The sequence below is a fragment of the Sinohyriopsis cumingii genome, chromosome 2, assembly GCF_028554795.1.
Source record: "Sinohyriopsis cumingii isolate HCF-2022 chromosome 2, ASM2855479v2, whole genome shotgun sequence".
In the NCBI taxonomy this organism is placed as follows: domain Eukaryota; kingdom Metazoa; phylum Mollusca; class Bivalvia; order Unionida; family Unionidae; genus Sinohyriopsis; species Sinohyriopsis cumingii.
Genome location: NC_142962.1, coordinates 140,217,173 through 140,361,351, shown reverse-complemented (window position 1 = coordinate 140,361,351; position 144,179 = coordinate 140,217,173). Strand labels below are relative to the sequence as shown.

The 144,179-nt window shown below is 35.3% G+C and overlaps 2 protein-coding genes and 2 long non-coding RNA genes across 6 annotated transcripts in view; 3 read left to right on the top strand and 1 right to left on the bottom strand.

The window, feature by feature from the left end:
* The first annotated feature begins 7,585 nt into the window (after window positions 1-7,585).
* Window positions 7,586-12,919, top strand: LOC149805944 (uncharacterized). Its single transcript, XR_016419829.1, has 3 exons — window positions 7,586-7,810; window positions 11,936-12,123; window positions 12,643-12,919. It is a non-coding gene; the product is annotated as an uncharacterized LOC149805944 (long non-coding RNA).
* Window positions 12,920-33,779: 20,860 nt separating this feature from the next.
* On the bottom strand, window positions 33,780-123,239 carry LOC149805942 (cadherin-related family member 1a-like). The gene is made up of 12 exons (XM_089950727.1): window positions 122,866-123,239; window positions 49,621-49,753; window positions 48,467-48,541; window positions 47,469-47,638; window positions 46,974-47,018; window positions 46,368-46,454; window positions 43,852-43,944; window positions 42,442-42,558; window positions 41,087-41,239; window positions 38,043-38,127; window positions 37,420-37,547; window positions 33,780-36,804 (listed from the first exon to the last, which is right to left on the bottom strand). Exons 2-12 carry the CDS (start codon window positions 49,670-49,672, stop codon window positions 36,142-36,144), a joined length of 1,668 nt encoding a protein of 555 aa, XP_089806853.1. The 5' UTR covers window positions 49,673-49,753; window positions 122,866-123,239; the 3' UTR covers window positions 33,780-36,141.
* Window positions 73,162-102,508, top strand: LOC149805943 (uncharacterized). 2 transcript variants are annotated; one of them, XR_016415041.1, is made up of 5 exons: window positions 73,162-73,562; window positions 74,064-74,185; window positions 84,908-85,022; window positions 101,839-101,945; window positions 102,398-102,508. It is a non-coding gene; the product is annotated as an uncharacterized LOC149805943 (long non-coding RNA). The 2 variants fall into 2 exon arrangements; XR_016415040.1 differs by lacking the exon at window positions 73,162-73,562 and having other exon boundaries at window positions 73,762-74,185.
* A 12,312-nt stretch (window positions 123,240-135,551) lies between the features above and the next one.
* Window positions 135,552-144,179, top strand: part of LOC149805941 (uncharacterized) — a 15,405-nt gene continuing 6,777 nt past the window's right edge. The window contains exons 1-4 of one of the 2 annotated variants that reach the window (XM_089937091.1): window positions 135,552-135,846; window positions 137,761-138,936; window positions 139,380-139,555; window positions 140,189-140,251. In XM_089937091.1, coding sequence (XP_089793217.1) covers window positions 135,729-135,846; window positions 137,761-138,936; window positions 139,380-139,555; window positions 140,189-140,251 — 1,533 coding nt within the window. In that variant the 5' untranslated portion in view covers window positions 135,552-135,728. The remainder of the gene's footprint in view (window positions 135,847-137,760; window positions 138,937-139,379; window positions 139,556-140,188; window positions 140,252-144,179) is intronic. The other variant, XM_089937082.1, reaches the window with a different exon arrangement.

Sequence of the window (144,179 nt, the reverse complement as noted above, 5' to 3'; positions counted from 1 at the left end):
AAACGTTACCACACCAAACGTGTTACCCCGCCCCTCTCCCGCACACATAAAAAGCCATGTTTTTTTTACATTAATCTATGAAATTAAAGATGTTTTATTTAAATTAGAGACAGCTAAAATATTTGGAGGCTAGTAAATATGCAGAAAAGATAGAATCTCTATCTATCCTCATATTTGCTGATTTTGATGTACAAATCTGAGGCATGCTTCCTCAAGTGGATGTATTTGCTCGTATAGTTATGCTAAAGCTATGTATTAACCATATTAGAATTGTTTCCTTTACAACTTGGGGGAAAAAAAGGTTGCCCGTTATCCCGTTATTGATATTATTTATTCAATTTGTCTCTTGTTCTATCAGAACATAGACATCGAGCATATAATCTTCATGAAAGAGAGGTTAAAGATATTGTTTGCTGACGAGGTACAAACATGGTTCATATCGAAGTTTTAATTTAGTGGGAAATATCTTGAATGAGATCAGAAACGTTCCAGGACCTGCATTACCTGAAGGAATACACATCAATCTAGATTTCCCCCAAGAAACTGCTTTTATTGCCTGTTTTGGCAAGGACAACGTATAATCAAAGAAAAAAAAAAAAAAAGGAAAGAGAAAATGAAGAGCAGGGAGGAGTATGATCACTCACTTGAGTGACCAGATAAAGTCAGTAACGTTGCAATGAAATGCGTATAATGGGGTCATTTCTATTTATACTGAGTGAACTTTTAAGTGGAGAATCTACCTTATTAGTCAATACAATTCACTGAAGACGTTTTAAAAATAAACTAGAAGCACAGAGACATTTAACTAGCTCAGCAGACCATAAGCTATTATAATATTTGAGTCAGATTCTGAGAGTTAAATGAAGAATAAAAACAGTGCATAAAAGCAACAAAAATACCACCACCACCCAGAAAACAAATCGTATTGGTTCTAGACAAAATGAGCTATTGAATTGCATGTACGAGTGATTCATTTTTGATATTGTATTGCCAGAGAAGTCATAATTATATTTTCGAATAGCAAGCAAAATTTACGACCTCAGTAGGAGACATAACATATATCTCCAAATCAACATCAATAATTCATTATTGTACATACGTCATCCTAAAACTGGAGCTATAGTTTCAATTACCAAACTGTTCCGCTGACCTCTGCCATAGTATGTTTAGACATATTGATCGGCTTGAATGTTCCGATCTCCCCGAAAACTATAACAAACTTTAGTATTCATCGATAGCTAATCACGATCAGTTTTCTCTCATTAATCAAATATTTCCGTTGCTAAGAAATTGGAATTATTCACCTTGTTAAAGGAAAAACATGTAAAATAAAATTCACTTGATACATAAACAGCAATGGCAAATATCAATTTCACTTGCAATGCGAGCAAATTTGTACAAAACTCTCATCGCATTATGCCATTAATGCCAAATATTTGCACACAATTCAAATCGGCATCGATGAAACCTAGTGAAAAATATCTGGTACGAGTTAATATGCTATATAGCCTTTCAAATAAATTATTACAAAGCAAAAGGAAACGTAAAACGAAAATAAAATAACTGCTTTAACTGAGAATCGAACGTAGGGCTATTAGCATGAATGTCCAATGTTTATCCTGTTTCAAGCTGCTTTAAAGGTTGTAGTTAAGCAGCGTGGAAATGGTCGAACATTTGAAGGAATACGTCATCGAATTAAAATATATGATAAAATCTTCTAATGAGTTGAAGCAATTGATATTTAGTTCAATAGAAGAATTTTTTTAATAATAATAAAAAACGAGATAAAACTAAGGGCATATTGACATATAGGTGAAAGAAAAAAAGGTCAAACTTAAAACATCCAAATTCTGGATCTGGTTGCGAAAGTAAATGTACGGTGTCTTTCGAACGTTTCTCGCAGCCTACATGCTTGGGTGCAATATAGCGACATTCGTTCTTAAATGGTCTGGACTCTCTATGGTGTGGTGATGTAGATGATGCATTCAAATTGGTCATATCATTTAGTTCTTATTCTCGCTTGTCGTAGACACTTCTATTGGAATGTACCCTCTAACTATATAAGAACCCAATAGAACACGAATATTCGGACCAGTGGATCTCGGTTCGAACGAAAGAGCCAGGACCGTGCAGAGGCCGAGATACCCGAGCAATTTGCTCGGTCCCCCTAGGGGGCCCCCACACACAGTACAACACGGAAAATTCTGCCTGCCGAAAGCTTGCGTTTTGTTTTTGCTTTTGTTCTTTTCTTAAAAAAGAGAATCAGTTATAACATGCACTACAGCACCAAGTAACTAATGACAATGTGATACAGGAACAAAAATGAAGTGGGATGACGGGTTAAATCGTCATAATATAGTTTCTACCGGTAATGCGACTCAGTTGACTGACGTGAGTTTTATGTGACTTCGTCAGTTCGTCACTTCGTCACTTTCTCGTCGTCAGACATATATTTTGCATGAAAAGGATCTATGAGCGGTGATCTGCCGATGTCTTCCAAATTGAAAATAATTCACGTGTATCGTATTTAAAAACGGAAATATGGAAATACTTGTGTGAAATGATTGCTTTGGTTGAAGATTCAGCAGTACTACAGTAGTAATCAGCAAGTATTGCACTTCAGTACGTTACTTTTCTAGTTGGAAGATATACCCCTGAAGTCGTCAAAGCATTGCATAGTACGTGGAAAGAACTGAAATGAAAGGCACATATCCATCATATGCGTCAAAACTTAGAACCAGCAAAGCAACAAAAAAAGCAGCTCTGCAAAAAGGGAGGCAAACCTAATTTGATGTTGGAATTACGACGACTCCCAAGACCTCAGATGCCCCTTCCAGTAGTTCATCAACTCAGAAAGATGACCCTGACATTCAACTTTTTGTTCCAGCAGCTATAGAGTTTAGAAGCTGATACCACTGGTCATGACTTAGGAAGTTCCGCAAAAACCCAAAGTGCAGGTGCATATGTTATTGGTAACATGCTGACAGTGACAGTACAAGTTCACCAGCCATTTTTGAGGACAGTCAGATCACTGAAATTGGTGAGAGTGATAATAATTCTGCAAGGCCAACTGGAGTAGTTTTGTTGCAGCCATTTGACATTGGGGAATTTGAAACTGAAACATTCTTACCTACTCAGCTGGAAACTTTTGTCAAAGCTGGTCACATTTCCTTTCCACTGGAGCTGCCCAAAGATATTGGAAATCACATATTTCCAATGTGTTTTGAAAGGTAAAATGCCAAATGGGGAGCCATTTTCGCGAGATTGGCTTGTATTTAGCTGAGTAAAGATGGCACTATTTTGTTTGCCATTTCGATTATTTTCCCCTGAAAGTCAGGTTCAACGCTTGACTTCATCACTTACAATGACGGAAGGATGGGGACCTGGAAAGAAATGGAAGAATCTTATCAATCGTACTCCTGAGCATGAGCATTCAAAAGCCCATAAACCGTGCTACATTCAGTGGCGTGAATTAGAAGTTCGAGTGAAGAATGATCGGTCAATTTAATATTTTCTGGATCGCCAAATCCTCATTGAAGCAGCTACATGGAGAACAATTCTAGAACGAATCTTGGAAGTGGTTCTGTTTCTTGGTGGACGTGGATTGGCTTTTCGCGTAAAGTCCGACATTATTGGAGATCCTCATAATGGAAATTTCTTAGGATTGCTATAACTGATTTCGCATTATGATCCAATTCTCAAGGAACAAGTGATGAAAGTTAAACGGTCACAGTAAAAGTGTCAAAGGCTTCAAGCGCATTTCGTTCTCAAAATGAATTCGTTGGAGTTTGGGCTGCTGAAGTTCGGAAACGAATCGTAGAAGAGTGAATCTGCAAAGTATTTTTCAATTATGGTTGATGCCACCCCTGATGTGAGTCATACTGAGCAAACTACTTTTGTCATACGATACGTACATGAATAACTTGGAAAATTTTCCATCCAAGAGCGGTTTTTGATAGTTGCAGATTGTGCAAAAAAGACTGGATCTGATATTGCAAGATTAGTCCTGGAGACTTTGGAAACTTTGAAAATTCGCTTTGAGGACTGCCGTGGCCAAGGCTATGACAATGGGGCCAACATGTCAGGAAAGTACAAAGGTGTTCAAGCAATTTTCCTAAAGAAGAACTGACTTTCTATATTCTCACCATGTGGCTGTCATTCATTGAATTTGTGTGGACTGAATGCTGTCTCAAGCTGCACAGATGCTGCGACCTTCTTTGGAATTGTTCAAACTGTGTATACCATCTTCTCTGCTAGTCCACAGCGCTGGGAAATAGTACAAAAGAAGCTGCATGGTGTGTCTCTGCATGGGCAATCTGGGACGCGATGGACTGAGAGACTTCATAGCATTCGCCCTTCTCTAATCACTTGTGTGGAATCATTGCCTCATTCGATATAAAGTAAGGGAAGAAAAAAAAAGAACTCGCGAAAAAGTTAGAACTTTTGATCTTGTTTTCGAAAAAGTGTAAGAATGAACTCGTATAGTTTGATTCCGCTAACTCCCGAAAAGTATAACAAGATATAAATAGAAACATGAAATTGTATCTGACATTAAAATGACAAGTGTCGTTTACAGTATTACTGATTCGTTTTTTATGTTATTCAGTAGGTTACTACCGTTAAAACACCGCTCCGGTGGCCAAGTGGTTAGAGCGTCCGCCTCGGATGCGGGAGGTAGTGGGTTCAATCCCCGGCCGAATCATACCAACGACTTACAAAAATGGTACTAACAGCTGCCTCGCTTGGCGCTCAGCATCAAGAGGTTAGTGTTAGGGCTGTTCGGCCTGGTGTCAGGATAATGTGACTGGGTGGGACATCATGCTACATGTCTGCGGCATGATGCCTCAGTGCTAGACATCACTATAAACTGCCTCATTGCAGACATCGTAGAAATTGTTAAAGCTACGTTAAAAATCCAAATTACAACAACAACAACAACAACATCTACCGTTAAAGATAAACCTAATGCTCTTTAAATGTAGAATCGGAATTTTCATTTTATTTTGGAACTTCTATAAAGGATAGGATTTTCATCCACAGGGGATGTATGAGGGTTACATTGATCTAGACCATATCATAGAGTTTGGTCTATGAGAATAAGTGCTGTCCAGTCAAAATAAGTGATAGTCATTCAGTGAAGGTTTTGGTCATTTAAAATAGGTGCTGATAAGTCGGTATAGAAGTTCATCAGTCACAATGAGTATTACTCAGTCAAAATCGGGGCAAATCCTTGTGTGCTGCTATTGTTCTCTCTCTCTCTCTCTCTCATATACTAACCACTATGAACACTACGAATTCAATAATGAAATTAGACTGAGAGCTTTCATTGCTTTTGACAAAGTTGATGTGATGTGCATTTGCGATCGTGGACAAAGTTAAAATCTACCAAACAGTCAATTTCTTGGTACAGGCAGTTGTTAAAAAAAAATAAGTTTTAGCATAAAATCTTACCTTGAAATGTCCAACATTTCTCAGTTCTAAAACAATACGTGTTTTTCTGTCATTGGGGCATTTGTTAGTATCTCAGTCCCGTTAAATGTTTGATAGCGGGGTGTAGTGACATACATAATGTTTAATCCCTTATGTGCCATCTGTAATATTAAATTCTCATTGTTGCCTAACGTTAGATTTTTACAGAGGCTTAAATCCGCTAATGAGACAATAAACTACGAATGTTGAATTCACACTGAGAGCTGTAAACCATTAACTAGGAATGTTGCATGCCCATAGTGGGCTAAAAGCTATTAATGTTAAAATCTCACAGGAGGCCATACACCAATAATGTTAAATTCCGTAGGCCCATATATCCGCCTATATTAGCCGTAATATTCATTCCCAGAATGGATCATATCGTCCCAGTAATGTAAATTCCCATAGTAGGCTAAATAAGCTCAGTAATGTTAATCCCCGAGAGACCAAAGTGCCATCAAAAATGTTAAATTCCCACAGGAAATTATAAACAGCTGATGCCAAATTCCCAGCAGTGCCCATACACAGCAAATGCTAAATTCTAAATAGGGCTCCACACCGCCATACACTTTCCGTCATATTACTTTACATTGGGATGAGTCATATAATTCCATTAACATTAAATTCCCATATGAGGCTATAACGGCTAAGTAATATAACTTCCATGAAGGATAACCGTACCATCCATAATGTTACATTCACATCAGTAGTGATAAACTGCTACATGTTCATTTTCTTTAGGGGCCCATAAGTCACTAATGATAAATTCCACATATAGTCTCAAGTTACCCATAAGGGACACTATCGTCTCATTAATGTTTAGTTGAAAAAATTGTGTTACTAATATTGGACATTTATCCAATTATTTTCAATTTTGAGAGAGAGAGGTTGACGCCAGGGAGATCCTTTAGCACTCTACTTATTTATTAGAGGAAATGAACTTCTTGCAATAGAACTACAAAAGAACAAAAGTATTACAGGCATTTTCTAGAATAAAACGAAGTTAACAATGAGTGCAGCACGCAAATATCGCTTTTATTTTTAGACACCTCTCCTTTGTACATGAAATCGAAAATGCGGATATTAGACGAATTTGGCTGAGCATCATGTTTGCACTACAATGTTTTTAAATCAAAATCTATTTGAATGAGAAATACAAAAATTTCTGATGAAAATATATATCCCAGAATTTATATTAACGGGTAAATCGTCATATTTAGATAACTGGAAATACATTTCTCTTTGAATTTAGATGATATGGTTAAACTTCATTATTTGACGAAGTTGAAGAAATGTAAAATTACATTCTCGATGTAAGATAGATAGATAGATAGATAGATAGATAGATAGATAGATAGATAGATAGATAGATAGATAGATAACAATTTTTTTTTATAGAAGTAGCATCAGTAAGTAAAACGTTATAGATTGCAGCTTGGTAGTGTATTATTACTATAGTAAGCTCATTTCTGTTAATGTCCACGCTCGTTATGTCTTCGCACTATTGAAAGTGAGCTGTAATTAGGGGAGATTAGTGTCTGATCTATTGAAAGCTTACTGTTCTGTGCACTCGAATGCAAGGTATAAAGAAGGTAATTGTTTCATCGCTTCCTCAAATGAAGAAACTTAAACAGTATTTAAAGGCGAACCTTCTCATTCTTGATATTTCTTGTCTAAATGTTTTCTTCACTTTCTGATTTAACCGGAGATAAATGGCCACATGCGAAATGAAAGATCACATTGCGAATACTAACTGGTAAGTTATTATTTTGATTTTATAATCTTACATTTATTTGTTAATATATATGTTTTTACTCTTGTTTATTACATGTTTGAGAACGAAATGTAGAATCTTATTGGCGAAACGTGTTTTATTTCATACCTATTTATTCATATGTGAAAATTAATTTTTTAATTTTTACGTATAAAAATTAAAGATTCTCCATCGTGCCACACGAAGCTTGATTATGTGTTCCTACATAAGCTATACGAGCAGCAATTAAAAAGAACACCTTTTGAGGTAAACAAATAAATAAAAACAACATTAGTTTTCAGACATGGAAATTAATTTGCATAGAAGAAATTTGACTCAACGCCGGTCGTATTGCAAGCTATTTCCCCTTCATTGACAACGACAATTAACACGCTGTGTGCATTGCTGAATAGGATTTGCAGTGTTGTCAAATATGATCAAATAGTTTACAGAATGATAAGTCATAGTTTACTGCGACAGACTTAGTCAACCCAATCCTACAGTTCTCTTGGTTAACTGATATTTATATGATCAACCGATGAAAGCGAGATGAATTTACGAAAGTGGGGTGAGGTGATGAGCTGAAGAGTGAGTATATATTCTTGTGACAAAAGTTATGAACTTCTATTCTGTCGCAAATTTGCTGTATAGTAAAATTATATTTTTCCTGTTCAAATTCCAGATATATTTCATCTTGTGTTAGTAAAAAAAAAAATGATATATTTTAACTCGTGGCTTCGCTACTCGTTTAAATGTCACGTTTTCTGTACCAAACGATGAAGTGTAGCGATAACAACTAACTAGAGGCCATTTCAGACGGGCCGAATGTTACCGTATTACTATTTTTGTACAGAGAGGGTACCACAAAAATACCATCATCACATTTCACTAAACCCCACCAACAGCCTATGAAAACAGTCAGCAGAATTGGCGGCAGGCATTATCTCTATTAAAGAGAGCAGGACTGTCTATTAAAGAGATCAGGACTGTCTACCATTATAAAAAAATATCACCACCACAATTAATTATCAGCCACCTATGAACTTAAGTAACACAGAAGCACTAAACAGACCAGGCGATGGGCAAAAACCCTATCAAGGAGTTTATCCCAAAGAACCCGACCCCCCTGTCTGTGACTATGCTAATTTAAGCAGATCCAATCCCTCCACCTATATATATATATATATATATATATATATATATATATATATATATATATATATATATATACGGTAAACCTGGCCGTAATATAAAAACAACTATTTCATCCCGACTAACGAATATAGCTATAGGAACATAACTGAAACATATGTAACTGATACCCCCACCCACAGAACACAAAATAAACAATGACCCACCAGAATATGCAAAGCTATCTGAACAGATATGGCCTGCTGGATAAAGTCAAGGGAAGAGACTATCATAATAGAGTCCATGCAGGTCCTGTCTGTACGTCATAAATCCCACTGAAAACAACAACAATACAATAACCTAACATACACACACACCATTTCTATCTATATGAACCAAACAAAAAGCAGGTAAGTATGCACAGCAGCAAAGTAAACTGCGTGCATGCACACACACACACAAAATTTTTTTACAACCAAATATGAATAACCCCCTAAACGACATTATACGGCGCACCTATATCCAAACTACCCCATTAAAATCTCAGTACTAACCTATGACCTATGATGCTAGAAACCTTGGGAACAACAACTACCAATGACTAATTACACCCAAGCCTGAAAAGCAATCACACAACTATCCAATTACAGATAGTACTAGTCCCCAGGGACTATTTACCAAGTCTACCATGCCACTACTGAAAATTAGATAGTTAACCCAAAGCTCTTAAGATGTGATGTAGATAGTGCCAGGCTATAATTTTAAAAAATTGCAGTTACAACACAACACACACAAACAGTACCACACCTGACTTTATGACTATGGTAAGTCACTCCAAATTAATAACGAAATGGTGATGACAGCAGAAACTTTCACCCTGAACTTTCACATAGAAAAACGAGTACGATCCTCAGTCTTATATGCATGTGACGTCGGGTTCAAGGCAAGGAAACAATCACAAGCACTAGTGTTTGCAAGTATTGACCTGTGAATGGAAACTGACCTATGTACCTAGTGGGAATGGAGTACAACTCAGAACCTACATGCAGGGCCAACTCTAGAAATATGGCGAAACGAAACAAAGAACAACCCTGATGAAGAAAAAAAAATATTTTAAAAAAATAAAATAAATAAATACAAATAAAACAAAATCACACATGAAATCCACAGTTGGGGGGATACATAAAACACAAACCATGACCTTTAGAAACGAAAAACAGGGTGACACCTCCAACTCTTCACCAGCATCTGCTGGAATGGGGTCATGGGCTGCCAGCGTAACTTTACGGGGCTCCCATTCTTCTAACTTTGATTGGACAATTTCAAAAATATCGGGAACATTTTCCGTGATAACCTGTGCAATGGGAACCATTTGGCTTTTCTTTTAAACTATATGTTATTGGTAAGAATTTGATACGGCACAGAATATTTTCATGAAAAATCCACAAAACATGTGGATCATGGAGGGTTTCACACAGGAGATTTTTTTATTTATGTATCTAAATATATAATGTGCCAAGAATATTATGGTACTTATCTTCGTTTCGTGGGAATAGGGTTGTATTAAAACATATCCTACATCTCATTTTTAACCAGAAATGTGTCAGTTCTCTCCCTTGAGCAGCTGGTAGAGGTTATCTACCAGTGTCTGACGTTTTATCAATAAACTACAAGGAAATTCTGTGAAAATACAAAATCACCTTATCAGTATAATAAATGTACTTATATTTATAGTACATTAAGGTGATTTATTGTAAGGTACTTTACTGACAAGATGTCAGACTCCTTCATTAGCAACTGTATACCCAATGGTTATAAATATTGTTGCTACCGCAACCGTTGATACTGCTACCTGTAACCAGAAGTTTGTTTTTATTATTACTGCTACAAAATAGTATAAAACCTACTTGATACCATTGGATATGAAACTAATGTAGTAAAAACAATTAATACAAATTTATACTTGTATCTTCACAGATGAGATGTGATTGTTTTCTGCTTGAAGAATAAGACTACCCACCCTATAATAATTTAAAAGAAACCTTTTGAAGATTTTTTAGGTACTCACAGCTCAGACTGTTGTAGCATCCATACCCCTGCATAAACATCTTCATTTGTGATTTTATTGTTATTTTAAACAGTTCCAAAAATAACTTATTATTGTTATGACAAAAACTGCCAGCACAATCCAACTATGCAATAAAGCAAATGCAAAATGAATAAATAAATAAAAATAAAAAGTATATACAGTACTGTATTTAACTTTTTAAAAGAAATATTAGAGAAAAATAAAAATTTTATGTAAACTTTCAGTCATAAAAACTATTTTTAGATGAATTAGTCTAAACAAATTCTAATACAGGTAGGCATTTAAATGGAATACATACCTGGATTGTCTTGTTAGAATGTCTTTATAGATTTCTTTTGAAAAGTAAGGAGGCAGGTGTTACCAATCCCTTTTGTTTTTCACTTTCACATGAATTAAACATTAATAGAAACAAGCTTTACACATAATATGACTTTTGGACTGGACATACACTCATAATTGTAAATTCTGAGTAATAAAAGCTGCAAATTCTGGATTGGCTGAGGCACATTTCCCCAAAATTTCCTTTTATATACCACATACATTTGTAAATTATGCCTCAAGAACAGTCTGGTTATATTCTCAATTGACTGCTTCATTAATTAACCCACAAAAAACTTCCCATTACTGGATTTGTTTTCAATATCAACGCTGTACAAAAAATGCTCACGTTTTGGAGAATCGTTCTTTTTTGCAGGCAATAAAATAAGTTGTTTGCACTTGCTATGAGCAAAAACAGTGAAAAGGAGTATACTTTATTTGCTAATTTGTTATTTCTGATGCTTTGACCTCCTCAGAAATACCATGTTTAATAACCTGAGATGAAATTTAAAATTTGGCCTGTTATCCCCATGAAGTGTTTACTATTCATGTAGGGGAAGATAATATCTTATATTTATGCATATTCATGTATTTCTTACACATATTTGTCGGTTTTATGTGTATTCATTTATTTATTTATTTATTCGTTAGTCTGTTCTTACATATGATCTTTTTTCTACTCCTTTCACTCTCGCTTCCCTCATTTGTTTGTACGTTTTTTAAAAACAATATACATTTTTTTTTTGTATCACTGACAAGCTGGAAAATCACTTGTCCTAATTCACTGAACTATATACTAGCAAACAAAAGCATAAATGGTCATTAGGCAAAAAGTTCTAAAGTATCACTTTGATAGAAGAAAATATCACAGGTGAAAAATGATTATTTGTCTATTAAAATTAGTTAATATCCTAGGTTTCAAAATGGAAATATAATTTCCTCTGTTATTAAAAGTTAATTTTGTTATATATTAAATTGTGGAGCTGTTGCTTCTAAAACCCTGTAATGAAAATTTCATATGGTGAGTGGAGTGAGATATGTGTGCAAAAGTGTAAAGATGCCTTAAATAGTAAAATATCTATTCATCCTTGTCACTCTTTCATTAAGCTTAGAATGTAATTTTAATTTTAATTTTTTTCTCATGTTTCTCATGAAGTATCTTTATTTCTTTATAGCAACAGATATGCCCTTGACTTTGAGCTCCTAGTTACACTTGATGAACTGGATGAACAATATGAGCTCATATGTCCAGATAGTTTGAACCAGAGCTCCGATTCAGAGAATCAAGATGATATCCTTGATGATATCTGCTTTCTTTCTACTGATATTTTGATGCCAGGCACCAAGAAAGAAGAGATAAATCGTACTTACCTTTATTTTTACTCTTTTATTTCTTTAAGTATATTTTTTGGAGAACAGTCCAAGTTCATCATTAAATTACTGCTGTCCTGTATGGGTTTTCAAGCAAGTGATTTTATAGTAGATCTCATATCAAATGAAACAAGATTAATAATTGATACCATTTCCTAGACTTGCTGTACAAAAGATATAAATTATGTGATAAGTTTAATACATTTTATTGATATTGATCACAAGTGTATTATTCTTTTTATTGTGGTGCAAACATTTATTGGAAGAAACCACAGAATGTATTTAATGAAGAAAAGAACATATGGAAGTCTCAAACCATATGCCCTTGACTTCAGTGACATCATGGCATCACTTGTGTTCGATTCAATTTTGTTTAATTATTGCAGATGGAATGCTAGGTTCTTCCAGAGTTTTGAGTATTTGATCAGTTGCATGGTTTATTATTGGTTTTTATAGTCATCTTACCACTTTATTAATAATTTGATACTCAAATACTTTTTTTCTCTTTCAGACTTGAACAACAGTACATCATGGTGTACAGAATATACATCTTCCATGCAAGAAAAAGAGGGTGAAAAGGGCCAAAAAGAAAAAAGATGTAGGTTTCTTTCCTGGATGCCCTTGACATAGAAGAATTGTGCGAAAAACCCCAGCAATTGATGACATTGAAATTGTGAATTCATCGACTAAGCCAAAAGGTAAAACACTTTGTCAGAGAACACGCAAGGTTTGTTTGTATGCACTGTCATGACAATTTTCTGTTGTGTTGAATAAATCTGTTATTACTTTGTACTTTGTTGTTATCACTCAGAGCATTTATGATAAGTTTATCATCATTAGAGTATCCAAGTAATTATTTAATGAAAAGGTTGGTTTTTGTGTGGCCTGTGTTTCCAACAGTCATATAACAGAAAGCAATTAAGAAAAGTGATGTTTATTATTTGCTTGGTTATATCATAAACATGAATCTGATTTTATTATTTCGCTTTGGATAGTTATATAAAACTAGTTTTATCTTTGATTGGCACTGAGCCAGTATAATTTAGAATATTCATCTCAGTGAAATCTACCTAGATTTCACTTGTTTAGAATTTGTCTTTGGAGACACAATTTATTGTTTGGTTATCTTCACTCTGGTAGCCTAAGTGGTTAGAGCATCTGCTTCCAATGCATGAGGTCACTGGTCCAAAGCCCGGCCAAGTCATACCAAAGACTTATAAAAATGGTACTTCCGGCTGCCTCACTTGGCAATCAGCATTGAGAGGTTAGTGTTAGGACTGGTTGACCTGGTGTCTGGATAATGTGACTGGCTGGTACATGATACTTCATTTCTGTGGTATGATTCCCCAGTGCTAGATTGTAAAAGCTGCATTAAACATCCGAATCACACACATACATGCACATATGCACACACCCACAAGCACACACAATAGAAGATATGATCTTTTAAAATCAGAGATTGAAGTTTGATTTTCACTTGTTCTTTTCCATATCACTCCTCTAATTTCTCTCATAGATTCTGTACACTTTATTATTTTCTAGTCTCCAAAAGGCTAAGGAAAAAGTGTCTTGAAAAGCAAAATTAAACGATCGATTTGTTGAGATCGATGACCAATATATTTGATCTTAAACTTTTTAAAGATGAACATAGTGGAGGATACTTATATTGAAGAATAATCATAGCTGATCTTAATGTAAAATTGTAAGGTACTATACAGAAGGAAATTTAAATTTTCATCCAGAGGATAGACAATTCAGATGTGAAAGGAAAAGGAATGGAGATAAGAAAAACTAGTATTAAAGTTCGATTATGAAAACAACCTTTGTGAAAAGGAAAGAAAGCTCAAAATGGGTGATTCCTAGATTGAAAGAAACATGTGTCTGTCTGAAGAAGAAGAAAAAAATTGTCTCGGCTGCAACTTTGCACTACAATGTTTTTATATCAAAATCTATTTGGATTGGAAATACACACTTTTTTAATGAAAAATATGTCTCAAAATTGATATTAGTAGGTCAGTTGCCATATTTTGATTACTGGGAGTAGATTTCGTTTTGAATTTAGATGATATGGTTGAACTTTATTATTCGATGAAGTTGAATGAAGTAAAGAAATTGTTTATTTTAAACCATATTTATTTTAGAAACTTTGTCAAATGCAATTACAAACATATGATTTGGGATATTCAGTAGAAAGCCTGAGCTTATTAGCAAAGTTTCCCCAACAGGAAAGAAATTATAACATCTTGATGCTGGTACCAATGGTTTTACAGAAAATATGCATCCAACTCTGTACAAAGCGTAGCGTTGAATAAAAACTAATTAAATGCAGTTCGAATGGTTGTGAGTTCAGTCAGTTAAATAAATTAAATCTCTTAGTCATTCCTAATATAATTTTGCACGGCTCGAAATATTTGTGTGCTGTTTTCAATTTAAGAGCGAAAGGGGGTGTATATAGGATTTGATCTCAGAGAATTGTGTTATGTGTGCTTGCCAAGTAACATCACTGGTTAATATAATGCCCAGATGTTTGTACCGAGAAAACCTCTTGTAGGCTTGTTTCCGCCATGCATACTATAGGATGATGGTTCTGGTTCCGTTTTCGTGTTTTTGGTGGCGCTATACAGTTTCGCATTTTGCATAGGTTAAGATTTTAAAGAAAAAGAATTTCCCCGGCTTTCCTCACTGGTTATTTAAAAAAGACCTTGTGTATCTTAGGTATAATTAAAAGAACCTTTAATTCCCTTTATTTTGATGTATGATTGATGGGTGTACTATGGGTTATAGAGTATACAGCTTGGCCTTACTTCAGATGTGAACCTTTCAGAAAAGTGCTAGCTCTACTTGGTCATTTTCACTTCCTGAACTTCAGAGGTAAATTGTATAAAAAAGAGCCGATAACTTTTTTTACATTTTACATATTTGGTAATTCATTCATTGCACATCCAGAAGCTGGTATTGTCTATTCTGGCAAAATTCATTTTCCCTATTTTAATAGCTGCTACGTATAGTGTACTTTAGACTAATTCAGGCTGATTTTTTAACACAAGGGAGCAGTCATTTTTGTTAGCAGTGTGCTTAAATCATGTAAAATTTCCAAAGGTACAATATCCAAAGAAATATCATCCACATTACATTACTGTAGCATATAGGTATGCCAACATTCTCTCCATTGTGCATGTTTTAAATGCAAACTACTTCACCTTACATAAGTCACTCTCTCTAAAGTACATATTATTGGTGAGTGCCCCCTTTAGCATAGATCCTGTCTTGTCTGGATTAAAAGCAACTAATTAGCAATGATTCTGTCTTGTTTGGACTCGATGTAACTAACCAATGTCTGGACCTTTCATGTATCTTTTGAATATCAGTGTTTAAGATTTCACAAACTGTGATCTGGTTAATAACTTATATATAATGCTGTATCGTCAGCAAATAGTCTGACTGATGAGTCTGTATTTTCCATAATATTATTGTTGTTGTTGTTGTTGTTGTAGGGTTTAACGCCATTTTTCAGCACACGATAGGCTTATACATGGCGGCCAGTATTAATGGTGGAGGAAGAACCTGGAAAGAACCACCGACCCACGAGAAGCTACTGGCAACAATATCATTGATAAAAATTACAAATAATAGTGGCCACCAAAATAGACCCCTGGAGGACTCCGGCATTAATGCATCGAACATCTGAGGATTTAGAATTTATAATAACTCGTTGTTTTCTTGACACTAACTTTCAAACCATAAGAACAGATTTCGATGAATACCAATACTTTTTAATTTTGAGAGCAAGCATTTGTGCCAGACTCTGTCGAAAGGCTTGCTAATATTGAAGAAAACTGTCCTAATCTCATTTCCTTGGTCTTTCGTAGAAAAAATTGTATTGTTAATGTCTGTCAACTGATGTGTTGTCGGATCAGCCGGTGAAAAACCTGATTCATTATGTGAAATTATATTGTGTTGAATATCTCAGAAACTTTAGATAAAGTACATAATAAAGATATAGGACGATAGTTGGGCACAACGGTTTTAGAAACTTTCTTATGCATAGGCATAACTATGTTTGCTAGTTTCCATTGAAGTTTGCAAGGAGATATTGAATAAGCGGCAAAGTGATATTTAATTGACTGCATCTTTGTGCTGCAATGTAAGGTGCAGTAAGTCAGGGCCTCGTGCTTTGGATGGATTTATACCTACTAAGACAGTATAAACATCATCCTCGGTTATTTTAATCTTTTCAGGTGGGGGATATGTTCAATCTCGTGGAGCTAACTTGTGAATTTGGGGTAGATTTTCGGTTTGTATAGGTGACTGCTAACAAAAGAAATCATTGAAACATTTTGCCTTTTCTTTGTCTTCACTTGTAACCTCATCATTCACGATCAAATATTCACATGATTTCGTTTTCGACTTTCCTTGAATTTCTCTATTTAGTTTCCATCAGCATTTTGGTTTTCCATGTGAATACCCTATTCTTTCATCAGAGTCCTTAAAAAAATACATTTACACTTCCTATACTCGTTAATAACAATGTTTCTCTTTTGCCTATATAGAAATCAATGCTTGGGATTTTGTGTACGTTTCGCTTAGTTATACAATCGTTTTCTCTGCCTTCTAAGTTTCCTAATTTCATTATGCACCCAAGGTGGATCGTGTTTTTGAATAATAACATGCTTGTGTGATACACATTTCTGTACTGCGTCCTGGATGATAGCTGTACAATTCTCAACGCTGACATTTACATTATTTTCGTTGATTACTCTGCCCCAAGCAAAAGACTCGAGTATTAAATTCAAAAGAGATGTTGCCTCTGTGTGTGTGTGTGTGTGTGTGTGTGTGCAAATGACAGATACATCCTTTATTACAACATTTTGGAGGTGGAATGGGACAGATCAGACACAACTCTGTGATGAGATACCCCCACCTACCCATACTTAAAAAGTCTTAATATAGAATTGTCTATAGGGCAGAATAAAAAAAATTGCTTTCTGTATATAATATTTTCCGTCTTGAAAAACACTTTTGAGCAATTATTTTTATTACAAAATTGGCTCAGGAGAAATTTACTCTCCAAAACCGCTAATAAATCAGCAAAACACTTTCATGGGTAATAATACACACTGTATATCAGAAAATGTCGATTGATACAAACTGCTGGGTGTATTTAAGAGATCCTAAATACGTGCACTTGTCTTCAATAAATATGTGACCATTAAACGATACTTCGCATACTAATGCGTGTGTATCGATCTGGTGAAGGCATTCTTCAATCCAACCCAGACTGGTATAAGTAAACATCCCATATACCTCTATAAGGCTGCATTATTTCTTGATAAATGGATATATAGGTTATCGACCAGGGTGAAACAAGGGGACATTGACTCAACAGGACAGAGTTATCCAGCACAGTAGCAATGGAATGTTCTCGAGCTGATAAATGTCCGCCATGTTTTAAGGTGTATTTGATCTAGTCATGGTTGCTATACCTTGTAACGTTAGCAAGGCATAATTGAAATCGTATTGAAATCGTATCAGGCAAACTATTCTTTCGCAATACATCTCGGATAAGTTGAATCCTTTACAGCTGAAAAGACAACTTCACAGAGAAATGCTTTTCATGAAATTAGATGGCCACCCCTGTATATGTAATGTGCTTCTCTGAGGTGTGTGTACTTTAAGAAATTTTTTCCATGTGAAGTATTACATAGTTTAACATTTGTTTGGCGTTTTGTTGCTGATTTGTAAAATAAAGTTCAATTAAGCAGAGAAAGCGTGCATTTCTCTCTGTCTTTTACTTGAGTCCGTTCATAAAATATACAAGACATAAATCAGACGAAAGTATCTCATTTTTCTATCATAACAATATTTTTCTATATCCATATTAATAAATCGATGTCAAGAATCTACGACAAATCTTGACTAGGTGTGGAATGTTATCTGTGTAATATCCAACGCAACAACGGTGTGGGTATGGTCGCTAATCAGAAAGTGTGGTGTAATAGAAAATTGCTTTAACGGTCCGGGTATCCGATATAAATGTATAAATTAAGGTGTCATAGATGAGACTTGACAGTGATAATATCTACAAGAACTGCATTTTTTTTTTTCGGGATACTTTTGTTCGAGAAAGAAACCTTATTAATGTGCCATCTAAATATTATGTAAAGATGCTTACCCATCGATGTTTATGAAAGTTAAACGAAACTAGCTATACCATTCACAGAAAATGGTTACTCATCATTTATGGACTCAACCATATAAATATCAGTACGATCAATATGTTGTAGTACATATTAACCTTCAGAAACTTGGGAAATTCATCACTGTTATTTGCAAAATGATACTTTGATACTTTGATGGCCCAGGATAATAAATTAAAAATCAGACAGTTGGTATTATTACATTGTTTATATATTAGGGCACAAAGACACACACACACAAATTTGTTCTGATGATTGCCAAGCTTGATTACGCATGAAAAAGAAAATCATAAATACTGTTTGAACAAAGATTAAATAAAGATGCTGAGTACAAAAGGTCGATCTCGCAGTCAAAGCAGATGCCAACAGTCTCTATCATCAAGGAATGACTCAAAACACGCCCACACAAATGAAAGGTCCAAAGATAAACAAATGAATCGGATAACGGAGCCAATGAGTGCAAGTTAGGAGGAAATTCTTCACAAGACAAAAAGTTTAATATTAGGAATGCACAATTAAAAGGAAACTCTCCATGATCTCTCTCAGATCATATCACCATGATGTGAAACATTAACATTTTGTGTATAATTAAAAACGTGTTTAGGCTGACAGCGTATATTCATTAAAAGCATATTTGGATGAAAGTGTGATTCGCAACAAGTATGTATAGGCTGACAGCGTAAATAAGCATCTTTACGAATACATGTGTAATATTTCACGTATAATCTTGGAGCAGATACAGTACCAGCAAAGCCGGATGCTCCATCATAGTACAAAAACGGACTGAACTCTTTTAGTCAATGTGGAGTGCATTTACATCCATCGCCCACTTGTACAAGCTGAACGGCAACCAGCTAACCTCCTCCAACCATTGGGGGCATCTCCTTGCTGTCAAAATCATCGCCAGGATTCTGCTTATCTCATTGATCAAAGGGTTTCCGACTGACAGACAGTGTACATTTATGAAAGGACGAGGAACCAACACAAAATGTTTGGCACTCAACCCCATGACAAATGACAGGACAAGAACTCCAATCTGTACACCATTGTCATCGACCTGACAAATATATTTGACACAATCAGCCGTGGAGGCCTTTGGAACATCATGGCAAAATTTGGTTATCGAAAGAAATTCATTGTAATGATTCGGCAAGTCTCCGATGGCATAGTCGCTAGGGTCGTTGACGATGGTGAATCATCTGAACCATTCCCAATCACGATAATATCATGTAAGGCTGTGTGTTGGCTTCGACATTCTTCAGTGTGATCTCCGCCATGCTTGATGATGCCTTCCATGATTATGATAATGGGATCAACATCACTTAACTGACAGACCACAAGCTCTTCAATCTGATGAGACATCATCGGAAGACGAAGTTACAGAAGTGACTTTTCGTCATTTCCTATTTGCTGACGACTTTTCCTCGCATGACAAATCTAAACCTAACATTCAGATTTCACATGCAACGGATTATGCACCATTTTCTCTTCATCTTGTAACGATTTAGGTCTCACGTCCAGTATCAGGAAGACAGGTGATGGATGCATCAACCTATACTAGGATAGCCTTACGTACAGCCTGCCATTACAGAAGATCTCCAAACCCTCCTCGCAGGGAACAGGTTCACCTATCTCGGAAGTACAGTACCACGTGCAGTCAACATCGATGATAAAACCAGCACCATAATTGCTGACGTAAGTGTAGCCTTTGGCTGACTACGCGCCAATGTGTGAGAGTGCGGAGGCATTAGTCAATAAACAAAATTTAAAGTCATGGAATTATTATGCTACTGACCTTGCTGTATGCCTTCAAAACCTGGACGGTGTAAAGACGCCATGCCAAGAAGCTGAATCATTTTCTCGTTGGGTGCCTAAGGAACCTTGTGAGGACAAGGTGGCAGGACTAGTCCACAGACATTGAGGTTCCCACATCGGCAGGCATTCCACGCATTCGCACTCGGCTTATGAAATCACACTTGAGATGGGCAGGCCACGTCATCAGGACTTGTGACTAGCGACTAGCAAATTAGATCTTATGTAGCAAGCTCAGGGAGTGAAAATTATATCGGGGTGGTCGGAAGAAACGATTCAAGTATTCCCGTAAGTCAGCCTTGAAACACTTCAACGTTGACCATTCAAGAAAACCCAAGCGTCATCTCTTGTCAAGAGCACAAATGAGCCTCATCAACCACTCATGCACTGACAGAAACCAAACCAGCTGTCAATGTCAGTGTCATTTTCGAACTCGAAGGACAAAGACCAGGAGAAAATATTGATTCCAGTTATCAATAAGTTATTATGTCATAATAATTTTACTTTACCACTTTTCACGTGCGGTAAGCACGTAAGTGAAGGTAATTAAATTGTTATAAATTAGAGGAAATAGGATCGGCGAATTAGTATACTTATTTTCTGTATTATTGATGTTTAATGATGCAAAGTCTATATGTTTAAGACACTTAAATTTGTGCTTTAACATGTCTGTGCGGAAGCTTAAAAAATCTATGTTTTTACCACGCACGTTTGCTTCCAGGAGATATAAAAGTTAGCAAACTCGTAATCTCTATGTTCACCAAGAAACCTATTAGGTGTTTTAAGTGTTTAAATATTGTTTACACACAGGGAGATTCTTTAATTGCAAAGTCAAGATCACATGCAATATATATATATATATATATATATATATATATATATATATATATATATATATATATATATATATATGCTTAATTTACACTAATTTACCGTGTAGTAACTATTAAACGATTATCTACACAAGCAGGGTATTGTAAATGTCTGATATTACAGTGCTATTGTCAGTGATGTACAGTATTGAACTATTAAAATAATAAATAATTTATTACTTAATTTAATTGTCAACGTAACCAATTTCTGCAAACTAATAATCAGTATTTGTAATTAAATACAAATTCTGGAAAAGTCGTTTAAGGTTAAAAACACGATTAGAATAACGGATATATAAAAAGCAGAGGACAAAAATAACTGTTTACAAATTTTATGATATTAGTTCGGCTGCGTTGTATTCAATCTGCTTCATTGTACTCTTAGTAGGAATCATATCGTTCTGTGTAAAACGTTAACTTACCAAAAAGATAATTGAGTTGTGACAGACTGAACAGAAGTAATGTAATTGTATCCTAATTACCAGTATAAAAAAATAATTATAGTTGATTACTTCAGTGTGACAAAATAATCGTAATTGTAATCAACAACAACAATTGTTTTTATAATAATTGCACTTTTAATTCATTACTTTTACAACAGTAATCTATACAACACTGGATATAGTGTTCATGTCCGATGATACAGTGCTTTAGTGTATATATATCTAATGAGTATACTGTAGTGATGATGCCTCACAATGCAGTGCTAAAATGTAGATGTCTAGTGATAGAGTGATGTAGTGTAGATGTCTTGTAATACAGTGCTATATTGTTGAAGTCTAGTGATACAGTGGTGTAGTGTAGATTCCTAGTGATACAGTGTTATAGTGCTGATATCATGTGATACAGTGGTGTAGTGTAGATGTCTTGTAATACAGAGCTATAGTGTTGATATCTAGTGATACAGTTGTGTAGTGTAGATGTCTAGTGACACAGTGCCCTAGTGTTGATGTCTAGTGATAGAGTGGTGTAGTGTGTATGTCTTGTAATACAGTGCTATAGTGTTGATGTCTAGTGATACAGTGGTGTAGTGTAGATTCCTAGTGATACAGTGTTATAGTGTTGATGTCTAGTGCTACACTGGTGTATTGTAGATGTCTAGTAATACACTGATATACTGATGTCTAGTGATACAGGGGTGTAGTGTAGATGTCTAGTAATACAGGCAGTGTTGTAGAGTAGATTTTAGTGATATAGTGCTACAGTATAGGTTTCTAGTGATACATTATAGATATCTAGTGTTGCGATATATATGTCTTGTGATACAGTGCTATAGTGTATATGTCTAGTGAAACAGTACTGTAGTGTAGATGTCTAATGATACAGTGAAGATGACTAATGATACCTTAGTGTCACTTTGTGGGAAAATTTGCAGATGCCTCATGTATACATATCTTCTTATAGCTAATTTGTAGCTGAGAACACGTGCGCGAGACTTGGATAATGTCAATACGTATAATGTAAAATTGCGACTATAGACCCGATTCTGGACAAAGAAACTGCCTGTCTGTTGTTCAACCATTACGCAACGACCTCTCCGAGGTAAGTTTAAAAGGGAATTCTACAACCAGGACGACGGGGCAGAGACTCCGATATTTGTTTTGCAATCCGTCAGTAATGTCACGTCCGACTTGAAAGGGATTGAGTGATTTTGGGAAATGGAAACCAGAGAGAGACAAAGAAGTGTTAAATTAATCAAGGCAGTTTTCAAAGAAATCAGGCCGCGTCCAATCGAAACTGAGTGATTCAAATCTAGGGCGGAGTCTCGCTTTTGTTCGAACTAAATTCATTTTTCAGTCAGTATATGTGGCAACCTCGCCAGGGCGGATCATAGAAAAGTTGAGATTCATGAGACTAGACTCCGAGTGGCATACTTTGCATACCCATTAAAGGCGGGAAGGAAATTCTTGTCGGAATTCTAGGTTTGGATTTGCGAACAAATGCTTCTTGAGGAAGCTTTCCGGGTGGATGTTAGAGTTCGACACCCAAGGATGGGAGACGAGGAAAGAGACGGGAAGAGCACATGATATGCGCTTGAAGTGACGTCAGCAGTTTGTGTCGAGGTGCGGTGCCGGAAGGAGCACGTGATAGAAAGTACCAGAAGTATCGGAGGAACGCATTCGGAAGTGCCATGAGAGTACACTGTCAAGGGTACCGGAAGTACCAAAGAGAAACACGAGACAGTCATTTACAGATGAGTAACAGAGACAACACTCAAAGGGAACACTCTCACTTAAGACCTTTAAGTTCATGTGACGAAATAATTGGCAACTGTTAATTGGTCATTGATTGTATTTGTTCGAAACAAAATTGCGATTGAGAAATTTGTTGATGAAATTATTGAATAATTGTGCGATATTTTATTAAATTGTTATAGTTTGTACCTTCAGTTATTTGTATACCTAGACCATCGGCATTGGTGACTATGGGCTCGGAGCTATTTAAGTTTTAATTATCCACCTTTCTCCGGTATTAGAAATAATACCGTGGAAAGCATGTGACACGTATGTTGACGTATTGTATTAGATATAAATGACATATTGCATGATGGTGACCGATATTGGACAGGAAATGACATTATTTCTGATGATTACCTATATTTGACAGGAAATGACATTATGCCTGATGGTTACCTATATTAGACAGGAAATGACGTATTGCACGATGGTGACCTATATTCGACACAAATGACATTATGCCTGATGGTGATATGTATTGGATAGAAATGTCGCTATGATGGATGACGTACAGTAGTGTGACCATCAAAATCTGGGTACATCGTCTGTTACCAAAGTAGACAGCAAAATCTTGCCAAGGCCAAAACTTCACGTTTGAATGCAGAAATAAAAAAAGAAAAAAATCCCAAGTCCACACAAGCAAACTTATAATCATTAAAGATCTTTTGTTTGTAGAAGTTACGCTCTTAAATCTGTGGGATGTGTTCGCTCTGTGATGTTTCTCCAGAACCCCATCCCTACAATGCTCACATGAAACATGTTAACCTCTTTGTCTGTCTGTCTCTCTCTGATTCTTTGTCTGTCTGTCTGTCTGTCTCTCTGTCTGTCTGTCTGTCAGTCTCTCTCTCTCTCTCTCTCTCTCTCTCTCTCTCTCTCTCTATATATATATATATATATATATAACATGAAAATCTACATTCTTTGTAAACATCAGGAAATATTTCACTTGTTAATATTGTATGAATCATGATAATTATACATTTTGTGAAGTCAAAACGTTTTTCTTATGTTATTGTCACTTATTATATTACAGAACAGTCAACAGTCAAACATGAATAAGAATAACGTATTGAATATCTTCATTACTAAATGTAAAGTTCTTTATATTGCAGTACTACTTCTGAAATTAACTGCATGTTTTCAAACATTATTATATCATGGTTTGCTCTTTAAAAGAAAACATACGTGAAAGATAAATATAATTGTATTTTTTATCATTGAGAGTTTCTTGCCTTGTGCATTAATTTGGACAATTCTCTACTGTTCGTAGCTAACCTGACAAAACATGAGGCTAATTATTCAAACATTTATAGCTACATAAGAACGACACGTTTAAAGACTGCCTGCCAAACAATTAAATTATTTTTGGATCTTAGGCAGTGTAACCAATGTCTCGTATTGCATTCTATTGTTTCTCAGCTATCTACAAACCTGAGACTTGTCCAAAGAATCGCCATCCTTTGAATCATGACGTCAAAATGAAATGATGCAAATAATGTATGAGTTCATATCTCGGATTAGGTAGAGGTGGAGAATTTTTTACCGCATAATTGGCCTATCTCAATCAAATATCTTTTGGGTCTACAACGAAACGCAGCGTCACACTCGAGTTCCTTATGAGGTCGTTATTTTCAAGCACAATTAATTGTCATTTGTTAATGAGACTAAATAAAATATTAAAGCATTTTACGTTTATCTGCATATTATACACGATCGAATAGTCAGTTTCACAATTTTACGAAACCCAAAAATAATTGCAAATTATATACCAAAATCGCGCTCGACGTCTATAATAAATCGTTTTTAGTGGTGTCACTAACGTTATTGTGAGGTAGCTTAGCCAAGCAACTGTTTTAGTTCTTGTGTCTGTATGCCCGTATGGAATTAAACAGCGTATACAAATACACATACTAGCATTTCCAACCGAGTTAAGGTTGACTATAGGCAAACATGTATCGACGGAGAAAGTGAACTCTCTGCATCCATACCCAGTGTGTCCGCTACAATAAGTAATTCTATTACCTTTTACGCGATTCACAATCCTCCTTGCAAATTGATAAATTAGTCCTTTTTGAGCTTTTATTTTCATGTATATTAATTGAATAGCTATAGCACACACTTATGGTTTAAATATGAACGATCGTTTAAATGAAGAAAGTGCTACTTGAACACTGAACGCGCTGCCATTCACTGACCGGCTAGAATATTTAAACGAGTGGGGAATATCAATTAACGGAAATAACGAACTAACAAGAGGTAAATTCAAACATCTAAACGTATTTACAGTTCATCATTGATACCTACCATAACATTGTTCATACTCTCTCTCTCTCTCTCTCTCTCTGCCTTTCTCTCTGTCTCTTTGTCTCTCTCTGTCTTTCTCTCTCTCTTCCGTTGGTCGGTTTGCCTGTAAAATTTTTATCAATCTTAATAGATCCAGATATATTGTCGCATGACAAGGCGAAAATACTCTACGCAAGTTTATTCAGGGATTGTAACCCGCATATTGCAATGATCGTCGATCGATCGATCGATCGATCGAGAGAGAGAGACAGACAGACCGACAGACAGATATATGACTGGTAAAACTGATATACTGACATACCAACCAAGACAGAGATACATAGTGGGGTGGGATGGAATGTGGGAGACTCGCCATAATGTTTCTTTATTTATTATCGATCTTTATGTTTTCTCTGTTGGTCGATCATCCCGCTGCCTTACCAAGCAAAACAGTGAGAGAAAAATAGAGGGGGTGCGGGCGGGAAAGAGACCTTCGGACATTTTACTATTTAAAAACATCTATTTCTACAACCTTATCTAAGGTTTTGAAAGAAAGCATTAAATAGATTACAGTATGTATGGGTCTCCTAATCAAGAGATTTATCGTGTAGTCTCGACAGGCTATTGCAAGTTTTATGATTGGTATTGCGAACAATGGATAAATCCCACGGAATGTGTACACATACCGTTAACGCGTCCAAGGTTCTAGTTGGCTACTTGTGTTTAGCTTGAAGATTTTTATTAAGCGTAAATTCGTTATCTTACTCCACAGACTTACACGTATTTTTCCTTTCCTTATGCGAGAGAGAGAGAGAGAGAAGGAAAATTAGAAAGGATTTTGATAAAGTTGTGTACCATGTTTAATTAATTAGAAAATGGGGATTATTAATATTTTTTCGTTATTTTCATGTATCGTTAATGGAATTTCGTCACTGATCCTAGAGTACAGAAGTGATTAGCTACTTGTTGAAACAATGTTCATTTATGCGTATTAATGCGCTATGGACATATCATTTGATATACTAATTCTTTAAAAGCAAGTTTTAATATACGTGATATATATATATATATATATATATATATATATATATATATATATATATATATATATATATATATATTTTGTGATTTAAGTTTCGTTGAACGTAATATTTTATTAGTTTTCGAAATTAGTATATGATTATAATGTCCAGAAAAAGACAATTATACGTTTTTAGAACTTTGAAAAACAATTTTCGACGCCAGAGGCTTAGATTATAAAGGTGCTAAAAAATATTGAAACGTTTTGATCAGTTTTGAAGTCCGGTATACTACTCAAACTGAGCACACTGACTTTGTTGTTGATGGAAACAAATATTACGTCACTGCATCCCGTAATCTTTTGTCGGTGTGTATGTCCGTATGCCTTAAAAGTAGTGCCAGTAGGTGGGAGTAAATATATTATTTTTACGGCTCACAAAGATGTGAACCAAAATATTAAATAGGGTTTTGCCAGTTGGAAATCACAATGAATACAAAGAAAACAAATTATGTTGGAATAGTATGCCAAGGCACAACATGCGTCTCAGCACATCTATATTTTTCACGTTCGGAGTACAGTATTCAGCTGTTATTACAAAGAAAATACACATACATATTCAAAACTTAAGATGCTGAATAAATGCGCTATTGTATTTTTTAAATTAGGTCCGAAAACGATCAAAACTACAAATTAAGCACAACTTACAATGTACTGTTTGCAGTAAAATCTTCCATATATTTCAGAAAACACGGTTATTGTTGAATTATACTTATAGTTCTATGTTAGCAAACATTCGTTTCAATAAAATGTTAGCAAACTGATATATTTCATTTAATTTTGAAGAAAAAGTAAATAATTTAAAGGAAATATATGGAAATAAGTTTTATAACTTGTAAGTACCTCTCTTAGAAATGGTTAATATAATCCACGCAGATATTCCAGATTCGTTAGAAATGATTTTAGGTGACAGTTTACTTCACAAAAGCAGAATTTGCGGAAATAAGCGATGCAATTATTAGACACTATTCCCATAAACCACTACCCTTCCTTTGGGGGAACCACCATTTACGAAAACAAAGCCACCATTTAGAAACACATAAGCATATTCATTATTCATTGTATTAATGTTCTTTATAATTTTAGTACTGGAATTCTGGTGAAAACGTTGGGGACATTAAACAAGACAGTGGAAAACATAACGAGTCCGTCCCTATGTGGTCTTGTAGTCCCTCATTTACTGAAAATGTTTGTCTTTGTCCGTTTCTTTTTTCTAAATATAAAATCCAATATTCCCACAATTTATACGTCCTTCTTCTATAAACATGGTCAATAATTTGTCCCTATTTCATAAAGAATGTACTGCCTTCTTCTCTTCTTCTCGAAAACCCTTCCTACGAATAAACTTAGCCTTACTGTTGGATCGTAAGTATGAGGTACAAAGATACCGTTTTTTGAACTGTATTGTCAGTTTTACCATCATTGTATGTGCTTTATCCATGCTACAATTTTAGCATGACTACATCTATATTACTTAAAATTGTATGCTTCACAACTGATCCGGAATTTATTATAATGTTTGGCGCGTAAGTTACAGATACTTAAAAGGGCATTCACTAATCCTCTGTCCTAGATCAATTGTTTTTCTGTTCAAGATCTTAACACGATATGTCTCACAGCAACAGCAACATGGAAAACACTTTCTCGTTCCAAAAGATAAGACAAATTTACCACGCAAAACTTGATAATATAACGTCAAAAAACCGTCTGATAAACAGCGCTACACGGTACCCACTCCAGTAACTTTTATATTACTGTCTACACGTTACCCACTCCAGTAACTTTCATATTACTGTCTACACGTTACCCACTCCAGTAACTTTTATATTACTGGCTACACGTTTTTGCTCCTTCAACTTTAGCCCATCTCTTTACCGGTTTCAAAATGGTTTCGATATTGGTTTTAAAGAAGCATTGCATTTGCATGCCGTCAACTACTTGAAATCTGCATAGGCAAATATAGAGATTATTAATGCAAAATGTTAGTAGTAAACGTTGGCAGCTTCTTTTTTTTGATGAAGAACTCTACCTTTCGTTAAACATTCCACCACTGGTTTAGTTGAAAAGAAACTGTGAAGATTATGGATGATTTTTCATGTCTTACCAATTGGGCCACGTGTTAATGATGGAATCCCCACTTCAGCAGCTCCTTTTTACAATATCACGACTGTCTTTGAATTTATATATGTGAATCAGGATGATCCGGGTTAGGACTAGATTACAACGAAGACACTAAAAACAATTTCGTGAATATGTTGTTCATTTATATTGTGATTGAAAATGATAAAATATGACACAACACTCGTTAGCATAAAATCCAACAATGGATTTAACAAAATGATGTGCACCAATATAAACTGATAAAAGGAAACCAATATTGTTCCTGACTGGAAAGAATCCTAACATACATCATAAACGATTAATCAACAAAAATTAATGAATACAAAATAAGATTAACTTATGGATCTATCACCATGGATGATCAATGTTTAGAAACTAACACAACGAACAGTATCAAACCTCCCATCAGGCGCATCAAAGTATGAATTTATACACCTATGAATACGTGATGATTATTCACCAAGGGTATCAAAGTTATACAACAGCCGACCGAGTACTACGACTCTGCATCCAAGTATTAACTCAACGGCCAAAATCACACCTCCAAATTCAAACAGATGGCCACAGCTCCATACAGCTATACTGTTGAAGATTTTGCTCCCGTAAACTTTATAGCAAAAACTTGTGCGTTGTGACTCTACTGTCTACATCGAGCCTATATGTACCCTGAATACGGTGCAATCCACGGCCATATAGAGTAGGTTTATCTGTTTTATCCTTGTAAGCGCTTTGCTCGCGCAACATGGAGTGAACCGAACTCGGTGTTTATAATAATGTAAGACTTCCGGGTAACTCTGTATGCAGAAACGAAACCAGACTATATTTTAGTAATAGAGACAGGAGGTAAGATCTATTTTCAACTGAGTTTCCTCTTTGATCTTCAAACACAAGCTTGGCTTAGACTCAAGGCGGGTCACTGAGATTACTGTGTAAGGCAAACGATTGTTCCACCCAAAAACATGTACCTCTATCTGTCATCTTAACTACAAGGAGTGCATTAAGGTGTTCTACAAACTCTCTGATTTGGTCACTGGTCAACAAAAATTCAGCTTGACTCGGGCCCAACAGCAGGGCGTTTGGGGACGTTTCTGAAATCTTTTATCTGTCCAGTGATGTAGGCATGCCGGTTCTTTTAAGCGGAACACTATTTTTATTATGTCTAGATCTTCCCATATTATGGTGCATCAGAAGCTCAAACTCGTTTGATAAATGCTTTCTGCTCAGGGGTGTAAATCTATGTTCCCACTTGGATCCATTTCCCATTCACGCGATTCTTTGATGATCTTTGATGGTAAAATAGAATGTTAATAAAATAAAGGCCATTGATTAGTGTTTTTTGTTTTTATATTTTCTAATAACCAATTGCCCAAACAGACATTATTTTTTGGAATAAACGTTATGTTGCTCTTACATAATGTGATGCACATCATATGTGGTTCTTAATAACAGTCATCTATTACACTGATATTTGTCGATTTATATTTGTCCAATGATTGCATCAATGGCCGCTAATTACATTCTTTTGTTAGACTGCCAAAAATATGGCAAAGATATGGTTTTCATAATTCTGTTGTTTTTTTTGCGGTTGCAGCCGCGCAGCTTCCTTAAAAGGATGTACAAAAAGTGTTCAAAATTTAGGAATGTTAGCTTTATAGGCATTTACGAAACAAATTTTTGATACAATGCGCATACATTTTAAGCTTGTTTTGAACATAATTGTCCTAACAGTATAGTCACGAAAGTGGCTAGCATCAAACAAAACTTTGGCCATTGTTGTATTTATCAGAGCATTTCATTTTAACTTACGTCGGTATGACATGAATTCAGCATGTATCCTATTCTGCACACTTTTATACCACCCACCTTTCTTTGATTGACAATTAATATCTCCCCACATATGAATCTACTGTTGACTTTTGCAGATAGGAACGCTGATAAATATTATTGCAAGATGAAGGCATTTACATGATATAGGTATGCTAAAAGGTTATTGAAGTAATGACGTTTGCTGCTTTTTGCGACACCTAGGTCACTGTTACTTTATGTCATATAAACGCTAAATATCCCTGATGTCAGCATCTCCCGCTAATTTGCATGAAATAATCGTTATACGTTTAGAATGAATATTATTTTAGCAAGTGGTCTTTTACCTAAGGACGTTAATTTATGCCGATTTGGAAAAAGAGTGTTCCCATATTGTTATAAAGGCTCACGAAGAAATATCAGACTTACGATGCATGTTAAATGCCGACATACACACAAACATTTTAGATGCTTCAATGGTACAGACTCGACCAAACAAGACTCAGTAGAAAGAGACAGAGACAGTGGCATTGGGGGGAAGTGAGCGAAAGTCCAAGTAAGAATAAAAAGAGTTTTAATATATGATCAGAATTGTAATTGATTTGGTATGGAAGATTTTTCGTGTTGCATTGGGGTTCTTCAAAAACATTTTCCATAAAGATAAAATATAATGTGAAAAAATCTACACATATGAAATATTATCATACAGCCCTGTCCATTAAAGTTGTACCTGTCACAAAGATTGCATTATAATTGTAGTGACAACACAGCATAAACAGAGATAAATCTGTGCGACTAGTTTCTCATTTACTATATACTTCTTCAGGCACAACAGAATTTTGATATAATAAATGACTGTTATAAACAAAAATGCCTAATTATCTCGAGCTGCTTTAATATATAATATAATCGTGACCTAAGCAGGCATTTTTGTCTATCCTGAAAGCATATGAACGCTTCTTAGGATATAATGTATTAAGGTTTAACATTGCTTTACAGTGGAATTTTTCGAAAAATTTGCCAGTCAATACTAATAATAATAATAGGTTACTGAATTTGTATGGGAAAATATGAACTATTTTTCTTTTCGGATGGATACTGCACGACTTGAGCCAGTTAGGTATGCATCCGACAAAAGGAGTTGATATTTTCATATACAAATACAGTAACCCTTTTAATATATATTCATTTTCTTATTTTCCCTAAGGCTTAATTACATAAAAATACACAACAAGAAACAAAGTAACTGAATTTATGCTGAATTCAAAATTAAGCGCACAAGTGCATATTCACAACAACAGTATCAGTGCACACATAACTCCGCTCAGCGAAATTCGGACTTAGTCGCGCGCTCAGCACGTTGTGTTGATCTACTTAAAACTGAAATTTATAATCTTATTGTGAATGAATGAGCATTGCAACAGTTTTTCCAGCTGATCTGAAATGAATGTTATTTTTTTCGATTCTACTCAATTCCGCTCATTTTGGACCTGGATTTGTGAGCTGTGTCAGTTCCATACAAAATACATGTGTCTGTGATATGAGCAGGGAGGGACATGTCTTCATTCAGCTGCATATGCGTTTCTGCCATTATCTGTTCTGTTTGGAATCATAATGCGGGGATAATATGAACTCTATATCAATTTTAATCATCAAATAGACGCTATGGAATATCACGTTCATATCATTTTGAGTGCAGTAAAGAAAATGTTATTGCACTTAGAATGTAGTGGCAATTACAGTTCAAATTCGAAATGTGTATTCAACTTAAGAACCCATGACCTAGCTCATGTAATTCGGATTTGCAGACCTTAGGAAGTACATTTTGTGAATGTTCAATATGCAAAAATGCAAGTGAATTTTTTGATATTCTTATTATCAGCTAAAGAAGACAGTTTATGCCTGGTCATTTGCATGCTCCCTTCGCTATGTTATGACCCGTATGGTGTCTATCACTAGTCTAAACCCGAAAATTGTAAAGCAGCTGATATGTGACAATCATTTAGCCGGCGGAAATAAGAATTCTTTATCGCCTTCGCTTAATGGGTCCGATGCTTTACTTTTCTACGAAAACCTTCAGTTGCATTTTTCTCTACGAATTTAGTACTTTCACCTATAAAATGGTACGTACCTGATAGATATGCGATAGCCTTTGCATTTCAGTGCTATTTGTAGATACCTAAGAGACCACTGATCATAGTCTGAACCATTTCATTAACGAAGAGTTAGGAACATTTCTCCTAAATAGATGTTTAAGTGGTCAGAACGTTATTTGCAATAACGTGTCTTTCACTTTTGTTCTAGACATTGCGAATATCACGATCATTCAATTGCTTATTTGAAAGTTTCATTTGTGAATCAGTAAACTCGTCAACATTGTTCATTTTATCATCTCAACTTTCAAAAAGACGAAAACGCTGTTTATGTACATCCACAAACAAATCTAACAAACAGAAACCTAAAGTCTACTACACGAGTCTGCATGGTTTATTTACAAAGTAGTTCCTAATCCACTATACGATTTTTTGACATACGTATATAAAGGTGTTCTGTATCGTAGAATACTGACGATGTAAAGTTAACGGAGTAAAAAAGGAGGATAAAATAATAGGTCTAGATAATATCACCTAATCCGGAATCCTAAGCACCACGGTCCGAAACAGGTCGGACGTTATTAAGGGGAATGTAGCAAGAATTAGATATTAATTTTGATTGGTCGAGTATGTGAAAGTTTGTCAACTATCTGTATCAAACAAGAGGTAATAAGAAACACCTATTGGTCAATCACGTGGTATAATGCTATTAACATTGATAGGGGCCAAGTCAAGAGTTAAATTTAACCTGACATTCACTTTGCAGGTAGTTTTCTGTATCATAAAGCCAACCAGATTGCGTTAAAGAGAACTTTTTGTAGGCAACAGCCAAATCCAGAACGACGTACATATGACAGCCATTCCCGTTATCGTCATGTCTTGGCCATTCAGTATAATTAATTTACATTTTTTGCTGTCGGATTTTGAAGATAGATATTTTCTATATATTCCAAAATATAAATATTTTTATCTACATTCAAACAGATATATGATTTGAAGGGACATATGGTCACTTCCTCAATTAATTTTATTTCTTAAGTTTCTAATAGTGTTCTGTTCCTGAAATAAGACAATGCACTTACGGTAAGAAACGAAGTAGGAAAGCTACAGAGAAATATATTGACAAATTGGTACAAGAAATGACAACCAATGTTATAATTTAAAAAATTTAATAGTATATTATTAACAGTAGTATCTAATACACAGATATAGTATAAAAAATAATTCGGTTCTATCTTCTGCAAAAACAGTATGGCCTACGCTCTGGATTGCGTTCATGCGATTGTAGATTTACCCACTAATTTATGATAAAGATTCCCGATAATTTATTTACAATATCTATAAATTGTTAATAACGAGGGATCAAATAGCAATAAAATATATTAGTTTTGAAAAATGAAGCACAATACTACTGGCATTACACTTCTTCCTACTTTTTAGGAGGAGAAAATATCATTAAACAATCGGTACACATTAGTTCATAAATATCGCAGTCAAAAATCATTTCATCAAGAAAGTGAATTTAGTTAAACAGAAATATTTCTACATTTTGTTTCCAGATAGAATATAAGTAATATAAGTATAATAAACAGGTATTGCAATTTTAGCAAATTGTGAGTACAAATGACAGTGCTTAAAGAATGCAATGCATAAAATTAACAACTATTCTAGAGAGATATACATAAATACATGCATGCATGTATACATATATACATGCATATACATACACAGTTAAACAGACAAATACATAAATATAGAGATTAGTTCATTGTTTACTTTCGGCGTATGTCTTGTAACTAATATGACAAACTGAAACCACTTAACCATAACATGTATAACCTTTAAAAAATATACTGCTATTGTTATTAACGATGCGGAATAACTGGATATTTTGGAACAAACAACAAAACTAATATTGGAAGTTGATCTACACCTCCAATCCGTATTCTGTATATCACTTCCATAAAGTACAAAGCTCCTGTTAAGTGTAGCTAAGGTCTTTACCCTCTCTTCTCATAGACATTTAGGTAAAAATGCACATTTTTCCATCCTAAATTATGTCTTCAACGCATTCAATGAATAATTTGCTTAAATATATATATATATATATATATATATATATATATATATATATATATATATATATATATATATATATATGAATAGATTTACAAAAAGAATGTGAAGGTCAGAGGTCTGAACAAGAAGAAAAATGGAATAAAAGAAATTAAATAAGCTTTCTATAAAAAGCAATAATTAAGTTTTTAAATAACACAATAACATGTGATCAAAAACACATCCTGCGTGCAGGATGTTGAAAAAGATAATATCAATAAATACAGCACAATAAAAGATCCACTTTCGATACGAACTTTTTGATTGCCAACGAAATAAACCTTTTAGTGTAGCCATGGAAATTCCACACTCAATACTTAAAATCACTTATGTCTCCAGAGATTACGCCAAGAAAGGTGCAAGATTGTTTGATAAGGGGGCGATCACCAGTTATTATGTACTTTTAAGAGAGTGGCGTATGTAATGTGAAGTTATTTGCTTTTAAAAACATGCACAGTGGAGAGAATGTTGGCATACCTCTACGCTACGTTTATGTAATATGGCTGACATTTCTTTGGATGTTGTACGTTTGGAAATTGTACATGATCTAAGCACACTGCTAACTAAAATGACTGCTCACTTGCGCTAAAAGAAAAATCATCCTGAATTAGTCTAAAGTACACTACCCTGAGCAGCTATTCAAATAGGGAAAATTAATTTTGATAGACTAGACAATACCAGCTTATGAAAGTGCAATGAATAAATTACCAAATATATAAAATGTAAAATAAATTATCGGCTCTTTTTTTACAATTTACCTCTCAAGTTCAGGGAGTGAAAATGACCAAGTGTAGCTAGTACTTTTTGAAAGATGCACATCTGGATTAAGGCCAAGCATTGTAATCTATTACCCATGGTACACCCATCAATCATACACAAAAAAGGAAATTAAAGGTTCTTTGAACAATAGCCAAGATATACGAGGTCTTTTTTGAATAGTCAGTACAACCAGTGAGGAAACCCGGAAAAAATTCTTTTTCTTTAAAATTCTAACCCCTACGCAAAATACGAAAATGTAGAGCACCACCTAAGAACTCTCGTTTTCGATTACTAGTGGCTACAACATCAACAAATGCTTTCTCCTCCGTAAAGTTGATATGCAAAAACATTTTGCCAGTTACTTTGTCATAGCAAATTTATTTAAAGCAAATAATGTTTATGTTCGCTAAAATGCTTTTTGGTGACAAGAATCAAGTTTCTCTAAAATATTAGTTTTTATTTGATAAATGTAATAAAAAAGGTATGAAACCATATGATCTTCCGTACATCAGAATGTTAATAAAAGTGGAGTTTTATTTTCACATAATTCAATAGAGAGGTATTATAAAGAACATATGTATGCATTTAAGCATTTCCTAGTGCATAAGAAAGGTAACTAAACCTTTTGACATCAATCTTCTTACTCGGCATTGTCATTGTTAACTACGATGTGCTTTGTTGGAGCCTTGAAGCTTCTTGTAGACCTTTTGACTTTCGATTTATCTGGAGACTCAAAGAATTCTGGATCTACTTTCATGTCATATTCTCTTGTTCCGTCAAATATTTCATTATCCTTCTTCTTCAGCCTCCTTCTGGAGCGCTTGTTCATTCTTGTGCTATCCGTTCCAGTGCCAGTATCTTTCATCGGCAATGGTGGTAGCCTCGCATTACGGTAAAAAGATCCGTTCAGAAACGTAGGATCTGTCCCAGAAGTAAGCAAATGTGTTTCCTTTGTTTTCGCTATTGTAGATAAAACGTTCTTTTTATGAAATGAAGCTTCCTCAGACGTTTCAGATTGGATCTCCTCTTCTTCAGTAGGTGGTTCTGACTTTGTGTCCTCCGGGGAGACAATTTCTCGACGTTTGCGACGCATTAGGAAGATGACAATGGCAGAGGCAATAATAATTATACCCAATAAGACACTAATGGCAATAACCGCCGACAACAGTGAGACATCCTTCTCTGTTATTGTTTTGCTTTCGCCCTGAACAATCATTGTTCCATTTAGGGTAGGGTCTCGCTGACGTACTCTCACTGTGATAGTGGCGTGCGCTGCCGGTTGACTGCTTCCTACTTCTGAGGCCTAAAAATTTAGGAAAATGGTATCAGCAATAGACCTTTGGTGTAAATTTTCTTAATACACTTCCATCTCTGCTGTTTCCCTTTTCAAGACTAATTTCTCTTCCTACTTTTCATAAATACACTAACAGAGCAATAAAAGCTGAACGAATTTAACTTTAAATAAGAGAAACTAAATTTAATCTAAATACAAAAATTTGTTTAGCCTTGAATGAATAGCTATGAAGTATTCAGTATACTCCTACGCTGTATTATCGCAGGCTCTACTGCAAGTTGCAATTTATTTTTTATGAAAAGACTGTCGTGCTACCATACCGAATTTAGGCAAATACCGATAATAAAGAGCGTTCCATGCTACTAATAAGTCGAGTTAGGGTGTCTTAATTTCCATTCCATTACTTCTTTGCAACAAAGCGGAATCAATAAGAAAATATTGCTTTGTTTATTTACGAAGTAATAAAAAGTAATGTACATTGCTCGTTAATTTAATACAACCAATTAGCATCTTCAGCAAAACTCTGTTCTGATTTTGAAAGATTCATGCCAAGTCGTAGGAGAGTCCGGTTGAAGAAATCTGACACCCTGTGGGGTCATACATATAAGTAGAAATGTTACATACACGAACAACTAGTCTTTTCGTTGCCCAAGCAGCTTGCGAAGCCGGTCTCAGTTGAAAAATGGTGCCATTAGAGCTTTCTATTTTGAAGAAACCGGAACTTACATTATTAGAAGAACCACTTTCTGGATCTGAAAAATTATTTTAGAGAGAAATGAGAATCGCTTCTTCTAAAACTTCCGAATATTACGAGAAACTGATGTCGGTGTCGGTGTGTGTGTGTGTGACATGCGCAAGGAATAAGGATGACAACTGCAACAAGAGATTGCGATAGTATTTACATAGCCTCGTATCAACAACCCACCCTTAAATTAAATGTTGGATCTTTTACTGTAATATGTAGTATATCGTCATCTGTGGTAAGCAGATGTATATATTCGAAACAGTTACAGACATAAAATGAAAAATGAAAGCGTCTGTTGTTTCAATTCATCATGCTAGTCTTTAAACTCTTGACGTCAATAACGCCAAAATATGCGGAGAACATTTGAAATCGACCCCAGAAAAAGACAAAAGAGAAATAATTATACTATTCATTCATTTTGCCATTGCAAAATTGTTTTGTAATTAATATGTGAAGTTTAAAGAATGATGCAATATTGAAACAGTGGCCTCTTTGATCTTACCGTCATAAATGCTGTAGGTTATTGGCAAATTTAGAGTATCAAGATCTCTGGCCTTTATTGCGACAGGTTCGACATTCAATGGACCCTGAAAACAAGGAACCATTAGCCATAAGTTTATCAAATGTATTATTCTGTTCGAGCGAAAACTTGTTGGACACGTGGTTTTGTATTTACTGCAATTTTCCTATATACACACAACCCTTATCTAACAGAGAAGTGTAATTGTAGAATTTGCAAGTTAACACAGTATGTTGAATATCGGACGTAAAATTCATAATTTGTTTCAGTTTCTTACTGGTTGTATGAAAGTCATACTTTTATTGTCAACTGTTTGTATCGTATGAATCCTATTCTTACCTATGAAATAATAAAGAATACAAACTAAACAACCAAAAGATCATCTTCAAACTATAAAACAAATTCTGGAAATATTCGCAATTACTTGATTAAACTTCTTAATATTTATATTTAAAAAAAATATTATCTACCTACTCTTAATGAAAATTATACTTCCACTCCACAGCAAAGTTCCAGCTCTAGTGACATTTATTTTCACAAAGAGACCCACAACAAATTGGATAATTTTACCGGGCAGGAAAAACATGCGCTGAAAAACCGCGCAAAAATATTATGGATCCTGCAGACAATGGGTCCTGGGTTTTTGCCACAAAAAAGTCTGACTGCATCTCGGAGGAGAACAGGCAACTTTCAGAAGTTAGATTGGGCCTTTTCTTAAACGAACACATGAACACGTTTAAATTGTATGTCAGACATTAAACGACATGCACAACGCAGGACACATTGATGACAAAACACTGAATTAACACTAATCGATTGAGCCAAAAGCAGTGAGATTTTATTTACTCCCTAAATTACGTGGAAAAGGGTTACTGTGGTGGTGAATCATTTCCAGAAACAATCATCGCAGTGATCCAGATCTCAATGTGTTGATAATCACTTCTGATGTCTAGTGGAAAATCCGACTTCACATATCCAAGATACTACCAAGTACATACACAAAACATCGAAAACTCGCTTTCCATGCAACACTCTCTTCTTCAACATGGTTATATGTTCCTTCTATATCAATATTCCACACGAGGAAGGTATCAAAGCCTGCAACAAAAATTTGATCAGCATGATCCTTCCACCCCCAACAAGCCCCCTTATGACTATTTTGTCAAAGTGTAAAACCGTCTACTGAAGTTAAACGATATCGTTTTCAACAACCAACACGTATTCATTAATGGAACTACATCGGGTACCGTCATGGAGCCTTCTGTCCATATTTTCTTGGGAAGGCTAGTGCCAAACTTCCTCTTTGTGGTATCCATACATCTCAAAACTCACTCATGACAAAGAAAACAAAATAGATAGAAACTGGAACAATTCAATTTTGTTTTTATTGATATATGCGCCAAATTATTTTCTTAGCACAATTAACGTAATATAGGAGTCGTCAAAGAGCTTCAACGTTTGTTTGGATATTTTAGAGAGATGTTGATCCATTGAGGTAAAACCAATATGCTGGCTGAATAACAGAAAGAGAGAAAGGAAATTAACCGAGATAAACTGACATTAGTGACGTATGAAAATAAGGATAAAAAGTATTAATAACCCTCGTTTTCTAAATCAATGTAATATGGTACACAATTTCATTGCAATCCTGTCTGTTTTCCGTTTACCCTTCCTCTCTAATGTATAGGGGACAAAATACGCAGATACCTGGAGTGTGAGAGATAATGAAGTTGGGCTGGATGAAAACCTTAATTGAACTTACACCAAGTAACCTACAAGAATTTGGTTCGCCGTAACGCTATGCGTGCACATTCCTTGGGATTCATCTCCAGTATTTATATTATCAATGAAACAAAGTTGCAAAACCTGTCGACATTATACGGTACATTTCTCGGCTATGTGGTACACATATTTTGATGTATTTAATATTTTGTTGTTGTTGTTTCTTAAACCTATTATAATGTTCTAAAAAGCGATTATTATTAATTTAATATGAAAATGTCCAAAGGTCGCCATCAACCCCACCTCTCTCTCTCTCTCTCTCTGGACCATCTTAGCAAGATACGGGCTAAAATCTACGAATCGACGAGCGTAGAGGAATTTCGTTTGTGTAATCCCACGATGTCTCTGGACTTATGAATGATGGTAAAAATTAAGTCAAACCGACCGAAGGAAATTAGACAGACAGACAGCAGACAGACAGAGTTTTAAGGTCGATAGTTCTGTTATTAAAGCAAAATAATGACTTAGATCAGCTGTAAATGCATTTAGATATTAATTACCTCTTGTTTTGCTTAGATTCTATTCCACACTAATTTCCATGCGCCGGTACACGAATGGCAGAGCTTTCATATGAATGGCTGAACTAACCATTTGTTTGCAGTGCAACGCTTTCTACATTAAGACCATCTTTCATGTATAAATCATAAGTGTGTATTATATTGATTTAATCAATGTGACTACAAATAGAAACTCAAAAAGAAAACAACCAACTTATCAATATGCAAAGGCGATTGTAAATAGTAACAGAAGGCACAGAACTACATTTTGTAGCGGACACACTCGGAAATGACGTAAGAAGTTCGTTCACTCGGTCAATACACAGTTGCCTGTAGTCAGTCTTAAACTCCGTTCAAAGGGCAAATATATGTATTTGTATGTGATATAAATAAAATATATTTACAGTATGTACGATGTTTCAATGATATACCACATTTGAAAATTATAATTATATGTGTCCATTCGCCATGAGCGAGTAACGATTTGATACAATAAAGTACTGGTATCTCAAAGTTTGATTCGCCATGACGTATGGATTGCTATTTATATCAACACTGCAAAAGCTACTTTGTTATTATTATAATAAAGTGAGAGAGAGAGAGAGAGAGAGAGTTTTCATTAACATGTTTCTCGTCAAAATTATTTTAAAAATATCTTCAATAATTTTCTTTTAAAGTTTTCATATCCTGAAATTCAATCTTTTTAATGGCAAATTTTAAGCTAGTCGAAAACTTTAACAACATTACCGTGTATGAAAGTTCTGTGATGGCGGTGTATTCAGGTATCAGGCAAGTCGTCGTACATCCGGGAAAGACAAACTGCGGACTTTGATCATCTACATCAAGGATATTTACTCGCAATAAGGCATACGCAGTTCTTGCTGTAAAGTCATTACTATCCTGTTTTAAAGAAAATATAAGTGTCCGAAATCCATTGTTTATAAAGCCATATAACAATCTCAGTGGATACGTTAAATACCTTAAAGCATTTTATACCACGGGACCATTGTTTTACAGGTTTTCGTATAACAATACTTTACATGATGTGTCCCTGTACTTGTATTGTTCATTTTTCGATTTACTTAAAAATAATGAAATCATCAATTTTTCACTTCTCCATAACGTACATGAATGATGCTAAGATAATTTCAACATTTTGTTCAGAATTTGTAAGATTATGTTTAAATGTTAAATGCTGAGCATGGAACACTCCCGGAATGTAATTCCATATCTATTTTCCAGATATTTGCATTCATGCAATCAGCATAAAAAGTCATAGAACAACAAGAATTTTGTCTCTTTTAGTTTTGTCTCCAATACTTTGCTCCTGATAGAAAAAGAAACTCTCCTGTGATTTTTTTAAAAACTCTGTTTAATAAATGAGTTCTTGTTTGCATTAGTAACATCATTTTTACACATTTGAAAAGTTATTTTTTTCTTTATTCTTAAAATAACAGAATCACCACCTTTTCAAAGTTTTTTAATTATATCACGGTCCTCGCCAGCAATAACTTACATGAATAGTGCTAAGATGATGTCAAGATTTCGTACAGAATTTATAAGTATAACGTCAGAGTTTAAATGATGTGCATGAACCTTTCCTGGAACATAAATGTATAATATTTATTTTCTATATAATTGCATTCAATGTACATGATAAATCGAAGGACAACAAAATTGCTTTTTCTTTTTCTCTATACTCCGTTACTCGTAATAGAAAAAGAAATTCATCTATTCAATATATCATCTTTTAATAAATGAGTTCCAACTTGAATTGGTCACATTATTTATAGAGTTGCCAAATGTTGCAAACATTATTATTGTATGACCTTATGTAGTTGGTCTAGTACATCTCACCCCACCCCACCCTTATTCCTATTACCAAGCAATACTTTCTACCAGTTCATTGTTAACCAGGAATTGTGATCTTTAAGTCACGAGTTCTTCAAACTCAGAGATAAGGACGATAATTGTTCACATACCGCCTTGTGATGTATAAGAGACTTTTGTTAACAGTTCCAAAACAACCGGTACATTTTAGCCCATCATTACCAATTAATGCCTCTTTCCGTTATAGGATTATTATTAAAAATGAACAGTACCTTCACTGAAATATTTAGAATGTAGAACTTGTGTCCAGATTCGAAGTCTAGAGTTGAATCCAATTTAATATCTCCTGTAAGAGCATTGACCAGTGCAAACGTTTTATCCCCAGTGGACTGAAATAAGAAAGAACATTTCCTAACAATTATCCATCATTCCCATTAGTAAAAATAATAAACTTCCCGACATTACTTGAATTTTTTTTGTTAAGGACTAGGCATCAAATCTGAATTCATGTCTAAATTCAAATTTACTATGTGAAATATATTTCAGTCAAACAGAAACAAATTTAACCGACGCTGTATTGTTGTCAAAATTAGCCATATTATTGTCGACAGTTTGCAGCCGAAGAAAAATGAATATTCACAGATGTATTACGACGAGTTAACATGACCTTACCTACAACTGGAATTGATATGATTTACAATTTTCATTCTGTTCCCTAGACGTTAACGAGGGTTAGTGAAACTAACTTCAGGAGGAAAGACAACTTGATATAATATGAATATGTTACCGATAAGACATTATAGATTATAATTTCGTCTGCTTAATATATTAACAAGCTGATCTATAATTTGTAATCCGTTAATATAGAAACCTACTGCATGAAAAAACATTGTTTATTTAGATACAATACAGTCACATTCATCTGAATACAGAATAAGAAGCAATGATAGAATTTGTGCTCTCTTTTGGATGTTTATACGTTTTTTCTTCCTGAAAAATGTCTTCCTTTCTCATTTGGGAACATCATTCTCACGACGAGTTAACATGACGTTACCTACAATTCGTATTATTTTTGCAATTTTCATTATGTTCTCACGACGTTAACAAGTGTGACTGAAACTAACTTGAAGGGGAAAAAAATTGATATAACATAAATATGGTGCCTTTTACAGTGAACACGTTGAAGATCCTAATGCCGTCCGCTAAACATACTCACAATCTGATCTATTATTTGCAATGTGATAATAATGAAATCCGAAGCGTGACGAATAGTATTATTTATCTTTTTCAGCGGCAATGATTTAAAAACAATACAGTCATGTCCATCTGACTAATGATTGAAAAGCAGTCATAAGAGTTTTGTTCAATTCTTGGAGGGAACCGCTGTGGCTCATTTGTTAGCGTGCCGGACTCACGACCGCAATGTGCGGGTTCATATCCTACTATCGAACCAGTCTGGATCAGCTACCGTGGTGTGTCATCAGACAAGGCACTTTACTCCAATTGCTCCCTCACTGAATAACCTGCATGTGTTGCTGTGTAGTAAAGCACCAAACCAAACCGTTTTTGTTATTCGTATGCTGTATTCTTCCTGAACAAATGTTCGTCTTGCTTATTCATCAGGGAATATCACCCAGAAACAGCATTTATTACACCAGAACATAAATACATCAAAATCTTACTCCGAGATCAAATGAAAACGTTGTTGATGCGGGTCTGTCCTTATCCGACACCCTTTCTCGAAGTTTGTAGACCACTGTACCAACTGTTGTATTCTGGAAGAAAATGAGATTCTTTTTGCATCTATTTATTTAACAAGCATACGATCATATATGAGTGTAATTATATTGTTGTTCTGAGAATATACAGGTGAGTTTTCTCTTAAGCATTCCGTTAAAGATCTAGATAAAGATAAATATATTGATGAAATAAGGTTTTCAAGGCTTTAACATTTTTCACATTCTCTAGATGGGCTTGATAATTATTTTGGCATCAGTATCATTTGGAAGATATTTCCAGAAGTGAAAGAATATTTTAAAATGTGTAATACGTCTGGAGTAAGATAGTCTTCTAAAGAATCTGTGTGATAGATCTTATATAAAAGGTACTATGAACACTCTTCATAAAGACCACGTTGCTCCATTATTTAATGGCCCTAATTTGTCATCCAGCTTTCATGGTTTAGAAGGAAACAAACCAAAGTATTCGTTATTATATTCTCGCAATCAACTGATATATTAAAGAATGCGAATAGTATAGGATGAGCTAGATTTGGGTAGATACGGTATTTGCTAGCTATTAGCCTATGTTCAGTCTGACCTCCTGAGACGTGACTGAGCATCACCGATGATTATCAATTTCCAAATGATGCATATCGCACCACAGTGTGCATAGCTTTATTTCCCGTCAAGGATAAAAGGCATTTTGAGCTGGCAATGATCGCGTCCGTTCATCATATTGTTTGCAGAGCTTACAGAACTTTACCTTTGTTATAACTGTTTTAATATTCCGTTTGTGTATTTCATGCATATAGCAATTATAGTTTCTTTCCATTCTTTATTCATTTCTTATCGTCATTTGCATAACCGATTTAACATTTGTTTCGTGTGAAGGATATTATTCCATTTATCTATTGTTTGGCTAGAAATTTTACATGAAATATATTTTCATTTGTTAATTTAAATTACTGCATTCATTACATGCACATATTATGACTGAAAATATTTTGATATTAATTGGATGCATCGTGCGCGCGCATCCTGCATATGTTTGTAAAGGTCCTGCAGATCGTCATATCTCTATTTTCAGACTCGATTGTGAAGAAAATGCGTTTTTATTCATATCGATGTCTTAGTGTCATTTCTAGATCCCCAAGACTATTCCGACAATACGATAGTTAAACATTATATAAATGTTACGGATTTTTGTACAAATTTGAGGTTCTTTTACGAAAGCAGGGTCGAAAGAAAGTGGTACTCGATAATCTGTTATCGCCCATAGACGAGTCTACAGTTCCACAAAACCCTTATCTTAAAAAATTGATTCAGGCCATTTGACAACGAGTTAGTGTGAATTTGCGAGTAACCAATGTCACAGATTCAATTTTGTTTCTAAAAATACCTATAGGGAAAAAATAACACAAAAAACTAACAGTTTTTCTTAATCAACCCGAACTAAGACGCATTAACTTCAAATGTACATTAATTTCAACAATTAAAATTCTGTAAGAAGTTTTGAAGGTGGTTTGAACATATTAAGAGATATATTACTTCGAACGAACACACCGCTCCGGTGGCCTAGTGGTTAGGTCCTCACCTCGAATCCGGGAGGTCGTGGGGTTCGAACCCCAGCCGAGTCGTACCAAAGACATAAAAACGGTACTAACAGCTGCCTTGATAGGCGCTGAGCATTAAGAGGTAAGTGTATGGACTGGTCGGCCTGTGGTCAGGATAATGTGGCTGGGTAGGACATCAAACTACATTTCTGCGGCACGATGCCCCAGTGCTAGACATCACTATAAACTGCCACACTGCAGACATCGTAGCGATATGACTGAAAACTTGTTAAAGTTATGTTAAAAATCCAAGTCACACACACACACACACACACACACACACACACACACACAGACACACACACACACAATGCCATCTGACTCTGTCCGCGTGGATCTATTCTAGGACACGGCCAATGTGGGTATGTGAGAAAGTTTGCCAGTAGCTTCACTGCTCTACACGTTGTTTTCACGGGTTCTTCCCCCACCAGATAAACTGACAGCCATGTATAGCTAGATGATCATGTGCTGAAAAATGCGATAAACCTACAGCAACAACAGTTTATTCTATTGGCGAATTAATATTACGCGTTAATGGGGAAATCATCTCGCGTGTTACAAGACTTTCATAGAATTTCGTTTAGCGTATGCATTGGGATATATCTAGTTTTCGCACTGTTGACAATTTAGCTTCCGGTTAAGTGTCTTATTCCAGGCCGAGTGGGTACACAGGCCTGTAAATTTATTACAGAACATAAATTAGATCTCAATATACCTCAGCTATGTATGACGTGACATCATAATTACCTTAATATGTGTTAATAAATTAATTGGAATTAGGCTCAGTATAGATACACAGTTACATATCACCATTAATATAAGTTGCATTTTTTAAGTTACGATCTTTAATTCAGTCTAAATTACCTCAGGTATACTCAGGTTCCCTGTGATATTGATGGACGGATTGAACTCATTTTCTGGATTTACATATATTGTGGTCCTTTTGTTTATCTGGAATGTCAGAAGAAGAAACGTGAAAGTCAAAACAAACGTGAAATGAAGATCGTAAATGCTATTCAAAGAACAATTGTGATGAAAAAATGTGAATCACGTTCAAGGTGATTCTTTATACTTTGATCGATGATGCAATAACTCACAGAGATCGGAAATTCAAGGTAAATACAATACATCGGAAAATCAAAGGTGTGTATTTAGCATTGTCTAGACGAGCTCCATTTCAGAGTTTACCAATTTAAATGTAGCGGTGTTTAAAGCGTTAAATGAACAAATGGGAATTTTTTTTAATGAAATTAGTAAATATCCGGTTTGAAGTAACTTTCACTACCATTCAATAAATCAAACAATACTACAGAATCCACATACATACTGATAACATATTCCTTTTTTACGAGTAAGTTTAAGCCTGTATTTATAGTATAGCACGTGACTGTGTTGGCCAATATGTTACATTATCCGCCATGTAATAAAAACAACATTTGTCTCAAGGTAAATGAGAAAAACAAATCTTACCGTTCCGCAGATAAAAATGAAAGCAATTGTTTGAACATCAGAGCCCTATAAGAGAGATGAATTATTATGATCATCATAAATTCGTGCTAATAAGCTGTTTGCCTTAAAATGCCTGAAAATGTTAGGCAGAAAGCAATTAGAAGGCAAGTAAACTAACAATATTTCCATACACCAACCAAACTATACAGTAAGTAAATTCATAGAAACTTAGTTGGATTATTGAAATTATTTTCATAAATTAAATAATCGAAACATAGAGATTCTTCATTCGAACCAGTAAGGCAGTTTTTAAAAAATTATACTGACTAATATCTCGGTTGTAAATATGTTTCTATGATTATTTTTTACAAGAACATACAGTAAAGAAAATTTTCTGATAGTAATTATTTTGAAACATTTTCAAGCAGGAACTAAGGATAAGGGCAAACTAATAAAATCATAACATTTACGATGGCCGCAATAAACACAGAACGTAAAGAGAAATAGTATAATTACCAATATATTATACAACTCTTCCAGATCTAGAGCCATATTTAATGCAAACGTAAATGATGTATCATTCTGAAAATATCGGAAATAAGACTGCATGACTGGCTCGATCGGATTGGTGATGGTATATGTAATGTTGTCCGATGGACTTTTACTGACATTGAATATCAAAGTACCTGAAACAAAAAAGATAACACTTTTATTGTGAACATTATCAGAAATTGATGTCACCTGTCACCCTCATTTTCGAGGTTAAAGCAATAACAAACACACAAACTCTTTGCAAATAAAATGTTTTCATATTGTGATCCCTTGGTTTGTCCGTCGTACTGTTCTTCCGTCCGTATGCCCGTTACCACACATACTCATAAACTGCTGTGTGGAAATAAACTAAATGTAGTAGCTATCTTGCTTGTATAGTAATCATGAAGCACTAAATGTATGTGTGACTCCCTTGATTAGGGCATCAAAGGGCAAATATTTTTTTTTGTATATATAAACTTTATATTCATCTATATTGTTCTTGACTTCAAAGTTCTTTATGATGTTTATACAATTCATTTATCGATTGCATATATTTTTTTACAAAAGTTTAGGGAAAAAAAACGTACTTTCACTTGAATACACCAAGAAGACCCGTGTCAATGGGATCAATTGTTAGCGTTTGAGCAAAAAAAAAAAAAATAGAATGCGAAATTGTGCACACAGCAATGTAAACTTCTAAACGTTATTGTGATGATATCTTTAGAACATTTTTCAGCCTAAGATAAAATGCTTTTGTGAGCATGTCAGTCAATAGAAAATAAGCTTTGTCACTGATTGATGTGACTTTTGTGAGTACGTCGGTCAACAGAAAGAAGCATCTGTCACTGATTGCCGTGACTTGTGTAAGTGTATCAGTCAGTGGAAAAGAAGCATCTGTCGCCGATAGTCAAAGAGCATATATATTTTTACTGGGTCATCATATACATTAGTGCACGAAGACGACGATGAGGGTACTTTACCTGGGGGATCCGTCTCAGAAACTTGGTTAATGTCCTTTATGCTGTTTATGACATCATTGCAGTTTTGTGAAGACACTGAAATAAAATTCGTGAATGTGTTCCATCACAAACAATACGAACTTTTGCACTGATTATTGACGGATTATTATATGACGTTTGTTACAAATCCACTTTACTTTGAAAAGAACCAAAGCAGAAACATGAAATTAAGGTACACGCCTGCAAATCTGAATCAATGGATCGGATAGATTTTGATTAATGAGCACATTTAATCAATATATAATTTTGTATGAAACTGGGCAAATACATGGTTTCTTTGATACAGTATAAAAAGGACATTAAAAAAAGGTTTCGGCAGTTTGCCATCTGCAACACGTAGCAATGCATACATACTCAAAACGCTGATTATTTAAACAGCAAAAACTAGCAGAGCTTGAAGATAAAATACACATTATATTATTTGACGGCAGAGTTTGATATGTTGTACTTTTCCCCATTATATGATTCAATGTAGCTAGTAAATCAACAGCGTTTCACGGTCTATATTGCTACCAACTGCACGTTCATGGTTGTAGGTGTTTACCTCTGGAACTGTTGGAATTCAAATATTCTTATCCTTGACTAAATTGTACTTTCTATACTTCGTCTGAATCTTCAATTTAAAACCAATTTGTAATAAATCGAAGAAATAAATACATATCATGTATGCCGAGAAACCAAGAATGTCGGTTTTGAGTTTACGGCCCATCAACACTTTAAAACTTTACAAAGACACACCACGGTAGACGACATAGGATTATCAAGTGATGGGATTCGAAAGTGCACCAGAACAAATGAGCTATCGCGGCTGTTTTTAATCATATTGAATAGCATGCTAGAAAAAAAATAGTTGCAACAAGCACAGGAAATTTGAATTATAATGTTGTAACATAGAAGTTGAATGAACAAAACAAGTCCCCATAGCATATGTTGGCGCCTGGTCCATAATAATTGCTTAGTGAGGGGAATTAAGCCTCAATGAAGAGACTATCCAAGGAATAAAAGATCTAACATTTCTGGTTTGTCTAAACGTCTGTTAGTTTTAAGTTAGACTATCAAATTATGACCGTCTTACCAGATAATATAATCAAATCTGCAATGGAAATTTGACATACCTTGAATGCAGAGCAGAGATGGCACTATCAGCAGGAACAGATTGTTGCCCATCGTTCTCTCAATGTTCCATTACTATTGAATAATTTTGTGTGAAACCCACTATTTCAAAGTTTCTACCAGCGTTACTTAAATCTGAAAATAATGTTTAAAAATAGTGTTACATAAGTCAGCTTTGAAAATAAAACTTATCACGAAATCAAAATATCACGAAATTAATCGCACATCTATAAGTAGAATGAATGCTTTCCTAAACTTTCAATATCAGACATAAACTAATATGTCAACTATTAAGGATTACATTTTGTTTATTTGAGAGGTAATTTACTATAAGTCAATAAATTGTGTCACTCTTTAAATTCATAACGGATATATATATATATATATATATATATATATATATATATATATATATATATATATATATACTATTATTTAAGGTGGGTCGTGGGCAGTTTTGTCGTCCTCAGACGGTTTCGTGGGCAGATAAAAGTTCGTGGGCAGATTTCCATCTGCCCACGAAGCACGTCGTCCTTTTCTGCACTCTTGCCACAAATATCAATAAAATAAATGCATATTTATGCTGCTGAATGTTAAATATTCGATAAATATTCATCTGCAAAATAAATAATTGCCTTTTTACCTATTTATTTCCATTTTTTCATTAATGAATTGAATTGAATAGCACAACTTGAGTTACCTCCCATTATGTACTAGTATATATTGCACCTTAAAAATAGATTGACCCGGAAGTAGTATGTTTCAAATTTACTGCCCATGATGACAGGGGGTCGTTACAAAGAAAATCAAGGGATGGGGTTCTAACCTGTAACAATATAATATGTTAATAGTGTTACAGGTTAGAACCCAAATCTGTTGATTTTCTTTGTAACGAGCCACTATGCCCGTGATTATTATTGTGAGAGATCAAAACTGCCCGGGAACCAGGATGTGGAGTGAATAATCTGCCAATGTCGCCAACAAGCACCATACATATATACTATTTATTTTGATATCTAAGAAGTTTTCAATAATGCTAATTAGTAACATTATAATGAGTGAGCTGTTATATGTCTTTCGAAATACCTCTATTCACTATTGCTGGTCTTGAGCCCAAACTAAGAGGATTGTGGCTATCATTAGAAATACAAGTGATACCATTTATTTAAATCCAGGCTTAGTAAGTTCATAACTTCACTTAAGTTCATATTATATGCTGCTGCATTTTCTTCTCTCAGTCTACCATTAACAACGACAACAAAAGAAAAATGGTGTTTACTCAGAATTTGTTCCTATATTTATCAAAAAATTTGTTTTGGAACAGATATTTTGTTGGAAAAGCTGAAAGAATAAAATTGGGGGAAAATCATGATGGTATAATAATACAATTGTTTACTTATAATAAAAGAATACTGGATTTAGTGTACAACATCCTTGCAATAATTAAATGGCATTGTGAATATGCAGAACCCCAATTCTTTAATGTACATGTACTGTTTAAGGTACAAAACTGTTTTGCATACTTCATAACTTATTTCTCTAATAGTGCAAATAATAGGAGACAGAAGACATTTAGAAAGAATTAATTTGTCAAAATAAGTTCAATATCAAGATTAGTTTAATGGACGTTTGAAAATTTACTATTAAAGTAAAATTGCCTATTTTTGAGAGAAACATCCTAATAGTAATACACGTAATTTTATTTAAATTAGCAGTAATGTAGAGGATGCTGATTTATTTATGAAATATACCATAAACGTGTGTTTCATGTTCATTACTCCAAAGTAAAATACCCAAGAACCACCTCAGAAAATCAGTAATGACATATTCACGTAAAACACAAAACACAATTCTATAAAGGTGATGGAGATGCAGTTATCAGCTGTGAGTCACATAGCTAACACATGTTGAGTAGCAGACTGGATGATTGGTATGGAACGAATTGTATTTGCCTTGTCAGAATAGTTGGTAAAGATTTTAAGAGGACTTCCTGGTTGGAAAAAAGTGAATTGGAGAAATGTATTATTTTTTTCATCGTATGTGTCCTTGTTTCACTTCATTAATAATAATGATATGACTTTTGACAAATCTTTTTGTCCGAGTGACTCAATGCTGATAAGTGTAAAAAAATGTCGAGGCTGCGACAGATGTGTCCTCTGTAGAAATGGGTGTTTATTAAACTAGGTCAAAATTAGGTAGTGTAAAAATAGGAAGTGGAACAATACACAATATGGAAAACGCTCGCTGTGGAAGACATTGGGCGGACATACAGACACATCAAGATGTATTTAATAAGATTCATACACATATTATATACTGTTGTATAGCTCTCCTTGTATGCTTCAGATTTATACTATAAACATTGAAGTGTGTGATACCAAGACAAACGGCGATGGAAGATGCACGTATCAAGGTTATGAAGATTGTTAAATTCACAAGCGATACAGAGTCAAATATACCAAAACTTTCATATTGCATTTTCTTACATTTCTACTATCACAGATCGATTTAGACTGATGCGAAACCTATCAATTTATATCAAATTTGTCAAAATCGGGGTTTATTTACTATTGTTATGAGTTATTCACCTGTATGGAAAACGATCGTATAGGAAGACATTAGGCGAAATGACAGACAAAGGAAGATATACTTAATAAGATACATACACATACTATTTACAGTTGTACGGCTTTAATTATATGCTTTAGATATATAGCAATAGCATCGAAATATGTAGTACGATCGCAAAACGGCAATGGTAGATTCACGTAGCAAGGATATGCAGATCGGTAAAGTCGCACCCGATATTCAGTAAAAAGAACAAAACCTTCTATTTTGCATTTTCACACATGTCTATTGGCACAGATCGATTTAGTATGATTAGAAACATATCAATTAAAATCAAATTTGTCATCTGATATCAAATGTGTCAAAACCGTTGTTTTTGCGATTGTTATGACTTATTCGCCCATATGAAAAACTTTCGTATAGGTCGGATCTAGGCGCACGGACAGACAAATAAAGACGTGCTTATTAAGATATATACACACATTTTATAATATTGTATAGTTTTAATTCTATACTTCAGATCTCTAATATTAGCATCGAAGTATGTGCTACAATCACAAAACGGGAAGGGTGTATTAAAGTAGCAAGCATATGAAGATCGGTAAAGTCGCACCCGATATTCCGTAAAAAGTGGAACTTTTTTATTTTGTATTTTCACACACGTCTATTGGCACAAATCGATTTAGGCAGATGAGAACCTATATATTAATATGAAATTTGTCAAAAGCTGTGTTTGTTTACTATTGGTATAAATTATTCACCTATATGGAAACCGTTCGGATAGGAAGGCATCGGGTGCACAAACAGACATATGAAACCGTACTTAATAAGATACATACACATATTATTTAATGTTGTACATCTTAAATTATATGCTTCAAATCTATAGTATTAGCATCCAAGTATGTGCTACTATCGCAAAACGGGAAGGGTAGATGCACATATCAAGGATATGAAGATCGGTAAAGTCGCAAGCAATAATGAGTCATAAATACCAACTTTTTTATTATTAATTTTCTCGACTTTTTTTGGCACAGATCGATTTAAACTGATGAGGAACCTATACATTGATATTATATATGTCGAAATATATGGTTGTTTAAGATTGGTACAACTAATTTACCTATATGGAAAATCTTTGTGTTGGAAGGTATTTGGCGCACGGAAAGACAAATGAAGACGTACTTAATAATATATGTAAACATGTTATATGCTGTTGTTTAGCTTTAATTTTATGCTTGAAATCAGTAGTATTAGCATCGAAGTATGTTGTAACCCCCCTCCCCTTAGTACGCTACTGCAAGCAGACTTTGTTAAATGCTAAGAGACACTAATTGCTCGAAAATTATAATTTAAAAATATTTATGTATTTATGGACTCGTATATTATAACCTTATAATGCGCCTTCATTTTCCATCAGGTAGGTCTCCAGGTCGAGTTGTCATGAAAAACAGGAACCAGTATCGTACATTCTTTACTAAGCGACTTCTCCGATGGTGCAATGTGTCTATAGAGCGTCCGCCTCGGATGCGAGGGGTCGCGTATTCAAACCCCGGCCGAATCATACTAAAGACATAAAAATGGTACTAGCAGCTGCCTCTTTTGGTGCCGATCATTAAGAGGTTAGTGTTCGGATTAGTCGGCCTGGTGTCAGGATAGTGTGACTGGGTGGGACAAGTTTGTCTTATGTCCGCTAAAATGCAAAAGCCTACTGAACCAAGTCGAACAGGTTACGTATTATACAACTTATTTTCGAGGTTTCAGCGCCCCCCCCCCCCTTAAATGCGTACATATATTATCAGTATACCTCCATGCTCAAGCCTATGCATTTGGGTTACCCCCACCCCACCCCTCTATGCGTACATACTAAATGGACGGCCCCTAACCATTCATGAGATGGTATTGATTCAAATTTACGAGTGCGATTGTGATGTACGCATTTCCCTACACAAACACGGGATGGTATTATTCAACCGTACATGTCCACAAAACTATATATATTTATAGATATATGTATACAACCATGGTACATCAATTAGGTATCTAATTACATAATGACAGTGTAGTGGTTAGCAAATTTGAGAAATATACTTTTTTATTCAGACACCATGCCAAAAGGAAAGAACTAACTTACAGTTTACGCTGAACTAAATTAAATTTACTATTTTTGTTTCCAGCATGGTCGGAATATGTTTACATGTTTCATATTAGGAAACAATTTGCATTATGGCTAAGTATATCTAAGAAGGAAATAAGATGTTCTTACAAACTCTTATTTTGTTGGTGTATTGGTTACCTCTCAACATATGAACCATTCTTTGCCATCTCACGATTATAATCCGTATGTACTTAAGCGTTGTCTCATTTGTAGTGTTAATTTTTAAATGTATACTTTGCTTGTAAAATGATCCCACTTTATATAAATGTACAAACACCGCAATCGTGATGTGCTTACAGGAATACATTCTTCTGAGTTCTACTGAAGTCAGTTATTCAGTATAATTTGTAAAACGATATGGACTGATTGATAAAAGTGACTGTTTTCTTTACTTTGGTTTGTCGCAATATTTTTCTAACACAGTACTAATATACACTGGTCACACATGACGCCCCAAAGAAGCAGTTGTAGTTAATTCTTTTTTACCTGTAGTAATGGGATTTTTACAATATATGGCTGTGGCAGATGTACGTCGATTATCAGACAATGGTCGGCTTTTGCACTATTCGCTTATTTCCCTACTTCGAGTGCGGACTGATTGACCGTTAAGCAAAATCTCAATTAATCTCTGCGATTTATGTGCAACGTACGATATTGTCCCCAGTGTTTATTTAATTCCATCATCGTTTAACAAAACTTCTTTTCTTATCCTCTCTAAATCAACTTTTGTTGACCAAAGACAATACATTTTATAAGCAAGGCAGAACGCAAAATCACATTACCCATCCACGAGTACAATGAAAATATGTAAACAAAAATAGTTAATAAAATTCCAAGGTATGTATAATATTGTAATATATTTTGGAGCATGCGCATTTGTTTACCGCTCTCCATTTTAAGGATTCCTTATATACCTGCTTGAATATGGGAAGTCGGTGCTGGGATTATAGTCTTTAGACCAAAATAATTAGCCAATTACTAGGGGCAAACGTTACGGAGTGAAGTGTAAGTGAGTTTCAAGATGACATGGTTTACTTTTGGTGAATTCAGGTAAGAGCCGCATGAGTATCCCTGTCACTCAGTAGTCCCTATTCAAATCTAATTGCGTGAATTGATCGTGTGACTCCAGGTGCAGTATTTATGACTGGAGATTGGTAAATTATACAATGGAATCAACAGAAAAGGACTGTTCCGCCGTCGGCGGGCGCCATTTATTGTTGCTGTGGTGGTAAATATGTTACAAAGTTACAGGCGAAATGAAGCTAAAAATCATGATTTAAAAGGCCTAAGCTGGCGTAGTAAAAACGGTTCCCTGTATTAGGTTGTTGAGTTGTATAGTTTCACGGCGTGAAATACTGGCGGTAAGTTACGGAAAGTTAACGAAGAGAAGCTTTGCAGTTGTGACATTGACATACAATTGGGAAGTTGGGATTTGTGGTCATGTATTAATTAGAGTAACATTACTGATAGATTGGACGCGTTGGACTTTCCAGTTTGCAGAAGTAGTTGTACAGGATTCCTTTGAATCGGGGAAACCTATGACTCGTAGCGGGATTCGCGCAAGGGCTTGACATCGCTCGGTCAAGAAACCCATTTGGTTGATACAATATTTCTTGCGTGAGCATAATGCAAATGTGTATATTGGCTTGCACTGTTTGCAGCTATGATGTACGATGTTAAGATCTCAGTCGGTCAGGATATTCTTTAACAACGGTATCTTTTATCCTAACACGTCTTTCAATACGGTACCATTTACCCCTTGCAATAAAGTATATCAGTTGGAGGTTGAGGATGAACTAATCGATATTGAATTTCTCTAAGTACTGTTTGGTCAATGTTCGGATCTCATTATCTTGTTATTGCAAAAAATATATATTGGTTATAATCAATTACACCTTTAGTTTTATGATTATTTAGACATTCTATATAAATCCAGCATGGTATCAGTTAATATTTCGACGATATTGTTATATGTGACCAGTACATTTGAACATGTATGATTATAAACAGTAAAATTAGGCATTTAAACTGTAGGAAAAAAAATTCTACTGAAAAATGTTTCATCAGCATAAAAAACTAAGGCTTGTCAAATCCGAGACTAGCAATATTTTATAGTACCTATATTTGCTCTTTTCAGGCCAAGTTCTCACGTAATGGCTTGTTTTAGTAAATTGCTTGTTTTTGTGTGGGTTTTTTTTTTGGTGCTCCCACACAAAATGCGCATGCGCGGAATTTATTTTCCGTTGCCATGACGTATAAAAGTTACCGGCCATGCACCAACATTTTTCTTTATACATCAGATTTGCATAACATGATTAAAAGTAGTTATACTTGAACAAAAAGAACCAAAAAAAACCTATAAAGTGTACAGAAAAAATAATTTAATTTCTCGAAATAAAAGTATACATCACTGTTACTTAGATACGATTTTCCACCTATAGAGGACGCCAGCAGGAAATGACGTACATTTATCCCCACAAGACGAAGTACTGGGGGGGGGGGGGGGCCGGCACCAGACAGACCCCCACCCCACTTTTCCAAAAAATTATAGTGTTTTATGTGTATTTATCCCCCCCCCCATGTGTTGTATGTTTTATATTATGCAAAAGAATTTAGGTCAAAAAAATTTAATTCTCCTTTTTAACGGGGTATTTCTTTTAAAACCTAGTTTTATCTATAGGGTTGTTTTTCCGAATAGGTTTCCATCTTTCCATCACCTGACTTGAAATCCCTTCCCTATACTCTTGGTTGACCTTGGCTAGAGGTCGCCTATATCCCGTGTGTGCTATATATATATATATATGCTATAGTTTGTGTATGCTATATTTTGCTTCCATGTTGGGATAGCCTTTATTTTTTCCCAAATCTCCCCAGTAATCTTAGGACCTTATAATCGGATCAAGAAAAGGTTTATTTTTATTTATTTAATATATTTTTGAATTTTGGCTAAGTAACGGTGTATTATAATTTAATTAAGAAAAAAAAAAACTTAATGTGTTCTGTGTGCAAATATATTGTGTCATTATTCACATATTGGATTTGTAAATTGAAATCCGCTGTACTCGAGTTGGAGTCCATACACTTTTTTATTTGCTTGTATTTCTCCCACCTAGAGTTAGGCCGTCTCAAATTATTTATTGGATTTCTGCCAAAATCTCTAAAAATGGTTGTTCTTCCCACACACACACACACACACACACACACATACACACACACAGTGGGGATTTACCGTGCAGTGCGAGAGCTGCACATTTTGAGCAAATAGAATTAGAAGGGAGACTTTAGATCCTTTGTTTTCGTGTATGTATGTAAAGTTTCCTATATGAGGTGTTTTTCCCGACTCTTTCATAGCCCCATGACGTCATTATCTCGTTCTTTTCCCATATAGTTTCTCTGTCCCGATAATTAGGATTTGTGATAGTTTACGTAATATAATTAAAGTCTATTTAATTATTTAATTTTAATTGTAATGGATAATAAAAAGAAACTGAAGCTGTTTAGGAAAATTTATAAGAATCTAAAAGGGTGGCGGCTACAGCAGATTCCATTCCGGGGTGGGGGTATGAGGGCAAGGGTTCACTTTGTGATGGTCCCCTTTAAGGGGAGATTATCCATTGCCCCATCTCCCTCCCCTTCTTTTCACCCTTTGCAGCCCCGTCCCTCCCATTCACAAATCTTCCTAGAAGTTCTTTTTTCTAATTAATTTGAAAGGATTACAAAAAAATTTGCCTATTCATTTTTTTTATGTTTATGACTTGGTCACACGCCATCATGGTTTTAGTTATGTTATCTGTTATTTTTCCTATTAAAGTTTTGTTAAAGTTGCCGTCTTGATATAAAACTTGGTTTCTTCTGTATTTTTATTTCTTGGATATCTCCATAATTAATTGTATCCTGTCTTGTTTCCTAAACTCGCACTGTGCCATCGCATGATATTTTGTGAAGTTCGCACATTTGCACATGAGATAATTTACATGTATGCATATGTCGTGTAGATATTTGAATATCAAGCTTTGTATTTTTGGAGAGCCGATGTTGGTCCAGTACCTCTAAGGTCTGTCCCAATTAACCGAGATATTTCCTCCTCTACTTTATTTTTAATTTTAGAGGTTAAATTTTCCCTTATCCAATTATATGTTTCCTTAGTTTCAATTCCCCAAAGTTCCTCATTTTCCCTATATTTACATAAAAGTTCCTTTATACTTCTAAAGGTCCTTGTTGTTTCTAGTCTTTTTACCAGTTTATTATTTTTGTAGATGTCACTTATGTTTTTCATGCTAAAACCAAACCAGTAAATGTATAAAGCTTCCTAAGGGGTTTTGGGTTGGATATTTACTTCTTTTACATTATAAATTAAATACTAGAGAGGAGGCCTAACTCGAATCGGGAGAAACACAAATAAATAAAGAAAGAAAGTGCGGACCCTGACTCGAATACAGCCTACCTCATTTTGAAAATAGACTTTAATGTGAGAAACACCACACCATAGTCAATCACATAAAACAAAAGGTTTTATTTTAATTTCAAATGGTAGTATACCGTTCATCTCGCCGGAATTCTAAATTGCAAATTAATTCAAAAGCAACTAAATTTATACCAGGACAAACAAATAAATTTGAAAAGTCCATAGAAAAATATATATTAAGACAACAGAGACAAATTTGACATAGTATTGCTGTCCCTACACACAGACTATATAGCATACACACACCATAGCATTGATACACATAGCATACACGGAACATAGAAAATTCTTGACAAAGATCACTAAAAATCAAGGATATGAAATCTGAAAATGGGAATAAGACCCATGTTTCAGACTACTACCCTTTAGAAAACGCTAGGACTAATTATAAACTAAAAGTTTGATCAAAATTCCTTTTTTAAACTTTAAACAAGCACACACATCTTGGGGTATACAAGAGTACATGAAAACACTTTATTTTTTATGTGGTGGGGGTCATCTGTCTGGTGCCCCCCCCCCCCCCATGATACTTTCGTAACTCATACCTGCGAAAGATTATCATTTGCACTCACATTGTATGTTCTTTAAAATAATGATTTTTTTTTTTTTATTTGCGAGATATCGTCGTATAGTTAACCTGGATAGAATATAATCTTGGTCCGTTTGCACCTTGAAACTTATCATGCGTGAATGGCAGGCGCCTTCAAGCAATCTGGTGATATTTTCGTCTCTTTTGCGATATTTTTTTTATCTGACATTAGCGATACACACACAGTAAGGATGCATACGCATGCCGGCATCCGCTACATTTACGGAGTTCGTTGATATATTTTGTTCTGTAAATTTCGCATGATGAAAAAAGAAGGAATACATTATAACAATGCAAGGTTAGTTTCTTTTATTTTATTTTCAATCAAGTGTTTGTTTATTGTACCGTGCCGGGGCGGGGTGGGATGGGGGGGGGGGGGGGGGGCACAAATTCAACACAAAATTAGTTCCTTTCTTATCTGCATGGAATAATGGAGCAAATATGATTGACGATATTGACTGGTAATAACAAGCTTTCAATTTACGCGCGCACACACGAAGACAACTTGAAAAATAGAAACAAACAATAAAATTAACTGGTAACTTCGCACTTGCTCAAGGCTTTGTAGTTACAATGGGGGGGGGGGGTCTGTGCTATTATCTGGTTAGGCATGACTATTTCGCAGAAATACAAACAAATCTTTTGAGATGAGCATAAAATACAATTATTTCTTTTCCTCCATACATTTACGATGCTCTCAAAGGACCCACATATTTAGGTAAAAGTATGACCGTTACCAGGCGTTACCGAGTTGAAAATATGCCGAGTAAACTTACGAATTACGCCACGTGCAATGTATAAACAACACTTGGCAACTTTTAATGATAAAAGATGGTGTTTTTATTTATTTACTTATTTATTTAGTTATCAGAACTCTTTCAGAATAACAATGTAACTGCCGATTATACAGCTCGCCTCTAAGAAGATTTTCGTAGTTTCCAACTGCCATGCATAAAATAAGTTTATGCCAAAGTGATCGTGACCTACAAAATGTTGGCCATTGTCACAGGGCATAAAATTCATAAAACAATAAAGAACATTCCTTTTTGTTCTACCAAAGCAGCGGAACCATAATGAGTTGATAAAACACAAGGATATTTGTTGTTATTTTGCAAACCATTGCTAATAAAATCAGCTTCAGAAACTATTATTATTGTCCGCCCTAGAGGAAAGATTTTACAAGGTGGAAATCACTGACTGTCAGTATCCCTGGAATGACAACCAGTATGACAACTATAACTAGTTTGTGCATCAGTAAATAATCTTGAGTAGCCACTGCACCTGAAATGCGTGCAGTCCATTCATCGAATACCTCCTATTCATTCATTGTATAATACACATTTTACTTACTAAGAATACCCTATCACAGTATAAATGTTTAGTCATAAATCGGGAAAGTTTACAACTGTATATGCATATTTATTTCTATTTTAACCGTACTGTCATAAAGGTACTTCTGTGGAGGCTAGTGTGTATATGTCATGATGAAAGCTTATGTCATTAATAGTTTTCTTTCTTTGCTCTTTACAAAAAATCAAAATAATAAGACTTTCGTTATCTTTTGTCAGATTTCATATTTTCTTGAGAATTTTTTTAAAAATGTATCTGGAAAGTAAACATAAAAAATACGATAATTTAAAAAATGAAATTTGGGTCTCCATCTAAAGAATTTATATATTCTTAGTTACTACTCAGTAATTTTTAATTATTCATAAATGATTGTAAGATAAATTAGTTTTACAGTGTAAAAGTGCGAGTTTGCTCCATTTACAGAAGGGTTTACTTGCTATTCTCTCTGTATAATTCTCCCAGCTTTAAACTACAGATACAGAACATTACATAAGACAGCGAATTTCAGTCTTAACCTAAAGCTCGAGGCTGGAGAAGAGGTCACTAAATTACCGTTTCCATAGTTACACACTGGTCAGATAGAGCAGTCTCCCGCAGGTATCATTCCCTATAGATGAATTAGAGGCCAAGTAAACTGCCTTCATTTCATGAGCTATACTAGTGTAGTATAGATGAAATAAGTTTTAAATTGCAAAAGTTGTCTCTTTTGTAACCAAAGTGCAAATCAATAAAGAAATATAATGACATGTAAAATTACATGAACAGCAATGAAGGATCTTTTCACGAGAGTCGCAAAAGATTGAAACTATTTAACGAATTTCATAAATTTCATTTTAAATAAACTTAAATGTAAGATTATGTTATGTGTATCACATGACAGAAATGATATTCAATAAAAAGCATAAAAATAGGTTACATAATTGACTTTAAATTGCATTCGTCATTACACCTTCAATTCATATGTCGTCATGCCGGCATTTGCTGAGTTACTGGGTGTTATTAAACGTATCATATAGTTACGTATGATACTGGAAAATATCATATGGGTATATTAATCTTAAGAGGAGCAACATTGGCTCAGTGGTTAGCGTCTCAGACCTGCGACCGAAAGGATGCAGGTTCAACCCCTGCCATCGGATCAAATCCTCGACCTTATTGGAAAATAATGAGATAACAAGTACATTCTACAAAGACATGGAACCTATTACCTCCACTGAAACGTACGAAATGATCATCTAAATTTGCAACAAGTGATCAGGAGAAGTGCGACCTGTTGAACTCGGAAGTTTGATATGTTACACGTTTAAAAAATTATGATAAACAGTTACCGCATTTTGAAGTTAGAAATGAAACTTTTATTTCTGCCATCATTATATATAAACAAGAAATTATAGATGTAGTAACTAGTCTTGACCTAAACAAAACCGCTGGAACCAATCCAATAAGTAATAAACTTGTACAAGTATAGTTGAAGAAATGTATGTTCCATTGCAAATACATTTAAATAAATCACTCCCAGCCAGCGTGTTCCTAACACAGTGCAAGCTAGCGTATGACATACCGATGTATAAGAAAGGAGATAAAACACTACCGTCTAAATGCAGACTAATTGTTGACTTCAGCTAAATTATATACACTATTCATAAGTCCAACCTTAGAATATACTTCTGGAGTCTGGGATAATTGTTCTATTGAAGATTCGGAAAGATCAGAATAAAGGGGGGAAAATCAGATGGAAGATGCACGGATCGTTCCAGATCTATACCCATTAATTCTTCTAGATAGTCTCTTTATGCGGAAACTGCTTGGTTTGCACAACGAAGGAAAAGGAAGAGATTATGCATTATGTATTCGATTATAAATACTCAAGTACCTAACTATTTAAACGAACTTCTTCCACAAAGGAGATATGAGGCATCTAATTATCGTCTACGTTACTCTCAAAGTATCACATCAATCTCAACCAAACTTTATATTTTCACACGACCTTTTACCATATACGATTCGTCTTTAGAACTCTCTGCCTGATGATATCCGAAATCCTCCAAATCTTTCTATTTTTAAGAAACGTTTCTCTAATTTAACTAACGGGTCATCACACAAGCAGAAAGACATCTTATTGTAGGTGAGTAGTCACGTCACTTTTCAATGATAAATCTAGACTTAACCAAGAAGTGTATTGAAAGGTAGAGCGAAAGAGCTGGGATCTTTGGCATTAGGTAAGGGGCAATAGACAAAGTGTTCAACTTCTTCATTATCATAAGCACATGCACACGTGAAAGAGTTAACTAAATTCACCATGTAAAGGTCGGATTTCAGGAGACTACCTGCTTGTCTAAGTTTAGTATGTAGGATATTAAGGTGACATTTGTCAGTAGCGTAATTTTAGCGTGATGACCCGTTAGTTGAATTAGAAAAACGTTTCTTAAAAACAGAAAGATTTGGAGGATGAGAAACCTATAAACTAATATCAAATGTGTTAACATCGGTGGTTCTTTACAATTGGCATGACTTATTTGGTTATATACAAACCATCAAAAAACGGCAAGGGTAGAAGCGGGTAGCAAAGATATGAAGATCGGTAAGTCGCAAGCAATACCGAGACAAAAAAGGCAACTTTCAAGGTAGCATTTTCACACATTTATATTGACACGGGTCGTTTTAGACTAATGAGAAACCAATGACTGGATATCAAATAGGTCCAAATCTTTGTAGCTTTTTTTACGATTAACATGACATATTTAGCCTTATAGAAAACGATCATGTTGCAAGGATATAGGCGCACGGACAGAGAAATGAAGATGTACTTAATAAGATACATACACATAATTTTTACTGTTTTATTGCTTAAGTATATGCTTCATATCACTAGTATCAGCATCGAGGTATGTGATACCATCGCAAAACAGCAATACTAGAGGCACGTAACAAGGATATGAAGATTGGTAATGGTAAAGTCGCAAAGGATACTGGGTAAAATATATAAACTTTTCTAGGTTGCATTTTCACACATTTCTGTAGGCATAGATCAATTTAGACTGATGAGAAACCTACCAAATAATACCAGATTTGTCAAAATCTGTGTGTGCTTACGATTGGTATGACTTATTCGACTCTAAGATAAACGTTCGTGTTGTAAAGATCTAGGAGCACTAACATTCAAATGATTATCATCGAATTATATGGTACCATCTCAAAGCGGCAAGGGTAGAGGCACGTAGGTAGAATATAGAATATGATGATCCGTTGATGATCCGTAATATCGCAAGCGACACCAAGTAAAAAATATCAACTTTTTTACTTGCATTTTCACACATTTATATATTTCACAGATCAATTTAGACTGATGAGAAACCTATCAATTGATATCAAATTCGTCTAAATCGCGTTTTTAAAAAATTACTAATGTTATAACTTATTTGCCTATATGGAAAACGCTCATTGAGGAAGACATTGAGCGGACATACAGACACACAAAGATGTACTTTATAAGATGCATACACATATTATATATTGTTGTATAGCTTTCCTTATATGTTTGAGATCTATAATATTAAAATTGAAATATGTGGTACCGTGGCAAACTGCAATGGTAGAGGCACGTATAAGTCGCAACCGATATCGAGTCAAAAATACAAACTATTTTATTTTCATTTTCACACATTTCTGTTGGCACATATCGATTTAGACTGACGAGAAACCTAACAATTGATATCAAATTTTGCTAAATCGGTGTTTATTACTATTGTAATGACTTATTCACCTGTTTGTTAAACGATCGTATAGAAGACATTAGGAGAAAAGACAGACAAATGAAGACGTACTTAATAAGATACACACACATATTATTTACTGTTGTACAGCTTTAATTATATTCTTCAAATTTGTAGTATTAGTATCGAAATATGTGGTACAATCGCAAAACGGCAATGGTAGTTTCACGTACCAAGGATATGAAGATCGGTAATGTCGCACCAAATATTCAGTAAAAAGAACAATCTTTTTTCTTTTGCATTTTCACACATGTCTATTGGCAGAGATCGACTTAGAATCATGAGAAACGTATCAATTGATATCAAACTTGTCAACATCGTTGGTTGTTTGCGATTGGTATGACTTATTCGCCTATATGGAAAATATTCGGTTAGGAAGGCACTAAACGCAAGGACGTACAAATGAAGACGTACTTCATAAGACGCATACACATTATTTACCGTTGAACAGCTTTTATTATATGTGTCAGGTTTATAGAATTAGCATCGAAAAAATGTGATACGATCGCAAAACGGGAATGGCAGATGGACGTAGCAAGGATACGATGATCGGTAACGTTGCAAGCGATACTGAGTGAAAAATACCAACTTTTCTATTTTGCATTTTCACCCATTTATATTGGCACAGATCTATTTAGACTGATAAAAATCTATCAACTGATATCAAACGTGTCAAAATCGTTCTTGGTATGACTTATTCGCCCATATGGAAAACTTTCGTATAGGTCAGATGTAGGCACACGGAAAGACAGATAAAGACGTGCTTAATAAGATACATACACATATTTTATAATTATGTACAGCTTTAATTCTATGCTTCAGATCTATAGTATTAGCATGGACGTATGTGCTACCATCGCAGAACGGGAACGGTATATGAACGTAGCAAGGATATGAAGATCAGTAAAGTCGAACCCAATATTCAGTAAAAAGTACACTTTTTTGTATTCTGCATGTTCACACATGTCTGTTGGCACAGATCGAGTTAGACAGATGAGAAACCTATATATTAATATGAAATTTGTCAAAATCGGTGTTTATTTACTATTGGTATGACTTATTCGTGTATATCGAAACCGTTCGTAGAGGAAGGCATTGGGCGCACGAACATACATTATGAAGACGTACTTAATAAGAAGATACATAAACATATTATTTACTGTTGTACAGCTTTAATTATATGCTTCAAATCTATAGTATTAGCATCCAAGTAGGTGCTACCATCCCTAAACGGGAAGGATGGAAGCATCAAGGATACGAAGATCGGTAAAGTCGCAAGCGACAATGAGTCGCAAATAGCAACTTTTTTATTATTCATTTTCACACATTTTTTTTAATTTTTTTTTTTTTTTTTTTTTTTTTTTTTTTGCACAGATCGATTTAAACTGATGAGAAACCTATAAATTGATATCATATATGTCGAAATCGGTGGTTGTTTACGATTGGTACAACTTATTTACCTATATGGAACATGTTCGTGTAGGAAGGCATTTTGGCGCACGGAAAGACAAATGAAGACGTATTTAATAAGATATATAAACATGTTATGCTGTTGTTTAGTTTTAATTTTATGCTTCAAATCAGTAGTCAGCATCGAAGTATGTTGTAAACTCCCCCTCCCCTTAGTATGCAACTGCAAGCACACTTTGTCAAATGCTAAAAGGCACTAACTTTCTTGAAAATTATAATAATCAAAAAAAATTCCGGATTCGTATATTATAACGTTATAATGCGCTTTCATTTTCCGTCAGGTGGGTCTCCAGGTCGAGTTGTTATGAACAACAGGAAACAGTATCGTACATTCTTTGCTAAGCGATCGCTCAGGTGGTGCAGTGTCTGTACAGAGCGTCCGCCTTGGATGCGAGAGGTCGCGGATTCAAACCCCTGCCGAATCACACTAAAGACATAAAAATGGTACTAGCAGCTGCCTCTTTTGGCGCCCATCATTAAGATATTGGTGTGAGGATAATGTGACTGGGTGGGACAAAATGCTGTATGTTTGTGGCATGATGCCACATTGCTAGACATCATTATAAACTGTCACAATGCAGACATGGTAGCGATATGATTGCATTTTTTTTTAAAGCTACGTTAAAAATTACACACACACACACACACACACACACACACACACACACACACACTTTGCTTAGTTATTTGCTATTTGAAGAGATGGAATATTGTTCATATTTCAACCGCTTTTTATTAATGATCATCGATGTGACCAACATATACGATAATAATACTCCCGATGATGATGATGATGGTTGTTGTTCTGATTTCTGTATTACTACTGCTCCATGGGTATATTATATATCGAACTTGAAAACAGAAGCACTACCAGCAATAAAGCAGCTTTGAAAACAAATCGCACTTAATCGATATCAATATATATTGACATCAAAATGAACGTCAAATGCTCTGTGCAACTGTATCGAAATGAACTATTACATGCTGGTTTTTTTTTCTTTTTTTTTTGGGACAGTTTTAGACCGAAAAAAGTAGTACTTCAAGGCTCTGTCTATGGTATAAATATGTTCATGTACACTTTTCCATTGTAACTTTAAGTGTATAGACTGCAAATACGATGAAGCACAAATCGAGGACGTCGAGTGTTAGCATTGGAACAATGTTACTACTTCGGTCGAGAAGGATAACGACCTATATATGTATTCCTGCCCACTACCATGTAGGATGTATCAAACTGTATATTACTCAAGCGCTCTTTGTCGAGCGTGCTGGTGTGTGTGTACAAAAACAAATGGAATATAATAACTTTAACTGAAATATATACAATTAAATTCTATATAAAAGTGATGCGGCACCTGGGAGTAAAGCAAAAATGGAAGAAACAAATTTCCGGATCGCTACTATCAACAGCAATGGGATAGACAAAGCGAAAGCAGACAAAGTAGCCAAAGAAACAAACTTTGGTGTAATAATGATACAAGAAACACACTATAGAATTAAGCCAGAGTTCGAAATTTTAGTAGAAGACAAACTTAACGCAATAAAGATATGCAACAATTTTGCAAATAATGATATTAGAGTTGGTTGCAACAATAATATTTTTAAAAAGCTGGGAAAGGTTTGAGGAGGGGGGAATTTTTTAAGGGACGGTTGCTACGTGTTAAAATGTTTAATTGGCATATTATAAATGTGTACATGCCAGCTAATAGAAATAAGAAACTAATTTTAAAGAAAACTTATACACCTACCTACAACAATATTAGATGGAAAATCTAATCATAGGGGGAGATTTCAACTGGGTAACTATAAATTAAACCAGTCTAGCAGGATTGATAAATTTTACGGAAATTTTTATGATCCATTAATATATATTAATACTGCAATAACCAACCAAAAGCTATCAGACCATTTCATGCTCACTATTGACCTAAAAATGAAAAAAATAGAAAAATGTGGGTCAGGACTATGGAAACTAAATAATAAGATTTTAAATGACAAAGAATATGTCGAAATAATAATTAAAAAAAGAAATTGAAACCGTCAAAAATGAAGAAAATATTAATATAATAATTGATTGGGATGTTTTAAAAAACAAAATAAAAGGAATAAATATTCAGTACTCAAATAGAGGGCGGAAAAACCCCAGAAAAAAAAGACAAACACGAACTCAAATTAGAACTAAGCAAAACAACAAACGACGATGGAGAAAGAAAAAAAAAAACGATTGACAGACAAAATTAAAATCGTTGAAGAAGACGAAAATCAGGGGAGAATAATAAGGGCGGGAAAATTTACAGAGATCTACAACGAGGCAAAAAACGTATATAAGCGAGAAGAATTTAGAAAAGGGGGTGATACAATTTTAAACAATATCAAAATAAACAATGTAACCCATACTGTAAAAGAAGATATCCTAAATAATATTTCCAAATATTATAAAGAACTATACACCACACACCACACAGAACATATACTTCAGCACAATCGACAGCTACTTAAAAAAATGTCGACTGTGAGATGACATCAGCAGTACATAGAGACCAATGTGATGATGTCATCTCAGATGAAGAAATCACAAAAAGTATATCAACACTCACAAAAGTCACCAGGGAAAGATGGACTCATCGTGGAATTCTACCAAAAGTTCCACGGTGAACTGACGCCGATCTTAAACGCTTTGTATAATAATATAGTTTTAAGTAAAAATAAAATGACTAAATCTATGAGGGAGGGAGTTATCACAATTATATACAAAGGGAAAGGGAATAGAGACGAGATTAAAAACTGGAGGCCTATATCACTTTTAAACACGGACTATAAGATTTTAAGTAGGATTTTAACAAATACAGTAAAGGGTAGGATAAACAAGATAATTAATGTAAATCAAACTTGTGGGGGAGGGATATACAAAACAATATTTTAAACATTAAAACTATAATTAACTACATAAATGAAACTGGTATGATGAGTGCTATGGTACTCTTCGACCAGGAGAAAGCTTTCGACTGATTTGAACAAAACTGTATAAAGAATGTTTTTAAAAAATTTGGTTTCGGACCCAATTTCCAAAATGGACCAAAATCCTACACACTAGGATAATTAAACGGGAAATGCACGAAAGAATTTGAAATACAACGATCAGTGATACAAGGATGTCCACTATCAATGCTAGAATACGTAATGGCAATATAAATCCTACGTCACACGATAAGAAACAACCCAGATGTGCAAGCAGGGGCGTATTAACCATTAAGCAGACTAAGCACGTGCATAGGACACCAGGGCCAAAGGGGGCACCACAAAGTTGAGAAAAGGGTGAAAAGAAAGAAAGAAAAAAGAATGAAGATTTGTAAAAAAAACTGATACAACTAGTGCAAATTGATCATGATGTTCTGTTTCTTGATCATGGTACACCCTAGGGTTATCTTCTCAGGTGTACGTGGAAAAGAGGGGCGCGCCAAGATTTGTCAGTGCTTAGGGCACCAGTGAGCCTTAATCCGCCCCTGATTATACAAGGCATACAAATACCAAACCTAAAAAAGAATTAAAAAATGCTCTAACATGCATATGATTGCAACATCTTTATAAGAGAGGGGAAATGCTATAAGCGTCGGGTTCCAAAATAAACCACAACAAGCACGAAATCTTAAAAATAGTTAACTGGAGGGGCAACCACCCTGGATTATCGCCCCCCCCCCCACACACACACACACTTACTGAGAGACACTGTAAAGGCTCTAGGGGTTTACTTTGGTAATAAAAAAAAGAAGCTGTAGAAAATTATGAACATATTATCAATAAAATAAGAGAAAATGTGAAAATCTGGCCATGGCGCCATTACCTATCATGGAGCGGGCCCAAGTGGCCAAGACTTATTTATACTCAAATATTAACTACATAATTAAATCCATAGATATGGATAATACAATTTTAAACAAAACAGACAACGAAATAATAGATTATATATGGAATCATAAAATGCATCATGTAAAAAAAGAGACATTATATAGGGCCAAAAGTAGAGGGGGCTTGGGGTTGCCGAGCCCTCTACTACTATAATTAACTAACATAATCAATAGATTAAAAAAAAAATGCACTCAGACCCGGCTACAGCGTGAGAAGCACCGTACATCTACTGGTTCGGCTTCACCTTGAGAAACCGACCAGAGATATACAAAAATAACAAATTAATATAAAAAAATCGAAGTGCCACGCAAACATATGAGAACTAATTTTAAAATATAGAGACAAAACAGATTTATGCAAAATTTAATAAGTAAAAGTCCCGCTTGGATTAGGGAGGAGGTAACCAAAAATATAAAATGTAGAGTACAGCAGGACAACTGAGGGGGTAAATTGGACAAAAAATTGGAAAAATTGGGGAAAATAAGATCTGTCAAAACACAAAGTATAATTTTTAAATACCTGCACAACACCTGGCTAACAGGCGAAGAAACAATCAAACATCGTATGCTGAGGATAATGCCGAAATGCCCTTTATGTAAAACAGCGAACTTCACCAAACTACATACGATTGTCCAATGTGATAAATCTAAACATAATAGGATAAAGTTAATAATGAAAATTTGCAAAAAATATAAGTATAACAAAAATAACATTTTATTCATAGATTTAGACTACGAAAACAAAATCGTTCTAAAATGTATAGACTATATAGTAACTACAATGATATCCTGTGGACAGGTGATAAAGATTTTTAAATAAGATACGTGGTAAAAATAAGAATATTAACCACAACAAGAACTCAGTACGTCTTACGACGAATAGATACTTACCGTCAGGTTGATATAACGCAATTGATGTTGGAATTGGGGGAGAGAGGGGGAGGGAGGAATAGGTATTACAGACCGAAGGGTCGCGTAGCGCAATTGCGAGCTGATGCCATACCCATACCCCCTCCTCGCACCCCACAACAGCCATATTTCAAAGAAAATTTCAAATTCTATTTCAAATATTTCAAAGAAACCCATATAACTTTTTTTTTAAAAGAGAAAAGGGAAGAAAGGAAGAAAGAAAAAAATAAAAGAATTTTGTAATTTAATTTTTTTTCTTCTTTCTCTGAAAGAAAATTCTAAAGACATATATAGGAAGGGATACAGGGAAAATATAAGGGGGAAGTAAATGGCGATGACATCATGGGGCTAAGTCACAGGGCTCAGTGAAGTGCATAGGCCCATCATGAGTCTTTGAAAACACCCAATGTAGAACATAAACAGACAAAATAAAGACACAAATACATACTGTATAACACTTAGTTTAAAACCCTACTAACTTCTCCCGCACTGCATGGTTGACCACTATAGAATAATGTGGTCTCATAAATACGTTTGGATCTTTCAATAAAGCATAATCAGATAAACTAAATAAAGGAGGCCTAACGCGACCCAGGAAAAACACATAGAGAATAAAGAAGCGTGAACCTTGGATCGAGCGTAACCTACCTATCAACATCTTTAAAGACTATTATGAGGAACGACACATATTATCACTCGAATAATAAAATAGGAAATTATTTTTTTTAAACAAAGTCTAAATAGTACACCATTCCATCGTCAAAATTAGAAAACCATAAAACAAATTAAAAGATACAATATAACATCATAAAGGAAGAAATACAACTGGGAAAGATATTTGATCTATACTTGCTGTCTCAAACATAAAGAAAATATAGCATACACACAATATAACACCATTACATATAGCAAACACTGAGACCTAGGCGACATATAGCAAAGGTTACAAAACATTTCAAGGGAATGAACTTCGAGCAAGGTGAGGGAAACCAGACTCGGACGAACAACCCTTTAGATAACACTATGGAAACATAAATACCCCATCAAAAATTCTAAAAACTAAATTTTTTATATAAAATTTTGTTTTAATAAAACGTAGAACACATCTGAGGGGGAAATACACAAATATAAAATACTTTTTATTTTTTTTGGGAAATGGGGGCATCTGTCCGTTGCCCCCCCCCCCACTCCCAAAAAAGTGTGTGTGTGTGTGTGTGTGTGTGTGTGTGTGTTATTATACCCATTACATTACTTGCAAAATATATATGGTGCTGACATTTTCGGCAAGAGGGAGACCTACCGATATTCTGCATATAATTATTTTAATGTTTTTCAGAGCGAGAGTATTGGGGCCTGATCTGTTCAATATATTTCTCAACTGATACAGCAGGTATAATCAGAGGCGTAGCGGGGGGGGGGGGGGGAAGGGGAGTACATATGTCCCCGGGCGCCAAGGTACAGGGGCGCCAAAATGAGGCTTACAACGTTACATTATAATAAGTAAACAAGGGTAATATTCAAAAATGTGATTAAACGGGGAGGGGGCTGGGGCGCCAATTTTATAGTTCGTCCCCGGGCGCAAAATATCATAGCTACGCCTCTGGGTATAATAGAGACACCCCCCCCCCCCCGAGTTTGCCACAGAGCGCTCGTGTAATATACGGTTTAATACAAAATACATGATTGTGGGCAGGAATATACAAAATTTGGTCGATATACATGATCGTTGGTATCTATTCAAACGAGGGCCATGAAATACATTAGCAAATTCCTACAGTATTTTAAGGCAGGCGATTACGAATTATTTAAACCACGTTTTTCATCTGTCACAGATTTTCTAATCATTTTGAAGTGGCTGCTTTATCTCGAGGAAAACGAGCGGTAAGTGTTATACAAAACAAAATCTTAATAGCAATTTGATCACTTTTGCGTCATTTGACAGTAAGAATAGTAATAAATAGAGGATAATTTCTTTTCCTACGTTAGGCCTAATACCTGGTATGTTTTTTAGTGTGGTACACACACAAAAAACAACCCCAAAACAACACTAACAACATTTTAAAAAACCCACAAAAACGAGTGCCGTGCCGAAGCCACGGGCTAAAATGCTTTATTATCATTTTTTTTTATTTATAGCATCAATCACAAATTGAAATATATACAGTATTAGCGTTGGAAAAGAAAGTTTTCTTTTTGTTATATTTTTTTTTCTCACCCTAGCGAAACACTTTCTGCAAATGACCTTAATAAAGAAAAATAATAAATTAACCTAAACCACTTTGAATGTCGACCGTATCTTTTATTTACACGGCATCATGCGCGGAAGAAAATACCAACTGAACCGGGATTTCAGACAGCAGATGAATTGAAGTTGATTCATTGAACATCATTAGCAATTGTACAATCAAACAGATGCAACAATGAAAAGTGGAACTATGAAAAATCGAGAATGTTAGATTTGCGAAGGATTTATTCCGAATCATTGTCTGCTAATAGAGAATTCATGTCAGTTGCTGTGTCGGCGATGCCCACACAGCGCGCCGTCCAAATGTGAAGTTGCGTTTTGCTGACAGACATAACACTGTGCCATAATTTATCTGATGGCATGTAAAGAAGCTGCTTAAATTATAGTATTTAAAAGTTTCTTCATTTTGTAAGAGCTCAAGAAATTAATTCTGGTTTGAAAGACAAGATGACGGTAAAACTCAGAAGACGTAGCTGTACAGTACCGTTGGTGTTGGAGACGTCATAATAAAGGTAACTGCGTTAACTTCGCTTTTTGTTTGGTAATTTGTTGGATATTATCTTTTGCTGATCTTCTTTGAGCTTGGAGTAAATTTTACATTCTGAACATTTTTATTTGCACTTATCTGCTTAATATGTATTGCTGGGATATCATATAGAATATGAAGTCAGTATAATCGTACTATATTACATATTTGAATGATAAAAGACTGGTAAATGATATAATGATAAACTACAAAATAAATAATTTGCCCAATATCCCAAATATGTTAATTAAAACAAACATTGAATGTAAATTCAGATATAATGAGCAGTTGTAAGAAGTAAGAAATAACATTTTATCCATTGAACCTGTTATGTGTTATCATCATCAGTTTTAAAATAAACACATGGAGACAAGTTTGCTTAAATTCTAAAATTAACACACACACACACACACACATATGGTATTTTAATCTAATACAGAAATGGTGACATTGATATATGCAGACCAATAGTTTTTTTCTTCTACAGATATAAATTAAAAAGCCTAATTCTGAGAGTTTCACCTACAACATTCATGATGGGAAAGGGCCACTAATTAAGAGCTGACATATGTGGAAGAAAAATACCATCCATGTTGAAAAGGGCTAGAGGTAATGTGAGAAAACATAATTTATCAATCTTATTTAACATTATTGTTGATATTTTATCTCAACTGGTCAAAAGGCTAAGTGGGTTTATGTAATGGTCCAGAGTGTGTTATTTATTTCACATCCCCTTCTGTCTTTCAACAGTAAGAAATTAGCTACTTTGGAGTCCATAGTTCTGATCAATTTGTTTATATAAAACTTGGTTTTGGGCTTAAATCAACATCTTGGATAAATCTAATAATGAGCAAAATCCAAGTATATACATGTGATCATGTATAAGATTAGTTGAGTTTTTTAACCAGCCTAAAAGCCATACTTCCACAATATAGGCTAAAATCATTAAGTTGTCCTTGAAGTTTGATGAGTGTTAACCATTAATAATAATAAGGTGATCTTTCATCTGAGTATGTTACCACCGCATGCAATATTTATACATGTAGTGCAGTTTTTAGTAAACGTAGAATACATGCTTATATAAATGAGATCTAGATTGAAGAAGTGAAGATGCATACAAATACATGAGGTTATAACCACTACTGCTGATTCAAGTTTGATCATGCTTGGCCATTGGGCTTATAGAGTCAAGTTTCACAATGATGCTTATTATGAGTGTGATAAAGGTATGGTAGTGAAGTGACCTTGCATCTGATTGGCAGAGTTTCTTATGATTTGCACAACAGTGTTTATGATCCAATTTAGATCTGACTTGTTTAATTATTTGCTTGTATGTCTGAGGCTATAAGCAAAATCTATGCATATAATGTGGTGGTTCTACATCTCACTAGCCATTCTTGCTACTGCTCTTAAAACTATTTCTCATTAATTTCATCAGACTTGGTGAATAGATTTATCTCATCAAGATATAGCAAAAGAGCAATTTTGTAAAAAAAATATTCATTCATATTAAACTCAAATTCTGCATCTGATTGGTTGACCTTGCAAATACTATAAGGGCTCTATTTCTGACAAAAAGATTATTTTGATCTAATGTAGCAGAAATGCTTATATGATCAAAACATTGAACATATTTGATGACAAATAAGAAATAGTTTTTCATGCAAATTTGATAAACATTGATAAATCGGTTCATATCATTAAAAGCTTGGAAGAGTTTGATTACATGTGAGACCATCACATATTAATCATTCTTTATTTAGAGAATTATTTTTGTCAGGATTTAGTAAAATATGTAAAATCAATATGGACTGGTTTTGTTATGTACAGCAACACTAGTTGTTTACTGAGTACTGAGGGAATTGGAGTAAGGCAAGGGTACATTGCAGTAGGTAACCTGGTTGACTTGATAACAGGATTTTAACACAAACATTTTTATCAGGAGTCTAGCATACTAACCATTGATTCACTGCAGATCCTGCCCCCATTAGTTACCTTTTAATACATAAAGCATTTGGGTTTTTTATGTCACAAATCCCATAGGGATTAAAATTAACATCATAGGTCTCACTGGATAGTTTCGTATTTTGACATCCCTCTAATTTTTAAGGTAGAAGGCATGAACCTAATTATCACAAGCCTAGCATTTATAAATTTACACATAAGCTAAATCTATAATGTGGTTCAGATTTACTTTGAGTTAGGCATGGAAATAGGTTGGCTTGTTGGTGACTGCCTGTCACAGTTAGATGAGCATTGGAGATCATATGCGTAACTTAGTCTGCAAATGAGCTGCCGACTTTTATTTGTGTCTGCTACAGAGGTAAATATAAAAAAATCTTGATGGTAGAGGGGTGATGAAAAGTATGCTAATTTGTTATAGTACTAGTGAACTTTATTCATGCATAAGGCACATACTGATTCTTTTAGTTGCCTTGTCACAGAAAAATATTGAAAATAGCTATTTCTAGTAAAAAATGAATGTAAAATGTACCTGCATCCTTTGACCCTACCAGAACCAAACTAAAAGCTCAAATTTGTGCAGCTGCTTTTGCTCATCACAAACATAATTGGGAGTATAACTGCTAACCCTACCCCCTAGCACACATTTCATTCATTCATTGGATTAAAGTCACGTGCACCTTTCGGTATGTGCGACTGTTTAGTTTGTACACGTTTGTGTACTTTTTGAATTTAGCGATTAACTTATACAATGCCCCCAAGCAAGCAAGCCGAAGCCCAGGTGCCCCAAAAGGTCCCGCCCAGGCTCTCATCGCTGCAACCTTCTCCATCGTTGTACTCCGTTGGTGGTCTGTTTCTGCATCCTGCATCTCCTTCCTCTCTCATTTCAGGCAGTAACCGAAGCACACCAGAGCAGTATTATGAAATTTTCGTTGCAATCAATGCCCAGTTCCCTATATTTATTGGGCTATTCCTGTACTATCTTGCCAAACATGTGATTGTCACATACGCTTCAGATATTCCTGAGTTGTGAATTTTCCTATCTTTTGTAAGGTCTATTAAATTTTGTGTACTTTGCGTACTTGAATTTTCCGAAAATTTTTTCACATCTAGTAGGCTTTTAGTAGCCCTTTATTTTGTTTTGGAGATCTCAATTTGGTTAAGTATTTCGTACGTGTGGCTTTAAACCAATCAGTGTGTTTCAGGGCCAGTAAGTTGTTGGTCAAAAGAGGGCTTTCGTGGGTCAGAATGAAAGCCCTATGTGGTAAAATTTGTTTGTAAAAAAGAAAAAAAAAAAGAAAAGAAAAGAAAAAAAAGGTGGGTAGGGAGTGTGTATGCTATATTTGTGTGATGGCTATAGACATTTTTGTTCGTTTTTCTGCTTTTCCCACATATCCCGACAACACACATTCACGCTCACTTTCTCATTCACACTTATAAGTAGATGTGGGGGGGGTGGCCTTATTTCTTTTGTTTGATTTCGGGAAGGCAATTCTTTTCATACTGGGGGGTGGGGGTGGTTTGATTATTTGAGGCATACTCTTTTCATTGTTTCTGCCTTCATTCCCCAAGGTCTGCAAGTGTCCTGTTCTTTCTTCTTTTACTGCCTTAGGACGTTTAACTTCATCCTGTGCCTTTTCCTGCTCTTCTTTATTTCAGCTCTTTCTGCCTTATCCCGTGTCCGTTTCTATTTTGGTCTTCTCGTCCTTTTGATACTGCCATGTTCGCCGTGAGATGTTTTCTTCGAGGGAGGTGGTTTGATTGCCTTTGTTTCCCTTCGCTTTGACCACTTGGCTATTTACCTGTTATTTTTGTTTAGCTTAGCTATTTGTGATTTATTTTAATGTATATTTTTTTTATTTTTATTTTTTTATATTTATTTTATTTTTTTTTGATCCTACGGGACCTAGCATGCCGTTATAATTCCGAAACAGTGATTTTGTAATATTTTGTCCTTATCTGGTTTTTATTGTTCGGGTTATGATCGGCTGTGCCAGTCTGTGAACCCACGATACCGAGCCGGCCGTCACAATTCCCAAACAGTGATTTGTAATATTTTGACTGGTCTTTGATTTACTTTTTAATATTTTTTTTTTGTTTTTTGTTTTTTTTTTTTTTTTTCCTTTTTTTCTTTTCTTTTTTTTTTTTTTGAACCTACGGGGCCTAGCATGCCATTATAATTCCAAAACAGTGATTTTGTAATATTCGTCCTTATCTGGTTTTTATTGTTCGGGTTATGAGAGGCGGTGTCAGTCTGTGAACCCACTAGCCCGAGCCGGCCGTCACAATTCCCAAACAGTGATTTGTAATATTTTGATTGGTTTTTTTTCTTTTTTGGTTCGATCTTTTAGGTTTATTGGTTTTAATTTCTTTACATGGTCTCTCTTTATACCCAACCCTTCATTCGGTTTAGATTTGTCCCCTTTTGCCTATTTTGTTAATGAATGTCATGATGTTATTATAGGTCATTCCTATGTTATTGTTTTTTGCCACAAGTAACTCCGGGTATGTCCACCGTTCTCCTATTTGTTCCTGTTGAGATTTTAGTTCGGCCCTTTCCTGGTTGTATTTGGGGCATATATTTATTAAGTGTGCGATTGTTTCTGGAGTTGGGCAGTAGGGGCAGTTTTCGGTTGGTCCCCTTTTTATGTGTTTCCCTGCGCATCCTGCCAATAGTGTTTTACCTGTTCTTATTCTATTTATTATTGTTATATCGTATGGATTTTTGAAGGTCGGACGTTCGACTTTTCTACTTACTTTTTTCATCATTGTGTGTATTAGACTGTTTGCATCCGATTTTTCCCATAGCTCTTGCCACATGTCATTGATCTTGTCCCATGTTATTGATTTCAGTGACGCTGTATGCTATATTTTGGGCTTTTGGTTCGTTTGTGGCGTTTTTTGCTTCTGCATCTGCTTTGTCATTGCCTGGGATTATGGATGCGAGAGGGTATCCATTCGAATTCAACGTGTTTGTTGTTTTTTTCAATCTCTTTAAGTAGCGATCTTGCATGATTAATCATATTAGGTCTGCTCTTGGATTGGTCTGTTGCTAACGATTGTAGTACACTGTAAGAGTCGCTTAGAATGACTGCCTTAGTTGTGGGGTATGTTTTGACGTATGTTAATGCCATTAGTATTGCCATGAATTCTACCGTGTATATAGCGCATTGGTCTGGGAGTCTTTTTCCAACGGCGACATCTAATTTTGGGATCACTATCCCTGCTGCAGTTTTATTTGGATTTTTGGTTTTTGATCCATCTGCGAAGATTTGCGTGTATGTCTCGTATTTGTTGTCAATGTACGTTAGTATTGATGCTCTTAGTCCTATCGGTTCATTTTGTTTTTGTCCTAGTTTATGTAAGCTAAGATCTATTTGTGGTGTGGGACAGGTCCACGGGGGGTCTGGGTAGTACCTTATTTTTTCTGGGTTGATATTTGCGATTTGAAATTTCCTTTTTAATTCTATAATTATTTTCCCACTAGGTATTTTTTTATTTTTTCCTTTTGTATCGAATGGTTTGTCGCATGCTAAGAGGGCTTGTAGCGTGAGGTGGTTGGGTTGGTGTATTGATATTCGAGTCGAGTATCGCAGCATCAATTCCTTCCGCCTTAGGTCTAGCGGGGGTTCTCCTACTATTATTAAGATATCTTGTGTGGGGGTACCATTTAGGACGCCGGTGCATACCCTTAGCGCTTTTGATTGGACTGTGTCTAGTTTCTTTAGTAACGTGGCGTTCACCGCTCCATATACCTGGCAACCGTAGTCCAATTTTGCTCTTATAAGTGCTCTATATAGGGTAACGAGTGTTTTTTGATCAACCCCCCAATTCACCCCTCTGAGGTTTCTGTGGAGGTTGATGTCTCGTTTGCACTTCGTTACGAGTTCTTGGATATGAGCTGCCCACGTGAGTTCGTGGTCGAATACCATACCTAGGAGTGTCGCTTGTTTTTCGAATTTGATGGGTACCCCCTTTAGGGTTAAGTTTGGAGTGGGTGGGGGTGGCCACCTCCCGGATTGAAAACTATGCCTACTGTTTTTAGAGGTGACAATTTAAATCCCCATTTATCTGTCCAATTTCCTATATCGTTTAGTCCTTTTTGTAAGTGCTTGGTCGTTTCTCTGCTGGCTGGGTTGCCAGTTTTCCATACGGCGCTGTCATCGGCGAATTGGGATAAGTCAAGGTGGTTGGGTTTTACCGCTGTTTCCAGGTCGTTTATCATTATATTAAATAAAGTTGGGCTGATTACGCTTCATTGTGGCGTGCCATTTTCCAGTTTGTATCGTTCGGAGTAGTCTTGTCCTAGTCTGACTTGTATCTTTCTATCGGTTAGGAAGTTAGCAATAAATTTGTATATATTACCAGTTATTCCGTATGGTTTAAGTTTACTTATCAGTCCCTTAGTCCACATTAGATCATATGCTTTTTCCATGTCTAAGAAGATGGCTGTAACATATCTGGATTTTTAAAATTTTTCTCTAGATGCTAATTTGACAGCGGTTTCTAGTCTCATGAGTTGGTCTATTGTGCTTCGGTAGTTGCGAAACCCGCTCTGTGTATTAGCTAGTAGTCCTTTGCTTTCTAAATGGTATTTCAGCCTGTTGTTTACCATAGTTTCCATTATTTTACATATATTGTCTGTTAGTGATATGGGCCTGTATGATTTTATATCGCTTGAGGGTTTTCCAGGCTTAAGAATCGGGACCACTACTGCCTTTTTCCATCTTATAGGTATGGTACCGGTTTCCCATATTTTATTAATGAGGTTAAGTGCAATTGTGACAAGTTTTTTGGGTAGGTTCTTGTACATTTCATACCCCAAAGTATCCTCCCCGGGGGATGTGGTCTTTTTGCCGGCGAGGGCCTTTCTCCATTCGGCTTCTGTAAACGGAAGGTTTAGTGGGCCGTCATTATTTCCTGCTTCCTTTATGTTGTCAGAGTTGCTTTCCTCAAATTGCCTTTTATGATTTTTAAACTTATCCTCTAAGTTGGTATTGCTACACATGTTGGCGAAATAGTTTGCGAATAATTCTGCCTTATGTTTGTTGTTTTGTCCAGGTATGTTGGGGGTTATTGATTTAGTTTTGCCTCTCATTTTTTTAATTCTTTGCCACACCTCCTTCGATTTTGTGTTAATATCTAGTTTTGAGCAGAATTCTCTCCATGAGTTTTGTTTAGCTATCATAATAGTTTGTTTGGCAGTTTTTTCCTTTTCCTTGTAGTAGTTAAAGTCCCTATTATTTTTAGTTCTTTTGAATTTGTTTAGAGCTCTTTTTTTCTCTTTAATTGCTATTTTACATTCATTATTCCACCAGGGCACCGTGGGTTTGGGTGCTACTCCTTTAGTTTTAGGAATTGTTTCTTGGGCCATTGTGTTAATGGTTTCTATTAATTTGTCATTAAAGGTGTCAATGTCCCGGTGATATATGGTTTCTGGGTCGATTGAGTCACCTATCTGTTTGAACCTAATCCAGTTGGCCTGTTCGTATTTCCATCTTGGTGTGAAGGACGCTTTATTTTGAGGTATTCTAATTTGTATTTCTGTATTTATAAGGTAATGGTCACTTCCCATAGGGTCGCTTTCATCAACTTGCCAATCAGAAATGCCTGTTAATCTTGGTGTGCATAGAGATAGGTCTATTGCTGATGTGTGGCCTGTTCTGTCATCTATCCGGGTGTGCATTCCGTTGTTTAGAAAAACTAAGTTGCATTTTTGTGCCCATTTTTCTACAATTTTTCCTTTAATGTCCGTCTTTTGACTCCCCCATAGTTCATTGTGCGCATTGAAGTCCCCGCATATTACCACCCATTCTCCACAGTCTTTAATCATTTTGATTGTTTCGTCTGCACTTAAATTGCGCTGCTCATTTGTTTCATAGAGGTTAACGATTAGTACCTGCTTAGTTTGAGCGGTTATTTTGACTATCTGTATTTCGAAGTCATTGGGCGGTCTACTATCTGTTAATTTATGCATTTCTGATGTAATTCCATCTCTAACAAAGGTTGCTAACCCCCCTCCTCTTGCTGTGGGGGATCGATGCTTTAGGTATTTGGTGTTGTAGCCTATGATGTTTGGGATACGTGAGGTATCATTTAGGTGGGTTTCCTGTATGCATATAACATCAGGTTTTCTTTCCTGTTCAAGTATTTTGTTATTTAGTTGGTCAGCGTGGGCCCTAAGGCCGCGTGCATTCCATTGCCATATTTTGATTTCTGCTCTGGAATCCATCTCTAGTGCAAAAAGTCTTAATGGTTTGTTTAATTTACTGTTGTTTTCATTTTATGCGTGTTTCCTACCAGTGAGGGTGCTACCTATTTATTTTGTTTTTGGTATCCTGATTTTTGTTTTGGCCTGCTTATAGTTTACCCCATGGGAGATCATATATTCGACTATTAGGGCTTCTCTAAGAGCCCTGGGGCATTCTGCGTGGTTTGGTTTGTGGTTACCACTACAGTTAGCGCAGTGCTGATTGGTGGCGCTACATGTTTTCCGGTCTGGGTGGTGAAGACCACATTGATTGCACCGGAATAGGTTTCCGCAACTCTTAGAGTAATGCCCCCAATTTTTGCAGTTGCCACAGAACCGTGGTTTGTTTTTGAAAGCAAAAATTTTTTTAGCCTCGAGTTTTTCGGCTATTTTGATAGTTTCTGGGGTGGCGCCCTTAAAAAAGAGTACCACTGCAGTGCTATCCTTTCCCCTTCTTGTTTTTAGGCGGATTGCTTTCTCTACTTCCTGTCCTTTACTCCTTATGTAGTCTACTATTTCATTGGTTTTATTTTGAGTTGATACGTATATGACTCCTTTGTTGTGTGTTTTTGGGGGGTTTGGGTCTATGTGTTGTTTTGTTCTGTTGTGTCTAGTGACCTGAACATTTATTTGGTCTATTCTTTCAATTTCCATATATTTGGCAATCTGTTGTTCAGTGGTGCATTTGATTATCAGCAAGTCGTCTCTAGTGCTTTTAAGCGTGAATTCTCCTTGGTGATGTTTGTTCAATTGCCATGCTATGGTTTTAAAGGCTAACTTCGTTATTTTGGAATTTACTCCCTTGACGAAGAGAGTCAGTTCAGCGGGGTGTTTCTTGTTTTGGATATTTTGCAGACTGGTCTTTTTTCCCCTGGTGTTTGTCTCTTTAGCTGACTTTGTTTCGTTGTCCATAACCGGCTTGCTGGGTCTTGTATTCTGACAGTTAGTGTGTTCCTTATTCTTTCTAACTGGTATTTGGGATTTGGTTTTCCTATTATTCTTACCTTTTGTTGAGTCGTGTGTGACTGCTTTATTTGTGGTAGGGTGAGGGCGTTCTGTTTCATCTAGTAGGTTCTCAGTTTGAGTCCCCTGGCTGCTAGTGTTTTTAACCAGCGTGGTCTGGGTTGTTTTTGTGCTTGTTGAGTATTGTTCCTCAGTTTGGGTACTCATGTCGGATGTAGTTTTGCGGTTACTCGGTAGATTGTCCACATTCTCGTTTACGCTTGGTGACAGGTAGAGTCTACTCATCGAGTCAGTTGGGGTCGAGTTGAAAATTGGCGTTAAGAACTGTATCTGTCGTTTTTCTCTTAGGGGGGATGAGACTGCTTCGGAGTAAGTTTGCCTTAGTTTATCTGCCTTTAGGTTGACCAGGCAGCTGAGATAACTATTTGATGATGTGACATTAATTTTGTTGTTATCCATCTTGAGTTTCTTTATTTGATGTAAGGTATATATGACGGGATATTTCTTTAGTTTTAATCCTGGGTTTGTTTTGATTTCTTGCAATTTATTTGAGTTTAATTCTAGCTTAAAGCTATCTGTCTTAACTATACTTTATTCTACTTAGTACTATGAAAAAGCAACAGCTGTAAGGGGATATGCAAATAGCTTTTATTCTGATTTGTGTAATTAATTATTATATTACTATTATCCAATTTAAACTTATTGAAAATTATTTTCTAGCCAAATGGTCAAAGTAAAAGGTTTTACTTACCCCGATCCAATTTTCTTTTTAAGATCTTTAGAGTTTTTAAATACAGCCTTCTAATTATACAAGTTTCATTACATTGGTCAATAATTAGTCACATGTGATGACACTTGTAACTAATCAAACCACAGCAACTGAGAGCAGACTAAGCACTGATATTTATATGGTACAGTGGCAATATACAGTCTGTCTGCCGCAACACATGAAACAAACTGGACAAATCTGAAAGCCTTGAATTTGACTTTATTTATCTGTATGGTAGAACAGAACCTGAGTTGAAAAGCTTTTAAAGAAAGACCTTGACATCAAACCTAATAATAACTGCAGGAGTTATATTATGGATAATTAACCATTCTCTCAGTTTCAAACTGGGCATTCCATCCCATGGGGTTCTAAATGTAAACCAAGTGTAACTGATATCCTAATGAACTGTAAAGACCATAGCAGCACAACAGCAGGGGACCAGGTATGTCCAGATCCAGAAATCACAGACCAGTTTCAAACTGATGATGAACCACATAAAAATTACACATCTGCTAGAACTTATGTTATGAAGATAACTTAAATTGTATTATTATTAATCCTCCTCCTCACATTCATCATAATTGAGATGCATCATATATGTTTTATTGTAAAATAGTTTATGCAACATAATTCAGTGAAGACCTTTGCTGCCAATTTACCAGTGAACCATTTGTTTCAATGAACATATTTTATGTTGTAACAAGGAGCATCATTTAAACATTATGATACACTTATCATACCTGTATATGAAATCTTAATACTAACACTTATACTTGCAATACTACTACTAATAAAAACACCTGCATTGATAATTTGATTATGTTCAATTGGACTTGTATCTAAATGATCACCAGCTGTATGAAAAGACATATTTTAATATATAGATATTGGATGGAATACTAGTTACCACAATTGAATAGTCATATGATAAATGATATATTATTTTAAACAATTTATATTTGCAGTGAAACATACTTTTACATTATTTTCACTTAAATTTCATTTATAGAGCAGTATACTCTGCATTCATTAAATTACTGAAATGGTTATAATACAACAACAAATACTGCAACTTCCAGAATCACAAAAATCAAAAGATATAAACAAAAACTTCCCTACATGTATCAACAGTTGTCACTTAATAGACAGAACTCTGAAGATTTAGAATAGGATGTTAACAAATTAGGTATTCAAGTTAAAAAGAAAAAAATACCAAGTAAGCTTACTACCAAAAAATCAAACAATAACAGTGAATTTTAGTACATTCCCAGGAAACAGAATATATGATTTTTCTTAACTTGATCTGATACATCTTAAATCTATAGAAAATGATTCATATTGTATGACTAAAATATTATGTAAACAAAAATTCCATCACTTTTTTCAGATGCAACATGCATACCCCAACCCATCCTTCTTGATCATAAAGTATACCAGCATTCCACTATAAGATGGGGAGCTGTAGTGGCTCAGTGGTTAGCTTTCTGGACCTGTGAAATAAGGTAGGTTCAAATTCTACCATCAGACCAACCTGGGTTAGCTACCATGGTGTGTCCTTGGGCAAGGCACTATACTTAAAGTGCCTTGGCACTAAATAACTTACTTGTGTTGGTTTACCATAAAAGGCCAAACCAAACACAAAAAAACAACAACTTTAAAATATGAGTTTTGTCAATACTAAGTAATTGAAAATCATACTGAAGAAATGTTTTTGTTAATACAGATTAATGGATCTAAAAAATCTCTTTCTTCTGCAGGAGTTTAAAATGTTAAATTTAAAAGGTCATGGTACACATTGCTTTGTTCGTACACATCAGGCTCCGTAACCCATATCCAACTAAAAATTTTAGTAGAGTCTGAATAAAACATATTTTAATCTGGATGATAATATTCTTTCTCCATTCATATATTACACCACCAAGATTGATCCAAATAAGATTACATTTTACTATAACACTGAGGATGAGTATGCCTCTTAACAACTTACAAATGTGGAGAGAATGGAGTTAAACTGAACTTTGATTTCTTTTCAACCATAGCACAAGATGATCATTTATTATGAAAAAACCTGAATAAAGTTGGAGTTCATAACCATGACAGTCTTGATACAATATAAATTCAATATATTATTGTTGTCTTGAGGTATAGTTCTGTATATTACAATCTCACACAAGATCAGGGTATATTTTGGTACCATACAGTTAATTCGGGATTGTATTAATACCTATTCTGGTGAATGAACATTAAATAAGATTTACTATTTTGGAACCAGTTGCAATAAAGTTTACTAAACAAGAGAAAATATGACTTTACTATAATATCTAAAATGTAAAATCTGCAAACAGAATACTTGCTTGACTTTACACTTCAGCTATATCATAATATTTATTTGAAATGAATTTATACAAATGGCATTAAATTTGGTTTCAGGCTGGTAATGACAATGGTAGTAGTGAATAGGGACGGTCTAGGGACTAGGGAACTTCCATGTTAAAAAGGGTATATCCACTCTGGGGACTATGTAATTTAACATGGGAGAAAAAAAAAATATCCATTCTAGGGACAAGGGGAATTTAACATGGGAGAAAGAAAAAAAACTATTCACTCTAGGGACAAGGGAAATTGAACATGGGGAATAAATCGTGGGACTGTCTTGGGACTAGGGGAAATGGAACAGGGTCGGGACCCTATTTTAATAAGGTCCCGACCTGATGGGTCTATGAAAATGGAACAGGCGAAAATTGAAACAGGGAGGGGTCTCTATTTTTTTATTATTTTTTTAAACAAAAAAATAAAAAAAGGGGTAGGCAATTGAAAGTCAAGATCTTTTCGAGAGATAGGAATGGCCCTGAAAAGGGCCTTTGGTTTTATGTTAATATACCCTTAACATAAAGGGCATCTGTGACATCTTCTTCTTGACCTTAGGCTGTGCCTGACTGCAGGACCATAGATTAAGACTCTTTTGAGGCATCCTTGATGCTCCACATAAGATTCTTCGCATCCACAGGCTGGTGTCTGTCCTGTGGATAACTGTCCAGTTGGATCGGACATACATTGATATGTCCGTCCGGAACATCATCGAAGACACAAGCGTTGAAGATTGTACATCGGTCCACATGTTGGGGTGCTGAGTAACAGGTGAAGGAATGCAGTGAACTGTACTTATTTATAGGGGGAGGAAGGATTGAAACGGATTGAGTTTGTTGACCAATCCAAACACGCGTTACAAAATTCAGTCAGCCCACGTCCAATCCGAAGAGAGCAGTCTGTGACGTCACATAGTCTATATAGATTCGCTAGCGCCTGTGCGTAGTCAATCTAAGCGACAGTTTTTCAACATGACGGAAACTCAGAAAATGATCAGTTTGGGTGCACTGATGGTGGAGACTACCCAAGGGAACCCAGACTTACTTTCAGAACCTTCGTCACCTTCTCCTTCATTACCGCACATGGAAAATTTTAGACAGAGACAGAAAGAAGAATTGGAGAAATTTATACAACAGCAAAAGGAAGCGGAACAAGCTTTTCTCCTACAGCAACAGCAGCAAGAAGAAGAGGTAAGAAAAAAACAAGAAGAAGAAGACGCAGCAGCAAAGAAACAAGGGTGTCAAAATCAAACGGTCACGGTACTGTTAGACATTTTAGTTAAGAAGTCTGAAACAGATGTATCAGACTTCTTTATTACGGCCGAAGAGAATACGACCTTCCCAAGCTAAACACTCCAACCCTGTGACTACGCCTACTGCACCATCCTTAGTGATTTCAACGAAATCATCATCAACAGTACGCAGTCCAGAAGTAGGCCTTGGCCATGGCAAAGGCTTAAGACAGTTAAAGTTGATTGTTTAAACTCACCCCTTACACCAAAAAAGGCCCTTTTCAGGGCCATCCACGTCTCTCGAAAAGAGATAGGCTTTCAATTGCCAATAACTAAAAAAAAACATTTTACCCAATAGTACCTGTCTGTGTATGAGTGTGCGTGAGTGTAGGTTCTTATTTTAAAATCAAAACCCAAAGACACTTACCTTTTATAATTAATTTATTCTTTTATAAATATTTACAATTCACAATTCACAACAGAGCACTTTAAAAAGTTCATAGACTTATTCTGTCTCATTGTTCACTCTCTGTTTTTTTAATTTCTTCACCGTCATAGTCTTTTCCTCCTCTTCCTCCTCACTTTCTTCCCTTCTTTTCTTCTCCTGTTTCTTTTTCTTCACCTGTCTGTTTTCTTCCTCTTCTTCTTCCTCTTCCTCTGAAGAATCCCTCTCTTCTTCTGACTCCTCTTGTTTCTTTTTTGGGCAGTCTGGTGACCAATGTCCTTTTTCTTGACAATAATAACAGGTATCTTGACTTTTGTCTCTTCTAACCCCTTTTTTTTCTTTTTTGACGGTCTGGACACTCTGAAGACCAATGCCCTTTCTTCTGACAGATATAGCAAGTATCTTGACTTTTATCTTGAAAGGAAGGAGAGTAGTCCCTCGGCTGGTCTGAAGAGAATTTTCTAATGACCCCTCGCAAAGCTCTGATGAAACGTTCAATCTTGGTAGTCTCTTCCATTGTTGTGCTCAGTTTGAGAGTGAAATGAATAGTGAAAGGACAAGACACATACCCTTTATATACGCTGGTCTGCTATGACTATAAATTAATCCATGGTGTTTAAACTTTAGTCATTTGACTTTTTGCTATCGAGATGAAATGATCCAATTCATTTGAGAAGAAAGAAGAAGAAAGTAAGAGGCAGAAACGTGATCTATCGCCTCGTACTAGGGCTGAAGTCTTGGCACAAATTCATGCCAGTGATTTTGAAGAGGACATGAGTGAACCAGAATCCAAACCCTCTAAACAAAGTTTACCACCCTTAGTCAACCCTGAAAAGTACTATGACATTCGAGAGACGGAAAAGCGTCCCTCTAGAAAATTTAGAACTACGGCTTACAAATACACAGTGAAGTTTAAAGATTTGAAGTCTGAAGTACTGTTAGAGAAAGCAAAAGGGTTCATCACCGACATGTGGGATTCTTTGCTCACCACACTCAAGCGACAATGTCAACCCAAAGAAGATGATCGCTTGAGACTTTCCATACAACATGACGGCTTGAAATCCCCTGTTTGGATCGAGTTTAGCAGCCCTGCAGAATTGACCACTTCCAAAGTCATGGACAAGATTCAACACGTGCAACAATCTAATGACCAGTTTGACATCACCGATGGAAAAGCCACACTGGACATGACCCACGTCTCTCCTCCTCAAGGGACCGGACAATGCAGAAAGACCTTATTGGTCAACAACCTTCGCATTACCAAAACAAGTCTTGTCCAAATTAACAATTTTCAAGACCACATGTGTTTAGCCCGAGCCATCGTGGTGGGATGAACCTATGCCGACAAGAACGACACGGTAGAATGGAAAAGAGCCTGGGAGAACATTCGAAAATCGAACCGAGCCAAACAACGAAATGAAGCAGAACTTCTGTTACAACAAGCATGCCTGTCCAAAGACACATCCTGTGGCATTCCTGAGATGCAAAAATTGCAAGATGCCCTAGCTCCACGATACACCTTGAAAGTGCACCCTCAAGAAGTGCGCGGGTCTCTGTTGTTTCGAGGGAAAGACTTTAAGGATGGAAAATACATTCACCTCTATCATCACGATGACCATTTCGATACCATTACCACTATCACTGGATTCCTGGGATACAAATATTACTGTGAGAAATGTGACTTATGATGGTTATAATAATCGAGAGCAACACAAACATTGTGGATCGAAATGCTCAGGATGTTTGGCCTCTCAACCCTGTCTGAGCGAAGGGCAAGAACCAGTGCATTGTCCTGCTTGTCTGCGCACATTTGTCAGCCCTGCCTGTTACCAACAACATCTGAAGATGCAAGGTTCACAGAAGAAATGTGCTTGTCAACTCCTGAGATTGTGCCCAATGTGTGGACAAGGTCTATGTATCAACAGTACCAAGGCACACGTATGTTCAGGAAAGAAAAAATGTCACATTTGTCACTGCATTGTGGACTTGGAACACCAGTGCTACATACAAAAATACCAATCCCAACCAGAGAAAGAGGATGGTCACAAGAAGAAGAAAGGCAATTTCATCTTTTTCGATTTCGAATGCATGCAAGAGATCAGTATTCACATTCCTAATTTCTGCGTGGCTCATCGAGCGTGCGAGAAGTGATTCAAGAACCTATCTTGAGTTATTGCCCTCACTGCAGTAAGATTCCTGGAGGGCGTGAAAAAATCTTTCAAGGACCGAACACACTAGCCGATTTCACACAATGGGTCTTAGACCCCATCGACAAGACGTGGAGCCAAGAGGACATCGAACATTATTATGGAGATTGTCATTGTCATGCCACGGTGATGGCTCACAATTTCTCCGGATATGATGGACAGTTTCTTTTGAGATGTTATACGGAACGTGGCATCGAGCGTCCTAAAATCACTTTGAACGGAGCCAAAATCATTTTCATGCAAGTGGGACAAGTGCAGTTTAAAGATTCGATGAGCTACTTAGCCATGCCTTTGAGTCGAATGCCTAAAATGTTTGGAATGACAGAAATGGCTAAAGGGTACTTTCCACACTTTTTCAATACAGAAGCCAATCAACACGCCGTTCTACCCCATTTGCCTCAGGCTCACTATTACGACCCTGACAACATGCGTACCGAACGAGAAACTTTCTACGCTTGGTACCAGGCTCACGCCTCCGACCCTTTCGACTTTCAGGAAGAAATGCTAAAGTATCGTCGTTCCGACATGGACATTTTACGGCGATGCTGTGGAAAATTTCGAGAACTGTTCATGGAACACGGAGGGGTTGATCATTTAAAAGAGGCTTGCACCATTGCCAAAGCGTGTTCCTTAGTCTACCGACAACGATTCATGCTTGAAAACACTGTGGCTGTCATCAGTCCTCAAACGACCAACTATGTCAAACGTCAATACTCGGTCAAAGCCCCATGCTGGTTGCATTACTTGTGCGACAAGGAAGACAAATGGATTCAGCATGCCCGCAACGGACAGGGCGAAAGATCATCGGAATGCATTCGGTCAATGGCTGGGACTTAGAAAACCCCAAGATCATGTACGAGTTTAACGGTTGCTTATTTCACGGATGTCCCGTCTGTTACCCTGACCGCGGCACTAAAAATCAGTTCTTACAACGAACCATGGAAGACTTGTACCAGGCCATTTGTCAGCCACGCCTAAAGTTAGAACAGGAAGGATACCAAGTGGTGGAAATGTGGGAACACAAATACAATCACCGTTTGAACACCGATCCCGAGTTTAAACGCCTCATGGAAAGTTACCAGTTCATGGACCCCCTGAACCCAAGTAATAGTTTGTACGGAGGAAGGACCAATGCCACCTGTTTGCTGTACCAAGCTGACGAAGAGAAAGGAGAAGAAATCATATACTTGGACGTGTGTTCACTGTATCCCTACGTGTGCAAATATTGTTGCTTTCCTGCAGGGCACCCACAATTGTTCACCGAACACATCGACCTAAAAAACATTCGACAATACGAAGGCTTGATCAAGTGCAAAGTTTTGCCTCCCACGAACCTATACCATCCCGTCTTACCTCGCCATTGCCAAGGCAAACTTATGTTTCCTTTGTGCCGTACTTGTGCTGAAACGTGCAACCAAGATCAACCTTGTCATCACACCCAGGAAGAACGGGCCTTGACGGGGACATGGGTCAGCGTAGAATTGTTCAAAGCTCTGAACATGGGATACCAACTGTTAGAAGTGTACGAAATTTGCCACTTTCCCAAGACACAATAATTCCACAAGGGTGACCCCACGCAGAAAGGCATTTTCGCAGACTACGTGGATGCCTTTTTGAAACTGAGCAAGAAGCCAGTGGCTATCTGTCCTGGTGTCACACTCCCGAAGACCAAAAGACATTCAGAGAGAAATTCTGGGCACAAGAAGGCATTACTTCAGATCACATTGAGAAAAACGAAGGCAGGCGATCGTTTGCCAAAGTGATGTTAAATTGCTTGTGGGGTAAAATGGCACAATGACCGTGTTTACCCAAGACGGAGTATTTGACCGAACCTTCCCACTACTTTCAGATGATTCACGACAAAGCCAAATTCATGAAACACGTGGACGTCGTTCGTGAGGATTTGATCTTGGTGAATTACGATGAAGATCTGAACTTTGTAGAAGATGACCCCTTTGGAAATGTCATCATTGCAGCTTACATGACAGCTCATGCTCGCTTAAAATTGTACGAAGCTTTAGAACTGTTAGGTGAACGTGTCTTGTACTTTGACATGGACAGTTGCATTTATATCGATCACCCGAGTCAACAGCACCCTGACATCGAAGGAGACCGTTTAGGAGCCTGGACAGACAAGCACCCCGATGACAAGATTCTAAGTTTCGTTAGTGGTGGTCCCAAAAATTACGGCTACGAATACTGGGCCAAACAAGGAGAAGTGCACACGAAGTGTAAAGTGAAAGGACTTACTCTGAATTATCGTACCAGTCGAGTGGTCAACTTTGGCATATTGAAAGAAGCCTTGCAGTCTAGAGATAGTGACCACCTATCAACCCAACAAGATTGTACGTTTACCCACACACCACATCGTCAGTCGACCCTTGGAAAAAGTCTATCAAATCGTGTAGCAGAAGCGAGTGCGGCTTCCCACCCACTTTACTTTGCTGTATGGACATGTCGGTATAAAACATTGGTTGTAAGAGGATAGCCACCCACCAGAAGGATGACTTCGCCGCAGCAAGAATCGAGTGAGAAATCCAGTGAGAACTCCAAGTTCAAACCCTACCATTTTCCAGTCTTCTTACCTGACTATTGTGATTGTGCCCGTCGATTGGACATGTTTCAAAAATGGCCTACGGATAGGGAAGGATTACCTTCTTCGTATGTTTTAGCTAGAACAGGATTTGTCTACTTCGGACCCGAGTCAGGATTGGGATGCGAAGTACAGTGTTTCGCTTGCGGACTGAAGTTACGAATGGATCTATGTATCTACAAAGATTCAGCTATTCTGGAACATACTCGATGGTCTCCGCACTGCCCTTACCTTTCAATGGCCTTTCCACCCATTAAACTACGGTACAATTATGACGGTACCTTAGAGACGGTACCTTCCAAAACTAGACGTAAACACATTGCATCCTATTTCATTGTTGTTTCTTTTCCACATAATAGCTTATTTTTTATAAAATGTTAAACTTTACTAATCTTTTTTCAAGATCACTTTAGTTTGCAAAAATACATCTTGTCATTTATTGGCATTCTACATTGAATTTTGTAAACTAGCTATAAACCTGACCTAATTACTCAACTTAACTGCTGACAGAAACAGTCTACAGTAAATGTATTTCATTTCTATAGCTCGATGGATAAACATTACATCTTTTGAAGCTGTGCACAGAATAGGCCAACATATCACGAGTCAGGAAAACATGGGGGTGGTATCCCCTGTGTCCAAAATTAATATCATTTTGAATAGAATATTCTAGTGACAATTGCCTCTTTTCAAATGGTAAGCACTCGGTTACAATTCTGTGACACCAAATTCCGATGCACATAGGCGGTTGCAGGAGGGGCATGGGACACCGGTGGTTGGTGGTATTTGTGATACAGTTCTGTGACGTCTCTTCCGAACCGCAGCAAGACGCTGGCGGTGGTCATCCTCAAAGGTGGAATAGGCTTTTCTGGTCAGCGCTCGCCAATGGCTTCTGTCTAAGGCGGCGAGCTCGAGCTGGTGGGGTTGGAGGTCTGTCCATTTGATGTTTATCTTGAAGTTGTCTTTGTACTTCTTATGAGGGCGGTCTTGGTTTCGGTTTCCCTGGGCTAGCTCGCCATACAGCAACTGCTTTGGGATTCTGCTTTGATCCATGCGGATGACATGGTCAGTCCAACGAAACTGGGCCTGGATTAGTTTGGCTTCGATGCTTGTTGTGTTGGATCTGTCAAGGACTTCCTGGTTGGTGATTCGGTCCTGCCACTTGATCCACATAATGGATCTCAGTTAGCGCTGGTGGAATTGTTCCATCTGACTGATATGTCTTCGGTAGAGTGTCCACGTTTCACAGCCATACAGGAGAGACGTGAGGACAACTGCATTGTACACTTTCATCTTTGTTGGCAGGCGTATGTCCTTGTGCTGCAAAACCTTGGTTCGTAAACGTCTGATTGAATGACTGGCTTTTTGGATCCTCGCAGTGATTTTTTTTATCCAGGGAGCCGTCACTAGATATTGTGCTGCCAAGGTATTTGAAACTGTCCACATTCTTTAGCTGCGTGTAGCCAATGGGTGATACAGGGTTGTGCGGGGACAGTGGTTGGTGCGGGCTGGAAGAGGACTTCTGTCTTTCCTAGGCTGATTGTGAGTCCAAATAAGTTGCAGGCTTCAGAGAATCTGTCCATTATTGCCTGTAGGTGAATCTCTTCATGGGCCATGAGGGCACAGTCATCTGCAAAGAGTGCTTCAATGATGAGTTTCATGGAAGTTTGTTAGTTAGATGTGCATCATCGTAATAGTCTACACCTATACCCCCAATTCCCTGCTGGGAAACCTACCAGCTTCCCCGCCCCCACATATCTTCGTTAGACTTTCAACTATCTTGAAATTATGCAAAAATAACAATGTTGTCAGGTGTGAATGTATGCCATATGTGTAAAACATAATAGCTTTGTGTCCTATTATGTCCCTTTGCTCAGCCAACTCGATGATTAAGGAATCATTGCAACCTAGCTCGCAGTTTGAAGTGTCAGCTCGTTCCAGGTGGACCACAACAGTCTCGAATAGATTATGCATGTTCAAAGCATCATCTGTGTACAGTTTCGACGTGCCTTTATCATGTTATAGGATTATGCCCTGCTACTTTTATAATAAATATTGCAACCTTTTAAGAGAGTAAATAAAACGGTGGAAGATAACACACTGTTTCATTATTGTTGTTAATTGCATATCATAATCTCTTTTATTAAAATCCATATGGTATTATAGATAAGAGTGGATAGATTTTGCGCGTCATTGCAGTGATCTGAGGAACTTTTGTCATTCAGGGTGACTTTTTTTTTAAAACCACGCTTGGGTTTGAAATTTAATGATAAGTATGAATCCCACGCCTACACTACATTCGTCAAGTTTTTATTTTTCTTTTTACTTAAGAGGGTATATGTTATGCTACGACTCTATGGTCTTAAACTAAGTAACACAAATGAGCTAAAACAGAAGTTTTGTAAAATTCAACTGATAATTTGTTTCCTTAGAATACAAAGTCAAAATTTAAAAAGAACTTACAACATTGTGAATTAGTCCCACATAGTTTTAAAAGTTCAATCACAAGTCCAAACATATACAGTTCCAATTGAATATCAGTTATTTTCCGAACATGCTCCAATAGTGAATGTACTGATGTGCTTGTAGTCTCGAACGTGCTAATGTGCCATTGGCCTATACTGTGGCGATGTATTATCAGTCTTTTGATGTATCACTGTAATATCATCAAAAATGTCCCTGACTGAATTCACTATAACTCCAAATTAATGATTCAGTCCAACAGGAATTAATGCACACTTTGTAATTCCAGTGAATAATTTTAAAAAATAAGTCTACCCAAACCAAATATTGAACAAAGAATAAGACTGATTCTACTTCGGATTTTATGCTAGAAATTAATAATTTTTAAAGTAAACAATAGTGATATAAAAATCTAAGACACAATAATAGAGCCGAGATGTAATTCATTCTCCTAATATATTCTAAATTGTCAATACGTTTAGGAATTTCCAGTTTGAAAAGTAATATATATATATATATATATATATATATATATATATATATATATATATATATATATATATATATATATATATATATATATATTCAGATAGAAGTAAACATATTTTGCCTCCATTAATAATTAAATGACTATTTAATCTATATTCATATTGAACTTTTCATTATACACTATGCTGTGCAAAATAAATGTCACCAATCACTTGATCTTGGATTAAGCTTAGTTTCAAAATAAAGGTATATATAACACATAAATATGGAGAAAGACACACAAAAAACCCCAATACAAATTAAATCTTCATAACAGTTATATATCGCTAGATAGAGAGCACATACTGATAATAGTGTGTGTGTGTGTGTTGTGACACATCAAGTTATAATGAGCTGTTTAAAGGGAAGAAAGCTTTTATTGATCTGACTGCAGGCTAGAATTCCCCGTGTTAATATATTGCTTTTGCTGCCATTAAGATAAGATGATCAGTGTTCATTAGTGTTAAAATTCGTCACTCTAGTACAGATTCATCTATAACAGGCAAATTTAGCAGCCATTGAATCCCGTGTGTTGGGTTCTGCCCCAAATCAAGGATTTCCATGCAAAATTAAGAAAGGTCGTTTAATACTATTAATCATTAGCATATAATGTGTCGCACTTCCGGTACGCGTGAGGCCGCATATAACATCAAGATGCATCTTTAAAGAAAATACAAATGAACTTCCGTCCTTATACTTATTATACACGGCACCGATGTGAATATACCTACCAATCACCAATCGCAGCTGCTTGGAAGCGAAATGGAGGTTCCAAACTAGTTGGTATAGGAATGACTTTACTGCTGTGTAAATGATGTAATTAAATATTTGGAAGACATGGATTTGGAACCTTCAGTACTGCGAGACCAAATTAGGCCAGAGCTAGACAACACTAATGATAGGATATATCGGTAGGCAGGCGAACACTAATGATAGGATATATCTGTAGGCAGGCCAACACTAGTGATAGGATATATCGGTAGGCAGGCGAACACTAATGATAGGATATATCTGTAAACAGGCCGAAATGTAATTTTCTCCTACGTGTTACTTATTACAATCGATTCACGTCCGAACCACACCATAAATCCGTCTGTGCCGTTTTTTCCCACACTGTCTATGCGTTTGTGTGTTCGTTTTAAGAGAATAAATAATAAAACGTCTGTGAAATCTTGAATAGTATACGTACATACACCCATATCAACTTAAAAGTATATATATATGTATCTATATATGTTTGGGATACGAAAGTTTTCGTTTGTGGCCCAGGGCAAGGACAGTCACAGTTGCCTGATACAGTAGCATTGAAGCTAGCACTGACCGAAACCCAAAACCGTTGAAATAGTTTATATCTATGTTTCTTTTGCAAATTTAAAAACTGGTGGTTGCATACAAAGTCTTTCATAAGGACATATTTACCAGGAATTGAAAAAAGAAATATGTTAGTGCAGTGTTTAAAACTTAGACATTTGTTTGTGGTCGGAAGAAATATTTCATTGCATATAATAAAGACAACACACAAGGGGCTGCTTGACTGCTTTAGTGAACACCAAAATAAAAATAGCATCTGTATTTAGATATCATGAAGTAGTCCTTACCATCTGTATTTAGATATCATGAAGTAGTCCTTACCATCTGTATTTAGATATCATGAAGTAGTCCTTACCATCTGTATTTAGATATCATGAAGTAGTCCTTACCATCTGTATTTAGATATCATGAAGTAGTCCTTAACATTTCGGATGTAATTAGTAGTGTATGCATGCTTCTCTAATTTCTGGTTATGCTTTATAATGTTGTGTATATTGAATTTGTGTAGCGTGATTGACCTATGTACACACTGAGGATAAGAGTTCTGGCCTGCCTGACTAATGCGCTCCTTTTGTAAACAACATATTACTTAGTTAATATGTGTTGATCATTGTAGATTATCTTTTAAAATTATTGTTATTTCTAGCAACTATGTTTATTTCGATTTGAGTTCAGGACGATGATTTTACCCTTAGGAATACCTGGTTTGCCTGATATTGCCATGTTGTTTACTAAGCTTTTAACCATTGACCTGCTGTGGTTGACAACTAGAATATTGTAGAAATGAACCATTTACTCTCATCCTGGTCCTCGCATTGTGTCATCGGTTTTATATTAATGTTGTTTACATTAGATCGACAATTTTTTACCTTAAAATCTATCTAGTATAATCAGTCCCTAATTCTTATTTTAACATTTGTCCAGTGGAACCAGTATATAGTTGATATTTGAGAGGATTTATTTAAATTATTCAGTGGAATTACAATGTGCTCAATCATAATTTGTTTAAAGCTATTGGTGCATCAGCACATTCAAGATTGAAATTGTTATGTATATTTAATTTTTTCTCCATAAATGACCTTTGTACATAATTGACAGTAGGAGTTTGGGCCTACCTGAACAATGTCCTTGTCTGTAAAAGACTTACTACACATTTCTTTTTTCTGTGATTGTAGATTACTTGGATTTGAGTTCAGGCCATCGGATTTCCATCCAAGAATTCCTGTTCTAACTTATTTTGCCCTGTTCTGTATCAAACTATAAGTAAAAGACCTGATCATCTTGATAACCTAGAATGTCCTTGAAATGAACTTTTGACTATCATCCATTTTCCCTGTGTTGTCTCGCGGTTTTTATGTTCATCCTGTTTCCAGTAGAATTACTACTCATTTCCATCTTAACATCTTAAGTAGAATCAATCTTTTAGTGGTGTTCAATATTAATTTGAGTTTGGTTTAATTTATTTGAATGATTTCTTTATTGGAATTTCATTATATCAGCACCATTCTAGGCTTTTGGTACATCACCACATTTAAGATTGGAATTATATATATATATATATATATATATATATATATATACATCTATACATCTATATATCTATATATATCTATATATCTATATATATACAATCACCGTTTGAACACCGATCCCGAGTTTAAACGCCTCATGGAAAGTTACCAGTTCATGGACCCCCTGAACCCAAGTAATAGTTTGTACGGAGGAAGGACCAATGCCACCTGTTTGCTGTACCAAGCTGACGAAGAGAAAGGAGAAGAAATCATATACTTGGACGTGTGTTCACTGTATCCCTACGTGTGCAAATATTGTTGCTTTCCTGCAGGGCACCCACAATTGTTCACCGAACACATCGACCTAAAAAACATTCGACAATACGAAGGCTTGATCAAGTGCAAAGTTTTGCCTCCCACGAACCTATACCATCCCGTCTTACCTCGCCATTGCCAAGGCAAACTTATGTTTCCTTTGTGCCGTACTTGTGCTGAAACGTGCAACCAAGATCAACCTTGTCATCACACCCAGGAAGAACGGGCCTTGACGGGGACATGGGTCAGCGTAGAATTGTTCAAAGCTCTGAACATGGGATACCAACTGTTAGAAGTGTACGAAATTTGCCACTTTCCCAAGACACAATAATTCCACAAGGGTGACCCCACGCAGAAAGGCATTTTCGCAGACTACGTGGATGCCTTTTTGAAACTGAGCAAGAAGCCAGTGGCTATCTGTCCTGGTGTCACACTCCAGAAGACCAAAAGACATTCAGAGAGAAATTCTGGGCACAAGAAGGCGTTACTTCAGATCACATTGAGAAAAACGAAGGCAGGCGATCGTTTGCCAAAGTGATGTTAAATTGCTTGTGGGGTAAAATGGCACAATGACCGTGTTTACCCAAGACGGAGTATTTGACCGAACCTTCCCGCTACTTTCAGATGATTCACGACAAAGCCAAATTCATGAAACACGTGGACGTCGTTCGTGAGGATTTGATCTTGGTGAATTACGATGAAGATCTGAACTTTGTAGAAGATGACCCCTTTGGAAATGTCATCATTGCAGCTTACATGACAGCTCATGCTCGCTTAAAATTGTACGAAGCTTTAGAACTGTTAGGGGAACGTGTCTTGTACTTTGACATGGACAGTTGCATTTATATCGATCACCCGAGTCAACAGCACCCTGACATCGAAGGAGACCGTTTAGGAGCCTGGACAGACAAGCACCCCGATGACAAGATTCTAAGTTTCGTTAGTGGTGGTCCCAAAAATTACGGCTACGAATACTGGGCCAAACAAGGAGAAGTGCACACGAAGTGTAAAGTGAAAGGACTTACTCTGAATTATCGTACCAGTCGAGTGGTCAACTTTGGCATATTGAAAGAAGCCTTGCAGTCTAGAGATAGTGACCACCTATCAACCCAACAAGATTGTACGTTTACCCACACACCACATCGTCAGTCGACCCTTGGAAAAAGTCTATCAAATCGTGTAGCAGAAGCGAGTGCGGCTTCCCACCCACTTTACTTTGCTGTATGGACATGTCGGTATAAAACATTGGTTGTAAGAGGATAGCCACCCACCAGAAGGATGACTTCGCCGCAGCAAGAATCGAGTGAGAAATCCAGTGAGAACTCCAAGTTCAAACCCTACCATTTTCCAGTCTTCTTACCTGACTATTGTGATTGTGCCCGTCGATTGGACATGTTTCAAAAATGGCCTACGGATAGGGAAGGATTACCTTCTTCGTATGTTTTAGCTAGAACAGGATTTGTCTACTTCGGACCCGAGTCAGGATTGGGATGCGAAGTACAGTGTTTCGCTTGCGGACTGAAGTTACGAATGGATCTATGTATCTACAAAGATTCAGCTATTCTGGAACATACTCGATGGTCTCCGCACTGCCCTTACCTTTCAATGGCCTTTCCACCCATTAAACTACGGTACAATTATGACGGTACCTTAGAGACGGTACCTTCCAAAACTAGACGTAAACACATTGCATCCTATTTCATTGTTGTTTCTTTTCCACATAATAGCTTATTTTTTATAAAATGTTAAACTTTACTAATCTTTTCTCAAGATCACTTTAGTTTGCAAAAATACATCTTGTCATTTATTGGCATTCTACATTGAATTTTGTAAACTAGCTATAAACCTGACCTAATTACTCAACTTAACTGCTGACAGAAACAGTCTACAGTAAATGTATTTCATTTCTATAGCTCGATGGATAAACATTACATCTTTTGAAGCTGTGCACAGAATAGGCCGACATATCACGAGTCAGGAAAACATGGGGGTGGTATCCCCTGTGTCCAAAATTAATATCATTTTGAATAGAATATTCTAGTGACAATTGCCTCTTTTCAAATGGTAAGCATTGCTTTTTTTTATTTTCATCAATCTGTCAAATTCGGTATGCATTTTGCTTTAATATTTGAGATGGAAACCTTAGGTGCATAGAAATGTCAGACAGCATTGTACATCATGGATGGTGTCCAACATACTTTTATGATCATAAAACAAAATCCCATTTTTTAGTTATGGCCACTGATTTAAAAAATATTCATCCAAGCTAAATATAATAATAATAATAATGAGGACTTTGTATAGCGCCTAATCTTTAGAAGCTCTAAGCGCTTTGCAACATTAGACAACATAAAAACATACACAATGATATGATTACAAAAACAAACACCATGAAATTAGAAAACATAAAAAACATGCTGAGAATATTTAAGGTAGTTAACATTATTAAGTCATTAAGTTTGTTTTTGTAGTCAGAATAAGTAGTTTTGAGAGCACTCTTGAATGGGATCACTGCGTCTTTGTGTCTAAGTTCAGTGGGCAATTCATTCCATGTTGCTGGGCCCTGGTATGCAAAAGAATGCTGTCCATGTGACTTTGTTTTCATAGTCAGAATAATGAGTATATGATTGTCGGAAGAGGAGTGTAAGTATCTTGCTTGTGTGTACACATAGGTGAGGTCGGATAGGTATGTTGGACTAGAGTCTGTCAGTGAAACGTAGCACAGAGAACTAATGTTGTGTTTGATTCTGGATCGAATGGATAGCCAGTGTTGGGTACAGAGCAGCGGGGAGGTGTGCTCTGATTGTGGTACTCTAAGTATGATCCAAGCAGCTATGTTTTGAACTTTTTGAAGTCTCTGCAGTAGATATTAAGATGAACCAGACAGAATTGAGTTACCATAGTCCAGTCTTGAAAGCAGTAATGAACACACAAGTGTTTTAGTGGCATCAACTGAAAGATATCTGAGAATGGAGCTGATGCGTCTCAGCTCAAGATACGCAGCCTTGCATATGTTCATGACATGTTGGTGCAATGTGAGAGTACTGTCCAGAGTAACACCTAGGTTTTGTACTGATTGTGTGAATTTAATGTTGGTGTTGCTGATATTTATTGTGTGAGGTAAAGGATGTGAATGAGAAAGTCTTTGATAAGTAAGTATGGCTTGATTTAAATTGTGTTTTTCATGTGACTTGCCAGAGATTTTTAAATGAATTGATAAAGTAACTTGAGACACATTTCAAAGTACATGTTTTAAAAATATTCCATTGATTATTGCTGGCATTTAGAAAAATGCAATGCATCCTTTGTTGTGAAACTTATTTTAAAACATTGTATTACTCATGCAGAAGCCTGCTTGAAAACTAATGGCAAAGCAAAGGCAAATGGAATGGAAGAGACCATATCAGAGACCCTCAAATATGCACCCAACCAACGCAGAATGATAAAAAACAAGGTAATCCAAATGACTCTTATTTCATCAATATTGGATTCAGTTTCGTCTTTTAAAGCATAGTATTTGCAAAGCGGATGCATTTCTAAACTGATAACAAAATCAGCTTATCCTATTGCCCAGGACTATCAGAGCTAGAGTCCAGCTAACTACAATATGCATATATCTTGTCTGATCGGACAAGTGCCTCCATTTGGAATTTTTATTCACATGAAATATTTGGATGAAATAAATTCATCTTTGTGCAAATTGATTGCACCATCCACTTGCCAGAAATGACAAGTAAGTGCAAAGTTATCTTGTATCATGGCTTAACGATAGTAAGGGAAGCACAAGTGCAGTGAAGAAAATTTCATACATTTTTATAATGCTGATTAACATGACTTCTGCATATGTAACTAGTGCTGAGATGATATGACTTTATTTAAGCATTACAATTTTGTTTTAATTTGCAGGTGCCTGAGCAGAAGAAGTAATAGATAAACTTTACAGTGGAGTTGGAGACTGATTCTGATTCATAATCTTAATTAAATCTAGAAAATAAACATTAAAGTCATATTAAAATATCTGTTGTATTGTTTCCTTCTTTCATTTTTCTCTTAAAAACAAATGTCTGAACCTTTAGTCTGTAAATTCAGTGGATTCCTTATCAGCCCATCTACTTTTACTTTACACCATGCTACTTTAAAAAAAAAATGAATTATCCCCATTGGGGTAGGTCCCCCCAACCCCCCACCCTACTTTGTCAACTTACCTGCCACATTTAAATCTAATGGAAGGCCCTGCTGTAAAGCCTGTTAGTAAAACTACCCAACAAGAGGATTTCATACATTTGCAACTCCTAGATGGATGGTAATGTTTTCATTTTTGTAATGTAGATTTGGACATTCTTGCCACCAGTATGGAATATGTGTTTCAGAAACACAAGCAGCTTTCATCAGATTTGCATATAGGTTTTATATGTTGTGAGTATGTTGTAGGAAGTTTTTTTAAATAACATCATATGAGATGATGCCAGTGGAAATGGCAGAAAAGTGTCTGTATTGTTCACCAACTACACCTTGTTCTTACAAAATGTGGCTGTTACACATTCCCATGATGATGTCACTGACAGCCATCAGTGAGGAATGCCCCAACAAGCATGATACAAATTGCTTCCATTGTAATTGTTACAATTCCATTCTGACCACTCCGGTGTCCTAGTGGTTAGAGCGTCCGCCTCAGAAGCGGGAGGTCATGGGTTCAAACCCCAGCCAAGTCATACCAAAGACTTACAAAAATGGTATTAACAGCTACCTCGCTAGACGCTCAGCATTAAGAGGTTAGTGTTAGGACTGATCGGCCTGGTGTCAGGATAATGTGACTGGGTGCAACATCATACTACATGTTTGCAGCATGATGCCCCAGTGCTATACATCACTATAAACTGCCACACTGCAGACATCGTAGCAATATGACTGAAAAATTATTCAAGCTACGTTAAAAATCCAATCACACACACACAATTCCATTCTACGATCCAGAACCAACACTAATTCCGTACTACAGTTCTTGCATTTCAATCCAATTTTGCTTTTGAAATGTAGTGCCACTCAATTCATAATGAACCCATTCATTTCAAACACTCGCAAATACTTATTATTCCTGTCTACAACTGAAAAATATCTATATAAAAAAATGTGTAACTGTGTTTTATGCAAGGGCATGGAGATGCACAAAAACTTGCACCTGAAGCTTGAATAAAACCCCGACTGTGGATAAGACTTTACCCATCGATTACCCCAGCTTGGGGATAAATTCCGACCGTGGCGATTTATTATATATCCTATGACTGCTCCAGCTTGAGGGCAAAATCCAAGCACATCCCTAAAAAGATAACAAGTATAGCGGCTCTTTACCTTCTGTAAATGCCACTTGAGCTTCCTGATGCTGTTGTATCTGCCATTTGACAGAATCACGAATGTGGATATATTTCTTAATTGCCTCTAGTTGTTGAGCTAGTTTAGCTGTATGAAATTCCTTTGTGCAGACTCACTCATTATTAATATTACAACAGTGATTTAATTACACATCACCTGTCAGCACACCGATGATAAGTCAGTTATTTTATAACACACCAACAAGCTTGCCCCTTGCACCCCCCCCCCTTTTTTTTTTATTTGGGCACCTGTGGACATGAATCTGCAAGGCTCAAATTGTCATTTTTAATATAAGATCTCAACATTTTTAAGGCCTTAATTTTAAAGACATCCTTAAAACCCCCAAAAGGTTATCAGCTGGATCACCAGCCTTCGTTTAGAGTAACAGCAAGTATATATATATATTTAGGTCTAAGGAAACACAATAAAAATGTTTGATTTAATAATGACATATTTGCCTCAGGTCTGTGATCCTGAAGTGAATATTAACTGTCCATTTATTTTCTTGGCTTTTCTTTACTAGGAAATTGATTATAGAGATTTCTGCAATGGTGAAGGCAATGTAAAAATTGGTTACTATAACATACTTTTTACGCCATGTTTGAAAAAATAAATCCAATGGAAAGGTTATAGTCTGAAAATCTTCATTAAATTAAGTTAATATAGGGGAAAAAACTTTAAGAGTTCATAAATATTTTTCAGTGCTGAATAAAGATATAACATAACACTTTCTGCTGTGATTTTAATAGTTTCTGAGAGCATGAAAAATTTCTAGAACTATAATGTATAAATGTTTTCAAAAGATTATATTAATATGAGGGAAAAATCTGTTATGAAATAAACTGACAAGATCTTGTATGAATTCATGTTATCTTTAAATATGATATTTGTGTGAAAATATCTGGAAGAAAAAACAAGATGGTGCCACTCACACATACAATGTGGTTGCCACAGTAGCCATATTAAGAAACTTTTTATCGCTACTTCTGAATGGATAATTGTGTCAGCGTGTCAACATGTGTACAAAATACTTATGTTGATGTCTAGCAGGTCCTGAATGAGAATTATGGTGCTGTACAGACATCCTATAAGGCCACCAATGTGGCCATCCTGAAAATCTTGGTATAACTACTTCTCCTGAATGAATCGTCATATCAGTGAAAGACTTCTTATGTCTAGTTGGACGTAAATGAAAATAGTGCCAATCTAACCTCCAATATGGCTGTTTTAATGGGCATCTGGAAAACCCCTTCCTTGCTACTTCTCCTAGATGGCTGGTCATTTTGACATTGTGCTTTCACTAGATGACCTATTTGATGTCTGGTTGGCCGTAAATGGAACTATGCATATGGTTTTGATGTCTAGTTGGTCCTAAATGTGGTTTTTGCTGCTCATAAACTTCTAATGGTATTATAGTTGGTTCCTTAATGAAACTGCTGTACAAAATTAAAAGGCCTTCTCACTTTCTGTCAAGTTGGATACAATTATCTTTACCAGCTAGGATTTCTTGATCCTCTTTTTTATACATCAACCCTTCGCATATGTAGTTAGCTAAAACAGTATTTTGAACAATTAATTGCCCTCTTGCAAATACAATCCCAATTGCATGCTTTTACCAGTGTGAGAGCTCCTTATATAAGTAGCTAAGTATTCAGTAACTGAATTTCCACATCCACATGCATCAACTCAGAATTAAAAGTTGCAAAACATATACAAATTTGAAAATCTTGAGACATGTGTCACTTTGCATGGTGGGTGTTATGATTTAAATGCAACAAGGAAATTGAATTAGGGTTAATTTCTTTAAGCTGTATTCAATCATGGGGCCCTGGATTATAGAATGGTCTAGGCATACACATCACTAATCAACTCTCTCTAGTCCAACCAATGTGTGTATATGAGAAAGCTTGCCAGTAGCGTTATGTGTGTTGATTTCTTCCAATAAATATGTTGGCTGCCATGTAAAGTCTATGATGTCCTGAAAAATGGTGTTAAGCTCCATACAAGCAAGCTAAACAATCAATGATATAATGGAACAGTAGACACCATTTTAGCTAAATATGCCAAGAATTGATTTAGAGACTTGGTTAGTGATGATGACTTAAAATTGGCAAGGGATTAAAAAGATAAAAGAAATGACCTTTCATGGCACTGTAATATAACAAATGAGGAAAAACAAAAGTTTATTGCATTTGAACCTTTTGTTTTTTCACAGTTTCAATTTAAGTCATAAGGCCCCTTATTTTGCCTTACCAAACATATAGCAAGTTATTACCTCAAGCCCTAGCACTAATAATGCCTCACAAGTAAGCAGCCTTTTATGAAGTCTCAGGTCTGAGTATATGTCTAGCAATACTTATGTCCAGTTTGTTTATAAAATTCTTTCTCACATGGTACAGTTTTCAGAGAGACACGATAAATTCAACAAGTGTGGTAATGAAGGGACAGGCATTCTTTATTTATGCACACATCCCAAAGGGACATTGCTATGTTTGAATCAACACTGAACTGAAGAATGGAGCATCAGCTGCATCAATTAAAATATTGTGGCCCACACAAAATACTGCAAGGACTATAATCAATTTATGAGTGCAATGGGCATGAATTACTGTAGCAGACTGGAGGAAGTAATCCGAATTTATTAATATCTTGAAGCTAAATATAGTAAAGTTTTCATCTATAATCTGTGGAATCATTTTTGCACACAGTTTGCAGGATTTGTCTTTGGGTCATCGTTTTTCTTTTTCTTCATCTTTCTAGCTTATGGTATCTTGATAAGTCTTATGGTGCCGTGCAACTGCACTTGATGATTACCACAGCCAGTGACATTGTATCAAATCTTCTGGGATCAGATGATTCAATGCAAATTCCACATAACCTATCACCATCCTCATGTTTGCCATCTGACTTACTAAGTTATTTTGCCTAAATAATAATAAAAACAATCTGGTCTGATGTATTGATAGCGTTCTGAATGACCATAATATATTCTCTGTATCTATCCTAGAAAATCCTGAGTGGATTGCTGTTTGGTTTTAATAAACCAAAGTAATCCAATGAAAGGCATTTTACAGACACAAGTGTCTGTTTCCTGTATGCAGTGATTAAATGATAGTATTATGTCTTTATTTTTTTAAAACTGATGATACATATGATCACCTTCAATGTGCAATATTAGTTATGTTAATTAACGAGTGGGCAATATTTGAATTTCAAAGATAAAAGTGTATGCCATGATCACTTTAGTAGGATGATTTGTCAAGTGAGGTTATCTTTTCTGTTTGAATAAATATTGTTAACTAAACTATTTTCGCAAGTTATGACATAAGAATGATTCAAAGAAAGAAAATTCATTAAATTGAACATATAAAATGTAATACTGCAACAGAGTCTAGATGAACTATTTCTTCAGAGACACAATCCAGACTCTGTGGCAGCAAAATTATCAAATAGGACACAACTAAGAGACAATCACATTTTCAGTCACAATGGTTTGACAATTATCAATGGCTTGAATTCATTGACTGTGAAGGCAAAGTGATTTGCAGTTACTGCAAAAAAAGTTCCCAAACTGTCACAGATTTTAAATTCTACCAGTGGACTTGTAAGTGTAACTGACAAATTCAGGATTTAATCAAGCAAGTCTCATGATAGTATTATACCTAATAAAGCAAAATGTAGCACAGTATATTCATGACACTTAGGCCAGCATGTACAAAATATTCCTCAAGTTACAGTTGCTAGCACTCCACTAAGAAATGTCATTTTATAATAAATAAAAATGTAATGGAAAAAAAAATCGATAAAGTGATTGCACTCTTTAACATAGCCTACTACCTAACTCAACAATGAAAATGATTTGGTTCATTATATCTTTGTGTTTTATGGAATAAATGCATACATCTGATTGAATTTTAGGCAAGAGACTGAACTTTTGGGTTAAGTTAAAATGTATGTGGAACAAATGCATTTTCTAAAACTACTTGTATCAGTGTGCATTGTGACTTTTCTTTAAGATAACTCTAAATGGTACTGGGTATATATCATTTTCTTCAACTGCACACTGTTGTCTTCCATTTGATTTGATGACTTACAGCTATACTGTCTACACAGTAGGCCTCAACGTCAGGAAAAATTCTGTATACTTCAGTTACAGCTGAAATAAGTTCTGCATTAGTACCTGAATCAGACAAAAATGGTTGTGTTCTGGTGTGTGAATAGAAATGGCTAAAAGTAATATAGACAAAAGCCATAAGAGTACACAAGTTACATATGAAAACCACCAATTCACTTGCATGTGTGGCATACAAGTTCAAAGACTTGCTTCATGTTTATTTCTGTACACACATTGTTCAACTCATAAGATATTTTAAGAGCTATTTCTCTATTGTATGCATAATTCATTTACAAATGTGATTAGTGGGCCACACCGAAGGCCATACTATTAGTTCACTTGGCAATATGGTAACGTCAGCTGAAAAGCATAATCATCCATTAAAAGAGCATTATGATATGAACATTAGGTATTTAGGACATATAGATTTTTCTTTTCCAAATGGAGTCCAAGTAATTATTGCCCAATCCAGGTATAATTTTGTACACAAGTAAAGAACAAAATAAGATAAATCTTCATTTATTTGCAATTGACAATACACTTCTTAATGAATATACACTTTTGCATTTATTTTGTATCACTTGAATAAACAATATTTCTTTCAGTTCATTTTAAACTTTTATTTTATATCACTTGAGTAAACAATATCTCTTTCGTTTCATTTAACACTTAGAAACAGGTTCTTCCAGTTACAATAATCAACTCTGGAAACAATAAACAAACTGGAACTTTTGACCTAATTATATTACATTTACTAGGGTTAAAACAATAAATTCCTTAACATAATAAATTAACAGTTCCAGTTAATCAAACACAAAATCACCTTTTATACAGGGTGTGAACTGTTAATATTTACAGGATAAAGCTTATAGTTTCCAAATTGATTGAAGCTTACATGTTGCAGTTGCTGGCACATATCTATTTCCAGCATGGTTTGCATACATTCCACCTTTAATAATTTTGTTACTTCCCTACCCCACCCCATTCAGTAACAAGTATCAAAAATCAGGCTCATTCTAAGGCAAAGTCTGTAACTTGTGTACCACAGTCATCAGAGAGACAAAGATGCAAAACTTTATGATGCCTGTCAAAGGAAGAAAACAGTTTGTTGTTTACCCAAGTTTTGAACCAGTTAACTTGAATTCTCAGACCATCAATTGCTACAGCCCCACTAATTACAATTGTTAGGGAATAATGAGAACTCACCTTCAGTTATCTGTGTATATATATAATTTTAACAACCAAGAATACCGGATGTCTGGGAACATTATAGCATTCAATGGTAACGTCAGAACTGAGATGAGAGAATTAAACAAGCATAGTACATGACATAATATATCCATAAACTATTGACTGGGAAAAATACTACAGAACACCATTTCTGCTGGCAGTAAGATGTTGAACCTATATGTCATAAATATCAGGTTGGACATCTAGGACCAGTAATATTCATAATGGGCAGTACCCACCCCCCACCCCCCCAAGTGAGAAGGGCCTGATTTGTAATCTAAGCCACCCAACCTATCACAGCCTTTATAGTACTTGAAACAAATATTGAGTAATAGTAAAACAAACTCTGAAAGTTATTAAAACCAATTTGTTATATTTCCATAACTCTGCATAGTTAACTGTGCAAGCAGACTTAAACATATCAGTGTATGACAGTTAAATTGAGCTATAGCATCGATTAACAGAAGCTACGAATTCATCAACAAGCAGTGAACAATAATCTTCACAATAAATGTCAAACATTAGCATCCATAAGCTGTCAAGACAAGTTGTTACACTGGATATATAATCATCCATTTATTTCAAACAAGCTGTGAAAAACGAACCTCACGTCCGCTATATGTACGCTGGCCATTGCAAAGGATGCTTTAATAGATTAATGTTTATCGTCGTGTCTTGACAACCATTTTGCGCGCGCACACCGGAAAGTCATGCTATATATTTGTTACTTGTGAACGTATTCGTGGGCAGTACGCTATATATTGTTCCCGTGACCGTATTCACGGGCAGAATGCTATATGTTTGTTCTTCGTGAACGTATTTTTGGGCAGTTACTTTGTCATCTTCAACCTAAAGGTCAAAACTGCCCATGAAATATATATATCTGCCCACGAACCGAAAACATGAATAGGACTATAACATAAGTGTATATACTTATTTTCAACATATACATAATTACTATGTAAGAAATACAACCTATGTATATGTATTTTGATTTGAAATGTAAACTATATCATGTCCTTCCCGTAAACCCACTTTCGGGATGACTGCCCACAACGCACCTAAAACGTGTATATATATATATATATATATATATAATCACACGCGAGACAGAAAATTTAATGTTTTACATGCAAACATTTACACCGTCCAGTATAACTGGCACATCAATAAGGTCAGTAAAAAAACAGGCTTCAAAAATTGTCTCATTTTCCGACATAAATTTGTATGATTCTGCATGAAGTGACATAGCCCACAATCTTAAATTTAGCCGTGCAGTCAGAAGAGGAATGGAAACTTATTTCATTTGCCATAGAATAACACTCAAACCCACTGACGTGAATGAAGAGAAACAAAAGGCAAATGAACAACATACATAAATATAGGTAAATATAGGTAAGGGTGGCAGAATATACCCCTGTAGTAGAACAGGACAATTATGAAATGCTCCCATATTGATTTCACTTTTTTTCTTCTTCATATAACGATAAATAAATGCAAACTACAGAGATGTTCTCGCAATGAATAGGCAGAAATGTAAAAACTCGTAATTCGAATATTAGCTACCTGAGTTATAAATCAACATATTTCTCATGATTCATTGCACATGTCCATTTTTAATTCATATAAACTGATTCTTCTTATGTTTTTTGTTTCTCTCCATTCGTTCACAGCACTGACCTTTCAGAGTCTAGACAAGAAAAATAGACCATATTTGCAGTTTCTTTTTACAAACCACTGACACTAGATTTATAAACTAATTCAATTACAGGACTGTGAGGGTGAAATAAAAGTTAAGGACAAAATGGTGGATTTATTAGATAATCGAGAAAAACCGCCCTCATTGCAAACTCTTTCGGTAAACATTGTTGGAATATTGCACTTGTAATTTTCGTGAAATATACATGTGTGTGAGAGAAATAGACAATTAATACCATGTTGCGTTGTATATATATATATATATATATATATATATATATATATATATATATATATATATATATTTGTTCGCGCGCATAGAGTATTCGGGTGGAATGGGAGGCAGACAAGTGTGTGAAGATAGATTTCCTATAAATATGTTCCATACATGCAAACATTGACATTATTGCCATTTTCTGAGAAGAGAAGAAAAATTGCTCTAGAAAAGATTGTCCGACTATATATCACCTCTCGAGTAACATTTCCGGATAGAGTACTGGTTGAGCGGAAAATTTCCCTGTGAGTGCACGACACAGTCGTTGGAAATAATTTGTATTAGAAACGATATATTAATACTGCTGCTTATTTAAGATGTCCTAAATACGTCAACTTCAATAAATATAAGACCATTGAAAGACATTTCTCATATTAATGTCAAGGTAATATATCACAATCGATCAGGTGAAGACTTTCCCAAATCCAGCATAGACTGGTACAGGTAAACATTTGTTGTTCTAAATCATAAGCCCGTATCTGATACACAGCCTATGGATCTATGTGAAGTCAAAGGACCTGCAATCATTGATTAAGTAGGTAAGGTTCTCCTGCATGGTAGCAATGAAATGTTTTACACTGTTAAACCTGTCAAATATCGAAGGTTAATTTTCAACATATATGTTGAGTCTAAGTGGCATGTTGTAATCACGGTTGCTCTGTAGCTTTAATGCTAGCACTGTCATCGAGGAAGACAAACATTGCTTTTCCAGTTTCTCTCTCATTTACAGTTAAACAAAATAACTTTGAAGGGCAATGTTTTTCATGAACTTTGATGCACACACCTTTATACGTAGTATACATTACACGGATGTTTGCTTTTGGTGTTTTACGGCACTGCAACACAAGTACGTTATTTACTGAAAATACACTTGAAGTAAAGTTCCATACCCAAGGACACACCACGGTAGCAATCGGAATATCTTCAACCTTTTCTATCAAGCCGAGAAAGAAACATGTAACGTAATTCTCCGCCATTGAAAACTATATTAACAAGCTATATTTACATAGATCAATATGGTCACATTTATATTGTTAAGATATACTGATTTAAATATCGCAAATAATCAAGTTATAATCGTAAATTTTTAAAACCACTACCCCCAAAATGTGTCAATTATAAAACTGCAAATAGTGTCATTCTAAATGTAACAAGTGTTTGTTCGGTCAAAATATTCGACTTCTAACATAAAATTAACTTATATTGATATGACTGATGCATTCTGAGTCACGTTTTAGAGACAAAAAATAGTTAACCCGAGGATGCTCGATATGAATTGATTTTTGGTTTGGCGCGTTACTTTTTTGCAGCACATGAAGGTTATGTCATACCGAGGAAATTAGATTTAAGTGTCATGCCAATGAGCAGGCCATAGTAACTTATGAAATAGAGAAAATCAACCAACACCTTTCTGTCCAGAAGTTTTAAATATTATTTTAAAAAAAAACCCCTGTTTTTGGCAAATATTTCTTTCATCAACAAAAAACACAAAATCTAAGCTTAAAGGAATGTGCACGTGTGTAAAATAGGGCTGGCACGATTAATCGAATCAGTCTGTGTACTTGTTAAAATTAATTATCGATATAAAATTTATCAAAGTTTTAGAAAGACGTTTTAACTCTGTGATTTTTTTTCTTACAATGCACTTAAAATTAATTTGCTTAATCTCGTGAGATATAAAAAGTAACCAATGACTGTGTGTGCTTTCGACCAAAGAGATCAAGCGATTCCGTTCATTTCCGATCTAGAACTTATACTTCAACTTTATCTTTCAGAGATTAAATATTACAGTCAAGGTGGAGATTTACAGTATAATTTACAAATTACTAAAATACACATAAAACATTATTAAAATTAAGCACACTAGATTGATCCACTTCAGAGAAATATAAGTTTGTGTGGTGGAAAGTTCAGTTCATGTATGGCGTAGATGAACAAAGATGACTATTCTCCTAAATATAACACGGCATATGTACTTGATATATTTAGAAAGAATGAACCAGAGTAAAATGTCAAACAGTACGATGTTACTTGCTTCCCATGCGTATTCCAGTTATCTCAATATATCATCAATTGTACGTGTTACTGAACCAGTCAGACTATGAATGCAATTACTAGTGCAAAACACCAACCTGCTCATACAGATACGAAAACATTAAAATACCAAACTATATTAACTTGAATTCGACGACGAGGTTGATATGATCTTACAAAAATTGATATTCACTTCCACGGTAAAACATGGTAAATATTATATAACTCAAATCTATATTTACTGCCGTAGTTGGAATTTTACTTAAAGTAAATTATTAGATCAGTTGCTCTGTCTTGCGCTTAGTGCATTGAGGACAATGTATCAGCATGTATGCAGATCTTATATCAATTATCTCTACAGTTCATTAGTAACCGAGCCGTTTTGGCCAAGGCGTATTGTGTTCTATATAATCGCGAACCACTTCGCTGTCTGTAGTGGTCATTAGATAAAAAGCAGCACAGAAACACTCCATGATCAAAACTAAATATAAACTGTATGATCAGGAAACTGATTAAAATATTTTCACCATGTATAATGGAACGTTGCGATGTGAACGTTAAACCGCCACATGAAGTCAGAAAGAATTCATGTAGGAGATGATCTTGTGTGAGGTCCAAACATGAGATCCGCTTGACACAGTGTGAAAATAAATAAATAAATAAATAAATAACCAATATGCTAATACAATTCAGCCAAAGCAACCGAGTGAACGCAAACGTAGCACCATGGGAAGTCAGAAGGACACCAGGGTGGAGCTGCCTCGAACGAACTTAAACACAAAAAGTCGAGTGGCACTACAGTAAAAAGAAATAGAAAAGACCTAATAAAATTCAAGATTTATTGAACAGAAAGTACTATAACAAAGTGTAAAAAATATCTGCTATACGAAATCTAGCTCCCCTTGGCGATGTATGTGGCACAGTTCCCCCATGACTACTTCTACGGGTCAAGATCTATAAACATAGAGGTATTCTTTTATGTTGATATTTATGATAAATTAAGGTTAATTGTTGACTAGTTAAATGTACTGTGTAATATTTCGAGTTAAATAAATCAAAATCGACACTGTACCAATACAAAAAAAAAAAAAAAAAAAAAAAAAAAAACAGGTTAGAAAAAAATCACTCCTTCGTTTGAAAGCCGTCCAACGACACAAGAATTAGCGGAGAAGAATATGTATGATTCAACGGAATCGGAGGACACATGCTCAAAGATTCATTTAAATGCAATGTAAATAAATACCGATGTGGGGGGCAGAAACAATTAACATTTTGCGTGAATGTTCGAATCATACTGAGTCATATGTGAAGCAAATAATCAGTATAACGTTTCCATGATTAGGTTCAATGAAAACTTGATTAGTCGTTTTCTTAAACTATTTCTTGAACATTTTACATATTAAACATAGACGGTACAAAAGCCAAAAGTGCAAGATGAATTCTGGACGGGGTTTAATAATTAATAATGCACATATATAGAAACTGCTCAAAGGAAGCTTCTACATAGATTTGCCTGAATTGGTTAAATGGTAAAGGTGTTTATTTTTAACTTGTGGAATCTGTGTTAAACACATCAAGAAGTGTTCATGGAAATAGACCACCAACATAAAATTTGGATTGGTATAACAGTTGGATTAAAACAATGTCCGGACAAAATACACGACATAAACATCTAACGATGAATTTGAAAGATCTCTATAAATATTTACAAAATTTTGATCATTGTTACATCAAACCACTTAGAAAAAACTGAAATATAGATATAAAAGACGTTCTGACATGTTAATAATGTTTCAGTATAGTGACCTTAATAACGAACAGAAAAGTTATCGTTACGTTCGAATGATACTAGTTTTGTATAATCACCCATGAGCGGACATCACGAACAGAAACATATCTTTAAACCATGCTTTAACTTTTTTAACACGTCAACACAATTATAAAATACATGCTTTAAATTTTTCAAAACACTTATTAGATTACAAGTGACTATGTTTTAATGTATTCAACTCTGTATGTATTAGGCTTGAAAAAGTCCAATTGTAAAATTAAAACACGGAACACCGATTAAAAGGTCGGTGTATTAGTGATTGAAATTTTATAAAAGTATCAGCGCGGAACCTCAAGGAAGATGAATACAGAGTGACCGTTAGGCGTTATCGTAGGTATGCAGGTGTGCACTATAGGAGTGCCTCAATGAAATTACCACACAAAAAGCTTAATAGATTATCCCGATCAATATTGTTTACTGGATTATTTGCACCAGGTTTCTGTATTTACCTCAGATCAATCCACAAAAGGTGGAAACCAAAAGTTTGCAGACCAATAGACTATATTAGGTTATTTTACGATACGTTAAGTAAAATTACAAAGCCAGTGTATAAATAATTAAGACCAAAATTATAAAATGTTTCGTGTTCGCAGGTAAAGATACTAAACATTTTAATTCAAGAAATATGTTACCATTGTAAGATAAAAGACCTGAAGACAGAGGTTGAGACCATAATCACGTAACAGACAAATAATTACGTTTAGCGCATAAAGAATGCAATTTGAATCTTAAATATCCAAATTTAATCTTAAATATCTGAATTGAATTTTAAATAACCAAAATGAATACCATTATTTATTTATAACTTGCGTAGCTATGGCATACGCTACTTATCATGATTGGTTGAGATGAAGAGGTACAAATCATAATACCGAAACAGCGACGTGAACTATATTTTATTCGGTAAGGCTTTTATAATCAATACATTTATGAACAAAAATATAAAAATATTAATTAAAAGAAAAATTATGTTTGCAGAATCTTTCGATTCACGGGACACTCAATAGAACAGCAAACTAAAATTTTAGGCAATACAAAGTTCACATAAACATTGAAACATCTTACAAATGTACAATCTATAAATTTGAGGAAATGAGGTTATCTATATGAATGATATTAATAATTTTGAAATATGTGTATGAAGCAGCAAAGTGTTTTTCATGAAAAAAGGACTGGAACACATCAAATGGCGATTTTCCGTATAAGACACCTTAAACTGCAGACCCTTTAATGGTCTGATTTTTTTTTTTTGCATTTTTGATTGGCGGTGTAAACAAAACATCTGTAAAATCCTACCCGGTACATATACAAAGGATAAATAGAGGTTCATACTTTATTTCGAAACGTGTGCTTTGTGTGTGTGTGGGTGCGTGTATATGTGTGTATGTGATTTTTAAAGTGGCTTTAAAAAAATTCAGTCATATCGCAACGATTTCCGAACTGTGGCAGTTTATAGTGATGTCTAGCACTGGGGCATAATGTCGCAGATTTGTAGCATCACGTTCCACACAGTCACATTTTCTTGATACCAGGCCGACCAGTCCGAGCACTAACCTCTTAATGTTGAGCGCCCCGCGAGGCAGTTGCTAGTACCATTTTCATAAGCCTTTGTTATGACTCGGCCAGGTTCGAACCCGCGACCTTCAGCATCCGAGGCGGACGCTTTAACCACTAGGCCATCGGAATGGTCTAATTCGAAACGTAAACTACAGCAGCTCTAAAAACCATTAGCAACAACACAAAATGTCAAAATTCTCCAAGGTGGCTCATTTATTTGATGATACTTAGTTTCGACGTATCTAAATTGCACTTATTTCGCGCACACGCTTCACAAGCTCGTGATTATTGTGCATAATACAAAAACGCAATATTAGATCGTGCGGAAGGCACAGTGATATTAGCAAATGTTACTTCATCCTGACGGTAGGACTATTGTCACTATGATACTTCTCTAAATAATGCTTACTCACTTTTAAGTTTGTGTTCTCTACAATTTCATATCAGTCACAGATTGTTTATTAGTCATTTGGAATATCATTATTCTCTACGTCGGTAATAATGGTAGCATTTAATTAGAGTTTTAACGAGTGTTTGGTTATCTTGAAGTTCAACTAGTAGCATTAGTCATACAAACTGCCCGATTCAACCAGTACAAGTAGCCAGCCACACTGCCCAATTCAACCAGTACAAGTAGCCAGCCACACTGCCCGATTCAACCAGTACAAGTAGCCAGCCACACTGCCCAATTCAACCAGTACAAGTAGCCAGCCACACTGCCCGATTCAACCAGTACAAGTAGCCAGCCACACTGCCCGATTCAACCAGTACAAGTAGCCAGCCACACTGCCCGATTCAACCAGTACAAGTAGCCAGCCACACTGCCCAATTCCACAAGTAGCAGTAATCATACACACTGCCCAATTCCACAAGTAGCAGTAATCATACACACTGCCCAATTCCACTAGTAGCAGTAATCATACACACTGCCCAATTCCACAAGTAGCAGTAATCATACACACTGCCCAATTCCACTAGCAGCAGTAGCAATCCACGTTGTCCAGTTCAGCTAGTAGCAGTAATCATACACACTGCCCAATTCCACTAGTAGCAGTAGCAATCCACGTTGTCCAGTTCAGCTAGTAGCAGTAATCATACACACTGCCCAATTCCACTAGTAGCAGTAGCAATCCACGTTGTCCAGTTCAGCTAGTAGCAGTAATCATACACACTGCCCAATTCCACTAGTAGCAGTAGCAATCCACGTTGTCCAGTTCAGCTAGTAGCAGTAATCATACACACTGCCCAATTCCACTAGTAGCAGTAGCAATCCACGTTGTCCAGTTCAGCTAGTAGCAGTAATCATACACACTGCCCAATTCCACTAGTAGAAGTAGCAATCCACGTTGTCCAGTTCAGCTAGTAGCAGTAATCATACACGCTGCCCAATTCCACTAGCAGCAGTAGCAACCCATGTTGTCCAGTTCAGCTAGTAGCAGTAATCATACACACTGCCCAATTCCACTAGTAGCAGTAGCAACCCATGTTGTCCAGTTCAGCTAGTAGCAGTAATCATACACACTGCCCAATTCCACTAGTAGAAGTAGCAACCCATGTTGTCCAGTTCAGCTAGTAGCAGTAATCATACACAATGCCCAATTCAATTAGTAGCAATGGCCATTCACACTGCCCAATTCAGCTGATTGTGCCAAACCCTCATGCAACACTGCATTCTAAATCTACCTGCTACGTCCTATGTTGTGATCTTGAAGATATAAGTATGTAAATGCTTAATGGTTTGTAGGTAAAATAATAGGTGTAGTAAAGTCTCAGCTTGTTAAAAACTGAACGTTCTTATCAAATCGAATTAAATCAAAGTGATTCGCAAGACAAGGGAAAGGTTTAGTGGTTGCTGTACGACTAGGATCTACTACTTATGTTTTTCCATGGTCTGCTACGGCAGCATTATATCCATATATTTACCTAATAGCTATTATTTAGATCCAAAAACATAACGATACAATGGCTTTTCTTATATAAATACATATATCCTCTATTTACTGCTTCCCATATTCACATATACTTCTTTATTGATTTCTCTTTCAAATATGTTCAGTTTGTCCACTGTAATGATATTTTACTGTCTTGCATTTAACAAACTCTTTACATATCTTGCGTTTTGTATTTGTTCTTTTTCCATGTACTCTGGCAATTTTTCTCTGCTGCATTTGTAAGATTTTACAATTGATATTATTTTTAATTATGACTGCACCATCAATTTGTGTAGTTTAATTACCAGTGATGTCAAATGTATGTTCTACAAAATCGTGACGTTAAAAGGACAGATAACATCAAAATCTGTATATCTATGCACCGAAAAGGAAGTACTGGATGTTATTTCTCCTATGTAGATGCAAGTCCTTGCCAAATCATGCGAATTTGTTTAATGTTGACACTATCTATTGTAATGATGCAATGATGTACTGACATATTTTGTCCCAAACAAGACAATGTAATGAAGATGCTGTACCTCTTTTGAATAAAACCAGCATTTATGTGATTTTCATTACTACTTATTTTATTCAAAGTTTCAAAGATAGACAAGCATGCAATAGACTAGCATGCATCATTGTACTATATATATATATATATATATATATATATATATATATATATATATATATATATATATATATATATGTAAAAATAAATTACATATTTGATTTTGGTATATATATATATATATATATATATATATATATATATACCAAAATCAAATATGTAATTTATTTTTTCTTTAAACTGCAACATTTTAGATACAAAGCTGATGCTGATTATTTTAATGTTATCATATTTGGGAAATTTATTTTAATTAATCTGTAAATATGCATGTTTTCTTAACTATTGGAGTATATATTTTTACGATTAAAAAATTCAACACTTTTATTCCATTTAAAATTATTCTTTAATACAGCTAGCTTTGATCACACGTTAATCCCATCCAAAAACGGCATCATCTATACATGCTGACATTGTTGCTATAAGGTTAAACATAAAGTATTTTAGTTCTCTTCCAACTGTTGATATAAATACAGATATCTTTCTTCGCTAGTTGTCTGCAAAGTCTAGCTGGTCTAGTAACGTTTTACGTTTTATGAAGTTTTAAGCCTGACTTGCCAAGTAACTCTTAAGTGTTTGATTTGTTTGGAGAACTCGAACTTTATTTCTGGAAAACTTTCATTGTATTTGTTTATTTCTCAACTTTGGAGAGGCACGTATTTATTGTTCCCATCTGCCACGTCCGTCGCAAATTGTTTCCGCTGTGCAACTTTGAAACGACTTTATGGATTGAATCCGCATTTCGTGTTAGGCTTTATATCACATGATCTATCAGATGCAATATACTGGCGGTGCGGGTTCGAATCGAACGGACACAATTTTAATTTTGGAGAAATGCGCTGCATAATGAACGTTGAAACTTTGAAACATATGAAAGTGTTTGTTTGTTCTCCAGTTCGTATATGTAGATTTTTGTAATACATGTTTAAGCAAAATGTGACTGGAGGAAACTTTGGTAAAAGAGCTAAGGAAAATCCGAGGAAAAAAATTGAGCAACTGTTGAATAACACCAGACAAATAAAGTCTGCTATATTATTTGGACATTCAATATCTCCGCAAACAAGATAACTAACGTTAATATCGAAGATGGGAAAATCAGTTTGCACCCTTGGACAGATGCATACATGTTACTAAAGTTATTCAGTGTCAGTTAAGATTATGTGTCATTTAAGAAAACGTGTTTTCTGTGAAATATAAATTCCCATCTTGCTCTCTAGAAAAGAGGTAAAACTGAATGGCATGCCATATTAATGTACATGTTTGAGAACACAATATGTCCCTTGTACTCATTACCTATTGACTTAACACTGGCCAGGAAAATAAAAATTGACATACAAAAGAAAAGGAATAAAAAGAAAATATTCTAAGCACTGGTGGCAGATGTAGCATAATTTTCCTTAATTTAATCCTGGCATAAAGTCAGGCGAGTTTCAAATTTATTAAAACTGTATTTTTTTTTTACAAATCACTTGGATTCTCGCTGTATACAATTAACAGCATTATCGTACTCATAAAGATGTCTCAACTTAACCACTTAAGATAAGGGAGAGCTCCTAAGTTAGTCACACAGGCAAACATGTATCGATTGGGTTGTCCTGGAATCTTTCCAAGTGTGGTCTCTCTTATGTGAAAAAAGGTTATTTCTGTTTTATTTTCATTTATTTTTAAAAAAAAGATACATTCAGAGTATGATGATAGGCATTGACTAGTCTATAAGAGTAATCGGAGCGAAAATGGTCTGACTGCAATGTGTAATTTTACGTCTGACATTTTCTAAGGGAGGAAACAAATACGGCTTCATTAGGGAGCGGTTTAAATGCTTGTTGCTAGGAGATTTGAAGTGAGTCAAACTTTTAACTTGATCAAACGTTTAGCGGTAGTAGTATTACTTTCATCGTTTTGGTATGTCAAACTCTTTTCTTGAGGAAACTATATTATTATTATTATTATTATTATTATTAAAAACGTTTCTATCTTTGTCTAATATTACTTTTTTCAAGATAAACATCGACATATTAATGGTCCAATTCGTACATTAAATCTGGAATCGGTATTTAATGCGTTGTTGAAAAAAAAAACGGCAACGTGATCTACCTTCGTCTGTCGTAATAGAAAAAATAGCAAGCCATGTCTGAGTAATGGAACCCATACATTTACTAATATCGACTGTTTACTGCGTCTCTTGTGCTTAGAAAAAATAGCAAGCCATGTCTGAGTAATGGAACCCATACATTTACTAATATCGACTGTTTACTGCGTCTCTTGTGCTTAGAAAAAATAGCAAGCCATGTCTGAGTAATGGAACCCATACATTTACTAATATCGACTGTTTACTGCGTCTCTTGTGCTTAGAAAAAATAGCAAGCCATGTCTGAGTAATGGAACCCATACATTTACTAATATCGACTGTTTACTGCGTCTCTTGTGCTTAGAAAAAATAGCAAGCCATGTCTGAGTAATGGAACCCATACATTTACTAATATCGACTGTTTACTGCGTCTCTTGTGCTTAGAAAAAATAGCAAGCCATGTCTGAGTAATGGAACCCATACATTTACTAATATCGACTGTTTACTGCGTCTCTTGTGCTTAGAAAAAATAGCAAGCCATGTCTGAGTAATGGAACCCATACATTTACTAATATCGACTGTTTACTGCGTCTCTTGTGCTTAGAAAAAATAGCAAGCCATGTCTGAGTAATGGAACCCATACATTTACTAATATCGACTGTTTACTGCGTCTCTTGTGCTTAGAAAAAATAGCAAGCCATGTCTGAGTAATGGAACCCATACATTTACTAATATCGACTGTTTACTGCGTCTCTTGTGCTTAGAAAAAATAGCAAGCCATGTCTGAGTAATGGAACCCATACATTTACTAATATCGACTGTTTACTGCGTCTCTTGTGCTTGATCACTGTCTCTTATTTTATACAGCCAATAAAAATGGAATCTGTCACAACACTATTGCATATCAAGTTTCTATTAGTAATCTGTCAAACTACTATTGCATATCAAGTTCCTATTAGTAATCTACCAAACTACTATTGCATATCGAGCGCCGACTAGTTAGTTATTTGATCATAATATATATGCATTGTTTTATAGTCTTAAATATTCATGATTATCTATTAATTACATCTTAAAAAGGTGATAGAAAAGATTAAAAGATATTTGGATCAAGTTTTTAAAATAATTATATGTTGCAGGATGATGTGAGAATGAAGTAAGGGTTTTACAAATAAAAATAAATAAGTTACATGTTTACATTAAAGTTTGTAAAGTCACTCACTCCCACAAAAATGTGAAGCATTATTGTCCTAAATAAATGTTAAAATTATCAATAGAGCTATATGAATATCATGTAAAATGAAATAAAAGCACCGATTCTTTACATTGGTATTGCTCTAAAACTGTACATGGAATGGTATTCTGTCTATTGCATTGATGTTGCTCTAAAACTGTACATGGAATGGTATTCTGTTTATTACATTGGTCGGTGATATTCCCAATCAATTGCCGTACACGTTATATTCCTCCGGCATATTTAGTTTAATAGGGATGGAAATCTCCTTCTTCATTACGGACATGAAATTTAATTTAACACGCACAAGTATGACATCCTACAAATATTCCCGTAAATATAGCTATGATCTTCAACTCTTCAACAGGACCAATATATATTGTACATGCAATGATATTTACCTACCATCAATCACTTAATCCATGCCTCTCAGTGGAACACATCTGACAAGCACAACGAATGTTCACAACTTTATAATATATTGCAATTAAAGTCAGCTTATTCTTTTAAATATGATACAGTCACAACTGATAACGGACACGGATTCGTTTCTGTAATGGCTGACACAATGGCGTCCCTGACAACATTCAAAGGTCGACCGAGACCGCGTAGAATGAAGATATGTCTCGACACAATAAATATACCTCGTCAGAAGCAGTTAATCTAACGGCCACAGAAATAAACATTCAGTATAATATGGCACAGTTCAAATAAACACCGTGATTATCATGACGAAGTACTGTGATCAGCTGATAAGAGCAGTCAGTTAGTGAAGGTAGTTTCGTCACGAGGACCGCTCCGAATCACGTGACACCACCATAATTGTTTTAATATCAAACCGATCTGATGAACTGACTCGTGCAGGTACGTGCACTTTATTAGCGAAACTGTTACACGAGACTTGTTCCAATCCAAACGTGAGATTAAAAGTGGTGTTATATACCGCGCTTTAATTACTTCTGAGGCTTTTAAGTGTATTGTTGGCATTGAACCACATACAAAATGCACCATACAATGATATCGATATCTTTCAAGAAGTTCTTGCTACCCTTCGATGGAATATTTCACACCATTTTAACGCCCATATAACTACAAGGCACTCCATTACTAGCACGAACCCGGCCAGTTTTAATATATTCCACCTGGCACAGCCTAACTCTGTTGAAAACTACATAGCGCGGTAGAAGTATTTACACAAAATGTATTCCACGAATGATGAATTGGTTTATTCCTACTGTTTATTTAACTTTTCCCATTTTACAAGATTTGCTTTCCTCTCTACTGACATAACGTTCCACAACCCTAGTAAGCTGTGACTTTGATAATAAGGATCATATCGTTGTATAATAAAAAATTATTAATTCACTAGGAAACTTGTCGAAGAAACGAGTTTTTATTTAAATATAAAAGCAAGAATACATATATTAGAAATCGAATTCCAACGATATAAGTTCATTTTGTAAATTAAAATTACTGTGCAATAAAGACATCTCCAATGCTTATTTTTAATAATGAGAGAGCTTGTCAAACATCATGAATTTGCCACTATTATCACAATACCAGCACAACCCGACAAAGAAACAAGAGAGTTCCTCTAAAGACTAGCATGACCAAAAGTGGAAAAAAATAGATTTAAAATAGAAGTGAAATTTTATGATACAGTATTTTAAAAAATTAAGTTCATGGAGTTTTGTTGTTGTTGTTCTTTTTCTGGCCAAACCCGCCGCCTTCTTTCTTCGCCCAATAATCTAGAATATGCTTTAGGTCTGGAAAATCGTTCGGAGCATACTTATACAGAAAAGAATGTGTTGTGGCATTTGTGACAAAAATATATACACTTTTGTTGATGACCTTGTTAATCTAAACTCTGAACATGAATATGTTGTGTTTGATCATGATCAAACTCACAGTATCAAACCACGCCCCTGGTCAGTGTGTCGAATTATACCCATTAAGGAAGGAAAAGATTACTCCACTAATATTGTATATCCGTGGTGAGTAAAGACTGTTGGTTTGCAGTATTGTTTTGTCTCACATTCTTAAAAATGCAAAAATGAGAGATGTTATGAAATGATTAATGGAAATTGCTTGTCTATTTTTTGGAAGTAATTCAATTAAAGGCCAAATTTATAAAACGTTATTTTAAGGATGATTGTTTGTGAATTGCTGGAGTATTTAAATTAGTTTTATTTATTTTTTTTTTAAATTACATACCCAAGGATCCAAGCAATCCAAATCACTTTAAAATCATATTTAGCTGCATTTTCTTGCGCTCCTAATTAAATAATTTGCTCAAGAAATTGTCATTGCATATAATAGTATTGGACAATACCCCAGTCAATATCTATAAAATCATTGGTCAATAAATATTTAATATTCATGCCTGCACACTTTGAAAATCATAGACTCCACTGACCGAATACACAAAATGTTCATGCTTGAAAATTATAGACTCTACTGATCAAATACAGAAAAAGTTCATGCTTGAAAATCATAGACTCCATTGATCGTTCATGTAGGTGCGTTAATGTTTATAGCATGACAATTACTGAGATAAAATCGAATTTCCAACAAAGAAACATTGCGTGTCCAATTGATGGCATGTCGTAACCCTCTAAAGATTTTTCCAAAGTTTCGTATTCTTTTCGTTGATGTAATCCTTTTCAGTGACATAACTCTTATAAAATTTTGATTCATCAAAATAAATGATTCATACTCATTATTCCCACTATGAAAACAAAGTCATATGGACAGCGTTCTTTTGCATACCAAGGTCCAGCAAGGTGGAATGAATTGCCCACTGAACTTAGACACAAAGATACAGTCATCGCATTCAAGAGGGCTCTCAAAACTCACTTATTTCGACTGCAAGAACAAACTTAAAGACCTAATAGTGTTTCCTACCTGAAATGTTCTCAGCATGTTTTTTTTATTTTTTAATGTTTTTCTTTCTTCTAATTTCATGGTGTTTTCTTTGTAATAATATTATTATATGTTTTTTATCTTATAGGTGTTGTCTAATGTTGTAAAGTGCTTAGAGCTTCTAAAGATTAGGCGCTATACAAAGTCATCATTATTATTAATTATTATTATCTATCTTCATTAAATAAATAAATAAATAAATAAATAAATAAATAAATTCGATGCCACCTAGAGCTACACTGAAAACAAATTTAATTCACATTGCATAATAAGGTGACGGAAAGAGACAATACAATTCGGAAGATGATCGGTCTCATTCTATTCAATCTGCTAAGGTGTACCCAAACTGAGGTGAATCACCCAACCCGATAACCTTTTTGTATTTCATACTCTTACTTCCGAGGCTATCTCTGTGTGTGACGGAAAAGGATAAATAATCTTTCGATTGTTCCTGTATGTTTCATTATAAAGGTATCTGTTTGTTGTGTGAACGGTTTAAAACCCTAGCACAAATTAATAGCTGCATCGCCACTGTAACAGAAAGGAAGGAAGTTAAATACGCGTGAAAATGAATTGAGATTAAATCCGCTGTATGGTAACGTGAAAATGATTCTTCTGACCTTAGGCTAAAAACAGGCTGCAAAAAAAGGTATAATCTAAAGTATTTCTGTGGTAGACGTTTAAAAAAACGCATTCCTTAGCCTCAGCATGCTCAGACTGTTTATGCATTAGATAATGTGAATACATCAGTCTGGGCAAAACAAAAAGGCAAAAAACTACGTCCACTTGCATTTTGTAGACAACAAGCGGATAAACTTTGCTCTTAAATCTTTTCTAAGTGTTGACACGTTCGATATTATAACGTCAGTAAGTAACGTTAGAAAGACGACAGGCTGCATACAGCAAAATTTTCTTGCAATATTCTCCCTGAATGTTATGAATTTGACATTTCTTTGCCTTTATGGTGTGAATTGGGTTGTTTTATTTTAAGTTTCCTTTAAGGCGTGAATTAGAGTGGTTGCTTTTCTGTTGCAATTTAATTTAGCTTTAATCAACATTTCCAGTCCCATCTGTTATGTATGCATGTATTTAATTTAATTAATTGTTTGTTAGATTTCAGTTTTTATAATTCATTTACATCCTATTGTAATGTACCATAGTTACTGGATTTGACATTATCTAGATTTGAAACATTGTAACTAATTGCTGACCTTCAAAATCAGTGACAGTTTTGGTAAAGAAATTGCATTTTTTTAAAATTATCTTTCTCAGAGTAAGAATCATTGAGTCAAGGTCATACCTGGATTATGATATAATGCACGTGTCCATTGGTAAGCAAACTTCTTTTGACCCCCTTAGGGAATTTGTTTTGCGTCTTGGTTAGGCTTATAACTGGTGTCTTGATAAGAATTCTATCAGTCGTGCATTAACATCTGACACGTTAAGTTGTATTATGTTGTGACCAGTTTGGGCTGAATGTCATTTTCTTCCAATTATTGAATTCAAGTGATCATTTTCTCCGGAAATAAAAAAGGTGCTCTGATATAATTCTTGGACAAATACATTCACTAGAATTTATACAGGATCCACAACTGGAATAATATGTTCTGTAATTCAGCAAGAGTCTGTTGACACATCAGTAGAACGCTGACTATTATTGATTTCATCGCCTTTCAGCTTGGATTTTCATCGGGATTTTAACTGAGATTCACTTAGATCTTTTATTGATAGGACTTGTTTTTTTTTTAATTCTTGGATTATATTTGGATTTAATTCGTAAAACCGTAAGTTCTTTATTTCTCATTTTTCACTTTATTTTCTACGGAAATAAATTATTTGTTAACTTTTACAAGGCTTGTTGTCTTCACTCTTTTCTGTTAGGGCGCCTCGTTTTTTCCACTTGTTTCTTTTTATTCAGGCCATTGTTTGGATATCCACTGTATATCTATGAAAGAAAAAGCAGGCCGGTAACGAAGGTTACCAGTTCGCTACTATGCGCTATCGCCGTCATGTAAGATTGGCTGCTATGTGGCGATTTACTATACAATAATAGATATTTCCGCATGTATGCATGTTAAGAGTAACAAACAAATTCCGAACACTGCCACTTTACTTTGTTTATTTTCTTGGCTTCCTAATATTAGTTAAACGTTGATGTAGTTTTGCTGAGTAAAATTCTTAAGAGTGTATTCAAATGTGTTTTTTTACAAAACATACAATTACCTTTGCTCATTTAAGCACTTTCGTGTTCAAATATGTATCTTCGGAGTTGCTTAGTTTTGCATTTGTCATGCTCTTCACTTTGATTTATGAAACATGGCCAATATATGTGCATTCAAACCCTCCTTCTCTCTATCCAACGCGAGTCGAGTAACTTCGACTCTCTAAAAGATTTGTTAGTCCTAAATAGTTATGTTTTTTGGCGGGGGAACATATGTATAGAGACGAAAAGAAGAGAGTCTTATAAAATTATAGGTATTGAAATAACACTCGATGACATCTCAGTAATCAATGAAGTCCCTGCATTTTTATTTTTAATGTAAATCCTGCGAATTTAAAATGATAAACACGCACACACACGCCAAACAAATCATTCAGCCTCAATAATCTAAAACTAGTGACTTTACATTACTTTTAGTGATGACACGTCGTATTGTGATTTTCACGTCACGGAATTATGATCTAATAACATCCACGGGATGAAGAGCAATTCAAAATGGTCATTATTTATAGCCAGGGTTATTATTCTAGCATGCAATAGGAAAAAGCCGAAGTTAACAACCAAACGAACAACGACAACAAAAAGATACTGGGGTTTTATTTGTTAGTTTGTCTGTTTTTCAGCAATGTTAGGTTCCTTTCAGAAGGAATTTCGAAAATTACACGCAGAAATAATTAAAAATTTTAGGCATGTTATCTACAAGTTTCTTTATATTGCAACATTGAGACCGAAATATTGGGGTGGAGATGGGTGGGATGTTGATTTATGTTTAAACCTAATGATCTCAGACTGTATGCGAAAGGATGTTTCTCTTACATGCCTTTAGAGAAAGTGATGATTGGAGTTAGGGCATATTGACGGAAATGACCTGATGCATTAAATGTCCGTTTTTAGGCAGTCATACGAAGGACTGCTTCGTATAATCTGGGAGGGGGGGGGGGGGCTTGCATATTATGATGATGTGAAAGATTTTAAGTCCAAACTGTTTGGAAATAGGACATAAACGATGTGTGCTCAGTGTATTAAATTTCAAGAGAAATGCAAACAGTTATCAAGTTATCAACTCGAATTGAATAACGACAAACTTATGAGATCACGTAACCTTAATTTTTTTTTTTATGCAAGCTGGAGAAGATTTTGTTCATCTATTTTAATGATGTGCCGGACACAGCAAAATAAATCAATACATTTGTGGACATTACCATATAAAATGATGTAGATAAGCTTAGCATATCAGTTTGGGTTGAAACTGTACAAGAATCTAAGATATTTGCTTTGCACCAGCACGTGCTTTAGATATGCCATCATTACTATTAACTAATTAATAGTTGTGGTCGTATCTTGAAAATGGGGTCACAAGAGATGCAAGTTCAAGAAAGTTAGATCAAACCGTTTCAAGAGATATGCTGTTCAACAAATGAGTGTTACTATAACGAGAGGAAATCGTACTGAAGAAAGACAAAGTTCCATAAGCCCGCACTAAAAAATAATTTTACATCTTTGCTGCTGCACCGTGATATTGATCACAAAAATACCCCACCGAAGGTACGGGTTATATATCACAGGATGGCAGCAAAACTACACAATTATATATCTATACAGCAAAAGAAATATGGATATATTTGACTTAATCCATGGCACATGTATTAACAAATGTTAAGAAGTTTACTTCTTGGCGATGGTAAAAGAACATTACAAAATTTTGCTTGACTCTTTACTTCCCCAGAAAGGCAATGTACCATTCCAAATTTGTGTTTCTCCATCATTAGCAATGACGTCATTGCTGCTCGTATATTGGTAGATGCAATCACATGACCGAGTATACATGTCATAGAGCACTAACGTTCATGTAAAGCTGCTGAAGTCATTTGACGACCGTTTTCAGCGGCCGCAGTTTCACCTTCGTGCTTAATTTAAAACATTAGCCGTAATGGGTATAGCTTTTCAACAAAAAAATATTGTTGTCATTTCTCCTTATTCACCAGCTGCTGTGAAACGACCGGTCCGTTACAGTCATGTTCACATTGGCTCATTCATATATCAGTTGCTTTTGTTACAGCCTTTTGTACCAAAAACTATGTATATCATTCCCCAAAATATGCTTTTCAAAATAATACATACTTTATATGTTTTACCTGGACATTTGTTTAGATTGTCAGCAATTATTGGAGGCATGTTTCTAACTGAGACTAAAATATTGCTTTATTTGGAACACAGTACTTTCGTTGTACAGACCCAGCTTAGACTGGATTACGGTAAACTAATGCAGTATAAATATCCTAGTCAAGAAAAGCAGCGACAAACGTGACAATGATCCCATACTGCCGATGACTGCTACTGTCGCAGGTTCTTCAAATGGACCAATATAGGAGCAAAAGCTGATGCCAATTTCAATACATTTGCGGTGACATTAACAGCTTTATATTGTTACTAGTCTATGCTCTTAAAATAAATAACAGAAAACAGCGAAGACAACAAGACAACAAGCTTTGTAAAATTTAACAAATAATTTATTTCCCTAGAATACAAAGTGAAAGATGAGAAGAAAAAAAAATAACTTACGGTATTGCGAATTAAATCCAGAAATAATCCAAGAATTACAGACACAAGTCCTGATAATAAAAGGTCCTGAATAAAACTCAGTTCAAGTCCCGAAGAGATCCAAAACTGAAGGCGATGACGTTTATGGTATGGCCTGCGTCGTACTGATGTGTTAACAGTCTCTTGTTGAATCACAGAAATATTATTTTGGGTTTGAATTCAGTATAAATTCCAATAAATGTCTTTATTAAAGAATTGTGTCAGAGCACCTTTGTATTTCCAGAGAAAAATAATCACTTAAATTCAATAAATTATAGAAAATAATATTCAGCCCAAACTGGTCACAGAATAATACAACTTAAAGTGCTAGATGTTAAAGCACGACTGGTAAAATCCTCAGTCACAAGATAATATAGTTATCTGCTTGACCTCGGGTCACAGTTATCATTTTCTAAAAACAACTATTAACTAATAGAAAATAACTGTCTAGAATGATATAATGAGCTTTGTTTATTTACAACACAAAAATAGCCTACACAGTTCACTTTGGAATCTCCAAAACCCCGACCCTGATCAACCTATTGACTCCTTCTTACTTACCTGAATAATAATCCTGATAATAAGCTCATGCACATAGAGAATAATGAAGCTATTATACGTTGTTTAAATAACAATTTATTAAGCAGAAATGAACTCAACGTTGAAGAAAAAAAGTAAAACTAATAGACAAGCAATTAAATTAAATATACATAACAATATTATACAAACCATAATACGAAAAACAAAATGGTTATGGATTAACAACAAAACCCGAGTTGGATTAGATTCATTAATCTGGTAGAATGTATGTAAATTTACACGCTACCTGGTGAGTCTTGTATTGAATGGTCCGAAAATAGACAGAGGGTGAAAAAGTGGACGTTATGGATGGATGGAAAATGGAGAAAAAGGAAAACAAAACAACACTTTAGAATGTCATTGAACGTGAAAGTAACTTTGAAATATGAAAGAAAGAACTTTGTATGCATTTAGCCGATTCACAATCAGCAAGAATTTGCATATACCTATAGGTTTGTTACAAACATTGATGGTGATGCGTTTAATACAGTAAAACAAATATATCGAATGTACGAACATTCAGTACATACTAAAGATATGTACTTACGTGTACATAGGGGCCTACATACATTCATAGATATATAGAATATAACACGAAATAAGTCTGCTGTGTGTAATCTTTAAAATACACTATAAATATCTTTGTTCAATCACGTGCGTTTGCTTCAATACAAGCTCTTTCGGAGAAGACAAAATGTGACATCGATTTATAAGCATTATTCAAAATACTTTTCTTAATAGTGTCATAAGAACATTATGCATGAAATATGAGAAATAGTAATGTATCTATTTAAAGTATTCGTTCAATAATAAACGTTATTATCTTGAGATATTTTAAAGAAAAAAGACTTGTATCAATTATTGCAGATTTATTTCACTTTCAGGACTAAAATTATTGTGTTCAGCTTCATCTGTACTTCTCCATTTCAATTGCTATTCACTGGATTGTATGAAAAGTGCTCCTCCGATACTCCATTCGATCAGATACCCACCCAGACAACCATCCCACCAAAATGGCTATAAATAAGTGTAAAGTTGTCTTCAAACCCAAAATCATACCCATCACACCAAGTGGCAAAGTAATCCTTGAACTAAGAGAAAAGATACCTCTACTAAAAAAACAGGTAACAAACAATACAGACCAGAACAAATCACCATGGTTACAAAAACCACCAAGGATTAACACTGAAGCTACCAAATTAGGCAATAAAGAAGGACAAGAAAACTTACTAAAACCTGTACTGGTAAACGAAATCAACCAAAAATACCCGGACTATGTTAAAATATATACCGATGGATCAAAAACAAACAACCCACCAAGAACAGCAGCAGCAATAGTCATCCCTGAATTCAATATACAAATGGGATCCAGATTACTTGACTATTGCTCCATTTACACCACTGAATTCTGGGCTATACTTGAATCACTACAATGGATCAAAGACAACCAGATACCTAAAGCAGTCATTATAAGCGATTCCCTAAGCGTTATCAAATCGATCCAAAATCGCAATACACACTCAAGGGAATAATTCCTCGACAGAACATGCCAATTAATCGACGATATCACCACAGCACATCAATTAGTCGAGCTCATGTGGATACCGTCTCACATTGGAATTTCTGGCAACGAAACAGCAGACAAAGTTGCAAAAACCAAACTAGGAGATCAAAATTCTATCAAGCTTAACTATAGCTCTACAGAAGCAATAAGCTTCGCACAAACATATATAGACCAAACATGGCAAGATTTTTGGAACTCCTCCACAAAAGGTAAAAAGCACCATGAAACCCAAAAAACGTAGATAGGAAAATACAGCTACCTAAGGGTACTTATTTACAACAGAAAACCATAAACAGGATAATAACTGGAAAAACTAAACTAGCAAGCAGTTTTGGAAGGTTTATAGGACCCAAACCAGCAACCATTAACTGCTTTAACTTCCACACCACCGAAGATCTACACCACGTATTCAATATATGCCCAAAATATAAACCCGCTCGGAAAATATTTATCAAAAACCAAAAAAAGATTGGATCACCACACATATACCCAGAGTTACTTATGGACTCTAATAAAAATAAACAATCAGCATATAAAAATATAAATCAATTCATAGACTCAGCAGGACTTAGGAACAAAATATAATTACTATCCCCACAAAACCAAAAGACCCAGTAACTAGCTAAATACATTTAGAAGCCACCACATAAAAATCCATAACATATCATTCAATTTTATAAAAGTATTAATAAATAATTCACTTACGAAGCACCTATAAAAAACTAAGGAAACCGCAAAATCGGATGTCCTAGATGTCCTTAACGAACCGAGTAATCAGCTAGGATTCCGGTCCTAGATGTCCTTAACAAACCGTATAATCGGCTAGGACTCCGGTCTCTTGCTAAATAAAGTATAAATAACATTCAATCTCTAAAACATTAATTAATTAATAACTTAAAGAGGTAATATCTAAAAACTTATAAATAACATAACGTAGGAAACACACCCTAAACACCTCGACTAGTAATACCATAATAACCTTGAAAATCTCTCTTCATACATGATTTCTACTAAGAACCTCTATAAACAGCATAGAACATCCCCCCTCCTTTTAGAACATTTTGAAGAAGAAAAACAAAAGTGGAAAAGAAAAAAAAAAATTGCAAGAAACTCCAATCAAATGCAACAAGAAACCAGCGATGTAAAGCAAGCAGGACCGTTCCCGAGCTCTCCTTCCCACTAATGACAGCCAACCATTCAACTGTAGGGACCTTTATGGACCCACAGATTGAGGCCAAATTATCAGTGTTCCTTGAATCCATAAAAGCTTGGGGGAGGTGGCACCATCCCCTTCCCCAGGAACAACTAGCAGGCTGCGGTGCAGTCAGAAAAAGTGGCACATGCACAATTGTGCGCACGCCACTATAATTAAACTCAACAACAAAAAAAAAAGTTAGAACAGAAACGCATTTCCCCAGATATTTGTGTATCACTGCTATGTTAGAAAGCAAACAAAACAACAACAACAACAACAGCAACAACAATAACACTCACACACACGAACCCAAACAAACATCTTCCCGGAATTCGTTGTTCGCTTTTTGTTAGATTACAAAGAAGCCTATCTCCAGGCAGAGTTTCCTCTGTGTTGCAGTCATCATTTTGTTAGTTAGTTATTAGAGTGTGAAGTTTAAGTAATGAGGTATGCAGAAATTTCGAGCGAAAAATATTAATTGCTTTCGACAGCTGTTTTGATGGCACGATATTACTACTGGTTTGGGGGTCAATCCATCTTCATTCTTTTATATTTTCCTACGCTCCGCCCGCCCCCACCCCTACATAACGTCAGTTTTTGCAGTTGGCATCGCTTTCCCAGGAGAATCGTTTCCCGTGACATTTTGTATCTCGCGCCTATTATTAAATATTTGCGTCACAGCTCATCTAGACGGAGGGTGTTTTCCTTTCCAGGTTAATGCTGGATATATTTCATCACGTGGTACCAAAAAACATTTTAACGATTGGCAAGGTCATGTGGTAAAATATGTCACTTTTGATATCACAAGATGAAATATATTAAGGCATTAACGTAGTAAAAGAAAATTTTCTTTTCTTTATACATGTACATCAAACTTGCTCCAGAATAGAAGTTTAGAAGATTAAACTCACTCTCCAGCACAAGAAACAAACCCCACCCCTATGCAGGTACAACTTTTGTGGAAACGCATGATCAAGCGTCGCATGGCATAATGGGAAATCCAATATTTTCAAATTTGAAAATATAATGGATATATTTTTCACATGTGAAAATGTAGGAATGAAAAAATAAGAAAATTATTTCGCCAAAAAGTCTATATTTCGCACTTAAGTATATAATAAATCTTAATATTCCATATTAGGCTTTATTTGCAACCAGTATTATGGAAAGCAAGACTGATAGGGAAGATGGTGACCCATAAGGTTTGAGACGAAATGGGAAGTAAACAATTTTTAATATTTAGGGCGATTATGAAAACCTCTCTAACAATTTAACTTTGGATTAAAAAGATAACAATATAGACCTATGTACGTATTATTTTGGTTTTTAAACGGCGGTAAAATCGTGACAGCTCGTACCTTCATAAACTATGTCATTTGTTATTTAAAGGGTGTTTACTTTTGCATATCTGGATCTCAAGCGCTTTTAAAAGTTTAATTGGGTTGTAAAGATAACAAAATTTAAAGCATTGCATGGTAAACGGTCGTTCTTCGTTTTCGTTTGTGAAGGAAGCTTCAAGCAGTAACCGATACCATTTTCATGACATAATTAAATGTAAATGGACACGAATAATCTGGTATAGTTAGCACTGAACAATTGCATATTAATTATAGCCTTTAATAATAGCAATGATTTATTGGTGACCATTCTTTTTTCGCCTCAGTGGGGAGCTGTGTGGTGGTTCAGTGATTAGCGTGCTATATTCGCAGCCAAAAGGGTACGGGTTCGATTCAGTATCAAATTACAGTGGTTTGTCTCTAAGTAAGGCACTTTATTGCAAGTACCTCGGCCCGATATAACCTCTCATGTAGCAATGTGCCGTTAAACATCAATCATTCAATCAGTCAGTCAATTGGCCCCGATAGATCACTTCTCATTGTGCTAATGTTAATCATGATAATTTGATGGTTGACGGTGGCAAGTAGAAAATGCGGAAAAGAATAGAAGAATGACATTACATTGAAATAGTCGTGCTTACTGACCGATAGTCTGGTACACAAATTCATATGCTATTTACACATTGTACTACTATCATGACCAAACAAACCCCCGGCTTTTCATCAACTCTTAACGTACATTTTTATCAAGTTTCTTGTCAAATGTGTACTATTTATCAGTGTTGACATTACCGGGAACTGAAGATAAAAAGCAAAAGTTCTTAGATAACACTTGTTATAGCGCTGCATTGATTTAATATACGCCAATCTATGAAACTGCTTCGGAAAAGGAACGAAAGGATTATGGTAGTCTGTGTCATTTTGAAAATGTTTGGATTCCGTAAAATTTCGTCTGTACTTTCCATTTTAATGTTATTCTTCACAATTGGTATGTATAGTCAGTCTTAATTGTTCAATTTTGTTTTCAAATGGCGTTAAACAAGCTCATTTCTTTCCATAAATAGTCTAGCTTCTGGTAATTTTTAAAATAGTTGTGTTCGTTAATAATAACCGATGGCCATCCGTATATGGTTGCTTTCTTAAATGGTTGTTGACTGCCATTTTTACAATTTACAATGATTGTGTCCTTTAATGGTTATTAATGGTATTTCTTAAAATGGCGGTGTGCTTTAATGGCTGCCGATGGTTATTCTTAAAATGGATGTGTGCTTTAATGGTTACCGATGGTCATTCTAACAAATGGTTGCGTCATTTAATGGTTAACGATGGTTATTGTCAAAATAGTTGCACATTGTATTGGTTATTGATGGTCATTATTACAATGGTTGTGTCTTTTATTGGTTACTAATAGTCATTCTTTACATGTCTGTGTCCTTTGATGGTCACCAATGGTCATTCTTAAAATGTTTGTTTCCTTTAATGGTTAGCAATGGTAATTTTTAAAATAGTTGCCTCTTTTAATGGTTACTAAATGTCATTCTTACAATGGTCGAGTTCTTTAATGATTATCAATGGTCATTCTAAAACGGTTGTGTCTTTTAATGGTTACCAATGGTCATACTTGAAATGGTTGAGTCCTTTCATGTTTACCGAACAAGAGGTCCATTGCTAGATATGGTGACTAATCTGGTAACAAACATTATTTTTCATTTTTTTCAAAATAAAAAATGTTCGTTTAAAAGCATGATTTAAGTTACAAGTAATTTGAGTGTTGCTTATGATTGGCTAGAACACATTATATTATATCTAGTTTGTGTCAAATCATTGATAATTTATTTTTAGAAGATATGTTACTTATATTCTACTACAACAGTTATAACATTGTATTCATTTTGTAAGTCTGTAGATCATCAAATATCTTGTCGTGAGATATATTCTTCTATTTGCTCTCACTGATGCATTTTATATTTCTTGGTAAATATATACAATGATATACATATTATCTTTCTTGATAAATAATGATATGCATGGATATACATAAATTATCTTTCTTGATAAATAATGATATACATGGATATACATAAATTATCTTTCTTGATAAATAATGATATACATGGATATACATAAAATTATCTTTCTTGATAAATAATGATATGCAAGGATATACATATATTATCTTTCTTGATAAATAACGATATGAAAGGATATACATACATTATCTTTCTTGATAAATAATGATATACATGGATATACATACATTATCTTTCTTAATAAATAATGATATGCAAGGATATGCATACATTATCTTTCTTGATAAATAATGATATGCCAGGATATACATACATTATCTTTCCTGATAAATAATGATATATATGGATATACATAAATTATCTTTCTTGATAAATAATGATATGCAAGGATATACATAAATTATCTTTCTTGATAAATAATGATATACATAGATATACATAAATTATCTTTCTTGATAAATAATGATATGCAAGGATATGCATACATTATCTTTCTTGATAAATAATGATATCCATGGATTTAAATACATCATCTTTCTTGGTAAATAATGATATGCATCAATATACATACATATCCTCTGTATATACGATATATGTCAGTCATATATTTGTTAAGGCTCTTTATAATTTACCAAACTATATCAGAGATTGTATAATTAATTGTGTGTTTATAAAAAATCATATTTAACACGCGTGGTCGAGTAAGTTTAAAAAACAGCACAAATATCCCATAAGCATCTACTAGGCTTTTTGTTGCAAAAGAAATCAAAATTCAGCATACTTCAATCAGGTTTACATAAACTACCTTGTGAATTTTAATAATATAAATATCCACATTATTTTTAATTAATTGACTGTTTCTCTGTCTGTAGGCACATCAGATAGTTCCCCTCAAGCAAACAGGATTCCAGTTAGATCCATTGAGCCATCATTTAACTTGATGCAGTCGACCTCACACTCCTCTAAAATTTACAGACAATTCAGTACAACAGATGAAATCCAGGCTTTTCTACCAAGCATATCTCTAACTCTATTAAACGACATTATAAACATGAGAAACACATTTACTGCGATACAAGTTTCAACAGTGGGTAATATTTTATCTGGTTTCAATGCCAAATCTTCATTGCCTTATAACGATTTGGTTAAGGATACGACCGCGGATATTTTCGAAATAACTAATTCTGAAAGTGTATATGTATTTAAGACGAATGAAACCATAAGACGACACGCAAGAGCTCTGAGAATAAATTCATCTTCATCCTCGTCGAAATATCATCGAACGCAAGCCATTCCCTTGCCAACCTCGTTTTCATCTTCCAAAAGTAACATTGTTCGAGATTCTTCTAGTTCTGATTCATTATTTGGAGTATCAAGCATAGGGACGATGACCACAACTCGGAAACCTCTGACAACATTTTCAGTGCAACCTTCGGCTTCAACCATACTACTCCACAGTATTAACGAAACAACCAGATTACATTTATTAAGCACTATGACTACTATATCTACGGTGTCTGCTTTAGTATCTGACAGTAAGCATTACACGCAATCCATACTTTTTCTGAAAGACTCTACATCAAAAACAAGACTGTATTCTTCAATTCCGATACATAGATATGTTTCTTCGGGTAATATTTTGTATTCATTGACGACAGCTGATCTTGACTCAGATCATCCCGCATCAGGTACTCCATCAGTGTCATTGGATTCCGTGAAGCTGTCGTCATCGAGTTCACACCATATCCCTGAAATATCAACGATTTCGTTTGCATTATTAAAATTGTCATCTTCATTATTAGACGCACAGAATGGCTACCCTACTCAAATGAGGCATTCAACGCATTCTTTCGTCTTACCACAACATAGTTCTATAAATAGTTCGATCTTTACGAACAAATCTATGCTTCGCCCAGGTCATAACAACATTGTACTACCTGCTTTTCCTGGATCTGGATTCCTCAACTTTTCTTCTGGGAGAGACAGCTGTGATGCACTGACAAAACGAATTCCTCACATAGTAGTATTTAATGAGACAGAACCAGCAGGTATATTTTAAATACCTTATTTTGCATGTTTTTAAGTGACAAAGCCAGTATTCCCCAATGTGTACAATTAGGTGCAAGTGGTCTGGTTGAAAAGAAAGTCGTTTTAAATAGAAAGTTTCAAAACTAATAGTGGATGTATAATTCACACCAAATATAGTTAGTTAATGACTCCATCCATCGTAAGTAGATACATGGATAGCCAGTGATTCGGACAACATTATTCAGAATGTGCATATGTCAGTATTTTGATTGGCAAGAGTAACTGAAATTGTTTTCAACAAAATATCATCATAAAGTGTGATGAAGTACTCTTGACTTGAACTTCTGTCTCAATTCCATCGTTCTTGCATTTCATTCCACCCAATCATTCTCTTCTCCAATTGATTTTCTATATCCATCGAGTGTTTGAGCTATATATATTGTATTATTATTATTATTATTAGGAACGGTCTTCTTTCGCATTAGAACTGTGGAGAACTTCATGCTGGATGTAAAGATAACGGAGCCGTCTGAGTTGACGTCAGTCCTTGGCGGATATCTTAAGTTCCAAAAAAGCAACGACTCCTACATGTTTACCCTGAGTAGACCAATTGACATAGAGGCAATTTTTGAAATAACGGTATAATTGTCTGTTTTCCTTTCAAAGATGTTCAATTTCTAGATGATCCTATACAACATTTATTTTAATTTTTCCCTGAAATTTACATAGTCATTGTTTATTTCTCCTCTTGATCCTAATCTAAGTCAAAAAGCATATTTGATGGCTTCTAAATAGACATTCTTCAATGAAAAATGAGTAAATTCGGTTTTACAACAATATTTGAGAAACATTAGAAAATATTGCAAAGGTACAGCTCAAACTATCTTTAAAACCTCTATTGCTTTGCACGAGACTAATCACACGCTCTCCACATTTGGAATCCTCGGGTTTGTTCTTTATTTTATTTTAATACAGTATCTCTGCAATATCCTTATTTACAATCAAGTGCATTTGCAATCTCAAACATTAGATCCAAAGATATAGTTTCCTTCCTGAGTTCTACTAGTTTTTCGATATTCTTTTCCATTAGTACATCATTTTCTCTTACATTTACTCATGCTCATAGACGGCTTATAACATAGCGAGATCAAAGTGTCTCTGAATGGGATGCACCTAATATCGCAAATATATTCATTCCAAGGCATATCATCGGCTATCGCATAGATTATTTGTTCAAGATGGCTGAATTTCTATGGTTGTACTTTGTTACAGGGTCGCAGGGTTCGACTCAAAACTATGAAAGTGACTGTTACATGCAAACGCCAGGTCTCACAGGTAAATAAACTCTTGCTTTTTTTCTTATTTGATTTCAGCCCTTACTAAAAGTTTCCCAATATTTCATGGCATGACCGGCATTGTTTGTTGAATTGAACGTAAATATTCTACTCACAGAATATTTCGTTTGTTTAGTATCTGTATGTTAACCACTTCTCATTTACTGACCTTATTTTTGTCCCTTAACAATAACGTGGGAAACGCCCAAGAACACCCGTGACTGAGGGGAGTGGGGGAAGGCAAAATGGGGGACCAAAACTCCCATTAAACGGCTATTTTATTAAGAGGGGACATATAATTAAATATTGGTGGGGGCAGAGTGGCAGAATTTCTTGCTACACGAATGTTCCTGATAATTCTTCGATAGAAGTAAAACGATATATATTTTTGCATGTGTGCTTATGCAAATACTCTTCAAACAAATGTTTTGACTTAATAATTGAGTATGCAACTTTATACATAATTGTAATTAATTGTCGGTGGCGTTATGCAGACTTCTGACTAATGTATAATATGCTGACATATCTACCTGGTGACTTGCTAAAACAGGCTGTATTACATTGTACCAGTGAAAATAGTGAGTAATAATTCTACGGCAATGTTCGAGACAGGAGAGCTTTGCGTGAGAGGAACAAAAGCCATTGCAAAAGCTGGAAAGGTGTACTTACTTCATGGTTCAAAATACAAGATCTTGGTCTCACCAAATCCAATGCCGGGATTTTGACGTCTCGGCTCAAGCAGTGGAGCTTGATGGATGAAAGTGTACAAGTCTCAGATCAGAGGAAGCGTCACCATTCTTTTTCCAGCTTCTTCACCCGTCAAGACGGCCTCTTCTTCTGAAACAATCTGACCAGTCTGATCGAGGCAGTCAGAATCGCCTGTAACCAGATTGAGTGCCGCTCCTCTTCATTGGCAGCTCATCCAGAAGTCTTAAATCCGTGCTTCTTCATATTGGGAAAAAGTACTCGTCGCTTCTCCTGGCGCACTCGGTGCACCTCAAAGAAGATTACAAGAGCATCACAACCATGCTTGACGCCTTGAATTATGATGTGTACGGCTGGGAGGTCATCGGAGACATAACAATGGTAGCATTCCTGATGGGTCTTCAAGGCCGTTTTAACAAGTGCCCCTGCTGTCTTTGCCTTTGGGGCAGAAGGGACACCAAGGCGCACTACCACAGGCGGGATTGGCCACAGTGGACCGAGTTCTCTGCGGGGAGGAACAACAGCTGTCTGAGGCAAAGGGCAAAGCCTGTGTCTTCGTCGCATTACAGATAAAGAAAGATCCTGTAGCGCAATGAATTCACCAAGAAGCTCACTAGTAAGGAGAAAGCGGCTTGGAACAGCGTTTTTGCAATGGTTCGGGGCTTCATGGGCAATCACACGCCCGAAAACTATTTAGACCTGGTTGAGACTCTGGTGAAGAATGCGAGTGCTTCCACCAGGATATTCTGGATTTTGAACGTAGCTACCAAGGATAGTATAACGAGAACATGATGGGAGTCTACATTTGGGGACTGATTCGTAAATGTGATTTAAAGTATAATTGTAAATCTCGAAAAACTACTCACTTCTAAATCTTTTGTGGTCGTTTTTATATTACTTTAGTATAAATACATGCTAATTATGATTCATAGGCTGCATTTTATGACTTTATGTGAACGAAAAAAAACACAAATTCGCTCGTTTTCTCACTGGAAATAGGTACATTTCAAAATATCACTGTCCTGGTCAGAAAAGCAATGTGTGTGGGGAATAATAGCCATTTTCTATACCTTTTAGGTAAAAGCATTTACGAAATAACACTTACTACCCAGGAACAAAAATTATGTTAGGTAGTGATATCAATCAACATGAGCTTCTGTTATAAGTCTACAATCAAGTCTCTTAAACTCCTAGAGAAATATCAAACGACATAGACTTTGTTTTATTTTATCTTTATTTGTGATTCATGTATAGATATGTTTTCATTCACTTGTTGCCATGATCATTTATTAAATTAAACTAACATTCCAGCTGTCAAATCTTTATTTTATGCTGTTGTAATAAAATTAAGGTATGTGCTATTTTGCATTTGTATCTCCAGTCACGGATTCGATGGATTTTAGTGGTTACTAGTCTGATTTCGGGAATCGGTGTCGTAAAGATATATCTCAAATCAAATAAGTATCGAGTTTTATTTAGTAAGTACAGTCATGATACTGTGCCGTATTTACAGGACTTTATTGAATCATATGTTTGTTTGCTAAACTAGACTCAGTCACAGTTACTAATGTAAGGGTAATTTGGGATATTATCACCTATAATTGTTAAGTAATTAGATAAATGAATACTTTTGTGTAATAGGTGTATGAGGTTGTACATGACATCAATTTCCGACCTACGTCTTAGTATATCATACCAATCAGAACCAAAAAACCCTCAAACTATACAGGTAGAAAATTATTCCTGCGAATGTCTGTTTATTAGCTTGATTGGAGTAACATTATTTGTAGTGTAAGCTCGTTTGAAAACTCTTTAGTGGCAGTGTCTGATGTCTTAGGGTCGATAGAAATAAACGGGAATTAACGACTTCGAGACACGCAAGCAGTACGTTTCACTTTAAGTTTCTGTTGAGCATGATCTTGATGTGAACTTAAGGCTTAACACACTATATATTTTTTTACGACGACTTATATACTGTTCTACCTGGATTATACGAAATTCAAGAAATCAGGAAAACTATTTTCTACTAGCCAGGTTTCGTCATGAACGGGTGTTGTTTTGGTTCTGTGATAGTTATCAATACCAATACGGTCAAAGATTCTCTCTTTTGAATATGAAGATACACTGAACTTTAGTTAGATGTACATAGTGTTTATCTCTTGCAAAGTACCTTCCAATATAAAACCATAATGCTTGAGTGTTATTTAGCACCTTTCAAGACCTTCAACAAAATGAGGTGCTTAAAGACTTTTGTGCAAATCGCTATATGTTGCATATGGTAACGTAAATCAGCTGTTGTTTATTCTTTACTATACCTGAATACAGGCTGAAATCATGTGCGATAACGGTTTTATATTTTCTACAGACACAATGATATCATACTTTAAATCAATAATTCAATTTCTTAAAATGAGAGGAGGAGATTATTTGTTTGCTTATATTACAAAGCACCTTAAATGTGTTTATGGAAAAATTAAAATTTCGTCCTTTTGAGCAATAACAAGTCAGAGGGAGGTGTTCATTATACTTTTTTATGTAGATGAGAGCTTTTTCTTTTATCACTTTATAACATAACTAGTGACCAGCTGACCTAACCTAGCCGGGTTAGATGCAAAGAAGACGCAAAGTTAGATTTGTAGTGCAGGAGTAATGCCTTTAACAAGTACTTAATTTCTGCGAGCTTCCAGAATATGATCACGTGACTCTCTGTTTACCTTTTAGAAGTAGATATAAGCTATGTTTTGGAGAATTATTCTCAATTGCAGCTGGGCGTTGTCTTACACTGGAAATTGTATGTTGTGCTGTTTGGAGTTATCTCAAATTACATGGATTCAAAATGTTTAATTCTGTTATTTTTCTGCCAATACGTGTGCTCATGTGAACTTGTTGAATAAGGACAGCTTTTATAAAAATGTATTCAGCTATCCAAAACCGGAGGGATAATTCTTGTTTCTACAAGGAACTGTAGACTTCAATACTACAGATTACAGCATACGTCATCGTCTTCCATTCGTCGCGATTCGAACTTGAAATCATTAGAACATTTTGTTTTTAGGACTTTAACAATTTTATTCGTGGATTATTCTTCGATTATTTTTGGATTTGATTCTTAAAACCGTAAGTTCATATTTTTTTATCTTTACAGATTTTTTTCAGGAAAATAAATTATTATTGTATTTTTTTAAAGCTTGTTGTTTTACTTCTTCTCGTGTTACTGTTTATTT

Coding starts and splice junctions, on each gene's coding strand:
- LOC149805942 (XM_089950727.1), bottom strand. CDS start 49,672: ATGGGCAACAATCTGTTCCTGCTGATAGTGCCATCTCTGCTCTGCATT. Junction 47,639..48,466: donor TTCTGAGACGGATCCCCCAG/GTAAAGTACCCT, acceptor TTTTTGTTTCAG/GTACTTTGATATTCAATGTC. Junction 36,805..37,419: donor CGAAAAGACTAGTTGTTCGT/GTATGTAACATT, acceptor CTAAATTTTTAG/GCCTCAGAAGTAGGAAGCAG.